Source organism: Pseudorca crassidens, chromosome 16 (genome assembly GCF_039906515.1).
Source record: "Pseudorca crassidens isolate mPseCra1 chromosome 16, mPseCra1.hap1, whole genome shotgun sequence".
Lineage (NCBI taxonomy): Eukaryota > Metazoa > Chordata > Mammalia > Artiodactyla > Delphinidae > Pseudorca > Pseudorca crassidens.
The window spans coordinates 61,916,602-62,023,895 of record NC_090311.1 but is presented as its reverse complement, the minus strand read 5'-3'; the positions used below and the strand labels follow the sequence as shown (position 1 = coordinate 62,023,895).

At 48.9% G+C, this 107,294-nt stretch overlaps 1 protein-coding gene, 1 long non-coding RNA gene and 1 pseudogene across 3 annotated transcripts; 1 reads left to right on the top strand and 2 right to left on the bottom strand.

The window, feature by feature from the left end:
* Window positions 1–6,076: 6,076 nt before the first annotated feature.
* LRRC20 (leucine rich repeat containing 20) lies at window positions 6,077–72,679 on the bottom strand. Of its 2 annotated transcripts, XM_067710682.1 has the most exons (5): window positions 72,541–72,679; window positions 66,598–66,736; window positions 36,631–36,780; window positions 25,961–26,128; window positions 6,077–8,655 (listed from the first exon to the last, which is right to left on the bottom strand). In XM_067710682.1, exons 2-5 carry the CDS (start codon window positions 66,677–66,679, stop codon window positions 8,501–8,503), a joined length of 555 nt encoding a protein of 184 aa, XP_067566783.1. In that variant the 5' UTR covers window positions 66,680–66,736; window positions 72,541–72,679; the 3' UTR covers window positions 6,077–8,500. The 2 variants fall into 2 exon arrangements, with proteins under 2 accessions (XP_067566783.1, XP_067566784.1); XM_067710683.1 differs by lacking the exon at window positions 66,598–66,736 and having other exon boundaries at window positions 72,541–72,675.
* Window positions 72,680–73,966: 1,287 nt separating this feature from the next.
* On the top strand, window positions 73,967–75,696 carry LOC137209248 (transcription factor E2F4 pseudogene; annotated as a pseudogene).
* Window positions 75,697–91,081: 15,385 nt separating this feature from the next.
* Window positions 91,082–97,630, bottom strand: LOC137209251 (uncharacterized). Its single transcript, XR_010935962.1, has 2 exons — window positions 96,349–97,630; window positions 91,082–95,007 (listed from the first exon to the last, which is right to left on the bottom strand). It is a non-coding gene; the product is annotated as an uncharacterized lncRNA (long non-coding RNA).
* Between the last annotated feature and the right edge of the window lie 9,664 nt (window positions 97,631–107,294).

Genomic DNA, 107,294 nt, shown 5'->3' with positions numbered 1-107,294 from the left:
CTGCTGTGAGGATAAAAAGGCAAGTACCACTGACACAGTGTCCTTCCTTATCCCCAAAGTTATGGGTGGAGGCTACACAGATAGATTGGGTAAAGGTCTTTCCATGAAGATTTAAAAAGTTTCTCCTCTCACTCCCCTCCCTCCTCCAAAGGGCCTCCCGGGAAACCTGACTGCCACTGCTCTATTTCAGATCATGCCTACTCCCAGGTTCACCTGCCTGTCAGTCTGAGGTACTGCCCAGCCCCAAACCTTCAGTCAAGCAGGCATCGTCATTCTTCTTTTACAGGTGAAGCTACTGAGGTTAAAGACTTACCCAATATTACACAGCTGGACAGTGGAGGAAAGAGGCAGAACATTCCTCTGGATTCCTAGGGCATTGGCCCTTCTGCCCCCCACCCCAGCCTACCGTCAAGGTTCTTGGTCCTCTGGGAGCATCTGAGAAACTATGAGTGCAGTCATCCAGGGCACAGAAGCAATCCCTGTTCATCTCGAGGAGCCCCACCACTTCCTTGCCCTTCAGGGCTTCCCGCTATGCCCATTCTGGCCAAGCCCTTGGCCTCGCCCCTCATGCTCAAGGGAGCTGCTTCCCATCCCACCCCACCCCCAACAGCTGTGGCTGGGTTCAAGTGCTGTGCCCCAGGGAGCCTTTGCACAGACAGCCTCACCTTCCTGGGAACTGATTTCCATCTGAAAAGCTGGATGCCAGGAGCTGGCAGGAGGGCAGTGGGATTGAGAAGGTCCTTGAAGAGAGGAGCATTTCCTGTGCTAACTGGAATAGATGTGGACCCCTGCTTGGAGAAGGGTCTGAAGGGAATGGCGGGGGAGGAGGTAAAGGGTGATCTTTTTTTTTTTGCGGAGCACAGGCTCCGGACACACAGGCTCAGCGGCCATGGCTCACGGGCCCAGCCGCTCCGCGGCATGTGGGATCCTCCCGGACCGGGGCATGAACCCGCGTCCCCTGCATTGGCAGGCGGACTCTCAACCACTGCACCACCAGGGAAGACCAAGGTGATCTTCTTAAATCAAGCTTTCTGGGGGCACAGAGGGAGGTCAGAGGGGCAATCGCATGACTGAAGGACTGCCTTTCTCCTTGGAGAAAGCAAAACAGGAACGGCCAGCCAAGGGAGGGAAGGTTTAATGGGCTGTGGTGAACTTGGAGGAACTGAGGCCTAGCCAAGCAACCTGGCTGAAGTCCAGGCTGGCAGTGTGCCATGTGTTAGGCTGTGTGATGCTGTGTCTGGGAGTCAGGAGCCTCCGGTTCTAGAACAAGTTCTGCTTAATGTGTAACCTTGAGCAAGTTACACAGTTGCTTAAGTCCACATTCTTGGCATCAATGTGAAAACAGAGGTGGAATTAGAAGGAAATCATTTGGCGATCCCTAATCTGCTCCCAGGGGACACAAAGCTGGAAATCCCACCTCTTTTTAAATCTGTTCATCATCCCTCCCCTGTCCTGCTGGCCGCTCCTCCTGCTGTGCTGTCCTCCTAGGGAAAGACACCCCTCCGCACAGGCTGAACACTAACCAGGTGTCAGACTTGGGGGCCCACAGGGGCGGGGCAGGTGAGGCCAGCGCATAAGTGAATGTGGCCAGGTGTGGCCACTAGGGCACTCCTGCCTGGCTTCCAGATCCAGGAGATCACTGCCGTCAGAATGTAGGCTCAGGGTTGCCAGGTTTTCTGATTTTTCAGAAGCCAGAAACCCAGGTATTTTTCATGAAAAATTTCAGCTCCCAATTTAAAATTATTGAGAAACTTAACTCAAAATTACTTCTAAACATTGTGCAGGCCAAACAAAATACATCTGTGGGCTGAATTCAGCTCAGGGCCCTTTTGCAACTTCTTTCTTTTTTTTTAAATTAATTAACTTATTTATTTATTCTTGGCTGTGTTGGGTCTTCGTTGCTGCGCGTGGGCTTTCTCTAGTTCTGGCGAGCGGGAGCTACTCTTCGTTGTGGGTCACGGGCTTCTCATTGAGGTGGCTTCTCTTGTTGTGGAGCACGGGCTCTGGGTGCGCGGGCTTCAGTAGTTGTGGCACACAGGCTTAGTTGCTCCGCGGCATGTGGGATCTTCCCAGACCAGAGCTCAAACCCATGTCCCCTACATTGGCAGGCGGATTCTTAACCACGGTGCTACCAGGGAAGCCCGGCAACTTCTTAAATCTCTACAGGCCAGTGGTTCTCAACCTTGGCCGCACCTTAGAATCACACAAGGGAGCTTTTAAGAAAAAAATCCACCAGTGCTGGGACCCAGTGCAGACCAATTGAATCAGAGTTTCTGGCAGGCAGGGCCTAGGAATCAGTATTTTTTCAAAACTTTCCAGGTGATCCTAATATGCAGGCAAGGCAGAGCCCCACTGCAGGACCCACTGCAAGTACCAAAATTACACTTTGGCACTGCCTATCACAGGGACTTTGAGAAGGGGAGAGGGGATCACAGAGTCATCAAAAGCCAAGCTTCTCAAACGTTAATATGCCCATGGATCCTGTGGGGGGTTAAAATGCGGATTCTGATTCAGAAGGTAAGGGGAGGGACCCAGCCTCTGCAGGTGTGACACGCCCCCAGGTGCTCCTGATGCTGAGAATCACGCTCTGAGGAGAGAGAGTCCCAGCCAACCGCTCAGCTTTGTCTATAGGAATCCCCTTCGCAATCCTGTCAAGGGTTGGAATAGGATCTCAGGGAGAGGGTGATGCTAAGCCAGAAACAATGCTCTCCTTCTGGTGGGATTTCAGGCACAGTGACAGGCTAGCGGGGGAGACTGGGGGATGCCCATCCTCCCTCAGGTCATGCATACTGGCCATCCGCCACTCCAAGGGATGGAGGAACAGTGGGAGGCCAGTGTGCCTGGAGTACAGTGAAGAAGGGGGAAGTAGTGAAGCCCAGAGAAGTAATGGAGGGAAGACCATGCCGGGTCTTAAAGTCCACTGTAAGGACTTGGCTTTTGCACTGGAGAGCCCCTGTGGGACATGGGCAGACAGTGGCTTAGGATTTAAAAGGATCCTCTGGGGAATTCCCTGGCGGTCCAGTGGTTAGGACTCTGCACTTTTGCTGCCAAGGGCCTGGGTTCAATCCCTGGTCGGGGAACTAAGATCCCACAAGCCACGCAGCACGGCCAAAATAAATAAATAAAAATAAAAGGATACTCTGGGTGCTGTGTGAGGGAGAAACAAAGACTCATTAAGGTGCAGAGGTGTGGGCCCTGCTTTGAGTCTGGTTTACTGGGGCTCAGGTGGGCCTGGAATCTGCATCTAAAAAGATCCTAGTGACTGGATCTCTTATATAGTCCAGACATCCCTTGTACAGCTCCCAGAGCCCAGGCACGTTATTTTCTAGGTAACTGGCGTCGATAAGCTAGAATGCGTTTTGACTGGCACCACTGGAGTTGTGTGGTGTGGCGGTCCTGCAGGGTCCACCTCTGAAGACACCCTAATTTAAGTGCTTCCTGTCTACAGGAGAGAGGGTGCCAGGGTGCTCTTGGCTGGGCAGAATCTGGATGTACACAGAGTAGCATGAACCCCAACTGGCTCCTGGCCAAGGCCTTGAATGCCTCATTGTCCTGAGTTATTAGTTGTCCTTGGCAGCCCGAGGCAGAACTTCATAGATCCCTGAACTGTGAAGATGGGGGGAGCGGTGAGCTGTCAGTCTTCTCATTCCCTGTGGGAATCAGCATCCAGATGTGCCCATCAACATCCAGATGTGCCCCAGGGATGTGAGAGAAACAGCTCTGTGCTCGTCTGAGAGAGGCAGGGTTCTTGTCAGGGCACTAAAGCTGTCCACACAAGGGCAGGTGTAAGTGTAAGCAGATGGGTGAGGAAGCTCTCGGGTGTGTGAAATGGGCAAAATGCTGATCACCAAGGGCTACTTACCTACACCACCTGTGGCATTATAGGAGGCAGTCTTTGCACCCATTTTACAGATGAGGAAAGCAAGGCTCAGAGGCTCTTCACAGGAATGGGATGGGAGAAGGAACGTGTGAGCTGGAAAAAGCAATCGCTTCTCCCACCCGAGCCAGCCTCCCAGTTCAAACCCCAGCTCTGCTCCTTCCGAGCCACACACCAACCCCCAAGCCCTACGCCTGTCCTCATCTGCAGAGTGAGCACCAAGAGGCTGTTGCTGATAGTAAACGAGAAAACATACAAGTGCTGGCCCAGTGCTGACAAACAGTAGGCGCTCAGTGACTGCTCCTGCTTGGACCTGAAGTATCTGGGCTTGTGTGCCTTTTCTGAGGGATGGGTCTAGCCCACCCGGCCCTGAGGCACATGTCCACAGCATGATCCGGCTGCCCGTGGGCCCGGCCCAGCCCATGACCTGCCCAGCGATCCAGTGACGTGGTCTCTCAGGCCTGCCCTCCCAGGCCTTGGCAACTCTCCCAGCGCTCTGGCCAGGCCATCTGGGCCCCTGCTAACGCTCACCCTTCCAGGAACTGGTCCCCGCCCAGGGCCAGCTTTCTGAGACGGGACAGGCATGTTTCATGTAAATGGCAGCTCCAAAGTAAGGCCCTTTCGTCCAACACTGAATTTGGGAGAGCCTGAGGACTAAAACCCTTTATGTGTGGTGATGGATGTTAACTAGACTTATTGTGATGGTCATTTTGCAGTATATACACATACTGAATCATTGTTATACACCTGAAGCTAATATAATATGTCAGCTGTATTCTCAAACAAAACAAAACGACCCTCTAGTCGCATACACCTTACCTTCGACATTAATAAGTCTTTGTATCCCATCCTCTTCAACATAACAGTACTATTCCAAGAAACTCTTGCCCAGGAAGTAAAAGTTGTAAATCACTGTGTTGTTCATTCTAGGAAATTCCAGAAAGAATCATTTAAATGAACATCAAACTGCCCGACTCTTCAGTAAATAGCATCAAAAGAGAGCTTAAGCTTAAGACTCTTTGAACTCCTCACCTTAAAACGTCTCTTTGTTGTGTCCACCGATGCTAAACTATATCACAATCTTTATGCAGTCCTAGTCAAGGCGTCCTCCCCTGCACTGAAAGCCCCACCTGAAACCAGACTCCGAAATCTCACTACCGCGACTTTGCCCTCCCCATGCTGACACGCTGGGAAGACGTAGTAAAGCTGCCCCTTACTGGGAGAAGAGTTGGCTCAGCTTTGTCTGACCAACGGGTCAATCTGTGATATTTTTGGTGAGCCAGCATTCAGCAAGAAGAAACGGAGTCAGGGGGAATCTTCTGCTTGACCTTTGGGGTGGGGATGGGCAGCAGCCTTAGTCCAGGCTAGTCCACTGAAGACAGCTATAGCAGAGCCCCCAGAATCAGAGAGACAGTGACCAGGTGAGTTCTGGAAAGGCGCTCAGGGATCTCCTAGTACAGCCCCTTCCCTTTACAGACAGCAATCGGGGTCCAGAGAGGGGAAAAGGATTTGTCCAACTCACAGAGCTCACTGTGGCTTTTTGATGGATTAAATGAGTTAATATCTGTAACATGCTTGGACACTGCCTGGTATGCACTTATCTCTATATGTGTTTGTTAAATAAAAATGATGGCGAGTCTAGCCTAAAACTCGAGGCAAACTCAGGCTGACCTCCCAGATTTAGAAAACAAAAACTGACTTAAACCTTGAACCCAGAAGCAGTTTCTAACTTGCATCAGAACACGTGGAGGGCTTGTTAAAGCCGAGTGCTGGGCCCCACCTCCAGAGCATCTGATTCTGTAGATATGGGGGTGGGGGGGAGCTATCTAACCCGCTCCCTGGACGCTGCTGCTGGTCCAGAGACGCCTCCTTCAGAACTCTGGACCCTGAGAAATCAATTGCTAAGGGTAGAATTTCTGGCATCAGTCCAGGAGAAGTGGGGGCACAGCAGGTCCCTTCATGCTTCCGCAGGTACGGGGTCTCCCTAGCTGATATTTAGCGCTCTGCAGCAGCACAGCGTCAGCTCTGCCTGGCCGTGCCTCGGCCCACTGTGAATGTTCCAAGCCTCATCCCAGCCGAGCTGCTTTACCTCACGCTTCCAGCAAGAGGGGCAGCCCCTCCTCTTCGCTGATGGTGGGATCAACACTCTGGCCACGAGAGATGTGTGCTGTGAGAATAAATCAAACACCAAGAGGCAGATGAAACCAACGTGTTCTTTATTGCAGACTGAAACTAAGGGCTCACTCACACAGTGGGCTTTGATTTGGGGCCGTCTCTGACGCCCAAGCTTTCCCAGCAGGCAAGGGCAAACTCTCCAAACAGAGTAGAAAACAGCTTCCAGAAGCATTCCCTTCAGAGGGCTTGAGGTGAGGACCTGGGGAAGCAGCAGCTTAGCATGCAGAGGTTACCCAGAAAGGCAGGGTTCCAGAGGGCCGGGCAAACCCAGCTCTCCTCTCCTGGTGGCTTTGGGTCAGTCCCTTCACTGGGAGTGCCACACAGACTCTGGAAAGATCTAAGAGGCCCAAGGTCTCTGGGGACTGCTTTAGGGAGGGGGATGAGCACAGACTCGGACCCCTGACAGGGCAGGAGGAGAGCTGAGAACCTTCACCCTCCACTCTGAGGACATCCCGAGGGTCACCCCAGGCCTCTGCTTTTCAAACAGTAAAGTGCTCATAGGAATCACCTGGGGATCTTTTGAAATGCAGGTTCTGATTCCGGAGGTCTGGAGTGAGGCCTGGGATTCTGCGTTTCTAACGAGCTCCCGTGGACGCCAATGCTGCTGGCCCACGGACCATACTTGAGTTGCAAAGCTCTAGCCATACAACGCCTTTGTGCATGTCGGAAGAGTATGCCCCTTCTCTGACAAGGAGAAACCCCACTCCAAGACACAGGCTGGGGGGTAGGGGGGACCAGGACAGCCTAGGCTGGACTGCAGACTCACTTGTCCCCAGCGTCCATGGCTGAACTCAGAAGCCCTAGAAGATTCCGTTTCAGCCTCCTCACCCTGAAAACCCTTTTTTCTAGAGCTTCACCGACCAGGCCTTGGGAGATGAGCAGAGTGAACATGAACACCAAGGGCTCAGCAACGGGCCAACAATGGCCCAACCTGTCAGCCTCTCGCCAGGAGACAGAAGGCCTGAGCAGGGGCAGGGCTCGGAGCTGGAGAGGGGGAATGGAACAGGGAGCATTCTGATCAAGGGTTAGTGCTCTGAGCGGTGGTCTGAGCTCTGAACAGCCTAACCTTGGGAGTGGAAGACTGGCCCCTGGTCCACAAGTGTAGGATCCGGTAGCCTGGCTTGCTCTGAGTCCTGGGGCCTCAGGTGTCTCCCACAGACCAGGCAAGGTGGGCTCTGAGTCTGCTTGCTCCACAGATGAGAAGGTGGGAGGTAGATACCTGGGGATCAAGGGGTCAGAGGTTCTCCAAACCACAGGTGTTGTCAGGAAGCAAGAGCCTCAGGCTCTCTCCTGGTAGAGGGACCAGTTGCCCGTTTGCCGGGTGTCATCCCAGTGTTAGCACTGAAAGTCCCACGTCCCAGGAAAGCCCTAAGTCCCGGGCAAACAGAGATGGTTGGTCACGCAATTACCTGGCCACACTCTAGACTCCAGGTTGAGGGCCTAGAGATGACTAGGTCATCAGGGCTCTGGGTGGTGGCCTGGGAGCTGGCTGGCCACGAATCCAATGGTCCATAGTGCCTTCTGCCCCTGTGTGGACCAGTGACAAGGCAGCCAGACTCCTGCCAGAGGGAGACTGTTGAGGGTGGCGCAGGTGCAAATGGCTTTGCTTCTCTCTGGGCCACGTCTCCTGCAGCAGAAGGGCTGATGCCAGGCACCCTCGCTCATGCCCAGGGGAGGGATGGGGCACTCCTGACTGCCTACCCCACCGATTTCTCAGTCACGAGGAAGGACAGAGCCTACTTGGTTTGCTCTCCACTTGCCGGTCTGCTGGTTCTTGGGCTCCTATACAAACGTTCTCAACCCTGCTACAGTGTCGGGCCACACTGTCTCCACAGCTTTCCCATGACTCCTGGTTCAGGTTCCTGCCAATCCAGGGACCCACAGGGCTGAGGACGGGGCACTGTGGAAGGCCTCAGCCTGGTCGGTTCTCAGGAATCAATAAATAGATGGAGATTGTTTTCTGTCCCTCTTATGGCAGCCACTGGCTTTCAGCACTAGAAACAAGGCCTCGAACCCACAAGGGCCTGGAAAACGCTCAGCGATGCTCATCCGTGGGCCCAGAAGGTACCAATGATTTGAAGGTAACTTGGAGGCATGTGTTCCCCCAAAAGCCTTTAGGGAGCCCAAAGGAGGCAAAAGCCCCTGCCATTGCCCCTTTCCTCAAATTGTAAGGCTCAGAGGATCTGCCCAGGTTTGCACGGAAGCTGTGAGTGCCCAGAGTCTGGGCCCCAGCCCCCTCCTCGCCTCCTCCCTCCGGGCATTCCAGGGCCCACTACTGCTCTACGCTATCTATCCTGGACTGCCACACCCCTCCCGCCACACGCTATTCAGCCCGCCCGCCCCCAGCCCCCCAAACTTGGCCTCCCATGGGCTCGTGGGACTCCCTCCCCTCAGGGCGCCAGGCCAGGTGGCCTCTGTCCCTTGCTGGGCGGGCTTGAGGAGGGAGGCCTAGGGTGGGGAGGCCCGCGCGTCCTCCGGAGACATGAGCATGTCGAACTTGATGAGCGGCGGGGCGATGACGCGCACCTCGGCATTCAGCGGGTTGAAGCGCAGGTTGATGCTGCGCAAGGCGGGCATGGCGGCCAGCTTCTCCACGGGCACGTCTGTCAGGGAGAGAGGGACAGATTAGGGGGCTGGAGCCAAGCGGGCAGAGAAGAAGGAGGATGCATCGCCCGATGCACATGGGCTCAGTGCCCCGCACCCGGCCCTGTGTGAGGGGCCATTGGGGCCCACAAGGGCATTACAACCACATGCAGAAAAGCATCCTAAAAAATAGTTACTGTGCTGCGCAACAAGAGAAGCCACCGCAGTGAGAAGCCCGCGCACTGCAAAGAAGAGTAGCCCCCGCTCACCGCAACTAGAGAAAGCCCGCGCGCAGCAAGGACGACCCAACGCAGCCAAAAAAAAAAAAAAAAGTTAAACACAGATTACCACTTATCCCAGCCATGCCACTCTTGAGTGGAACTCGCAGAACGGCAAACAAGTATTCAAATACGTGCACACGTGTTTACAGCAGCACTATTCACAATAGCCAATGTTCACCAACGAGTGGATAAACAAAAAGTGGTATAGCCAAACAATGGAATATTAATCAGCCTGACACATGCTACAACATGGATGAACCTAGAAAACGTTATGCTGAATGAAAGAAGTCGGACACAAAAGGTCACAGAGTATATGATTCTATTCATATGAAGTGTGCAGAATAGGCAAAGCCATAGGGACAGAAAGTAGATTAGTGGCTGCCAGAGGCTGGGGTGAGGGGATTGGAGAGTGACTGCCTAATGCGTGCAGGGTCTCCTTTGGGGTGATGAAAGTATTTTGGAACTAGAGTTGACAGGGGCAGAACACTCTGAATGCACTAGATGCCACTGAATTGTACACTTTTAAATGGTTAGTTTTGTCTCAATTAAAAAAAAAAAAAAAAAGGACCAGAACAAGGCAGCAGCTATACTAATACTTGAAAACATTTACGGTTCCTCACACCTAATCTTTAGGATCACTCAGTCTCTGGTTCAAGTCCCAGGTCAGCCACATAACAACTGTGTACCTAAAGCAAATTATTAAACTTCACATCATATACGTGAAAAAGACAAAAACTCTAATTTGAAAAGATACATGCACCGTAATGTTCATAGCAGCACTATTTACAATAGCCAAGACATAGAAGCAACCTAAGTGTCCATCAACAGATGAATGGATAAAGAAGATGTATATATATACAATGGAATATTACTCAGCCATAAAAAAGAATGAAATAATGCCATTTGCAGCAACATGGGTGGACCTAGAGATTATCATACTGAGTGAAGTCAGACAGAGAAAGACAAATACCATGATACCAATTCTAAGTGGAATCTAAAATATGATACAAATGAACTTATTTACAAAACAGAAACAGGCTCACAGACATAGAAAACAAACTCATGGTTACCAAAGGGGAAAGGTGGGGTCGGGGAGGGACAAATTAGGAGTATGGGATTAAGAGATACACACAACTATATATAAAATGGATAACAAGGATTTACTGTAAAGCACAGGGAACTATATTCAACCTATATGGGAAAGAATGTAATAACCTATATGGCAAAGAATCTGAAAAAAATATATATGTATAGCTGAATCACTTTGCTATATACCTACAACTAACAAACTAACACAATATTGTAAATCAACTATCCTTCAATTAAAAAAATAATAAAATAAACTTCCTATCAGGGTAATAATAGTATATACCTCACAGAGTTGTTTAAGGATGAATGAGAGAATATCTATACGGTGATTCCTCGGAGATATTGCGGGTTTGGTTCCAGACCACAGCAATAAAGTGAATATCGCAACAAAGCGAGTCACGTGAATTTTTTTTGGTTTCCCAGTGCATGTAAAAGTTATGTTACCGTACACTGTAGTCTATTAAGTATGCAATAGCATTACGTTTAAAAAAACAATGTACATACCTTAATTTTAAAATACTTTATTGCTAAAAAAAATGTTCACCATCATGTGAGCCTTCAGCAAGTCAGTCTTTTTGCAACAGTAACATCAAAGATCACTGATCACAGATCACGGGAGTTTGCCCTCCCTTAGCACCTTGGGGTGAGTGGCTCTGAGCTCCCTGGGGGCTGGCTCTGTTCGTTAGACCACGGGTCCAGTGCTGGAGGCAGGGGCAACTCTTAACCTCCTGAGAGCAGAGTCTATCTTTGTTCTTGAATCCCCAGGGCCAAACACTATACCTGGCACATAGACATGGTGGGTACAAAAACATGTTCTGGGCAGCCGGCAGGGAGTTACTAGGGTGGGTCGTGGTCGGGAGCTGGGTCCCAAGCGAGACTGGCTATAGTGCGGCGAGTGGGGCTCTTGTTTGACAGGCAGGAACCTGCATGATGGATGAGAGGACAGGAGTCGTGAAGGAGGCGATGGGGAGGGACCCAGAGCCCAAGGCAAACGTGGAGGCTCAGGTAGGGAAAGAAGCAGAGATAAGGCGTTTCTAGAATGCAAGGTTATGACCAGATGCTACTCCTGGGAGGGGAGGAAAAGCAAGATCAACTGCTCTCAGGTCCTGCTCACCTTGTGCTTCCTCTGGAGCTCCTCCGCATTCTAATGTCACATCACACAGCTGCCAGCAGCCGGCTCCTCTATGCCCCTTACTGGGTGGGGCGGCTGCTGGAGTGGGGGCTGAAGGAAGGGGTTGCCTGTGGCATTTCTTGTCTTTATTCATGGAAAGTGGGCCCCCAATTTCCCTACCAGTTAATGGCTGGGAAGAGAAGGGCTAATGACTTGGAAGCTTCCCCTTCTCCACATTAGCACATTAGCTTTGTAATGGCCAACAGCACAGCCAGCAGCTGGGCAGGCGGGACAGACACACCATCCCCTCTGCCCCTGATCGCCCAGATAAGAAAATCCTCTTGCCTTGGGCTCTTAAGAAGTCAGGTCATTTCACAGGGTATTATACCCCATGTGGCACAGGAGGAAATCAAAGCCCAGGGAGGTTAACACCTTGTTAAAATGGGCCCAAGGGACCTGGGAGTCCAGTGGTTAAGACTCCACACTTCCGATGCAGGGGATGCAGGTCCCATCCCTGGTCGGGGAACTAAGATCCCACATCCGCGGGGTACAGCCAATTAAAAAAAAAAAGGGCCCAAGAAGGGAGGCTGCTTCTAGGAACTGATATTTGAGGCCCTGTGCTAGGTGGTTCTTCATAATGACCCATCTGGCAGATAAGGAAACTGGGCCTCGGCTTCTCCATGCTGACAATGATCCTCTAACTCTGCTCCAGCTCCCCTGGATTTTTCAACTAGGCCTGACTTTTGTGCTTCAGTGTTCATCTCTCATTGTCCAATTTTAGCAAGAATTCTGCTAAGTTGGTTTAGTCAGAATCCTCCACCCTCGATACCTAATCAGGTTCCTCACTGTCCACTATCCCCTAGGTGACGTCAGATCACCCTGGCCTGCCTTCAGGCAAGAACTAGGGGTTGCTAAGGACTTTCTCTCTCTGGACTCCGTGACTCCTCCACCCCTCAGCCAGGGAGGCCTGCGGGCTGCAGAGTGGCCAGTGCTCCTGAGATGGGGAGGAGGGTCTCTCTGTGATGCCCCTGCCGAGGTTTGCTGGGCGTGGCACGAAGACCAGCTGCAGCCCGGCTTGGAGCAAATCCCCGTGACTCCAGGCCTAGAGACAGCAGCGCTGCCTGAGTCCTCAGCCTGTCTTTTCCAAGTACCACTCACTGAGCTGGCCTCTTCAGGGTCTTCAGCGTTCTCCAAACCACTCTGCCCAAGGACAGTGGTGGCGGGGATGAAGTGTATCTCTTTCCCCTGATTTAACCGCTAAAGGTGCTTGAGCAGCTTAGAGGAAGGAGCAATGGGGCCACCAGAATGTGTCAAAGCTGGCAGAATCAACAAACTGGAGCAGGCAGGCTAGCAAGCAACAAGCCCAAGTGCCCAATTGGGAGTTTCTGGATAAAGCTTAAAAGAACATTTACGCTCAGAGCATCCTGACAAGAGCGGGAGATGGCTGGAGGGTAGAGAGGACGATATGAAATGATCTGCGTTTTGTGGGTGGGGAACCGGAAGCTTGAAGAGGCTACATAAGCTTCCTAGGGCTACAAGCCACATTGGCGTCATGGTGGTAATGGAAGCCAGGTCCCTGGACTTTGGCACACCTGGAGAGGAAGAGGAGCCCAGCTCTGCCCTCTCCCCTGGGCCACGCCTTCATCCCCATTCGCCCATGTCCTGTGGATCCTCATATTCCAGCTCAAAGGCCCCCTCCTGTCACTCCCTCTGGTCCGCATCCAAAGTCCCATAACCCTTTATACAAGACTCACATCACGCATCACACTCTGGGACTATGTTCACCCTGTAAGTGCAGTACCTGGCACAGTGCTCACAGGTGCTCAATAGCTGTTTGTTGGATGAATGAGTGAACGAACAAATGGATGCACATTTTACCTCCTGAACTAGATCGTAAGTTCCTTCAGGCTCAGGACCACCCTGGGCTGGGCACACAGTGGACCCACCACCAACACCACTTGATTAAGCAACTCTGACCTCAGTACATTCAAGAGTTGGGGCCCTTCCCCTGACCTGACCCATTCTGGGCACTTTTGCCAGTCAGGGCCAGGCCTCTGTGGGCCAAGGCTGTGATAGGTTACTGGCCCTTTAGTGCAATAATCCAATTTAGAAAATGAGAAAATATTGATGAGCAGAAATAAAATCACCCATGTCTCACCACGCAGAACCAATCACTGTTAATGTGAGGTACATGGCCTTAACAACTTTTAAACATGCGTGTGTGTGTGTGTGTGTGTGTGTGCATGTGTGTGTGTGCATACACAACTATGTTTCAAAAATGGCCTCCTAGGACTTCCCTGGTGGCGCAGTGGTTGAGAGTCCGCCTGCCGATTCAGGGGACACGGGTTCATGCCCCGGTCTGGGAAGATCCCACATGCCGCGGAGCGGCTGGGCCCGTGAGCCATGGTCGCTGAGCCTGCGCGTCCGGAGCCTGTGCTCCGCGACGGGAGAGGCCACAACAGTGAGAGGCCCGCGTACTGCAAAAAAAAAAAAAAATGGCCTCCTAGATACTATGCCATAACATGCTTTTCTTGATGACACACTGTGAACATCTTTTCAGGTTACAAGTCTGTGACATTATTACGGCCACGTCGTGGTCCGTGGAATGGAGGGATCACACTTTGGCTCATGTTTCTACTGTTAGACATTTTTTTCCAGCTTTCGCCATTACAGACAATGAGAGATGGATCCAACCCTCTTCCCACCGCAGACAGCCCTCCCAGACTCCTGCCTATGTCTGTGGAAGCTTAAAATAATCAATAAAAGCAGAATCAGAGTGGGCAGTATTTAGAGAAAATTACTTCTCCAAGGTCAGCTTGACCTCCCTTCACTAATCATTGGCACTATTGACTGGCAAACTTGTTTCATGCCACTGGGACCAGCTAGAGGCAAGATGATAAAAATGACTGTTTCAGAGCACGATTCATCATGTGTGTGGTACCCATGGTCTGAAAGGAGGCTGAGAGGAAGAGGGTTCTGGGCCCAGGAAAGTGGTAAGGGGTACTGAGTGAGCTTCCCAGCACAGAGGTAACCCAGCAGAGACCAGTGACTTCTGATGCCCGCTTTGGGTGGAGCTGAGTCCCACGACATCTAAGGTCCCATCTGGAATTGGGATGAGAGGCTCCCCAACCTGTTGGCTAGGGCCCCAGTTCCCTGGCTTCCTTGGCAGCTTAGAAACAGATCATGGTGCCCTGTTGGCCGCCCAGGCTGGAGCCACACTGGACAGTTGACACATGGCTGGCTGTCTCACTTCTGATCCAGGTGATCTCCTTCCAGCCAGAATGCCTGATTTTTCAGGATTTTTCAGCTTCTCTGCCTCCAGTCCCCAAAGGATCCCAATCGGTGAGCGTGGAGCCTGAGGCCTCCTTACAATGGGACCTGGGGCGCTGGGTAAAGATGCAGAGGCAGCACCCCAGCCCTAGTGCCTCAGGCCTGTGGGCAGCACGTGGGAGGCTGCCTTAGCCTCCCCAGGGGGCTGTGGGCACATTCGTGCTGGAGAATTCAGGCTGGCCTGGCATCAGCCTTGACACAGCTTTTGGTGCCTGGTGCCTCAACAACAAAGATCAAGGATGCTGAGCTGAGCTGAGCTTCACGCCCCACTCGAAATGCCACAAGACACAAGCAGGCAAACTGTGGTAACCTAGCAGGACAGAGAATTGTGCCTGTAACAAGGAGGCTCCCGGGCCACACTCACGGCTGGGTCTGTCCCTTCACAGGCCCGGGGAATGCGGTGATCGAGCTCCCCCACTGCACAGAGCCCTGGCCCGAGCCCTGGTTGTCGGGGGTGGGGGGTGGGGGGATGTGTGCAGGAAGAAAGCAGCAGCAGCCCTTGCGCTCAGGAGGCACAGAGAGCACTGCATGCCCTTGACAGTCCTGCAGGCTGAGTCCCTCAAGGAAGTCTGTTTGGCTTGGGGAGTTCTAAGTCCTCTGATGAAAGAGAGGCCAGCTGCGGGAGGGGATGGTGCAGAGACCCAGGCCCTGACCTCGGATCTGCCATTTGGAGTTGTGCAACCTCAGGCAGGCCCCTAACCTCTCTGAACCTCAACCTCCCATCTTTAAACGGTCCTCGGCTTCATGGGGCCACAGGGGCTGGCAGAAGGGACCACGCAGCGCTCCCCAAGGAGGTGTAGAGAGTGTGCGGGCAACCGGCAAGAGGATGGGGAGCACAGAGTGTTTTACGGAATACGTTAATGAACCTTAAGTGCAGGCTGCGGGGAAAGAAAAACAAAGGGGGAGAAAAGCCCCCACTGTGATTTCCTCCTCCTCTGCACCTCAGACTGTCCAGCAAGGTGGGCCCACAGGCTCCCAGTGCGGCCACCTGCCAGCACTGCCCCCTCCTGCACACTGCCCCGCCTGGATCCCACGTGCAGTCAAAGCCGGGTCAGAACACGGTCCCCTTACTGGCTGCTCCGGAGACAGCTAAGTAAGTAACTCGGACTGCCTGGCCCAAGCCTGGGGATTTGGCTTCCCCGTCAGATTTCCCATTTTGCTCCCCTGTGCCCATCGCCCCTCTCCCCTGAAGTCCCCTCACCCCTCTGCTCTGCTTCTCCAACTGCTTCAGTTAGATACCCCGGGAGGGGCTCGGGAAAGAATGGCAGTTTTGCCATGGCCTCCCATTAAGTGTCTGCCGGTCCCTCCGTCACAGCTGGAGGTATGTGTGTCTATAACACTCACACGGAAGACTAGAGCCGCCTCATCTGCTGCACAGCAAGAGTCTGGAAGTGAGGGGTGAAGACGCGTGGGATGGAAAAGTAATCGCCTCCCCTACAGGCTCTTCTCCTGGGTGGGGTGGACATGTGAATAGCTCCTTTGTAAATCTTCTCCGTGCTTGGAACCTAAGGTCGCTGCCACCAACTTTACAGCTCTTTCCACTCAGGCTTAAGATCATTGTCAGAGAAATAAGACCTCCATTATAATTGGAAAAATAAGAAGAAAAGCTCCTAAGATAAGCACCAGATGGGAGTGAATTAGGTAGGGCCTCACCAGGGAAACCAGCTTCTGAGAAACAAAATGAGTGGAAGGTGGTGGTGGAGGGGAAGTGGGTGAAGTGGCCAGGACAAGCAGCAAGGAAGTGGTGTGCTGGCTAACGTTTAACAATCCACTTCCTGAGGGAAACAGCCCTGATGTGGGGCATTTGCCGATTTTGCGCGGTGTAAACATTCCTCCCATGGCCAATTTCAAGCTACCAAGGTGAGGTCACTGAACTTGAGCAAGCACCTCCAGTAATGGTGAGTCAAGTAGCCCGCCCGGGCAGGACCACAGGTTCCTGAGCACAAGGTGTCAGAGCTCAGGCCAACTCCTGTCCACCTACACTAGGATTCTTTGGAATAAACTTGAACTTTGGGAACCGGCCCGCTGTTTGGCTGTCTGCATGTTCTAAGTTGCCTCTGGCTCATTGATAAAGTTCCTTCTGAAAATGCCAGGTGAGCGGGCTGTGCTACAGGGAAATCACAAGTGGGGGTTTGTGGGCACTGCGGCAGCAGAGCCACCGTGCCCAGGGTCCAGGGGACAGTAGGCTCCATGGGAAAGAGGAACCCTGAGCAAAGAGGCAAGTCCACAGAGCTCACCTCTGCCACCCTCCCAGCCGACCGTCAGCTCTCACGGCTGGGCTGACTGCTCTTCTCATCCTGATGCAGCTACACACATACACACACGCAACAGACACCGAGAGAAGGAAGAAAGAGGCTACAGCTTCTTCAGGGATGGAATGTGCTTGTTGAGGGAAGGTTCTGGTTTAGCTCCATGGTTCTATCTTGCCTGCACATTGGAATCATCTGGGGAGCCTTAAAAAATCATCAAGCCCCAAACCAACCATCAGAGATTCTGACTTGGATCTCTGGGGTATTGGGGTATTGCCTGGACACAGGTGTTTTTAAAATCTCCCAATGATTTGAATGCACAGCTAGTCTGAGTACCACTGGTCCTCCCAGGGAGGCTTAATGAGAGAATCCGGTGAAAACACTCATATAGCACTTCCACCCCAGGATGCTGCCCACCTGCTTCACTGTGTGGGGCAGAGCTGTCAAGAGCTAGGCTGATTGCCTGCGTTCGTGGCATAGGGAATCCTGCCTCATCACCTTACACTGTTCTCTCCACCCCAAGGAAGTTTCCCTCCAACCAAAGTTACGTGCTCTAGCCATAACTTTCCTGTGGCTTTCAATCTCCCTCCAGCTATATGCAAAAATCATCTCTCCTTATGCAAAGCACTGTCCTCAATAGCTGGGGTTCTGCAGCAAGACTGCCTGGGTTGGAAACCCTGGTTTTGTCCAGGCAGCATGACCTTGGCCAAGTTACTTAGCTTCCCTGAGCCTCCGTTTCCTCACCTGGGGAGAATAATAGTGCCTGCCTCATAAGGTGGTCGTGAGCGTTAAATAAGAGCACACTTGCAAATGGTTAGAGAAGATCCAGATATGAAATAAATGGCCACTAAGTATCAGCTAGTGTAAATGACCATGACATGAGCCCCGTGAGAACAGGGAGCGGGCTTTGTCCGCCTCCATCTCCAGCACAGCGCCTAGCACACGGCAAGCTGCTCAATCAAAAAACGACAACTGGCGAATGAACGTTTCCCAAATGCCTAAGTCCGTGTTCGTGACCCTGTGAGCCTCTTACTCCCTGAATAAGGCCCTTGCAAGGCTGAGCTTTGAGAGTCAGAGCGTCTGGGCTGCTCTCCAGCACTTTGGACAGAGAGAGAGACAGATGGTCCCTTAGACTGGCTTGTCTAAGGGAGCAAGAAAGTACTTTGTTTTAAGCAGATGTCAAAGAAGTTTTCTTGCTGTTCACCTGTGTGCTCCCAGCAGAGTGCTCCCAGCACCCTGGAGAACTGGAGGTTCTGTGGGTAATCAAAGTTTTACCACTCAGTGGCTGGCACAGAGAATGCCATCTGGACAGAGACCAAGTGTGTGAAATGTCTTCTGCCCAGAGACCCGGCTTGCTACTTCCCTTCAGGCAGACACATGTGGGCAGGAGCTGCAACAGGAGCTTCCCTCCCCTCCATGTCTGGGGACCATGTCTAACTTGCACTAATTGCTGTTGAAGACTGTTTGCTTACTCCTAACCTCCCCCTCAAGCGGCTCCACAGCCAGCAAGCGCTCCTACACTGTGTCTAGTGATGGCGTCACGATCGATGCCTGTACTGACTGCTCACTGCCCGTGGGTACAGGGCAGCACTCTGCTGGTGCTGGACAAGGGCATTCTGGGCAGACGGCATGAGTCCGCTGTGCCAAGCAGGCAGCTGCCACCTTGAAGGGTGAATCATCTTCCCCTGGGCACTGTGGCACTCAGCGCTTGGAGGGCAGGGCAAGGCTCAGACTGTCGCCAGCTGGCTGTGCTCGGGACGGGGGGTGGGAGGGTAATTCAAACCCAATATCCAGGGATCCATCCATTCCCCCCAGATGGGCTTGGAGCCCAAGATCCCGGGGCAGGAGGAATGTGTCAGGGGTTTGACATTGTCTTCCCAGACCTTCTCTGCTTTGACCTGTCTTAGGGGCTAACAGCCTTCTCTGGCAGGCAGGGAGCTACAGGAAGTGTGCTTGCCAATCAGCCCCTTGTAAATACCAGCTAAAAGGCCGCTCACAGGGAGAGCTCCTTTCTCTGCAACCGCAGGGCTCCTGCCAGGGCTGAGCGAGGCCAGCATAAGAAAACTCTGCCCTTGTGACCTGGCCAATAGCTTACTGGTGCTACCAGACGTGTGGCACCCGACCTGCTACCCCAGGCGCCATCCACACCCTCCTCTCCCATCACATGAAGACCTGGCAGGCTCCGGAACACCAAAGACATGTGGGCCCAGGCGCTCCAAAGACCTGGGTTCAAATCCTGCCTCCACCAGGCCCCTGGGCAGTCTGCTTAATCTCTCTGAGCCTCTCTCTTAGCCGTCAAGTGGAGGTAACGCCCCCTATCCAGAAGAGAGGCCTGAGCAGATTAAATGAGACGATTACAGAGGAGCAGGGTCAAGCAGCCATAGTTGTTAGGTTTTCAAGTCTGTGCGATTTTATCTTTTCAGATCAAACAGAGCTTTATTTCCACTTCTGCTTTTCTAGGGTTTCTTCTATCTAAAAACTATTTTCTGGGCTCCAGTGAAAGAACTCTCCTTCTGTCCCCCCAGAGGCACAGAGTGGGTGTGATGCGGAACAACAGGACCAGGTCCCGCTCACGCCCACTCCCAGGGAAGCCCTCCCCAGCCCAGCTTCCTTGTGTACCACTCACTCAGCACTTGGTACTCAGTGCTTGTGGCTCAGGCCCCCAGCCACAGGAGAGTTCCAAGAGCAAGGAGAGCCTGCAGAACCTCTCACTAAGGGGCAGCTTGGTAGAGCCCCAAAGTGAAATAAAGCCACATCTCTCTGCCCCTGTGCTGCTGATCAATTTAGTCTGTGAAACAGGGTGGAACAGTGATGTCAACGTCAGGAAAGGGCGGTCCTGAGGTCCTAGTGGGCATTTGTGCCCCACGCTAAGGGAGGATATCCTGGAGAATCTCTTCTATTGATGGAGACCAGAGGGAAGCTGCGGCTCCCTGGAGGGATCTGCCCCTCCCCCACCTGCCCAGAGAAGGAAAAAGTTGCTGTGATACAGGGCCTGGGCTCCCAGTGATACACTGGGCTGTGGCAGGGGCGCAGGTGCCCCCTTGGGCCAGGTGTGCTCCCTCTAAGTCTCCACAGTGCCCCCAAACCATCCTTGTAGCCCAGGGGACAAGGGTCCTGTACTTTGTGGAAACCTTGGGTACCCTGAGAAATCTGTGAGGCTTAAGGAGCAGTTGTGCTTGGGAGGACGGTGCGGCCATTAGCACAGTCAGCTGCCCGGAGGTGGCACCTGGTGCGTTAGGAAAAGGCCCTGCGCTTCTCAGGCCCTGCTGTGCGTAGAAAGCACTTGCGGGTCTTGCTCAGGTACACATTCTGATTTTCAGGAGGTTGGAGGTGGAGCCTGCGGTTCTGAATTTCTAACTGGTTCCCAGGTGATGCCCACACTATTGCTGGTCTGTGGATGACACTTTGAGAAGCCAGAGCCTCGACAGGGGTTCTCAAACTTCAGCATGCATCCGCATCACCTGGGGGGGAACTTATTAAACAAACTGCTAGGGAATTCCCTGGTGGCCCAGTGGTTAGGACTCGGCGCTTTCACTGCCGTGGCCTGGGTTCAGTCCCTGGTCCGGAACTAAGATCCCATAAGCCAAGTGGCACGGCGAAAAAAAAAAAGATGCACCAATTGCTGTCTGTCCCCACTCCCCCAGTTTCTGATTGAGGAGGTCTGGGGAGGAGCCTAAGAATATGTATTTCTAACAAGTTCTCAGATGATCCTGCTGGTCCTGGGCCCCCCCACTCTGAGAACTATTGGCCTTGACAGTAAGAAGTGAAACTGTGTGAACACAGAATTAAGTAAATGCAGCCCAAAGCATCCCTACGTGATACAGGTACAGATGTCCCCCGCTATCTGAAAGTAGAGCATTCCTATAAAAGCTTTCGTAAGCAGAAATGGCATGAAGTGAAGAAGCAATTACCTTAAGACACATCTTATTAACGGACACACAGAATAAACTGAGATAAAGCACATGGCGGCTCGATGCTGAGATGCGGTTCTGGGGAAGGAGCTTGGCAGGGACACTCTCTCTGCTCGGGGCACAAACTTCCTCTGTTAACACTCACTGCAAAATAAATGCTGAATGCGATTTGCGCTTTTCCTATTTTTTCATAAAAGTGTAAATCCTCTTCGGATTTCCTTGATTAGAGAAAACAGGTACCAGTGCAGGTCTTTCGTAAAAGTGAAGCGGTGTAAAGCAAACTTTGGAAAAGCAGGGGAGATCTGTACTTTTCCTTTTAAAAGTGCTATTGCTTTATTTGTTAAATTCTTAACAAGCTTTTGTTTCCCTATGATCTCTCGTTCTTTCTGGAACAGTGGTTGCATGGGGTAAAAAACCCAGCAAATAGAGGGTGACGGAAAGTTAAATTCTAGCTTAACCAAAATAGTCTCCTGCTTAAGCAAAATGAAGTCTCCGAAACATCAGTACTTGGTCTCCCCTTCACTCCACATGTTCCAGGAACGTGCTGAATTGCTCTGGAGCATCGAGTAATTATAAGTTCTTCGGAGTGAACGCTGCTCCCACACCCACCTTCAAGGCCTGTGTGATGGTTGCTGGGGTAAAGAACTGACTCCCTGGTTTTAACAGGATGGGTGACCCATCTTCTGCCCATGTCACCACTCACAGACCAAATGCTTCTACCTCCTCCAAAGCCTTTCCAGGGCTCTCTGGGGAGCCCCACCTCACAAGGACACGTAGACAGCCACCCTCTGCCTGGGAGCCTCCCCCCAGCACCTCAGCACTTCTGACCATGTCTTGTTTGTACTTTACTCTCCGCTCCCACTCAGACTTTCCCTACAGCCTGTACGCAGCTTAAGGTCAGGACCTGCATCTCATTCATCTCTGTCGCCCCTATTTCTGCAGAGACTCTCTCTCCCCAAGCAGTCTTGTTTATACACACTCAGAAGCTTCCATATACCAGAGGCTCCTTCTGGTTTGGAAAATATAAGGACCAACCCGCATCCCAGAAACTTGTGAGTCACTGTTGTCAGAATAAATACTCTAAGCTACAAACCCTTTTCTGCCTCTCGGAAGTGCCTGGCAGGCTTGTCCCCAAGGACCCGGGAAGCCTCCCATCTGGATGGGGGTACTTGCTATATGCGTGTGCCAGGGCCCAGCTTGGGGGGGTGGAGGAGAGGCCTGTGACCTGCACCACTTCCTGTTCATCTGAACCAGGCCTAGACCTACAGACTCAGGGGCTTAGGACAAAGGCAGAGAAAATGGTAAGACATGAGGCAGGACTTCTGGACTGAGAGCTTGGCCGTGCAGGGTGGCTGAGGTGGGATGGGGTGGAGATAAAGAGTCAGATGGCATTGAACCTGTCATCTACCTGGCTCCACACTCGGGTGAGAGGAGAGCTCATCCCATTAGCCGAGGCATCACTGCCCATCCTCACGACACCCTCACCATCCAGTCACCCTGAGGATGCAGTGGTGGCGACCACGATGGACAGAGATGCGGGTGGAGATGAGAGGAAGGAAGAGTGTGGCGTAGTTGAGGGGTGAGAGCTGAAGGACAGGGAGCTGGCTGGCTGAGCACAGATCCCAAATCTCTGCGGGACAACTCATGGAAGCGGCTTTCAATATTTTTTCATCATGACTCACTGTAAGAAATTCATTTTAGGAATTCCCTGGCGGTCCAGTGGTTAGGACTCCGCGCTTTCACTGCCGAGGGTGTGGGTTTGATCCCTGATCAGGGAACTAAGATCCCACAAGCTGCGTGGCGAGGCCAAAAGAAAAAAGAAAAAAAAAAAAACATTTTACAGCATGACTCAGTACCTATATCTGTGCGGGTACATTGCAAAACTAAAATAAAAAGTCACAAAGCAGTATGTACCATGCTACAGGTGATGTACTCCAGCACATGCTGGTTTCACAACTTTTTAGTGGGTCACAGCTGGCAACTCGAAACAATCTGCCCTATTATGTGTCAGTCATTTCGGAGGGCCTTGGAGCCTTTGGAATTCCTGCTCTGTACTGTGCTCCCAACCAGCTGTGCGCCCGCTGTATGCGGACACCACACTCATGTTGGGTGGGGGTAGGGAGCAGGGTGGCTCCAGAGATGAGAGCACAGGGAGGCCACATCACACACACGGACTGGAGGACTGTCCGTACAAGGCGGCAGCAACGAGGCCGCCACATGCTAACCCAGATCCTCGACCTGAGGGCATTCAGCTACTGGTGAGCACCAAGGACGGGCACCCTCCCCGCCCTGTCCACCGGCGGTTGGACCAGAAAACAGAGGGCAGTGTCCCTGCCTGTCTCCCAGCCTGCACACCCTGATGAGGTCCTGTGCCTTCTCCCGTCCATGGACCGGAGCCCTCTCTCCTCTCCCTGCATCGTGGTCCAGAGAGTGGAGGAAGACTGGGCAGCGGCACTGTTCAGAAACAAGATGCTGCTGCCACCCTCGGCAACTTCCAGGCCTTCCTGAGGCCTTGCTGGAGGCATCTTTTGAGGAGGTCCCTTCAGAGGCTCCTCCGGATGCACCTGGGGGCTTGCTTCAGAGCTGCCTGTTCTCTACTAACTGAACTAAAGCTTTAAGGCAACCCATGCATCTCCAATTTATTTCTTTAAAAACGATTTTTTAAAAAATTTTCCAATCCTCTCTGAGGGCTCTAAAGGGGAACAATAAGCCATTCTTAAGGCATCCTAAGCTCCAACTACAATTATCCCCATGAGCTCCTGCAGGAGATAGGCTACAGCTGGTGAAGAGTGCAAAGCTATTTCCATAATGTAGGACTTTTCAGCCCTCACCTTCTTCACTGTGATTACTGCTCTCTTCCCTCCAATTGGGCTGCGAAGGCTGTGGCCTGGCCTTCCGATGGTTTGGGAGTTAGAAAGCCATCCAAGCAGTTAACTAGGATGGATTGGAGACAGGTAGAAAATAAAAGTGAGGACCCTCCTGCAAGGGAACCATAGCTGCCGTCGTGTGCCCCTCTTTCCACCTGGTTTGGGGGAGGACACCCAGGCATCCCGCAGTGGAACAGGCCCTGGAATCAGCCAAGCACCTCGAGGAGCCGCTGGACACTCGGGGAAAACTAGAAGGCAGGGGCAGTCCCCGACATCTCCATGTCCCCCAGGCCTGGCCCAGACTGGGCAGCAGGGGGCTCTGTCACAGACCGAACTGACTGGGACACACAGCCCAGTGGCTGATGTCTCTGTTACCTGGCCAGGTGTGCAACAGACACTTGACCATGAAGGCCGGGGGAATGTCTTAGTGCCTCAGTCTCTACATCTGTCAAATGGGATGATCACCCTGTTGCCTTGGGTCTGCACACGAGCACTCTTGGTAAGCTGTAAGATGCTTCCATGTGTACACTTATTACTGTCACTCTGCAGAAAGTTAGAGATACGTGTACAAAAGAAGAAGTCAAAACCGCCGATCTTTGCTCTGGGAGCTGTTCAGCTAAGGAATGTTGTCAGCCTTGTGGGAGGGGAAAGATTAGGGAATCTGTGCCACCCTGTACTTCCCACTTTTGCTCGTACTGCAGCCAGCATAGACCACGCAGCCAGTTCTCCGGCTGGGGGCGCGGGAAAGCCACATTCTGGGGTGGGGGGTTGGGGAGGGTGGGGAGAAACTCCATTTGGAAGCTGAGAAGAGCTGAAGCTCAGAGAGGGGACGTGAGTCTTTCAAAGCTGCAGTTAGGAAGTGGGGAAGCCGATGGCCAATACTTGTCCTGACCTGCCTGCCTGCAGCTACCCACCCAGCTCTGGTCTTGGTATCAGCCTGAAGTAGCCCCTGCTTGGTTACTGCCCCATTTAGATAAGCAGCAGAAGGAGGTGGAGGCATCAGGAATGGCCTCCAAGAACAAGAGGTGGAGGAGGAAGGGCCCAGCAAGGAGAGCCCGGCTGAGAGTGAAGAGCTCAGGGCGAGACCCCGGGTGGTCAGGACAGCACAGGAGGAAGAACTGTGCAGTGAAAAGGCACTTCTGGGCATGCTCCTTCCGCTTAAAGACAGAACAAGGGCCCAAGTGACCAGGGGGGCCAACGCACGGGCCAGCCACCCAGTGATCCTGGTCTTGGGAGGCAAGACTGACCCAGAGCCCACCCCCAGGGCCTTCCCAGAGACCAGGCAAGGGAACCCCACTCCAGGCACAGGGCTGAGTTTTAGAATCATGTATTCTTATCCTGGCGCTTCTGTGGTCTCACTGTGCCACCCGATGCTCTCTCATAACCTCTCTGAGCCTCAGTTTACTCATCTCTAAAAGGATGGACCCAGACGTTCAGAACTTAGCTGGTCCCACCTCCCACTCAGCCAGGGCCAGGGCCCTGCAGGCGGCATCCCTGATAGAAGGGACGCTTGCCGGCGCACAAGGCAGGCTGCTCTTCATCGAGCAGCTCCAAACCACCAGAGACCTCTTCCTTTTAATCAAATGGCAAAATGGCTGTGAAAGAGCTTACGAAAATAAAAGCATAACTGAAGGGGATTATTATTAACCATCAACATTAGAGGCAACGTGAGAGAGGACGAAATGGGGCTGCAGGTGGGCTTCCAGAGCCCACCGAGGCGGCCGCAGGAGGGGCCGAGGAGGAGCGCAAAAGGACCCTGTGAGTGCCAGGCTCTCTCTGGGGAGGTTAGACAGCAGCTGGGGAGGTGCTCAGGTTCTGATGAGACCGGCAGGTGTGTAACTGCTACAAAAGGAAGAGAGGGACCCCTCCTCCACCTCAGAGGAACCCAGCTCGCTGGGATCTGCTGTCTGCAGGAGGCCCATCTCCAACCCAGACGGGAAGACCCTCTGGTTCCCTGGGGGGAGCGTATCTGTACTGGAGGCACAGAGACACTGTTCTGAACACCTCTGCCTAGTGGTTCCTGCTGAATAATGGCAAAGAGCTCACTGTGACGCCAGCGAGGGAGAGCCTGGGACTCTGCCAGGAGTCAGTGCATAGAGGGTCCCAGCTGAAGGGTCGCAGAGGCACCTGAGGCCGGCAGAAGGAGACGCGAGAGGGAGCGCCTGTGGCCCAAGGTGGCCCAGCCAGTTCAGGGCTCGCTGTGGGGAAAGCCAAGAGCTTCTACCTGCCAGGTGAAAGCAAGTGTCTGACCTGGCCCCTGGCAGGTGGCAGGGCCTCGTAATGGTTACCTTCCTAGGCTCAGTGACCTGTACTCGGGAATCTCAGACCAGAAAGCCCAACCTTGCGCTCCCGTCTATGAAACTCTGAGTCCAGAGGCCCATGCCTTGTGCCCTGTGAGGCTCTGTGAACCTCACTCGGGAAAGGGAGCTCAGGGGAGGCTCTGCACGCAGAGGGAGGTGAGGGGCCTGGTGGGCTGGGTCCACTCACCCACGATCTCGTTCTCCTCCAGATTGATGGTCTCCAGCGCAGGCAGGGTGGTGAGCTGCTCAGGGAAGTCATGGAACTGGTTCCGGGACAGGTCGATGGCCTTGAGGTGCTGTAGGGTGCTGACCTCGTTGGGGAGGCTGTGCAGGAAGTTCCCTTCCAGGTGGAGCTCTGCCAGGTGGGGAGGAAGAGTAAGGGGCGGGGGGAAGGGGAGCAACCCAGAGACCACAGTGACTGCTGGCCTCCTGGGCCAGGAAGGCGGCAAGGAAGGAAGCCCCCCAAGGGGCGAACTCCATATTAATGCAAAAGGAGGGGTAACCCCTACCACTGCCACCCATCATTCCAGCTGGGCTCCCGGCTGTTGGCTTTGGAATGGAAGGCTCTGCCCAGCAGAGGTCTCTCAACCCTGCTCAGGGTGGCACATCTGGGGTCATTCCTAAGGCTGGTTTAGGGACCATCACATCCTTGAACTGAGGCATCCAGAATGACCAGAGAGGCTTTCCTTACTGCGGCTCAATCAGGCTTGCCCCTCGATTTTGTTCCGCCCAGACACATCCCTAGGACAGAAGCCGTCCCTCTGACCTGGACCACTCTGGCAGCCTCCTCCCTGGCTTCCTGCCTCCAGTCCCTCTCCAATCAACGCTGCACAGTGGGACCTTTTTAACCTCATGAGTGCAGCCCTGAGCTCACAAACCTTCAGTGGCTCCCCAAGGGCCTCCTCCTTAGGCAATCAAGGCCCTTTTTGACCAGGCCCCTGCAGCTCTCTGCTCCTGCAGGTCCAGTACTCACACCTGGGTCTGTGCCCTGGCTGCCCTGGAACGTCCTCTGGGATGATCACGAGCAAAGAGACACATCACAGGAGAAGTCATACAACATCATCTTGCTGGACTCCTGCATGGTTCTGCATCCCATAAAGAAGTAGTAACGAGAGCTCTCTTTTTCTTTTTGGGGGTGCCTACGCTAAGTCCCACACACTGCCAGGAGCTGATGCTAAGTGTCTCATCTGATCCTCAGAACAGCTCTGCAAGATTTATCTTATTCTGCTCCATTTGACAGAACCAGAAATGGTGGCTCAGAGAGGTTAAGCAATTTGCCCAAGATCACACCACCAGGTGGCAGAGAAGCCAGGATTGAGATGACCTGGATGACTCGATGCTGGTCACAAAACATGGGACAAAGGGGCTGGTGACAGAGGCAACAGGAGAGGCAGGTGTGAATATTTAACGAGGGATGCAATGTCCCAGGCAATGTATTAGTCGTTCATGAAATCTCATATAATCCTCCCAACAAATTTCTCTCCCAATTTATGGATGAGAGCACTGAGGCTCACAGAGGTCAAGTAACCTGCCCCAGGGCACACGCACCTAGCAGTCCCCCATGTTCCCTGAGATTCACAGATAAGGGAGGGAAGTGGGGAATGGAATGACGGTCCCATTTCCTCAGGAAAGTGGGGTTGGGGAGGGGTTCATCCAGACACCAACATCAGAGCAGGTCTGGGTGGAACCTTCAGGAAGCAGAGTCTCTGGGGGAGGCTGAAAACACTTCTGTGTGAAGCCCAGTCTGCACATCCTGCTGGGAAGATGTGCCTGGAATCAGCCGGGGGGCATCTCCACAGTTGGGAAACTGAAAAACTTTTCATCTAACTGCTATCATTTTCTTTTAATTTAACATCTTTATCGGAGTATAATTGCTTTACAATGGTGTGTTAATTTCTGCTTTATAACAAAGCGAATCAGTTATACATATACATATGTTCCCATATCTCTTCCCTCTTGCGTCTCCCTCCCTCCCACCCTCCCTATCCCACCCCTCTAGGTGGTCACACACCACCGAGCTGATCTCCCTGTGCTATGCGGCTGCTTCCCACTAGCTGTCTATTTTACGTTTGGTAGTGTATATATGTCCATGCCACTCTCTCACTTTGTCACAGCTTACCCTTCCCCCTCCCCATATCCTCAAGTCCATGCTCTAGTAGGTCTGTGTCTTTATTCCCATCTTACCCCTAGGTTCTTCATGACCTTTTTTTTTTCTTAGATTCCATATATATGTGTTAGCATATGGTATTTGTTTTTCTTTCTGACTTACTTCACTCTGTATGACAGACTCTAGGTCCATCCACCTCACTACAAATAACTCCATTTCGTTTCTTTTTATGGCTGAGTAATATTCCATTGGATATATGTGCCACATCTTCTTTATCCATTCATCCGATGATGGACACTTAGGTTGCTTCCATCTCCTGGCTATTGTAAATAGAGCTGCAATGAACATTTTGGTACATGACTCTTTTTGAATTATGGTTTTCTCAGGGTATATCCCCAATAGTGGGATTGCTGGGTCGTATGGTAGTTCTATTTGTAGTTTTTTAAGGAACCTCCATACTGTTCTCCATAGTGGCTCTATCAATTTACATTCCCACCAAGAGTGCAAGAGTGTTCCCTTTTCTCCACACCCTCTCCAGCACTTATTGTTTCTAGATTTTTTGATGATGGCCATCCTGACCGGTGTGAGATGATATATCATTGTAGTTTTGATTTGGATTTGTCTAATGATTAATGATGTTGAGCATTCTTTCATGTGTTTGTTGGCTATCTGTATATCTTCTTTGCAGAAATGTCTATTTAGGTCTTCTGCCCATTTTTTGATTGGTTGTTTGTTTTTTTGTTATTGAGCTGCATGAGCTGCTTGTAAATTTTGGAGATTAATCGTTTGTCAGTTGCTTCATTTGCAAATATTTTCTCCCATTCTGAGGGTTGTCTTTTTAATGAAAGTTCAGTGTGGCCTCCCAGGTTTCTTTCCCTGATGTTCAATAGCTTTCCCATACGTCTCTGTCTTGATGCATTCATGACTCAAAGGTTCTGCAAATCTCCTGCCCTTGTGTGCGGCTACAATGAACATTATCCCGAGGCTTTTGTATGATCACATCCGCTCCTCTCAGGGCTGAGGGAGAAGCAGGAGGGCAGGGACCCTTTCTGCCCAGGCTCAGAGCCTGACGGACCCATGGGAGACTTACTCTTCCAAGCTTTACAAACCAGCGTCAACTCACTACCTTCTGACACCCCAGGTGTCAGAAAGCCAAGACTGCTCCCTCGCCCAGTGAGGTTAATTAAAAGTCCAAGCCAAACAAGGCATTCCTGCTCCAGAAGTATTTGCTCAAGAACCACTCTGAACAGCAGACTCTTCTTCTGGAGCTCTTTTGCCCCTCATGACTTTCCAGCTTGATTCCATCTGGTTGGATCCCATTCTGGAAAAGGGCAACTTTCACTCCTATCAAATTACAGACTGTTTGCTCACTAGGTGGTCCATCCCAAAAGTACAACGGATCCTCCTGACAAGCTCTGCCTGGATTCCTCAGGTCAGTGTTCTCGGGAGGAGCAGGCAGGGTCTGGACACGAGTACACGGGGTGGGGGGGGCCTGCTACAGAATGACAGAGAGAGCGAACCGTCCTGAGCGCTCACCACACACTAGTACCCTCTTCTGAGTGTTCACCATGTTTTACCTCAACTTAATCCTTACGATGACCCACTGAAGGTGCGTAGAATGGATCCCGTTTTACAGATCAGGACGTTAGAAGTGGCAGAGCCAGGTTCTGACCTCAGGCCAGTGTGGCTCCCGGGTCCGTAATTTTATCCATGCCACTTACTGATTCTCCACACCCTGACACACACAAGGCTGCTCAGCTAGCTAGTTTGTCTTGGAGAAGCTTCAGAAAGATGCGCTGCTTAAAATTAGATGCTCTTGCTGAAATTTGCTATCACCAAGGGAGATTTTTGTTTTCACTGATTTAATATTTTCCCCACTCTGTGCATAGCCCTCCTGGGCCTTGTTTGTGCCGAGTTATCTTCTTGAGAAAATTCAGGTCCAGTCCTCCATCACCACTGAAGGCAGCAGGTCGCCTAGCCCTCAGGCACATGCGCAGTGCCAATAACCGTAACAGAAACCCAACGCTATCCCAACTGTAAATACAAGATTTTGTTTTTTGAAGCCACTGAGATTTGAAATTATTTGTTCCTAATGTAAAACTGGCCTATCCTGACTGATGCAGTTTGTTTCACTTTAAATGCATTTTCTACTTATAAAAGCAATGCAAGCTCACTGTAAAAACAGAGACATCACAAAAATATGGAACAAAGGAAAATGAAAGTCCTGCGTGTTTCCCCCCCGCCAGAACCATTGTTGTTTGGTATTCATTCTTCTATATTTTTCTATGTACATGCTTATGGATGGATGGATGGATGGATATTGTTTTTAAAAAACAAATGGAATCATAGACTATATACTCTTTTGAGAACTGCTTTTTTCACTCAGTAAAGCTGAGGCAGCTTTCCAAGTCATTGCTTTGTGTATCCTTCTCCGGAGATCATTACTCTCAAGATTGAGACTTGTGGATACAAAATCATGGCCCTGCCCAGCATCTCGTTTCCCAGGGAAGGCTGCTCTCTAAAGTCCAGCCATTCTTCAGCAGCAGGCTCTAAGGAGACGCTCAGCTGCAAGGAGGAGAAGCTGAATCTGCCTGAAAGGCGGCCTCTCCCCCGGCTCAGAAGCACTTCTGAAAAGCAAAAGGCGCAGAGGGAGTCACGGCTGGGCAGGAAGGGCTTGCACCCTTGGTGTTCAGCTCCTTGACTGCATTAGGGTAATCAGAGGGGCTGTGTTGAGATTGGGAAGGAAGGGAGAGCTTTCCATTACTGAGCTTCAAAGGGAGCCCAGATCTGCTCTGGAAAGGCAGTGTCAACCCACTCTAGTTAGTCAGGCTCCTGCTGCATTAAGAAAGTATTGAAGTGCTGGGATTGGGTGGGGAAGGGTTGCCAGGAAAGAGCTCTTGTGCCGGATACCCAGCCGCACTGGGTCTGGGGCTTAGACCAAAACCGAATAATAATGGCTAACATCTAATAAGCAGTACTGTGCTCCAGGTACTTGTTCTCTGGAGTTTACACGCAATCATCATTTTAATTTTACTATAACCCATTACCTCCAATTTACAGAGAGATGAAATAACTTGCCTAAGGTCACACAAACCCCAACCTCTCCCCCAGTTAATCTGACCTTCCTCTCCCAACCCCCAAACCAGGATGTGAACCCCAGCCAACCTCCCCAAGAGAAGTGGGCCATTCCGGCCACCTGCTTTTTCCGGTTTTGCACCTCCAATCCCTGCAGCACCTGTCCTCAGAGTAGATACTCAGCAAATCCCTGCTTATTTAGTGGTGAATGAATGATGGGGGAAAACCCAGGAGGACCTAGTTCTGATCTGACTCATCATGTGTCCTTGGGACCATCCTCTCCCCGGACAGCCTCCATGAGAAAGTCCTCCCTGCCCATTTACAGCAGGGCTGTGAGAATGAGTCGAGAGTGTTGTGAAAAGCAGGACGTGCTGCACAATACACATAGTTATTAAGCACCTACTAGACGCTCAGCCCTATGCTTGAACGTGAAAAGGATAATCTTTGAACAGTAAAAGCACTGTTTCTGTTAGAGGCGTACAACATCCATGAGACCTAGTTACTGGATTATGGAGCTTTTTGTGGAAAAAAACCCTGAAAGCTATCATTAAAGGCAGAAATCAAAAGATAAAATAAGAGAAGGTAGATGCAGCTGGGACACATGGCTTGCAGGAAAGTCAATCAGACTTTCACAATTATGCCCAGGGTCTCACTGCCCTCTTGTCGCAGGGCAGAGGGGTGTGTGTGTGTGGCTGTATTAGGGGAGCTCCAGATGTTTCTTCCTGCTCTCTTACACCAAGGTTCAGAGTCAAACAACCTAGGCTCCCAGGATGGACAGGGTCTCTGGGAGAAGACCTTACTCCATCCCACTCCCAAGACTGTCCCCAGCCTGAAAGCAGCCAGGCATGACATGCCCTTATTTTCTATCCCTTCTGAGCTGTGGTTTCTGGACTCTGCTAAATGGATCTCTCCTTCCCCAAGTTTCCCTTATTACTTCCTCATCATCCTTATCTTGGACAATTGTCAGGGCTGACTCAGAGGCCTCAGGCTGACCCCAGCGGAGACAAGGCCAGCTGATTACATTAAGGGACAGATGAGGCTGGCCTGCAGTAATTACGCAGCCTGGTGGTAAAGGAATGTGCCAACTCCAAAAATACCTGCCCACTGAGGGTCAATCAGCACCTTGGCTGCCACACTGCATCAATGAGCAATTACTTTCCTACCTGCAGGGGCCCGCCTGCAGGGCAGAGTCAGTGGGTCAGGTGGAACAATAATTGTCCTTCAAGTGGCCCATACTCAGCACTGCAGACTCTTCACACAGAGACAGCTGCTGCCCATGGGGAACAGAGAGGAAAGAAGTGAAGTTTCCGAAAGCCCCATCCACTCCTTGGGTGGACAGAGGGAAGGGGTGAGAAAACTCTTCTAACCGAGGAGTCTGGGACAGACTAAAATGAAGCGCTAGCCATTCTGCCCCCATGAAAAGGGTAGGTGGCTCTTACTCTACCAACGTGAACCAGTTCCTAAAATATATTGCTAAGTAAAAGGGGCAAGTTGCAAAACTGTACATACACTTTACCCCCATTAGTAGTTTATAAAGGAGCTCTGGATCTGGACCCACAGTCCTGACCCTATTCTCTCTCACTGTGTGACCTCAGGCAAGTTACTTAAGCTCTCTGTGCCGCAGTTTCCTCATGTAAAACAAGGATAATAAGAGGACTGACCTCACAGAGTCACCAGACTTTGAGTAAATGCGCCCTCACATTATAAAGTGGTTGTCTGCTCCTACACCTGTCTCCCTGAGAGACTGTGGGCTCCTCAAGGACCAGGTCTAGGTCTTGGTTTCCTTATCCTTCCCAAACATCGGTGCTATGAGGATTAGATGAGATGACGTGTGTAAAACCCTCAGTGTGGAGCTGGCGGGGGCTAAGTGCCCAGCGAATTTGGGCTTTCATGTTATTTCCTGTTCATGCTCACACCGGCCCTAAACAGATGCTCAGGGGGAACTAATGAATTGAGTTGAAAGGCAGGCTGTGACAGGCTGAATATACACACAGGCAATGGCCAGACCAAGTATAAAAACAGAACGGGGACTCATAACCTGAAGCATCCTGCCCAAGAAACCAAACCATTAGTAAAGCAGCCAGCCCAGGAAGCTAGTCTTCTGTAAGTCAGGCTTGTAGCAAGTCAGACTACTATCTCCATCGACAATCCAGGAAGCCAAAGAATACCCCCTGTAACAGTTGGCCCCAAATGGCTGGGACTTCATTACTAACTGACAGTTTCCCTAAATTTTTGTCCCAACATCCCACTCAGGACCAACCAGAGACAGCCAGATGTGCATCCTAACCAATCCCATAGGACGCCCTGCTGCTGGCTGGCCCGCCCGCCTCCAGCTTCCCCAGGCCAATAGCCTGCCATCAGGCCCACCTGAAGACTTCTCCCTTTCATCCACTATGAAGCTTTCCCATTCCTCTGCCTGCCTTTGAGTCTCCGCCAAATGCAAGTGACAGTGGCTGACTCCCTGGCTAGAGCGAACTCTGAATGAACAGCCTCTGCTGGTTCTCATTTGCGTGGTCTTTGTCTATTTCTGCAGGTGTGTCTTACACACCTCCGGCCTGGCAGGCCCAGGACACACTCAATAAGAAGAGCTGAATGACTTGCATCTGGAGGAAGTGGGGAGATGGGAACACAGGAGGAGAGGGACCAGAGGAGCCACAGCCAGACCTCAGGATCCCCTCTCCGCAGAACCGATGTGCCCTCTGGACAGATTCCATTTTTCCCGCCATAAGACGGTTGAAGGAGAGCAATGGGATGTAATCATTTAAAGACCACCCAACTCTGAGGCGGCTGTGACCCCAGCAGCAGAAAGTCCCCAGGGTACCCACAGGAAACAACTTGGCAGTCAGGGAGCAAGCAGGTGGCTCTCTCCCCAGCACCAAGGCAGCATATACCCACTCTGTCAAGAATATATACACTACCAAACATATGGTAGATAGCTAGTGGGAAGCAGCCACATAGCACAGGGAGATCAGCTCAGTGATTTGTGACCACCTAGAGGGGTGGGATAGGGAGGGTGGGAGGGAAGGAGACGCAAGAGGAAAGAGATATGGGAACATATGTGTATGTATAACTGATTCACTTTGTTATAAAGCAGAAACTAGCACACCATTGTAAAGCACTTATACTCCAATAAAGATGTAAAAATAAATAAATAAAAATCCAGGAGACGACGCTAGCAGGCAGTGCGGAGCCCAGCACAGCCTATTCAAGTCTCCTCTTCACACATAAAAGGAGAGGGTTTTTTTACTTGAAAGAGAAACAAAGGCTGGGGTCCAGAGCCAGGTGGGTCTCTCAGCTCCAGCCCCTCCCTGCCTGATCACCAACCCTCATCCACGGCTGCCTCTGTGAAATCCAATTACTGGGCACATGACAGCCTTGCCTTTGTAATCGGAGGTGGCGTGCGGGGAGCCAGGAGCCACCAGAGCACAGGAGGCGGTTCAAACGGCATTCTTCAACAGACTTCTGATGGAAGGGTATCATGATGCGTCACGAATCCAGGGGCCCTAAGTGTGTTTCTCCACACTCGCTGCTGTGTCCCTGGAGAGGGCCTACTTGCTTATCCCACAAGGCACTGCCATGTCAAGTCCTCTCCAGGTCCTTGAGCTCACGCAGGTGGCCTGGAAAGGCAGCCCTGGCTGCAGGGTGGGTGACCTCGGTGTATGGCTCTGACAGCCCGGACGAATGCCTTCTCACCCTGACCTTCCTTCTCCACCCGTGAGGTGAGATGGCAGTGACAGCTCTAATATTTTATGGGAGATTCTCCCAACTGGTGGCACACAGGCTAAGTCTAGCTTGCAAAATGTGTTCTATTGGCTTCCAGATTAAAATACAAATTAAGTAAAAATGGATAAAATTCATATAAATATCCACCTTTCCAGCTTCAACTGAATAAAACTATCAGAACAATCCCGTGGCACATCTGGCAGAAGCTGAGTAGGGCCTGTACCAGGTGGCCACAGTCCCCACCACTCCCTCTTGTCCCATGCCCAATCTGAGTCACTCATTACCTACATGCTAGTCTCTTAAGCGTTGGTGTTTATAACCCCTGAACTATGGTCTCAATCTTGGCTGCCGGCACTTTAGAACAACTGATATTGATGTTAACAGATGCCTAGGCCCAGGCCCACATCCAGACATTCTGATTCAATTGGTCTTGGAGTAGAGCCAAGGCAATGATGTTTGTAGAAAAACTCCTCAGTTAATTCTAATTTCAGCCAGGCCGAGAGCTGCTGGTCCAAGGGCCCCGGCAGCTGGGAGGACCCATCTCACCCGTGTAAAGAAGCAGCCACCAGAAAAAGAAGGACGGGAAAAGTGGGCCTGGTCAAAAGCACCCACAGGTGCCCCTGGGGAAACACGTGTTGCCCTTGGATCCCCTCCACCCCCAACATAAGCACTTTAGCTTTTTAGGCACAAACGCAATGAGCTTTGTGGGCTTCGGTCAGAAACGACAACACAGCCCAATCCCTCCTGCTTGCCCTTGTGTTTGCGCCCAGTCTAGGTCCTGCCTGTAGCTCCCTCCTGAGCCACTGTCCAAGCTGCTTCCTGTCCCTGCACTGGGTTTGCCAATTCACACCTCTCCCCTCCCCTCTTGACTCCGCCCAGGGCTCACACCTCCTGTAGGAAGCTGCATGAAATATGCTCCTCTCAGGCTTCCCTGGTGGCGCAGTGGTTGAGAGTCCGCCTGCCGATGTAGGGGATACGGGCTCGTGCTCCGGTCCGGGAAGATCCCACATGCCACGGAGCGGCTGGGCCCGTGAGCCATGGCCGCTGAGCCTGCGCGTCCGGAGCCTGTGCTCCGCGACGGGAGAGGCCACAACAGTGAGAGGCCCGCGTACCGCAAAAACAAAAACAAAAAAATGCTCCTCTCAAGTCCCTCAGGTACCATCAGCATTTTACGTATTGGTTTCTCTAAACAGGCTCTTAGACTCCTTTCATGCCCCTATCAGATAGAGAATTCCTGAAGGCAGGAATCACATCTCCTGTGCCCCCTGTGCCCTCCCCAATTCTCCCACCCCACTATTTCATGAACACACACCAAGCGCCCAGGCTGCAACTCCATCCCACGGGTCCCTGCGTGGCAGTGGACTCTTGCAGAAGGATGGAGGGGCTACCTGGAGAGTGGAGAGCGGGCACTGCCGCCTGCTTGTCCACCTGGAGGAGCCATTTCAGATGAATCTACAACGCCCACCTGCCAGCCTCCTGCCCACCTCCCTGCCGGGCACCCGTGTCTGCTTGCTGTACGTGTGCACAGCACAGAAAACAACAGCCCTGGCGTCTGTCACTCCTGAACTGAGAAAGCAACATGGGAGAACAGTGCTAGACTGCAGGGGGGTTGGGGCATGGCGGTCAGAAGGGGGCTCCTTCAAGTCTACCGAAAAATAACTACTCCTGAGCTTCAGGACCCCAAATACTCTACTGGTCTGTTCAAAACAAGAGAATCACTCCGGGACCCACACCCCTGACCATGAGTCAATCTGATTCACAGCCAGCTAGAGGCAGGAGTGGCACTTAGAGATTTCCAGAGGACATAGGTCCACCCTTAGAGCCTCCCCTTGGGAAGGATTTGCTGAGACTAGCTGACTGGGGACTAGCCCTGGTGACATTCCCTAGACAGGGTCAGAGCCTGAAGGATGAGGGTCAGCATGCCCTCCTGGCCTCAGCTGACCAGGGCCTACCTTGGAGCTGACAGAACGTGGTCATGAACTTGCTGGTGAGGGACTTGAGCTCGTTGTTGGCCAGCGTGATGAGGTGGATCTGGTCGGTGACATTTCGCAGGACCTTGTAGATGCCGATGGGGAAGGAAACCAGCTTGCACTCGGCCAGGTCTGCAGCCAAAGGACAAAGACCAGAGTTAGCAGCCACAGCTGCCCATGGACTTGCCCCAAACCCCACAGACCCGACCCTGTATCTCCTCCCGGCCTCCTTTGTCTCCTACCTGGCTCCCCTGTGCCAGGCTCAAGACCCTGCAGTCCCTCCTCCAAGAGCCTTCATCACCATTCATCACACTTGTCCAAGTCTCACACACTGAACCTAACAGCTTGTTATAGCACCTTCTCTAACAGCACAGCCTGCTAGCTGGAATGCAGAAGACAGAGCTCTGATGACCAGCACTCACAGCCGTGTGCTTGAGGCCCTGAATGACCCACAAGTCCCTCCAGGGTCATCAGACTCAACGGCGAAGCCAGGGTCTTAAGAGTACTTTATAATAGTCTGCTTCTTTGAAAACAGGCAATTCACACAGACTTTGTGGTATGACCTTCTTCCCCCTCCTGTCACTCTGAAGACAGGTCTGTCTAAGAGGTAGCAGGGAAGCCTCTGTGAAGAACAGTCTGGCAGTTCCTCGAACGGTTAAACCTAGTTACTATATGACCCAGCAATTCCACTCCTGGGTATATACCTGGGAAAAATGAAACCGTGTGTCCACACAAAATAGTACACATGAATGTTCACAGCAGCATTATTCATAATAGCCAAAAAGTGGAAACAACCCACGTATCCACCCACAGACGAATGGATAAGCAAAATGTGTATATCCACAAAAAGGAATATTGCTTGGCAATAAAAAGAAATGAAGCATCAATATATACTACAACACAGACAGGCCTTGAAAGCATTATGGTAAATGAAAGAAGCCAGTCACCAAGGACAATATATTGTATGAGGCCATTTATATGAAATGTCCAGAACAGGCAAATGTACAGAGACAGGAAGTAGATTAGTGGTTACCTAGGGCTGGGGGTATTGAGGGCTGGCAACTAAGGGGTGAGGGGCTTCTTTGTTGGAGTAATGCAAATGTTCTAAAATTGGATGTGGTAATAGTTGCACAGCTCTGTGAATATACTCAAATCACTGAACTGTACACCCTAAACTGTATGGTATGTGAATTATATCTCAATAAACCTGTTTCATATATATATGGCAGCAGAGAGACACTGAAAGCATGGAGGCTCAGAAATCAGGCTGTCCAGCTCATCTAAGTCACTTAAGTTTCCTGAGCCTCAGTTTTCTCATCTGTAAAATGAGGGTATCGTTGTCTACCTAGCAAGGCTGTCAGGAAAAGTAAATATAATAATAAGTACTCAATGTACTAACCAAGTGCCTGGCAGATAAGTAGTGGGAATGCTAAATACAAGTGCTGTTTCCCTACTCACCTTCCACTTTGCTCTCCCCTTCTCACCTTACCCAAATTGTCTCCATGCTTCAAGGCCAGTTCCCATCCCACCTCTTCTGGAAATCTTCCTGGATCACCCCCATTACTGGTGATTGCCCCCCCAACCCCATTCAGGAGCACTCATCAACTCAGACAGCGCTGCCCCATCTCTCAACAAACTCTTATCTTTTCCCCAAAGAGGCCGGGCTTCCCCAGGCACCTCTAAGCCTTTGAAGATTGTTCCAGTATTAATATACAAGATTCAATAATATTCCTATATGCCAACAATAAAATACAGTTTTTAAAGATCTTATTCTGAACAGCAACAATAATGCAAAGTCTATAGAAATAATCAAAATTTAAGCCCTTCTCCCTTATCTGCCTCACAGAATTTCTACTCTGGCTCTAATACCAGCTCAAATGTCATCTCCTCCACGAAGCCTTCCCTGACGGCCCTAAGCTCCAGCCTCTGAGTCTCATATGGTGTAAATGAGACCTCTTCATCCTGTATTGTATTAACCTCCTTTTGTGTCTGCTTTCCCACTGGACTGGGAAGGCCCCCAGAGCACAGCGTCAGCAGAGGTCCACCAGGCTTGGAGGGCAGGGCAGGGTTACTGGTGACCTCATTAAGCTGGTTTAAGGAAAGAAAGGGGACAGGTAGGGGTAAGGGCAAAAGTCCAAAAGACTGAGGAACCATAGGGGTAGGACATCCTGTTAAGAATTGTCTTTAGGGAATTCTCTGTTGGTCCAATGGTTAGGACACCAAGCTTCCACTGCAGGGGGCCTGAGTTCGACCCCTGGTCGGGGAACTAAGATCCCACAAGCCGTGTGGCGTGGCCAAAAAAAAAAAAAAAGAAAAGAAGTGTCTTTACTGCTTGCTCTGGTCCAGGGCTATGTTAGGTGACCCCAGCCCTGTGTACCAGTCCAATGTCAGGTACCTGCTCTTATAGCAGCAAGTGGGGTTTACAGAAGAGAGTGCAAGGTCCTGCCGGGAAGAACGAATGCCCAGAGGTCAGACTTTCAGTAAAAAGAGATCAAGGGCTGGAACTAGACCAGCTCTGTAGGCTCGAAGTTTGGGGCAAGCTGAGGATTCTTGAAAGAGCAAACACTTCCAAACAATGAGCCCCCTAGTGCTTGGTGCCAGAAGCACAAAGGTCTAGAAAGGAGTCTTGTTGTGGTTGTGAATCACAACAGCCCCTTTGGCTAAAAGCAACAGATCTCAGACCTGCTAGGAACAACATCAAGGAAAATGCCAGAAGCTTTCCCTTTAAAACAAAGAGCAAAATGAGGATGCCTTCCATCATCTGTATCCCTGAATATGGTCTTAGAAGTTCTGGCCAAAGAAATAGAAAGCATAAACATTAGAAACAGACAAAATGATTATTAAGTGCATGTGAGATGACTGCATAACCTCAACAAAGCAGGCATCTGACAAAGTACACAAATTAAAAAGATCTCAGCAAAGTGGCTAATTAAAAGTGCAAAATTCAATAATATTGAATTGCCTATATGCTAGCAATAAATATAGTTTTTAGGATCCTATTCCAAACAGCAGTATAATATAAAATATAGAGAGAATCATAATAGAAAATATATCTGACCAATATTATGAAAAGTAGTTCTATTTTTTAGTTTTTAAGGAACCTCAATACTGTTTTCCATAGTGGCTGTATCAATTTACATTCCCACCAACAGTGTAGGAAGGTTCCCTTTTCTCCACACCCTCTCCAGCAATTATTGTTTCTAGCTTTTTTGATAATGGCCATTCTGACCGGTGTGAGGTGATACCTCATTGTAGTTTTGATTTGCATTTCTCTAATAGGTAGTGAGGTGGATGGACCTACAGTCTGTCATACAGAGTGAAGTAAGTCAGAAAGAGAAAAACAAATACCGTATGCTAACGCATATACATGGAATCTAAAAAAAAACGGTACTGATGAACCTAGTTGCAGGGCAGGAATAAAGAGGTAGACATAGAGAATGGACTTGATGACATGGGGTGGGAGGGCGAAGCTGAGGCGAAGTGAGAGTAGCATCGACATACATACACTACCGAATGTAGAATAGTTGGCTGGTGGGAAGCAGCAGCATAGCACAGGGAGATCGGCTGGGTGCTTTGCAATGACCTAGAGAGGTGAGATAGGAAGGATGGGAGGGAGGCTCAAGAGGGAGGGAATATGGGGACATGTGTATGCATATGGCTGATTCACTTTTTTGTGCAACGAAAACTAACACGGTATTGTGAAGCAATTATACTCCAATAAAGATCTATTTTAAAAAAAGATTTAAAAAAAAGTAGAAAGGTTCACAAAGATATTTTTACAAATGGGAGGACTTCCCTGGTGGCTCAGTGGTTGAGACTCTGCCTGCCAATGCATGGGACATAGATTTGATCCCTGGTCTGGGAAGATCCCACATGCCACGGAGCAACTAAGCCCGTGCGCCACAACTACTCAGCCTGCGCTCTAGAGCCTGAAAGCCAAAACTACTGAGCCTGCACGTTGCAACTACTGAGCCCACATGCTGCAACTACTGAAGCCCGTGCACCTAGAGCCTCTGCACTGCAACAAAGAGTAGCTCCCACTCACCACAACTAGAGAAAGCCCGCGCGCAGCAACGAAGACACAATGCAGCCAAAAAAATAAGTAAAAAATAAATAAATAAATAAAAATGGGTTTGTACATGGAGATATATAGCATTCGTTGACAACAAGTTAAAATATTGAAATAATAGTGATTTTTTAAAGAAGTTAATTTACAGATTGTTTAATGCAATTCCTACTCAAAGCCCAAAAAGTTTTTTTTTAAACTTGATGAAATGGTTTTAAATTTCAACTAGGGAATAAGCAAGCAAGACTCTCTAAAAGAGAAGAAGGTGGAGTGAGAACCAATTTTATAAGGCTGCAGTAATTAAAACAGAGGGTAATAGGAAAAATGGATCATAGAAGAAAATACAGATCCATTGTCCAGAAAATACAGACCATAAATAATATGTCATAGTTTAATAAACACTAAAATGGAGGCCTCACAAATAAATTAGGGAAGGGAAGGATTAATAACTGATGTCAGAATAACCAATGAACAATTTGGGGAAAATAAGAGAAAGAGACTCTCAATTAACCTAAGAATCAAAAAAAAAAACCTCTAGATAAAATTACACTTTAAATATTTTTTGAAATGAAATCAAAAAATCAGAAGTAAACAGACTTATACAACCACTTAAGTGAGGAAGACTTTCTCAACCTAGGAGCCTTGAAGAATCACAAAGGAACAGATCAACAAACCTAACTATAAAAAAATATGAAACACCTGGATGCTTAGAAGAAAATAAGGCAAGCAACAGATTGTGAAAAAGGATCTATAAATAGGATACATAAGTTGTTATCTTGATTATTTTAAATGCTCAATGTAACTCAATTTAAGAAAGGCCACCAGATGATAGATATTCACCAGGGAGAAAATATAATTAGTAAATAAATATACAGCCACTGATATGTGTTGCCAAACTGCTTTCCAGGATATTTATACCAATTTACATATATTCTAGCCAACAAGTAAGAGGATCATTAAAAAAATCCTTGCTAATATGATCAGGGGAAATGGTATCCCTTGCTTTCATGAGACTGATTATCTTTTATGGTTAATTAACCATTTTTATTTCCCTGGTGGAAAATCTTGTTCAGGTCTCTTGCTATTTTTCTATTTGGAGTTCTGGCATTCCACCCACTCCATCACCCCCCTAGGTGTTGGTAGAGGTCCCTAAATAATATTATCAACCTATGTCTGTTCACTGTTTTTCTTTTTTTTTTTTTTTGTGGTACACGGGCCTCTCACTGTTGTGGCCTCTCCCGTTGCAGAGCACAGGCTCCGGACGTGCAGGCTCAGCGGCCATGGCTCACGGGCCCAGCCGCTCCGCAGCATGTGGGATCCTCCCGGACCGGGGCACGAACTCGTGTCCCCTGCATCAGCAGGCGGACTCTCAACCACTGCGCCACCAGGGAAGCCCTTTTTCTTGTTTAATAGTTCAAGTTATAGCATTTAGGTGTTTTTTTTTTTAAGCAGAATATAAAAATTATACGCACACAGTAATTCCAACTATGTACAAAAGTATACATGCCTGGGAAAGAAGACCAAAAGGAAAATAACCAGAACGTTAAATGGTTATTACAAAGGATTTGAGCAATTTATTACTATTTATAGTCCTGCTGTTTGTTTATTTTGTACAAAATAAGTACCACTATTATCTGCATAAAAATATTTTAAGTATATATGGTGATGCTTTACTTTTAAAATAGAAAAATAAACGTATCATAAAAATAGCTTTTATTGGAAAAAATAACCTGACATATTCAAGGATAAACTGAAGCCAGCCAGCTCCTCATCAATCTGAGACACAGAGAAGGCAGAGCCATGAAAGAAAGACAGTAGCTCTCTGTACTGGACTGAAGTCGAAGTTACGAGTTGGCACTTTCAGCACTCAGGCACTACTAAAGAATCATATAATGAACTCTGCTCCCCAAAGTGGGGAAAGAAAGTGCTCACGAAGAAGGCCGAAGAGACATAACGCCACTCAGGTTATTTCCAACGATCCTCAAAGCAGCTGTCTTCCAGAGGAGGTCAGCTCAGAAACGCCCGGCCCACAGCCTTGTTCCTCCCACCTGGGCTGCCCACACGCCATCCCAACTGTACACCACCCCACTCTCCCAGTCCCCAGCGCAAGCAGCACATGGCCTCTGCAGCCTCACTTGCCCACTGACACAGTCACAGAAGCATGTGGCCCGGCATCTGGGGGGGTTGGGGGCTGAGGGCCCAAAATGCATCCACACCTGTTGCTTTCATTTATCTTCCACAAATAACTACTGAGGTCCTACTGTGTGCCAGGCACCGTTCCGCATTGTGCCCTGTGGCTTCCCTATGATTTTTTTGTTCTTGGGAACTCCGTCTGTTCCCTTCATCCTTTGATTGGTGTTCGAGTAGGAGTGTGCACCATGGAGCTCCTGCTCAGAACAGTCTGGCTGCCTCTGATGGCAAAGGCCCCCAAGGATTCCTACAAAGTGCCCTGCTGGGATATGATGCAAACATCCCCATCCAGGCCACGTCACCAGCCACTAACACTGCCTGTGAACTCCCATCCCAACTGGGAGGACAGGCCTGTGATCTCCGGCACAGCTCTCCATGGTCCCTGGGTCAAGGATATGGAGATCCAGGGGGCTTCCCTGGTGGTGCAGTGGTTAAGAATCCGCCTACCAGTGCAGGGGTCACGGGTTCCAGCCCTTGTCCTGGAAGCAACTAAGCGGAGCAACTAAGCCCCTGCGCCACAACTACTGCAGCCTGCGTGCCTAGAGCCTGTGTTCCACAGCAAAGAGAAGCCACCGCAATGAGAAGCCCGCACACCATAACAAAGAGTAGCCCCCGCGCACCGCAACTAGAGAAAGCCGGCACACAGAAATGAAGACCCAACGTAGACAATAAATTAATTGATTAATAAATTAAAAAAAAAAAAGAATATGGAGATCCAGGTACCCAGACCTTGCCCAGTCACCTTCCCATCTGTACAGATGGAGCAAAACACTTCATGTCCATTCCCTGGGTGGGGTGGGGATAATAATAACCATAAAATTAGCTCACATGAAATAGTGAGTGGTGCTATTTAGCACCACTCACTATTTCATGTGAGCTAAGCTGTCAGAAGTATCCTCTCTGTACACATGAGAAAACTGCAAGTAAGTGACTTGTCCAAGGTCATTCAGCTAAATGTAGGGGAGTAAGATTTGGATACAGGTTAGGCTGATCAGGCAGCCAGGGGTACTAACCATTTTGCTATCCTGCCCCACTGTGTCAAGAATGTGCCCAGTTGTCTCTAGGCCAGAGAAAGTGGAGTCTCTGCTGAGCAGCTCAGTGGGACACCAGGGCCTTGGCTACAAACTCCTGTAGGCCTTTCCAGTTCAGCACCTGCGATCTGGGGACAGAGCCCCCGCAGCCTTCTTCAGGAGCCTTTTGTCCTCAGGAACTTCTCCTCCAGGTCTAATTCAAAGGATCGGCACCTTCTATACCCACTATGCCTGTGTGTAGTAGAGAAAAGCCCCCGGGGTTGAGCCAAGTCCAATGCTCACGAGGGCAGACAGCACAACTTCCAGAAGACACAGCTAGGACGTAGCTGGGGGCCAGGTCCCACTAAGGGAGAGAGGGACCCTACCGAGGGAAGAGAAGACGCAGGCTGGAGACAGGCAAGTCATCCTCCAGGAGCCATGGGATGTCACCGAGAGTCCCATTCTCTATGGGTCCTCAGAGCTGACAGGACGGGGGCTAGTTCAGCAGTCATAAGGAAAAGGTTCCATGTGAGGAAGTAAGTGCAGCGTCATGGGGTGATCAGGCAGGGTCACCACTGAGAGGATTCCTGAACCAGATGGAGGCTGGGTGATCTCAAAGTTCTCATTCAACTAAAAAAAACAGGCATAGCTAGCATCACGAGTACTGACCATGTGCCAGGCACAGTAGCAGGCGCTGTTTATGTATTAATCATGAGTTACCCTCACAGGTGGAAAATGAGGCCTGCGTTGATAAGCCAATCGTCCAAGGTCATTTGGGGGAGATGATGGAGTGCAAAGAATCGGAATGCAAAGATTCCAGTAGGGTGACCAACTTGTTTTGGGTTGCCTGGGACAATTCCAATTTTAGTACCAAAAGCCCTGCATCCTGGGGGACCCCTCCTTAGCCCCAGACAACTCAGGACAATTGGTTGCCTAGGTTCAGGCTGCACACTGATGGATAAGAGGTTACTAGAATCAGAGAGGAGAGAGGGACGGCAACCCAGGCATGGGCCATGGCATGCGCAAAAGCCCAGAGAACCTTCATTTCCTCTGAGGCTCCACCTTTGAGCCTCGGCTCCTCCTGCAATTTTCTGGAGCCTCACCAGAGAGGAAGGAATCATTTCATGCTACTTGGTGGTGCATGCACACCCACAGACCCCATCAGGGGCTGGGGTTACTAACACAGGGTCCTCTGTCAACATCTGGATGGCAGCTGGATTCAAGTGTGCCTTTCCTCAGTGCCCCCGGCACCGACACTTGAGCTATAGTAGAGAACAGAGACCCTTGGGGGGAAGGCACTGTAATAAACACAAGGCATAATTATCCTCATAATCATAATTATTGTCACAAGAAGGCCAAACCGCATGTCCCCAAACCTCTAATTAGAATAGTACTTCGTGTTAATAAAGAAGCTCTTTAATTCAAAGTGCACGGGTCCTTAAAGGTTATCTTGTAAATTCTAACGAATGCCTAATGAAAAGTAACTGGTGGGAAAAACAAGGGCAGAAAACGCAAAATCCAAGCAGTAAACAGAACGTTCTGTGGGAAGTCAGGAGGGCTGAGTCAGCCTGGTGTTGTTCCTTAGAAACAGAGCTCTGACCCCTGCTCAGTTCCCGCTGAGAGGTGGGCCTGGTGACAGGGGCCTGTGCAGGGAGCGCAGAGGATCATGGAGCCCCTGGTAACCAAGCCACAGGACCCGAGGAGAAAGTGTCGGGGACTCAGGCTGGAGCGTGTGTGGGCTCTGTGGCCTGACCAAGATGCAAGACTCCCCAGGCTGCAGGAGGAAATCTGCCACCAGTCCCACCCAGAATGTCTTGTTTTCACAAAATATCTCTTTTCACAAACGTCTTTTTTCGTGGACTCTTTTTTTCAGGATTAGAAGGAGGCTGAAGGCCATTTAGCCCATGTTTTCCAAATTTCCCAGTAAGAAGCATCTGGAGAGGTGGGTCCTAGGCCCCTACTCCTGAGATTCTGCCTCAGTGGGTCTGGAATGGCACCAGGAAATCTGTGGGGGTTTTTGGGGGTTTTTTTTTGTTTTTTGCGGTACGCGGGCCTCTCACTGTTGTGGCCTCTCCCGTTGCGGAGCACAGGCTCTGGACGCGCAGTCTCAGTGGCCATGGCTCACGGGCCCAGCCGCTCCGCGGCATGTGGGATCCTCCCGGACCGGGACACGAACCCGCGTCCCCCGCATCGGCAGGCGGACTCTAAACCACTGCGCCACCAGCGAAGCCCCAGAATTTGTGTTTTTTAACAAGTATTCCCAGGTGATTCTTACCCATAAGCAAACTTGGGAAATACTGAGTAATGCAGCCTCCAATCTCAGACCTGAAATTCTCTCAATGTCTCCACTGGAGGGCACAGAGTTCTTCTTGAACACCTCTGATGATGGGGAGCTCCCCTCCCCTCCACAGAATGGTTCGAACTGTTAGAGAGTTCTTTCATGAACCATATGATAACTGCTACCCTGCCACTACCTAGTGGTCCTTCTGCCCTCTTGGATCACACATAGGTATCTGCTCCCAAGTGACAATGCTTTACATATATGAGGATGAAGGACATGACAAGCTTTACTTCAGGCAAAACATCTCAGAAACCTCAATCCCCATGGTTTTAGATGCTCCCTTCAGAGAGTCTGGAACAGCCCAGCTCAGACCCTGCCCCAGACAGAACTTACTACTGTAAGTTTTTCTGTCTGTGACATATGACCACAGCCACCATTCACTGACACCAGCTGTGGGTCCAAAACTGCTCAGGGCCTCAGATCCACAATCTCTTCTGCTCCTCACAAGTACTCTGTAAGGTCAGTTCTACACTTACCCTCATTTAACAAAGGAGGAAACTGAATCACAGAGAAGTTAAAAGATTGGATTGCCCAAGGTCATATGATTTATTCAAGGTCACTCAGTTAATGAAATAATAATCAACATTTATAGAGTGCTTCCTGTGTGAAAGTCAGTGATCTCAGCATTGTCATATTAACTTTTAAATTCTTTAAGTTTATTTTTAATTTTATTTATTGAGGTATAGCTGATATACAATATTTTATGTTTCAAGTGTACAACATAGTGATTCACAATTTTTAAAGGTTATATTCCATTTGTAGTTATAACATATTGGCTACATTCCCTGTGCTTGTGTATTTTATACATAGTAGTTTGTACCTCTTAATTCCCTACCCCTATCTTGCCCCTCCTCCCTCCCCTCTCCCCACTGGTAACCGTTAGTTTGTTTTCTATATCTGTGAGTCTGTTTTTCTGTTGTTGTTATATACATTAGTTTGTTTTATTTTTCAGATTAAGCGATATCATAAGTATTTGTCTTTCTCTGACTTATTTCACAAAGCATAATACCCCCCAAGACCATCCGTGTTGTTGCAGATGGCAAAATTTAATCCTTTTTTTGTGTGTTTTTTGCGGTACGTGGGCCTCTCACTGTTGTGGCCTCTCCCATTGCGGAGCACAGGCTCCGGACGCGCAGGCTCAGCGGCCGTGGCTCATGGGCCCAGCTGCTCTGCAGCATGTGGGATCTTCCCGGACCGGGGCACGAACCCACATCCCCTGCATCGGCAGGCGGACTCTCAACCGCTGCGCCACCAGGGAAGCCCTCATATTAACTCTTAATCCTCACAACAGCCTCATGAGATGGGAACTATTATCACCATCTTTGCTTTTAGAGGAAGAATCTGAGACACAGACCTGTGGGCTTGTTAGTAAAGGGCATAGCTGGCCCTGAGCTTGTGCTCCTAACCACTATGTACACAGCCTCCCTACGATATGTAACTGTCACTTGGGATGGTCAGCTGCTCTGAAACAAGAGATCTTGAGTTCCAATGAGCAGACAGTCCTTCCAAGATTTACAATGAATTCCTGTGGACACTGGTATATTGCAGTTACCATGGAGCTATATTAAGGAGGTTTAGAGTTGAAAGAGCTGGTGAAAGAATTATCCAGAGCCTGGATGTGTCCCTTAATTGGCTGTGGGACCTCAGGCAGGACCCTTCGGCTCTTAAGCCCTTGGTGTGCATCTCTGGCAAATGCCAAGGTTGGAGCTGATCATCTCTGAGACCCATCCTGGCTGCCACTCTGAATTCTAGCTGGTGGTTCTCAGACTTGGCGACACACTGGGCCAGTCACCCAGGGAGCTTTACAGACTCTTGATACCTGAGTCTCGTTCGCAGAGATTCTGACTTAATTAGTGTGAGTTGGGGCTTGGGAATCAGGGGTTCCCAAGCACCCCTGGTGATCCTAACATACAGCCAGGGTACAGAACTCTGCATTATGCCATCACCTCTCAAACTATAATGTGCCAATAGATTATCTGGGGATCCTGCTAAGATGATGCTACAGGTCTCGGGCAGGACCTGTAGCTTCTGATGCTACAGGTCTCGGGCGGGACCTGAGATCCTGCATTTCTACCAGGCAGGTCCAAGGACCACTCTCAGTGGCAAGGGGGGTCTGGGGCATCAGCATCTCCCCTGAATCTGTTGGAAATGCACATTCTCAGGCCCCACCCCAGACCTACAAAATCAGAAGCTCTGGGGGCGGGGCCCAGCCATCTGTGTTTTAACAAGCCCTCCAACTTGAGTCTGAGAATTACTGGCTTAGAGAGACTAGGCCTCCACCAGCTGTGGTTTCTTGGCCCTGACTGATGGTGATGATGGTGACAATAATGACAGCAACTCACATTAACTAAGTGCTGGCTGGTCCATGCCTGTGCAGGGGCTTTAAGTTTGCTCACTCGAGGAAAGTCATTTTGCCCTGGGTGCCTCCCGATTCCCCCAAGACTGGGCTATTTCAAGACAGAGCCACCGTCTCTTCGTTCTTCTCTCTTGCTTGTTCATGTTTCCGGCTCCGAAAGAGGCACAGGTGACCATCGGTGTGGAAGCAGCTGGGCTGGGCTCAGGAGACCCATGTTCTCATCCCGGTCCCTCTGCTATTGGCTGTGGGGTCTCAGGGAAACAACTTCTCCAGGGGCCTTGACTCCTCTTCTGTAAATGAGGGTTTAGACCATGGTACTTGTGGGGGTCTCAACCAGGCTGGACATTCTGTGACTCCGTGATTCTACTGAGCAAAGAGCTCTGGCCAGTGCTCCTGTCAAAGAGGAGAGGCTGCAAGCTGCAGCCAAGGGTTCTAGAATTGTCTGTGCCTTAGAACGTGCTGGAACACGCAGTATAATGGGGGGATCTGCAGCTCAGGGAAGTTGGTCACCCAGGTCCACGAGTAGAGAGCTGGGATTTGAACCAAGAGTAACCCAACTCTGATGCCCATGGTCTTTCTACGACCCTACATCAGTCTACACCACACTATGCTCCCTCCTCCTACTACCGTCAGAAGATAGTCGTAAAAAAAGGTGATATAATAATAGTTTACCCTTGTATGGGGCTTCCTATGTGCCTGAGACTTTCTTAAATATTTGACACACTTCATCTAATTTAATCTTCACAACAACCCCATGAAGTAGGTAGTATTACGTTCATTTCCATCTTATCATTGTAGAAACACAGGCTTAGTAGGTTAATAGAAGAACTGTGATTTGAACCCAGGCGGTCTACCCTGAGAGAGCTCAGTTTAGCAAAACAACATGTGGGATTGTGCAAGGGCCTCAGATCAGAGGCCCTGGGTGGGATGAGACTCTTATTCAGGTGCCTGGTATAGAGAAAATAGATTCTTCTGGAACATGAAAATGAAAACTTAGGCGTGGGCCTGCTGGGAAGAGCCAGGACCCCTTCCAGAAGATCAAACTCCCAGCACCTCCATGTATATTCAAGGGCTAGGGGTTGGGAGCTGGCATCCTGGCGTAAGAAGCCAAAGGGCTGCCGTTTTCTGAAATGCTGTTTGATCTCCAAAGCTGGGATGTGTGGGGTGCAGAGAGCAAGTGAAACAAGTCATCAAGGACTGGTGTCAACGCACCAGTGCACACAATTAGGCTGGATTCTGTTATCTCACACAGTGTTTATAGAGCTAACTAGCTCTAGAAGGTTTAAGAGGAAAAATAGAGCCCTGGCCTGCCTCCTGGAAAATCCCCTTCCCCAGAGACAGCTGCTTTGGGGATTTTCGGGGATTTTGCTGGTGTTTAACTCCCAGTTTCTAGAGCAGCCTTTTCCTGGCCTTTCCCCATCTGTCTCATGCCACCTGGGGAGGAAAGGTCACAGGATGAGCTCACCGAGCACTGCAGTAGTCCAGAAAGTTCCACCACAACAGCAGTTATACTGGGCCCTGGCGGGGAGTTAGAGAAGGGCAGAAAGGTGCCCAGGAAAGGGGAAATGTGCATGGCATCTTCTAGGAACATGGCGAGACCATTGAACGTGGCCATGGTTTTGGGGGTGTTATTTCTTCTACTACCTACCTTATAGATCTCTGTATTGTATGATATTTTTACAACAAGCGCTTACTACTTCTTACAAATATCCTCAGTTTAAAGAAAGTAACATCCCTAACGTCCAGCTATCCATGGGGAACAGGCCAAGGAGGCTGGTCAGTGGACATCCATCCTGATGGTTACATGGGGAATGCGGTAAAAAATCCCACCAGGGCCAAGCCCAGAGGGGCTACTGCAGAGCACAGCCGACAGCCCAACAACAAATGCTGCACACGTGAGACTCTGGAACTCAGAGGTGCTTTCTCCGTGACCTACTGCAGAAGTCCCAGCCTCTCTGGGAAATGATGGAACTGCAGAGTGTCTGCCTCCGCAAACAAAGCGGAGCTTCTGGCCCCCGGCCAGTGGCCGTCACACCCAACAGTCAGGATGTGCTCTAACCACACAAGAACAGCCAGAGACCTAAAAAAGGAAGAGGCACCTACAGTGTGGGCCTGAGAGCACTCTCTTCCTCCAGATCCAAACTGAGGCTTTTCTTGGGCCGGGGCTTTCTTGCTATGGGATCTCAGGGAAGTCACTTAACTCCAGCCTCAGTTTCCCCCTCCATAAAAAGAGAACAAGAATTCACGCAAGGGCCTTCCCTGGTGGCGCAGTGGTTGAGAGTCCTCCTGCCGATGCAGGGGACACGGGTTCGTGCCCTGGTCCGGGAAGATCCCACATGCCGCGGAGCGGCTGGGCCCGTGAGCCATGGCCGCTGAGCCTGCGCGTCCGGAGCCTGTGCTCCGCAACGGGAGAGGCCACAACAGTGAGAGGCCCGCATACGGGAAAAAAAAAAAAAAAAAAAAAGAATTCACGCAAAATCCTCTACATGCATGTTCATAGCAGCATCATTTGCAACAGTCAAAAGTAGAAATAGCTCAAATGTGTATCAGCTGAGGAATGGATAAGCAAAATGTGGTAGCTCCATACACTGGAATATCACTCGGCCGTAAGAAGGAATGAAGTACTGATACAACATGGACGAACCTCAAAAACATTATGCTAAGTGAAAGAAGCCAACCACAAGAGGCCACATACTGGATGATTCCCTTTATATACAGTGTCTAGAATAAGCAAATCCATAGAGACAAAAGGAGAATGGTGGTTGCCAGGGGCTAGGGGAGATTTGAGAAATCTGGAGTAATTGCTTAGTGGTACAGCGTTCCTTTTTGGGGTGATGAAAATGTTCTAAAATTGATCGTGGTGATGGTTACACAATCTTGTAAATATACAAAAAGCCACAGAATGTTACACTTTAAAATGGTGAATTTTATGGTATGTGAATTATTCCTCAACTTAAAAAAAAATGAGGACAAGATGATCTAACTAACAGGGTTGTTCTGAGCATGAAATAAAAGGTCCACAAGGGGCCAAGCACAGCATAGCAGACAGTGTGTACTCAGTAACTAAGAGATGCTGTTATGAGGATGAAAACACATTGTTTTGATGCGAGAATTCATTACAAGGATGTGCTTTAGCTCCGTTGCTCCTTGAAGGACGAAGAAGACCCCTGGCAGTCACGTATTCCAACAACATCACAACAAGGAGACAACCATATGTGTGTGTTATTGTGGGATGTGGGACTTGGCAAAACAATCCCTGCTTCTTCCCGGCAAGCCAGCCAATCACTTAAAAAAAATAAAATCCTGTATTTAATTAAAACCAAAATTTAATCCCATACAGAATACAACCAAGTGACGCACAGTCACTGATTTGAGATATTACTTCATTCAATCAATGACTCATCACTAACACGTAGAACAAAAGGGAACAGAAACGGTGGCCACACTGATGCCGAAAGCGTGGCCACCATCAGCTCTGAGGCGGTCACAGCCGGTCTGAGCAGAGGCCACAAGCTGAGCCAGGTCTTGGAGAGGCCCAAGCAGGCTCTGAGGTCTTCTACAGCGATAACCACAGCCAACGCTGACTGAGCATCATCTCATTTAATCCTGACAACAACCTCTGAGGAAGAGCAGTCGTGTCAGTCCCCTTTTGCAGATAAGGAAACTAAGGCCCGGAGAGGTTAAGAACGTGCTCAAGGTCACATAGTAAGTGAAGATGGGAAGGAGCTTGGCTTGGCTTCCCATTCTCTCAAGGATGTTGCCCTGCAGAGCCAGTCTGGAGACCTGGATTCTGATCTGCTGCTGCTCTTAACTCATCAAGTGACCTTGGGCAGGTCACTCTTGGACCTTAACCTCCTCATGCATAAAACACAGAGACTGAACTGAGCCCATCTCTCTCCAGGTGTGGAACTCACAAATCTGGCAACAAAAGACCAGATTTCTCAAATTGTAATGTGCCCGTGAATTACATGGAGATTTTGTTAGGATGCAGGTTTTTTTGTTGTTTTTCTAAAATTTTATTTATTTATTTTGGCTGCACCAGGTCTTAGTTGTGGCAGGGGGGATCTTTGTTGTGGCATGCGGGATCTTTAGTTGTGGCACACGGACTTCTTAGTTGCAGCATGTGGACTCAGTTGCAGCATGCATGCGGGATCTAGTTCCTGGACCAGGGATCAAACCCGGGCTCCCTGCGTTGGGAGCGTGGAGTCTTAACCACTGGACCACCGAGGAAGTCCCAGGATGCAGGTTCTGATTCAGCAGATCTGGGATGGGGCCTAAGCATCTGCATTTCTAACAAGCCCCCCAGGGATGCTGATGCTGCTGGTCCTTGGACCACACTTCGAGAGGGTCTTAGATGGTGCTCACTGTACAAATAACAATCAGCCACACGGTGAGAAAGTCCCATTTCAAATTCTCAGTCCTCTAGTCCTTGCTTTACCCCCTCTTTAATGGGGAAGCAGATTCAAGCCTAACCTAAGATTTCATAACCGTGTTCTGTTTTCATCTTTGTTTTTATAGTTATCAACTATTAATGAAAAACTATGTTGATTTTCCATTTACAGTAATGATATAAAGTTCTTTTTAAATTGTATCTATGCTAAATTTATTTAAAGAAAAATGTTAAGTAATAATAATCATAGTTAATACTCATAGCACTGAGCATACGCTGGCCACCATTCTAAACATTTATGGGCATTACCCAATTTTCATCCTCACAACTCTAGAAAGTAAGGACCTTTTAGACATAAGAAAATGGAGATTTAACTCAGATCAGACTTAACTTGATCAGAGAGATCAAGTAACTTGCCCAGGGTCACACAGCTAATGAGTGGCTGAGCCAGGCTTCAAACCAGGGCAGCCTGACTTGAGAGTCAATCACGTTACTCCACCTGTGACTGGGAGTACACCTGGCCCTCTGACATGGCCCAAACCGTGAACATCACATGCACATGGTTAAAGGGAGGCAAACACTTGTTCCTTGCAGGCAGGGACAGTGTCCTTTCACCTCTCATCCTCCCCAACACCCCCAGTGCCCGGCACAATGCCTGGCCCACAGGAGGAGCCAGTGCATGTCCCAGAATATATTTCCCCGGTCTAACTTGCTGGGCAGAGGAGACCTGACAGTACTCTTGCCATAGCAGAAGCCCACGTGTGCATGTGGGCTTCTCCAGGGGTGACGAGATGCCAGATGACTCAGCGAGCCCGGAGCCGGCTTCTGAGCAGGGCAGAAGGCAAGGGGGGCTGCAGCTGACAGCTGGGGAGACTGTACTTACTGAACAAAGGCAGCGCCCGGGCACGAAAGAGCTGCAGTTACTGACTGGATTTTTACAATGCCTTTTCTCCTCCTCAAACAATCACTCAGACTTGAAATAATAAGGAATTCTGCCCTGTAAGGCATGCTTTCTCAGAGGAGTAAGTGGGCCTCCTGAGGTCACAGCTGAAGAACTGAATGGATCCAGGAAGTGGCAGCAAACGTCTCCAAGCAGCACCGTGGGCTCAGCATCTGACCCAGCCAAACACCAGGGCCTGGCCGCCGGCTGCACACCTCACCGCAGCCACCCACCTGCCAGTCCTCGAGCTCACTCATCACCCAGGTGTGGCTCATGCCTTTCCCACGGTCTAGAATGCCCTTCCCTCTCCGCTCTGCCCCTAGAGCTCCTCCTGCCAGCCCAGCCCACCTCCCCCAGGAAGGGCGTCCCAACCACTTCAGCCTCAGGACACCTGCCTTCGTGCTTGTGCTGGACCATCTTCCCCCAACTGGTAAGTATCCGCAGACTTGCCTACAGGATCCGTGAGCGATGAACCTGACCAGAGGAGCACGTGCCCTCCTGCTGACTACCCCTCAGGCCCAGCACAGAGCTGGGCAAACACTTCTGAACGTAACCATACCCCTCACCCTTGGGAAGCTTTGCTTTGGGATCCCCCTCTATAAAATGGGTGTTCAAATGCCCTTTCGGGGAATGAAGAAAGGAATGAGCTAATATCTGTTTAGGGTTTGAACTCATGGCAAGAACCCTGCTGTCTGTGGCAAAGATGTGATTAATATGGTTTTACTGTTACCTAAAAGACATCAGCTTAACAACCCTGAAATCCACCTTGACAATGACCATGGCCGCTTCTTCACTGAGGAATCTCTCCACACCCTGCCCCACCCTTCCATACCCATCACCTGAATACCTCTCTCCATTCAAGAATGGACTCCCCATGCCACACAGAATGAACCCACTCTCTGCAGCCCAGCAATCCCGCCAAGGAATCCGGGTCCGACCTCCCTTTTTAGGTATCCTGCTTGCGACTCTGCTCCCACCTTCTGGCCGAGCCAGACTACTCATTGTTCCCTTTATTTCCCTTTATTTTCCCACCTCTGTTTTTGCTGGTGCCGTTCCCATTAAGTAGAACGTGCCCCTTATCCTCAACATCCTCTCCCGGCAACACCATGTTACAAGGTCTTGTCTAAAGACCACCTCTCCAAGAAGCCTTTGCTCAAGTCCTCAACTGATGGAACTGCTCCCGCGCTTAAGCTCCCGGTGTGTGTTTGCTGCCTCTATCAGGGCGCCTCGCCCGTTTGTCTTCCATGAGAATGACTAATGTGTTTGTCTCACTCTTCCTGGCAGGGCGGAGAGCTCCTTGAGGGCAAGGATTAGGTCCCAATGAAGCGAGTGGCCTGTTGCAGAGGGCGAGGGAGGCCAAGAGACTCGAGTTTAAATTCCAGCACAAGATTTGCTGGCTGTGAGAAGCCAGGTAAACCACTACAGCTCTCAGAGCCTCGGTTTCCCCTTCTGTAAGCGACATGAAAACACCACCCGTCCAGAGCTGTTGAGAAAATCAGACGCAATCATTCATATGACAAAGATTTCCTGAGTACCCAGCACACGGTAGCACAGTCCAAGGGTACAGTGATGAGCAGGACAGAGTCCCTGGCCTCGAGGAGCTTACACGCCAGCCTGGGGAGAAGAGTGGTAAATACAGACGCAAATACCTGAAAGAATGTCAGGCAATGACACTGCTCTCCAAAACATAAAACGGTGTAATGGGGAGCAGGTAACTGAGGCAGGGGCAAGGGCAGCAACCCTCACTAGGGCTTCTCGGAGGAAGCGGCATTTAGCTGAGACAAGAATAAAAAAGAAGGCGCAGGGCATGCAAAGATCTGGGCAAAGCACGATCCAGGCAGCAATACCAGCAAGTGCACGGCGTAATGGGACACCTGCCGGAGCTCAGTAATCAGCTCCCTCCTCCTCCCCTCCCCTCCCCATCCTCTGCAGAGCCTGACACAGACAGACGGGGCACACAGTGAATACACGTTTGCTGACATGAACTCGACAGAATAAGGAATCCCAGTGATACACTGGAGCATGACAAAAATATGCGTCTTAGCAAAACACAGTCAACCACGATGAGGCAGATGCCAATTAAGCAGCTCTTAATTCAACCTCATCTTTAATGATAACGACCTTTGGCAGCAACTGTCTCTGAATAAACTACAATTTCCTAACGTCTAAAGGTGAGCACAGATCACTCAATTCAGCCTGGGTCACCACACTTACCGCTCGGGGTGTGTCGGGGCTCCATTCCAGAATGACTGGCTTTGCCAGGCCCCTGCATCACCTCCCTCCATCCCCAGCTGCCTTGCCAGCCAGAGCCATGTTTGCATTTCTGGAAGCATTTGATTTTAATAACTTCCTCAGCCTTGCTGATTTTAATAACCTCAAGGCTAACACTCTCATACTTGGGTGACACAAGCTTTTTTTTTTTTTTTTTTTTTTGCGGTACGCGGGCCTCTCACTGTTGTGGCCTCTCCCGTCGCGGAGCACAGGCTCCGGACGCGCAGGCCCAGCAGCCATGGCTCACGGGCCCAGCCGCTCTGCGGCATGTGGGATCTTCCCGGACCGGGGCATGAACCCACGTCCCCTGCATCGGCAGGCGGACTCTCAACGACTGCGCCACCGGCGAAGCCCGACACAAGCTTTTGATGCCACCAAATTATCTATTTGGTTATCTCTCTGAGGCAGAACATTTTTGTTCTTCCACCAACATACATTTTTTAAAGCTGCATAATTATCCACGTGGTTTCAGAGAAGATTTCTCTTTGCCTTCAAAACAATGCTTCTTCAGTGCCAGTGACACAGGGCAGCCTGGCAGCCTATTTAACCACCTGCTTCTGGGGATGTCTGCTGGTCTGTGCTGGTGGGAGGCGTGAAGGATGCACTGGGGCTGTCAGGGAGCCCAGAACTAGGGCCCCTCTGGGGCAGCAGCACTTCTGCAGACATCTTCATTTCTAGCTGGCTATGCCCATATTTCCCGGCTATGTGCTTATTCAGGGGTGTCCCTTGGGGACCCCAAATCATCAGAATCTCCTTATCCACCCAAACGGCCCAGGCCTCCCTAGTTTACATGATGACCAGGTTTCAAACTGTATGCCGCCCACAGCCAATCGGCTGCCCAGCCCCTCCCGCAGCCTCTCTTTCCTCTCGTCCTCCTCGCACTGGTCTGACTCAGGACAAGGCCACACCAGCACAGGCCCGGCGCATGGAAGGTGCCTCTTCCCTGCTATCCTTTCCATGGTCTCACATCCATCCCATGCCCGGCGGTGCTCCTCTGAAACCCGGCCCAGATCACGTCACTCCCTGCTCAGAACCTGCCAGGGGCCCCCCACTGCTGCCCAGACCAGGTACAGCCGAGGCAGCTTGGGGCCCCATTTAACTTGCTGAACACAGATGCTGAGTGTGACTCTAGCGTTTTTGAAGGTACGTGGTTCCCTACAGCCTGGGTGTGCTATCTGTGAGCCCGCAACCTCACCTGGTCCCCAACCATCAAAACGGTCTGTCCCAGCCTGCAGGTTAACACAGGGCTAAGAACGTAGGCCCTGCAGTCGGAGTGCCTGGGTGCAAATCCCCAGCTTGGGGAAGTTGCTTAGTCTTTCTGTGCCTCAGTTTCCTCCTCTGTGAAATGGGGACAATAACAGCAGCTACCTGCTAAGGCTGAGCGATGATTAAATCACCCGGTTGTTTTCTTTCATGGGTCATTTGACTCTAGGTGATCTTCACTTTTCAGGCTCTCTTTAGAACCTAACCTCTGTGTAAGTTAGGACTTTACTGTAGGAACTACTTAAGGTGACACTCGAGGCCCTCTGAGATCTGGGCCAGCCCCTACCTCCCCTCCTGACTCAGCTCCCTTTGCTCTCCCGTGTTGCTATTCCCATCACAAGCACGGGCCTGCATGCTGCCCCACCTTTGCTCAGACACCCTCACCTAGAACGCCTTCCCCTCACTCCTGTCCCATACCTACACCGCTAAACCTGCTCCGTCCTTTAAGGTTCAGCTGAAATGCCGCCTCTTCTGTTCAACCCCCTTAACACGGATGCTAAGCCAACACCCAGCGTGTACACAACTCAAGACAGTAGAAGGGGAACTCATCCTCACTTAGTTCACTTTAGGTTCTGCAAGCATTCCACACGCCATGCAATCAGCTGGCCGCCTGTCTCCAGGGCTTGCGGCATTTCCACAAGTCACCGCGCCATCTAGGGCCCAGTCTCCCTGCTGTGATGAGACCTCCACCTCCCACTGCCCGGGCTTCCCTGGAGGCCCCTCAGGGCTGGACCGGCTCTCATGGCTGGGGTGATTTCTGCAGACCGAACAATGAACAGGAGAGAAAACTAAGGAGAGAAGACTGCGCGATTTGTACCTGTGGGATGAGGGAATTCCTCCATCCATCTGACACATGACTTCTGAGCACCAACGCTGTGTCGGGGCAGCATCACAGCAAACAGGGACCCAAGGGACAGGTGTGTTGTGCTTGAGAATGCCCACCACAGACCCCCCACTCTTATCCTCCCTCCTTCCAGAAGACTGAGGCCCACAGTGGGGCTGGGATGGAGATGGGTGGGGCTCGTGGCCATTGGAGCTTCCAAAGCTCTAGAAGGGGACTCAGGGACTCCCCCACCACCAACAGAGAGACCTGAGCCACTACCAAAGGGCTTTGGGGTTCTGTCCCATCACTGCTACAGAAACAACTTCAGGACACAGCTCACCACCCTCACCCTTTAGCAACTCTAGAGTTAGCCAGCGTAACCTTGCAACTGTTCCTCTAGTTCCACAAGACACTGTGCCAGGGGGGAGGGACCAGTGGACCAGAAGACAGGGTGGGAGGAAGCCCGGCCTCTCTGTTTACCCTTTGGGCGTTGTGCTTTGTGCACTAGGCACAGGTGATACATACTGGGTTTTTTAGATATAAATTTATTTATTTATTTTTATTTATTAATTTTTGGCTGCACTGGGTCTTTGTTGCTGCGCGTGGGCTTTCTCTAGTTGTGGCGAGTGGAAGCTACTCTTCGTTATGGTGGCGGGCTTCTCATTGCGGTGGCTTCTCTTGTTGCGGAGCACGGGCTCTAGGCACGCGGGCTTCAGTAGTTGTGGCATGCAGGCTCAGTAGTTGTGGCTCACGGGCTCTAGAGTGCAGGCTCAGTAGTTGTGGCACACGGGCTTAGCTGCTCCGCGGCATATGGGATCTTCCCGGACCAGGGCTCAAACCCATGTCCCCTACATTGGCAGGCGAATTCTTAACCACTGCGCCACCAGGGAAGCCCTGTTTTTTAAGTTAAACATATATAGTTTTAAAAGTATTCTGCAGAGTGCAAATGCCCAGGCTGGAGCCACAGAACAAATTTTCTCTCTCTCCATCCCAAGAGCTGCCTTCCAATACTGAGCTCTCTTTCCCTCCACGGCCCCTTCTATACCTGAGGCTGGGGGTGCATACAGGACCCCAACGAGCCCATACCGACCTGAGCACAAAGAAGCAATGCCAGACCACAGCATGGTGTAAAAGGATTTCCAGGGACTTCCCTGGCGGTGCAGTGGTTAAGACTCCACGCTTCCCATGCAGGGGGCGTGGGTTCGATCGCTGGTCAGGGAACAAATATCCCACAAGCTGTGCAGTGCAGACAAAAAAAAAAAAGAGAGAGAGAGAGAAAGAAAAGGATTTCCAGAAACCCCCACCCGGGCCCCTCCTCACCTGCCTGAACAATGGGCTCAGTGCTACCTGCCTGGACACGGCCATATGTGTCCACCTCTCCGGGGCCAGTTCAGAAGCAGCCAGGACTCCACCGGCACCCTGAGCTGGGCTGACACCAGTCACTCTCCTCTGAAATGAGAAGGGCACGCCAGGTGCAGGCCCTGCATTTCTGCACCACAGGCTACTGCACTGTGCCAACTCAGTACCAGTGAAATCCTTGGGCTCTCTGAAAGCTCTACTGCTTTCCCTTTGTATACTGGTTATTTGCCTCTGAATGATACCCTCACACACTAGCCCCTGCCAGGGTCTCACCTCCACCCCTTTCTCTGCACTGGCACATCCTGCCAAGCAAGACCTCCTGATTCCCCACCACCAGCGCCCACAGTCTGCTCTCTCCAATACCCAAGGACCAGGAAAATGAAAGGAAAGCAAGATCAAACTAAAGAAGGGAAGGAAAAGCTCATCACAACAGTTGCGATGGTGGCTACCTCTGGGGGTGGAGCGGCTTTTGGAGATTCTGGCAATATTCCATGTCTAGACCTGGATGGTAGTTACATGAGTATTCGTTTTACAAATATCTGCTGAACTAAGTATATATGACTTTATGGACTTTGCTACCTGAGTATACCTTTTCATAGCTTCTTCTTTTTTTTTTTTTTTAAGAAAAATGACTGGGTGAAGGTCACTTAGAAAGGAAAGTCAGGGAGGTCTCTCTATAGACGAAACATTTAGGCTGAACCTTAACGTATAAGGGCCCAGCCATGAAGAACAAGGAACAGCATCCCAGACAAAGGGAACAGCATGTGCAAAGGCCCTGAGGCTGGAAAGGGTTTAGCAATTCAAGGAACTGAAAGGTGGCCGATCGGCAGACTTGAGGGCTGGACAGCAGACTTGAGGCTTCCAGCCCTCGCGGTAAAGAGACGGGCGGCCCCGGCCAGGCTGAGGGCTGCCCTGTGACAGACAGCCTGCTCCCTCCTCCATGCCTTCGGAGCTGACCTGTACCTGGCTGATCCTCAGGACTCCCCAGGCCAGGAGACACGGCAGCAAAACACACACCCCTCCCCTACTACCAGCACCAGCCTCCTGGGCTCTGGGCCAGGAGCTGTAGACCCAAAAGCCCCTCCTGGAGCCAGAAAAGACTGCTTCCACCACAGACCCTGGCTGCCCCTCCCTCGGGACGTGTGTGTGAGAACGCGTGTGTCTGTCTCCCCCTCCAGCCCGGGCACTTCTGGGACACTTGGGTCCTCCAGGGAAGGTACACACAGTAGGTGTCCCATGTGTGTCTGTTGGCAAAGGAGCCGGTGGCAGTATCTGACCCAAGGGAAGATGTTATTCTGGTCCAGTGGGTATGTATGGAGTGCTTCCTGATACTGCATTTACTCAGCACCCTTGCTCAAGAAAGGGGCTGCAGCTAGGAATGCAGACACAGGATGTGAGCCGGCCAGGACGTGGAAGCCCTTGTCGGGACCTGGCCCTCACACCCTGGCCAAGTCCCTGACTCTGCTGCCTGTCACCAGGTCGGCTGTGATGGGGTGCCATCTGCTGGTGAGACAGGAGAAAAGTGGCCAAAGCATGAGTGAGCCTGAGAGGAGGGAGGGAGGACAGGAGGGGAGGGGGGAAAGGAGGGGAAGGGGGAGAGTAGGGAACAACACATCCCTTCTCTCACTAGCCTTGGTCTCCTCACTTGGTTTTCTCACAGCGCCCAGCCTAGCCGCTCAGTTCCCTGAGGATGGATCAAGTCCATGTTCATATTCATTCCCTCTCTCTCCCTCTCTGTCACACACACACACACACACACACACACACACACACACACACACACACACACAGAAATCCAGAGGCCTGCCCAGACAACACCACCCCCCCTCGCCCCACCCCACCCCTGCCACCCAGCCCTCCAGAACCCACCAGGAGAAGGAAGTTCCAGATTGTAAGTAGTAAGCCACTGGTTCCCAAAATTTGAGGCAGGGAAGAATCATACAGGGTTCCCATTAACATGCAAGTCACCATGCCCAGCCTCTGAGATTCCACTGTGAAAGCTCTAGAGTGGGGTCCACGATCTGCACGTAAGCAGAAGCAGCCCACAGGGGCTTCCCCCTTCTCCTTACCACCTGAGGCATATATTTTTTTTAATATTTATTTTTATTTATTATCATTTTTATTTTTGGCTGCATTGGGTCTTCATTGCTGCATGCAGGCTTTCTCTAGTTGCGGCGAGCAGGGGCTACTCTTCGTTGCGGTGCGCGGGCTTCTCATTGCGGTGGCTTCTCTTGTTGTGGAGCACGGGCTCTAGGCACGCGGGCCCACCTGAGGCATGTTAAATGCCCAGTATGGCAGCCTGACACACAGCAGGCCCCAGATAAATGCTAGCTCCTTTCCTTCCCAGCTCACCTTGTTTCTTCCTTCTTCCCATCTTTGCCAGTGCCTGGATCTCAGCCAGCCAAGCCCTCCCTTCCCACACTCTCCCAAGCCTTTCCAAATCCTGCTCTTCTGCAGTAATGATCAATTTTTTAAAGTCATCCCCCCAAACCTGGGAGCCTCCCCCTGAAAAGGAGTGGGTGCAGAGTAGCCTGGCCTGATGGTCCACTGGCTGGATGTGCTGCCATCTGATGCCAGGGAGGGAAGGGTGAGGTCAGAAGCCCCTCAGGGGTGCAAGGACCCAGGGAAGTCCAGGTGGGCATGAGGCCCTTAAAAAGAGGAAAAACTAACTTGGGGAGACAAGAGGGGGATAGAGAGGAGTGCCTGGTTCAGGGGAGGCGAGTCTGAATACAGTGCAAAGTTCCCAACTCTTTGCAAGCTCATTCGAAAAGTCTAGAAGATGATGCTGAGGAGGGGTGAGGGGCTGGAAGAAAGTGGCTTCAACTCAAACCTAGGGGCAGACCAGGGGCCAGATGGAAAGAAGCCCACTTCTTGGGGGTCAGGAGGCCTGGAGTGAGGCAACAAGGGCTGTGAACCAAAGCTCAGGTTACAGGAGGAGCAAGCCTGGCTCTGGAGTGCACCCGTGAGTGGCCGGGGCAGCACGAGTGATGCTTCCCAGGGTTACCTACCTGAGTAAGGTGAGAGCCTGTAACCGAGCTCTCCCCAGCCCAGCCTCTGCAGGGATCTCCCACTCGGCAGCATTGGAACAGACATCCCACCAGGCCTGTGCCCCCAGCCTGTGCACAGGGAGGCAAGCTGGGAAACTCAGCAGAAGGGGAGAAGCCAGGGAAGCTCATTCCACACCCAGGGGCAGGGGCTTAGAGCAGAAGCTACTCCCTTAACTCCTGGATCTCTTGTCTGCTGTTGGGAAGTGGGTTTTACTTTCACTTTCTAGAGTGGCAGGTGGTCCTTTCCCTAAAATCTATTCTTCTCTGCTTGTGAGAGTAATATGTTCATCATAGAACATTCAGAAAATGAAGAATGGTATTTTTTAACATCCATTTGTATCTTATTTCTTTCCAATTTTTATCTATGTATATACACATGTTTAACATAATTGGCATCTTACTATCTATACAGTTTGGGATCCTTGTTCTTTTCCAATTCACATTATACGTGAGAATTTGCCAGTCCTCATGGAAGCACGTAATGAAATTTTACACACCATGGTTAATAGCTACGTAAACTGCATTATATATTAGCTGTAACAAAAGTTCTTCAAGCAATTTTCTAGTACTGGCTTTTTAGTTGCTTCAGATTGTTTGCGCTTTTACATGAGAACCATATTGGGTTACTTCACCTATCTTTCAAGACCCACATCAATTCCCACCTCCTCCAGGAAGCCTTCCCAGACTCCCAACACCCAGCAATATCTCCCACCTCTGAATTACCACCACCTGTAGTCCATCTGACACGGTTCAGCATGGAGCCCGTGCATCACTCACTGCTGTCCTAGTGGCGGGCCAGTCTCAGGTCCAGAACTCCACTGCACGTATCCCTGGGAGCTCCCCAGCACTGTGCACACAGCAGGTGCTCAATGCGTGCTGACTGCTGACCCCTCAGATTGCACGAGCCTGATGAGCTCCACCTGCCAAAGGGTCGGGATTGCAGGCGCCCACAGTGGCCTGCTCTGACATTCTGGTTCTTCGTCGGGCACTGAAGAAGTAAAAAGGCCCCCTCATTCAGCCCTGAGTTTAAAGACCCAGCCACCTCCATGTGAAAGTCTCGAGCTTCAGCCAAGACCATCAAAGCACTGAACTCCTCTCCCAAATTGACCGGCGATCAGCAACCATCTGCCCCCCACCCCAGAACAGCGAGGGCCCAGGCGCTGATGCCAGCCACTTAGGGTTCCAATCCCAGGCACTGCAGTGGCCAGGCAGGGCTGCCAGAGGCCTGGCTTGAGTTTTTCAGTGGGCATGACCCGGGCAGAGAGAGAAGCTGGCTACAGAGTGCCCTACCCTAGACGTCCTGCACACTTCACTCCAGGCAGGGCATCCACTCTGTTCACAGAAGTCCCCACCTGGCCTGCAGAGGCAACTGAATTTGCAATCTCTGGTCCTCAGACATGGAAGTCTAAACTCAACACAGCCTTGCAGGCTCTCCACCTGCCAGTGGCATCCCTCATCTCCCCCATCCCCAGCGGCAACTCTGCAGCGGCCTTGCCCCCCACTCAGGCGCAGCCCTCCCGGTGCCTGGGACACCCGCCTCCTCACTGCTGCCTCCTGAAATCCTCCCTCAAACAGCACGTCCCCAGGAGGACAGAATTCCACTCTCCCAGCTCTGCTGCCCCTCCACCCTGCCCCCTTCACACATCTGGATGAGAATGAGCCGCACATGTGTCCCTCTCCCCTGCACCATTTTAAGGTAGGGGTAGGTTATTCACCACTGAGATCCGTCGATTTGCACTGAACTCCCCATCCCAAGGCAAGTGGGGACACCCAGCCAGGTGACTGGCTGACACCTGGAGGAGGTGCGTTGGTGGTGGGGGAAGGGAGGGACTTAGGCCCCACCTCCAGCCCTTGGAGATGAGAAAAATTAAAAATAATAGCTGCCGTTTATTGAGCTACTCATGCCAAGCACCTTAAGACATTACAATTGCTCCCTTGATGAGGCAGGCACAATTACCATCCCATTTTATAGATGAAGAAATCAAGGCTCCAAGAGGTAAAGCAATCTGCGAAGGAAGCAGGCTAGTAGGTGGCATTGTGGGGATTCAAATCCAGGCCGTATCAGTGGTGGAGAGCCTTGAGCACTCGGGTAAGTGCAACCGTATGAGTGACCAGCACAGGATTCCAGAATTCCTTTCCTGAGGGCCCACAGCCCTCAGTGCACCAGCCAAAGGCTCCCCCCGGCACCACCCCCTGCCAGACTTCCCTCCAAAACCAACAGCAATCTTCAAGTCTGTTTGCTGACAGAGGAGATGCTTCTCTCACTATCGCTCAGTTCAGTAAACACCGCTACGTGCTTTACAAAGTGCCAGACGCTGCTCTGGCTCTTGGCAGGTGGGGGACAAAAGACCACAGGATCCCTCCCTTCCAGGGACACTGAATGAGTCCCACAGAGGAGGAAGGGAGCAAGGGGTGGATGGGGCAGGGCCAAGGGCTTCCTGGAAGAGGTGGTGACCAAGTGCATCTGGAAGGCTGAGTGTCCCTCCACTTTCTGGGCCACCACCCCCTGCCCCAGGACCCTCAGACACACCTGACCAATGGGTGCTCACAGAAACGCTCCACCTTTCCAGTCTCTGGGCCACTACCAGGCAGTAACCTCCATGCAAAGGCTCCTTCATGAAACAGACAGACAGACACAGACACACACAGGCACACACATCCCTAACCTGCCGGTGAAATTCCTCTGTGTGCCGAAGACCCAACTCAAATCCCACCCCGTCAATCATCCCCCAGGCAGACCTGCGTTCACCTCCTCTGTGTTCCTGCAACACACCTGTGGCTCTAAGATGGCACTTACATTCCAGCGGGACACACACATACACACACACACACACACACACGATCCCCCGCTAACTCTTGCACGTGGTGGATAGTCAACAAATATCTGCTGAATTCAATTAAATGGGATAGTTTGCTTAAGTGCTTACAGCCTTAGGGTAGCTGCATGGGCTAAAACGCAATAACCAATTCAACAATATATGACACAATTCAATTAAAACAGTGGAATGAAAAGGGGCCGCCTGACTGTGTGACCTGAAAAAAGCCCACTCTGCCTTCGACCCTCCATCTCCTCATCTGAAATCCGAGGCTAGTCATGCCTGGTGGGTATCATCCATCACAGGGAAGTTGTGAAGATTCAATAAGGCAACACTTGGGAGGCACCTGCACAGGGCCTGGTACATGGGGCTACCCAGCAGTGCCACCTATTGCCACCTGGTCCAAGGGCACATACACACTTTGAGTCATCAGCAGTCTGAGGGCAGGCAGACACGCTCCCGGCAGATGGAAGCCCTACTCGGTGCTTTTCAAACCTCTGTGAACTATGACCCATAGTAAGAAATATATCTTACGCTGGGACCCCGTATACACAAACTAAACACAACTGCAATAAAAAGTCCATGGAGGGACTTCCATGGTGGCGTATTGGTTAACAATCCACCTGCCAATGCAGGGGACATGGGTTCGATCCCTGGTCCGGGAAGATCCCACATGCCGCAGAGCAACTAAACCCATGCACCACAACTACTGAGCCTGAGCTCTTGAGCCTGCGCGCCACAACTACTGAGCCCGCATGCTGCAAATACTGAAGCCCGCGCTCCTAGGGCCCATGCTCTGCGACAAGAGAAGCCACCGCAATAAGAAGCCTGCGCACCACAACGAAGTGTAGCCCCCGCTCGCCGCAACTAGAGAAAGCCTGTGTGCAGCAACGAAGACCCAATACAGCCAAAAATAAATTAAAAAAAAAACAAAAGTCCATGGAACACAGCTCCTCATGGCGAGGGGTGCATGCTGATACTGTGTCTTTCACCTTCCCTTTCTATCTCATTTCCAAACTGATTCAATAAACCACGTACACGGTGCCCTACAGCTGGAAAAGCCGTGCCCTCACTCACCCAGGGTGTCGGAGCCGCTCTCCACTGTCTCGTTGACCTTCCTCGCAACTCTGGCCACGGCCTCACCCATCTTCCTCAGCATGCAGACTCAGGTGTCCTGCTGCCAGCCACCAGGCTGGTCTGCTGCTCATAAAGGGACCTGCGCTTGGGGAAGACACAGGGCCATGAAGCGCCTGCCCACCACCAGCCAGGGACCCACCCCTGACCCACCCTCCCCGGGGAATCAGGCTGCAGGAAGCACGCAGGGAGGGGTCCAGGCCACTCACCTCCTCCTGCGGGGCCCAGAGCCCAGGCCACATCCGGCTCAGCCTTCAGAGTGACTGATCTGCCCGTCCACCCAGCCCTACCAGTTTCCTGGGAGGACTGACACATATGACCTTGCCAGGGCTTGAACCAGTGGCCAGGAGGATGTGAGGATTTAGGTGCGTGCTGGCCTGTGACTCACTTAACAGGCAGAGCAGTGGGGAGAAGGTGGGGTACAGCCAAGTGCAAGGAGAGACACCTGTCCCTCCATCCCACAGGCTCGGAGCCCAGTCCACAGGACAACCGCTCCAGCTCCCAGGCCTCCTCAGCCACCTCTGCCAGGTTCCTCCCGCAGGCGGGAAGCGGGGACACAAAGGCAAATGAAACACAGCCCTGCCTGGCCAGAGCTCACTGTCTGGCTGGTGGGTGGTTTCTAAGAATTCCCTTTCCATGCAGCAATATGGAGGGAAAGTTACAGTTTTAGCCACAGATCTGATTGTTAGCCTGCTGCTGAGTTCACTGGCAAGACCCCAAGGAAAAAGGAAGGGGGGCAAGATCACTGGGGAGAAAAGGCTTAAAGAAGGGTGAGGACACAATCAAAACGATCAGGTGTAGAAGACATAAGGGACTCGGGAAATGTCTCCAACTCCTTTTTATTAGAGAAGGAAACTGAGGCAGAGAGAGGGACTCAATGACCTGGCCAAGGTCAAAGTAAGTAAATGGCACTAACCTGGCCCAACTCTACATCCAGTGCTCACTTCTTTACAAAAGTCACCCACATCACCAGCGGCAGCACCCCATGCAGATAATGAATTTGAGGCCCTTTTTTGCTCCTGGATCCCAATCCCAGATCCACAGACAGCTCAAGGAGCTCTAATGAACACATCTGAGGGTCAAAGGCAGAAGAATGTGAAGGGCAGAGAGAAGGCGGTGAGGGTACAAACAGATACCAAGAAAAAGTCCACATGTGCTCAACTGGACAGGGAGGCCCAGTCAAGCCCACTCAGCTGCTCAGGGAGAGTTAGTGATGAGTTCAGATGTGCCTGCATCTCGCCAAGGAAGAAGACAGGCCTAATGCCCAACTCTGACATTTATTAGTTGAGAAGGCTTGGGAAAGATTCCTAACTACTCTGAGCCCCAGTTTCTTCATCTGAGTAGGAGATCTAGTAATACCTGCTGCAGTGGGTTCATATGAGGATTGAACAAAAAATACATATCTTTCTAGCCCAGGGCTCAGGACACATAAGTTACTTAATAAATGCTAGCTGAAATGATGAAACAGTACACGTGCAGATATGATGCCAGCACTTAATCCCAGTTACATACCCATATGACTCAAACAAACAAGTCAGTGGAACTCATCTTTAAGGAATGAGTAGAACTTCCTTCTCTCCACCTCCAGGAAGTCTTCCCAGATTGCCCCAGCCCTCAGCGTTCTCTCCTCCTTAAGTTTCAGTAGCACGCAATGCCTTAGCTCAAGCCACTTAGGTTATTTATGAGCTTTAAAAAATATACATACTTATCCCCACCAGCTGGCCTGCAGACAGCTTAAGGCAGGGAGCAGATATATATTATGCTTTTCCGCTGCACTTTATACCACATACTGAAACAGATGTTCAGTTAGTTTCCCCCAATGGTGATGATGATCAACAGCCATCATTTGGGTTTCAAATCTAAATACAAGTCAACTGACTCTTACAACAAAGATACCATCTAAATGAGAAGGGTCATAAGTCCTAACAATGCCAGGTGGATAACTTGCAGAAGGTGGTCCAGGGTAGAACAGCAGGGAAGAGTGAGGACTATGGAAAACTGGACCCAACACCTTTATCATGCTACCTTGAAGACCAACCCCCTGAGCCTGAGTCACAGCAATGTTGCTGGAATCTTGGTGACTCAGTCTAATGCCTTTATGAATAAGAACACTGAGGACCCAAGAAGGAAGGTAAATCAGCCAAACAGAAACGAAAAACCTAGGTCTCCTAACTCCCAGCCCAGGATCCTTCGTACATACCATGCTCCCTCCTTTTCCTATCTCCAGTATTCATCATCAGTAACCACAAACATGTATTGAGCATCTACTAGGAACAGGGCATAAGACTGAAGAGGGAGGAAGGAAATATAGGAAATAGCTCTGACTTATGAGCTTCTGATGAGGAAGACCTTTCTAAGGAACATCACTGAGGCAATCCTGGCCTCACACAGAGACGAAAGGTAAGGTAAATCTCCAAGCTACCCAGGGTCTGTGCTAACCCTGGTGAGATTGCATATGCTACTTTCAATCAGGCACTATGCCTGCAATTCTACTAGCTACCACCAGGTGGGAGCAGTGGTGCCTTAAGCTAAAAAACCTATTGAAGAAAACTAGTCAAATTAAAAACCTTACCCCTGGTGGTAAGCTCAGACACCCTATAGTGTGGGTAAGAGATTGGACATTGAAGCAGGAACAGCCTGTAAAGTCTAGGTGTCAGAGTAAGTCACTAGAAGGACACGACCCTGACATTCCAGAGGATGCTCTGGATACAGCACAGATGTGCCCTAGGCCCCCAAGAGGTTCCAGCTACCTAAAATCACCAACCCCACTAACTGGCTAGGAAACCACCCTCCCTTCACCTAAAACTACCCATTCCCCAAGGGAGAATTTCTTATAAATTCCAGCTGACAGTCCCTCTCCCAGGTCAGGTGACCAAGGCCTGTCACTTTTTGGCATGGGCAGGGCTGAAATGGGAGGGTGGCAGGGCCATATGTGGTATAAGGCCCAAGATGGGGTAGGAGGGTCCCAGAACTGAGGGGAGAACAAACTTGAGATGACGAGAGTCTGGAGTGGGTCCCCAAAAGATGTCCTACAAGGTTGTCCAACTTTCCTGACTGCTCCTTCGAGCCCCAAACCAACACTGGACCTCTCTGACCAAAAAGTAGCAAGAATTTATTGAGCATGTAACAGGAGCCCTCAGAGACAGGGGGCGGGGGAGAAATAAGGCAAGCTGCTCTTCCTTTCTTTGGTTTTAAACTGTTTTTAAGAAAAATAGAGAATTGTCTGAGTCACATATGAGTGATGGAGAGAACTATGGACCCACTCCTCACTGAGTGAGAAGCCTCCTAGGCAGGGCCACCTTAGGACATGAGGGGCCCCTATCTATGCAAACAATTTGAGTCAATCAAAATCAGCATGTCAGCACCATTCTGGCTGCCTAGTCTCATGCAATTCCATGAAAGAAAGACCTTGCCGGCCAGTGGGAGCAATCAGCACGCAAGGCAGCCCTCCTGGAACCAGACCACAACCACAGGGCCCCAAGACAACCCAACCCTACATGCAGGCTCCCTTTGGGACACTCTCTGATTTTCTGTTACTACTACCCCACAGGCAGGGGTAGTAGTAGCAGAAAATCAGAGAGTGTCCCAAAGGGGGGAAACAGGAACCACCAGCCCATATGGGTCTGTTCTGGGTTTGGGGTCCCAGTCATCAGAGGTCAGCCTTAGAAAACTGCTCCAAAGTGCTCCAAATCCTGGAGACCCTTCAACACAGGGTGCAAACTCATACTCACACTGCTGCTTCCTCAGCAACACATCCCTCTCCACATCCCTCCCCAACTCCTCTTTCTTCAGAGTGTGCATCATAGCCCTGGGAAATGTTTAAATCCAACAAACGTGTGCTGGGCCCTTCTATAAGGCCCTCACTGGAAGAGTAAAGGTACAGAGACAGGGCTTGGGCCAGAATAAGCTTCCCATCAGGTAAGAGAGACTCAGTGACAAAAGGCAGAATGAGGGCTTCCCTGGTGGCGCAGTGGTTGAGAGTCCACCTGCCAATGCAGGGGACACAGGTTCATGCCCTGGTCCGGAAAGATCCCACATGCCGCGGAGCGGCTAGGCCCGTGAGCCATGGCCACTGAGCCCGCGCGTCCGGAGCCTGTGCTCCGCTACGGGAGAGGCCACAACAGTGAGAGGCCCACGTACCACAAAAAAAAAAAAAAAAAAGTCAGAATGAGCCAGATGCTGGAGGCCACAAGGCCAGGCCCAAGGACCATGTGTGCCTTCTGCCATGAAGGCACATGGCATGGCTGAGAAGAGGGAACAGAGGCAGGGGCTGAGCAGAAGTACCCAAATGATGAGAGAAAGAGGGAGACAGGAAGCCAGTCTGTCCCCAAATTACTTGGGGAGGGGCTGGAAGCCACCCTATAAGTCTGTCCTCTGCTTCTCTTCGGAGAACTATGAAAGGTTTTTTGAGGAAAGCAGCCTAATCCAGCCAGAGTTTTGGAAAATTATCACCGTTGTGAGCAGTCCCACTGTCAGATGGAAATACCATCCTCCTCACTGGGTTGTTCTGAGAAGTAAATGACGTATAACTTTTGAGAGATCTTCGCAAGCTGTTGCACACCAAGGCACTACTGATATGTGGTTAAACCGCTACAGACGCTAAGTTAGGATATAATAAATGGAATGTCAGAAAAGAAGTTGTCCTGCTATGTGAGAGCTGGCAATAGAGTCCTCCTGTATCTATAACCTGGTTTCACCTGGATACAGGTTTGGGGGGGATGATTTTTGCTTAAACACTGACCCTAACCCTCTGCCAGGGCTCCAGCCCTCATCAGTGAGAACTCTACCTTATCTGAAGCCCCGAGATCTGTGCAAAGGAGCTGCTGTGACACCCCGTCCGCACCAGCTGCTCCTATATTTAGTTACTGGTGTGGGCACTTGGGAACTTTAGAGCCTGGCAGCCGCTCCGAAGGGCAACTCGAGCCTCTTGCTCCATGTGTGCGAGCTCCCCCCACTCCCACCGCCACTGGCTGCAGCGGGTCCTCTGGACCGCCCAAGCTAAGGAGCCACTGGGGAAGTGCGAAGCAGTCGGCTGGATCGGACCCAAGTAGCCCCGAAGGCCCACTCGAGCCCAGACAGAGTTGACCCACTTTTCCACCCAAGGGAACGAAGCCCGCTGGGGCGAGAGCGGGACGGACTGGCGCCTTGTTTTTGAGCCATGAGGTTCCCAGAGCCGCGTGCATGCTTCTGTATGGGCATCTAAGCATCCTCGGGCTGCGCCTCCCAGGACTGAGCGCGGTGGCCAGGCCAGGGTCCCCACGCCTCACGCTAGGGGACCGCCTCACCGTCTTCCCCACCCCCCCGGCGCCCGCAGCCAATGGCTCCTCGTCGCCGGCCCTCCGCTCGCCAGGCAGGCGGGGACTGGGGAGAATAAAGCAGGCAATGAAAGGAGAACGCCGGTGAACGCTGAGGGCCGGGGACTCCCGCGCTACCCGGAGGCCGAGAGGAACACTCTGAGACAGGCGTCTGCAGCTCCCCAGAGGAGAAGCAAACCCCGAAAAGTGTGGCTTCAGGGACGAAATTTACAACAGCCTCTCCCAGCAGGGGCGCCTCCCGCGGGGAACGGAGGCCCCCTCGGGACGGCTTCCCCAGGCTCCCTATTCCCCGGTACCTCGGCGCCCGCTCCCCCGAGCCAGCCGGGGTCCAGCCGCAGTCTGCAAGCCAGAGCCGGCGCGGCGCCGGGCCCCTTGGCACTACAGAAGCCGCAGCTGGTGCACCGCTGCTCCTTCCACGGGGTGACTTGGGGGAGGGGAGGGTACACTACAGAAACGGGGACATTTCTCTCCCTCGCTCCCCCAGCCCCTCCAGCGCTTAGCCTCAGACTACGTTTACTTTGCGGGGCACGAAGGTGGGGCCCCGTTCCGGGCCGCTCTCTGCTCCACTTACGGCGACAATGCCTCCTAGCGCCCTGCGCAGCGCAGTCACGCTCCCTCGGCCGCCGGCGGCGCCCCATGCAGCAGCGGCGAGCTGGAACTGGCCGGGAGGGGGCAGAAGGGCTGCGGTCTCTGAGCGCACGGTCGCCCGGCCAATCGCCGCGCCAGGAGCCGCCCCGGGGCGGGAGCAGGCAGCCGCGCGCAACCAATTAGAGCGCGGGTCCTCACGCGGCGCCCCCGGAAAAGCGGCCTGTGCGCTCTCGTCCGCAGGGTGGATCTGCTTTGTGTTCGGCTTCTGGAGGAAAAACGCTTTGGACAGCGAGAGTGTAGACCGGAACGTGCAACAGATCCCAGGATTAATAGGACTGAGTCTCCAGATTTGTTTTTCTCGCGGGAGAAGAGTTGAATTAGCTAGATCAGGGGTACATTGAGAAAGGTGAAGATGGGACTAGGAAGCTTTTCCCGTGGTGCCTTCAAGGCGCCCATTCAGGTTTTTAGAGGCAATAATTCTGGCTACGCTAAGTTACTTAACCTCTCTAAATCCCGGTGTTCTTCTCTATCAAATAAGAATTAAAATGTATAAAAACCTAGTTCACAGGGTCATTGTGAGGCTTAATACCTGAAAAGTTCAGTGCAGTGCCCGGCACGATGGCTCAGGGAAGGGTGGCTGCTTCGCAGGCCTACATTTACAGAGGATTCCCCACAGACTCTTTACTAGGCACTGTGGGGAGGACCAAAGAGATGAGGCCCCTAACTCAGCCAGCGATGGTGGTCAATGAGTCAAATGCTCTAATAAACAGAAGCGTGTGTTAAATATGTGGGAGTCCTGAAGAAAGAACATTTAATTCTGCCCCTGGGGATTGGGGTAGTTAGATAAGGAACACACATTCACTTGGGTCCTGAGGGATATTATGGGTTAAATTGTGTCTCCCCACCAAAAAAGATATATTGAATTCTTAACCCCCAGTACCTCAGAATGTGGCCTTATTTGGAAATATGGTCATTGCAGATATAATTAGTTAAGATGAGGTCATACTGGCATAGGCTGTGATTGGTGTTCTTATAAGAAGAGAAGAGACACATCGACACAAAGGGAGAAGGCCATGTGAAAATGGAGGCGGGGTAGAATGATGTGTCTACAAGCCAAGGAATCCCAAGGATTGTGGGCAAAGATCAGAAATTAAGAAGAGGCAAGGAACGGATTCTCCCTCAGAGCCTCCAAAAAGGAACCAATTCCGCTGACACCTTGATTTCAGACTTCCAGACTCCAGAGCTGTGAGAATAAGTTTTTCTTGTTTTCAGCTACCTAGTTTGTGGCAGTTTGTTACAACAGCCCTGGGAAACTGCTACAATAGGTGAGTCGGAATAAAGGGAAGGGGATGAGAAACACCTCCAAGAAAGTCTTTCAAAACTGAATGCCTGGGCTGCGCCGGCCTGGCCTGGCCTGGCTGAGGGGAGGTGGCGGGAGGGCGCTATGGTGGAGGCTGGGCCACAGGCACCGCCGCCCCCGGGCACCCCAAGCCGGCACGAGAAGAGTTTGGAACTTCTCACTACCAAGTTCGTGTCGCTTCTGCAGGAGGCAAAGGACGGCGTGCTTGACCTCGAGCTGGCAGCTGACACCCTAGCTGTTCGCCGGAAGTGGCGGATTTATGACATTACTAATGTGCTGGAAGGTATCAGGCTGATGGAGAAAAAATCCAAGCATAGCATCCAGTAGAAGGGCGTGAGGCCTGGCTGCAATACCCGAGAGACTGCGGACAAGTTGATTGAGCTCAAGGCAGAGATGGAGGAGCTGCAGCAGCGAGAGCAAGAACTAGACCAGCACAAGGTGTGGGTGCAGCAGAGCATCCGGAACATCACAGAGGATGTGCAGAACAGCTGCTTGGCCTATGTGACTCATGAGGACATCTGCAGATGCTTTGCTGGAGATGCCATCCAGGCCCCGTCGGGCACCAGCCTGGAGGTGCCCATCCCAGAGGGCCTCAATGGGCAGAAGAAGTACCAGATACACCTGAAGAATGTAAGTGGCGCCATCGAGGTGCTGCTGCTGAACTAGGGGGCATGGAGCTCACCACTCGTGGCGGTGCCTATGCCACCACCCGAAGATCTGCTCCAGAGCCCACCTGCTGTCTCTCCCCCTCCACCTCTGCCCAAGCCTGCTCTGGCCCAGCCCCAGGATGCCTCACGCCCAAGCAGTCCCCAGGTGACCACCCCGAACCCTGTTCCCGGCAGCACCGAAGCCCAGGGGGTGGCCGGTCCAGCAGCTGAGATCACAGTGAGTGGTGGCCCTGGAACCGATAGCAAGGACAGTGGTGAGCGCAGCTCCCTCCCGCTGGGCCTGACAGCACTGTACACCCGGCTGCTGCAGTCCTCTGCCCTGTTGGACAGCAGTAGCAGCAATAGCAGTTCATCCGGACCCAACCCTTCTACGTCCTTTGAGCCCATCAAGGCAGACCCCACAGGTGTTCTGGAGCTCCCCAAAGAGCTGTCAGAAATCTTTGATCCCACTCGAGAGTGCATGAGCTCAGAGCTCCTGGAGGAGCTGATGTCCTCAGAAGTGTTTGCACCCCTCCTCCACCTTTCTCCATCCCATGGAGACCACGACTACATCTACAACCTGGATGAGAGTGAAGGTATCTGTGACCTCTTTGATGTGCCTGTCCCCAACCTCTGACTGACAGGGGCATGCCCTTTGTGGCTGGGACACAGACTGTCTAACCTGGGGGCTGCCTGGGGACCTCCCCCCACCCCACCCCTACACAGCTTGAGAGCCGCAGACTCCTGGCTTCCCCAGCCTTCCCTCACTACACAGTTCTGGCCACAAGTCCCACTCCTGCACCAACACCTGTTCTGTGCTGGGAGAGCAGGGGAAAGGGGCTTAGCCTGCTCCACTGTGGAACCAAAGTGTTTGCCACTCCTTTTTTGGGGACTTCCCCTATCTGGTAGCCTCCCCCCGCCCTCCCAGAGTTCAGTTTCAGCTGCCACCCAGTGGCACAGATCCAAGGACCCTCCATCACCCTCCTAGGGCATCTCGTCCAGCCCCATCGCCCTGTACCTGCCAGCCCCTCCCCCTCCAGGAGGAAGCATGGGGTGGGGCTGGGCACTTGCCAGCACCTAGCCTAGCCTCCTTCACTTCTCCCCATGCAGATCACACCGCTCCTCTGTACCGCTCATGTGCCCGTTTCTGCTGGACCCTTGGCCCTGAGAACCTGCTGGGGGCGGGGGGAGGAGCAGGTTGCTAACAGGAGGAATGGAGATCTCTAGCTAGGAATCTGGGTGGGAGAGTCCTAGGAATCTGGGTGGGAGAGTCCCTGAGGATTGGTCCAGCCTCCGTCTGACCCGCAGCTCCCCTCTTGTTCTTTGGGTTTTTTTTTTTTGAATTTTTGAATTTTATTTATTTTTTTAAACAGCAGGTTCTTATTAGTTATCCATTTTAGACATATTAGTGTATATTTGTCAATCCCAATCTCCCAATTCATCCCACCACCACCATCCCCCTCCGCCGCTTTCCCCGCTTGGTGTCCATACATTTGTTTTCTACATCTGTGTCTCAATTTCTGCCCTGCAAACTGGTTCATCTGTACCATTTTTCTAGGTTCCACATGTATGCGTTAATAGATGGTATTTGTTTTTCTCTTTCTGACTTACTTCACTCTGTATGACAGTCTCTAGATGCATCTACGTCTCTACAAATGACCCAATTTCATTCCTTTTTATACCTGAGTAATACTCCGTTGTATATATGTACCACATCTTCTTTATCCATTCATCTGTCGATGGGCATTTAGGTTGATCCCGTGACCTGACTATTGTAAATAGTGCTGCAGTGAACATTGGGGTGCATGTGTCTTTTTGAATTATGGTTTTCTCTGGGTATATGTCCAGTAGTGGGATTGCTGGGTCATATGTTAATTCTATTTTTAGTTTTTTAAGGAACCTCCATACTGTTCTCCATAGTGGTGGTATCAACTTACATTCCCACCAACAGTGCAAGAGGGTTCCCTTTTGTTCACACCCTCTCCAGCATTTGTTGTTTGTAGATTTTCTGATGATGCCCATTCTAACCGGTGTGAGGTGATACCTCATTGTAGTTTTGATTTGCATTTCTCTAATAATTAGTGATGTTGAGCATCTTTTCATGTGCTTCTTGGCCATCTGTATGTCTTCTTTGGAGAAATGTCTACTTAGGTCTTCTGCCCATTTTTAGATTGGGTTGTTTTTTTTTTTTAATATTGAGCTGTGTGAGCTGTTTATATATTTTGGAGATTAATCCTTTGTCTGTAGATTCATTTACAAATATTTTCTCCCATTCTGAGGATTATCTTTTCGTCTTGTTTGTAGTTTCCTTTGCTTGCAAAAGCTTTTAAGTTTCATTAGGTCCCATTTGTTTATTTTTGTTTTTATTTCCATTACTCTACGAGGTGGATCAAAAAAGATCTTGCTGTGATTTATGTCAAAGAGTGTTCTTTTTGTGTTTTCCTCTAAGAGTTTTATAGTGTCTGGGCTTACATTTAGGTCTCTAATCCATTTTGAGTTTATTTTTGTGTATGGTGTTAGAGAGTGTTCTAATTTCATTCTTTTACATGTAGCTGTCCAGTTTTCCCACCACCACTTATTGAAGAGACTGTCTTTTCTCCATTGTACATCCTTGCCTCCTTTGTCATAGATTAGTTGACCGTAGGTGTGTGGGTTTATCTCTGGGCTTTCTATCCTGTTCCATTGATCTATATTTCTGTTTTTGTGCCAGTACCATATTGTCTTTTTTTTTTTTTTTAACATCTTTATTGGAGTATAATTGCTTTACAATGGTATGTTAGTTTCAGCTTCACAACAAAATGAATCAGTTATATATATACATATGCTCCCATATCTCTTCCCGCTTGCGTCTCCCTCCCTCCCACCCTCCCTATCCCACCCCTCCAGGCGGTCACAAAGCACCAAGCTGATCTCCCTGTGCTATGCGGCTGCTTCCCACTAGCTATCTACCTTACGTTTGGTAGTGTATATATGTCCATGCCTCTTTATCACTTTGTCACCGTTTACCCTTCCCCCTCCCCATAGCCTCAAGTCCATTCTCTAGTAAGTCTGTGTCTTTATTCCTCTTTCACCCCTAGGTTTTTCATGACATTTTTTTTTCTTAAATTCCATATATATGTGTTAGCATACGGTATTTGTCTCTCTCTTTCTGACTTACTTCACTCTGTATGACAGACTCTAGGTCTATCCACCTCATTACAAATAGCTCAATTTCGTCTCTTTTTATGGCTGAGTAATATTCCATTGTATATATGTGCCACATCTTCTTTATCCATTCATCCGATGATGGACACTTAGGTTGTTTCCATCTCTGGGCTATTGTAAATAGAGCTGCAATGAACATTTTGGTACATGACTCTTTTTGAATTATGGTTTTCTCAGGGTATATGCCCAGTAGTGGGATTGCTGGGTCATATGGTAGTTCTATTTGTAGCTTTTTAAGGAACCTCCATACTGTTCTCCACAGTGGCTGTATCAATTTACATTCCCACCAACAGTGTAAGAGGGTTCCCTTTTCTCCACACCCTCTCCAGCATTTATTGTTTCTAGATTTTTTGATGATGGCCATTCTGACTGGTGTGAGATGATATCTCATTGTCGTTTTGATTTGCATTTCTCTAATGATTAGTGATGTTGAGCATTCTTTCATGTGTTTGTTGGCACTCTGTATATCTTCTTTGGAGAAATGTCTATTTAGGTCTTCTGCCCATTTTTGGATTGGGTTGTTTGTTTTTTTGTTATTAAGCTGCATGAGCTGCTTATAAATTTTGGAGATTAATCCTTTGTCAGTTGCTTCATTTGCAAATATTTTCTCCCATTCTGAGGGTTGTCTTTTTGTCTTCTTTATGGTTTCCTTTGCTGTGCAAAAGCTTTTAAGTTTCATTAGGTCCCATTTGTTTACTTTTGTTTTTATTTCCATTTCTCTAGGAGGTGGGTCAAAAAGGACCTTGCTGTGATTTATGTCATAGAGTGTTCTGCCTATGTTTTCCTCTAAGAGTTTGATAGTTTCTGGCCTTACATTTAGGTCTTTAATCCATTTTGAGCTTATTTTTGTGTATGGTGTTAGGGAGTGATCTAATCTCATACTTTTACATGTAGCTGTCCAGTTTTCCCAGCACCACTTATTTAAGAGGCTGTCCTTTCTCCACTGTACATTTCTGCCTCCTTTGTCAAAGATAAGGTGACCATATGTGCGTGGGTTTATCTCCGGGCTTTCTATCCTGTTCCATTGATCTATATTTCTGTTTTTGTGCCAGTACCATACTGTCTTGATTACTGTAGCTTTGTAGTATAGCCTGAAGTCAGGAAGCCTGATTCCTCCAGCTCCATTTTTCGTTCTCAAGATTGCTTTGGCTATTCGGGGTCTTTTGTGTTTCCATACAAATTGTGAAATTTTTTGTTCTAGTTCTGTGAAAAATGCCAGTGGTAGTTTGATAGGGATTGCATTGAATCTGTAGATTGCTTTGGGTAGTAGAGTCATTTTCACAATGTTGATTCTTCCAATCCAAGAACATGGTATATCTCTCCATCTATTTGTATCATTTTTAATTTCTTTCATCAGTGTCTTATAATTTTCTGCATACAGGTCTTTTGTCTCCTTAGGTAGGTTTATTCCTAGGTATTTTATTCTTTTTGTTGCAATGGTAAACGGGAGTGTTTTCTTGATTTCACTTTCAGATTTTTCATCCTTAGTGTATAGGAATGCCAGAGATTTCTGTGCATTAATTTTGTATCCTGCTACTTTACCAAATTCATTGATTAGCTCTAGTAGTTTTCTGGTAGCATCTTTAGGATTCTCTATGTATAGGATCATGTCATCTGCAAACAGTGACAGCTTTACTTCTTCTTTTCCGATTTGGATTCCTTTTATTTCCTTTTCTTCTCTGATTGCTGTGGCTAAAACTTCCAAAACTATGTTGAATAAGAGTGGTGAGAGTGGGCAACCTTGTCTTGTTCCTGATCTTAGTGGAAATGCTTTCAGTTTTTCACCATTGAGGACGATGTTGGCTGTGGGTTTGTCATATATGGCCTTTATTATGTTGAGGAAAGTTCCCTCTATGCCTACTTTCTGCAGGGTTTTTATCATAAATGGGTGTTGAATTTTGTCAAAAGCTTTCTCTGCATCTATTGAGATGATCATATGGTTTTTCTCCTTCAATTTGTTAATATGGTGTATCACGTTGATTGATTTGCGTATATTGAAGAATCCTTGCATTCCTGGAATAAACCCCACTTGATCATGGTGTATGATCCGTTTAATGTGCTGTTGGATTCTGTTTGCTAGTATTTTGTTGAGGATCTTTGCATCTATGTTCATCAGTGATATTGGCCTGTAGTTTTCTTTCTTTGTGACATCCTTGTCTGGTTTTGGTATCAGGGTGATGGTGGCCTTGTAGAATGAGTTGGGGAGTGTTCCTCCCTCTGCTATATTTTGGAAGAGTCTGAGAAGGATAGGTGATAGCTCTTCTCTAAATGTTTGATAGAATTCGCCTGTGAAGCCATCTGGTCCTGGGCTTTTGCTTGTTGGAAGATTTTTAATCACAGTTTCAATTTCAGTGCTTGTGATTGGTCTGTTCATATTTTCTATTTCTTCCTGATTCAGTCTTGGCAGGTTGTGCCTTTCTAAGAATTTGTCCATTTCTTCCAGGTTGTCCATTTTATTGGCATAGAGTTGCTTGTAGTAATCTCTCATGATCTTTTGTATTTCTGCAGTGTCAGTTGTTACTTCTCCTTTTTCATTTCTAATTCTATTGATTTGAGTCTTCTCCCTTTTTTTCTTGATGAGTCTAGCTAATGGTTTATCAATTTTGTTTATCCTTTCAAAGAACCAGCTTTTAGTTTTATTGATCTTTGCTATCGTTTCCTTCATTTCTTTTTCATTTATTTCTGATCTGATTTTTATGATTTCTTTCCTCCTGCTAACTTTGGGGTTTTTTTGTTCTTCTTTCTCTAATTGCTTGAGGTGCAAGGTTAGGTTGTTTATTCGAGATGTTTCCTGCTTCTTAAGGTGGGCTTGTATTGCTATAAACTTCCCCCTTAGAACTGCTTTTGCTGCATCCCATAGGTTTTGGGTCGTTGTGTCTCCATTGTCATTTGTTTCTAGGTATTTTTTGATTTCCTCTTTGATTTCTTCAGTGATCACTTCATTATTAAGTAGTGTATTGTTTAGCCTCCATGTGTTTGTATTTTTTACAGATCTTTTCCTGTAATTGATATCTAGTCTCATGGCGTTGTGATCAGAAAAGATACTTGATACAATTTCAATTTTCTTAAATTTACCAAGGCTTGATTTGTGACCTAAGATATGATCTATCCTGGAGAATGTTCCATGGGCACTTGAGAAAAATGTGTATTCTGTTGTTTTTGGATGGAGTGTCCTATAAATATCAATTAAGTCCATCTTGTATAATGTATCATTTAAAGCTTGTGTTTCCTTATTTATTTTCATTTTGGATGATCTGTCCATGGGTGAAAGTGGGGTGTTAAAGTCCCCTACTATGAATGTGTTACTGTCGATTTCCCCTTTTATGGCTGTTAGTATTTGCCTTATGTATTGAGGTGCTCCTATGTTGGGTGCATAAATATTTACAATTGTTATATCTTCTTCTTGGATCGATCCCTTGATCATTATGTAGTGTCCTTCTTTGTCCCTTGTAATAGTCTTTATTTTAAAGTCTATTTTGTCTGATATGAGAATTGCTACTCCAGCTTTCTTTTGGTTTGCATTTGCATGGAATATCTTTTTCCATCCCCTTACTTTCAGTCTGTATGTGTCTCTAGGTCTGAAGTGGGTCTCTTGTAGACAGCATATATAAGGGTCTTGTTTTTGTATCCATTCAGCTAATCTGTGTCTTTTGGTGGGAGCATTTAGTCCATTTACATTTAAGGTAATTATCGATATGTGTGTTCCTATTCCCATTTTCTAAATTGTTTTGGGTTCGTTATTATAGGTCTTTTCCTTCTCTTGTGTTTCTTGCCTAGAGAAGATCCTTTAGCATTTGTTGTAAAGCTGGTTTGGTGGTGCTGAACTCTCTCAGCTTTTGCTTGTCTGTAAAGGTTTTAATTTCTCCATCAAATCTGAATGAGATCCTTGCTGGGTAGAGTAGTCTTGGCTGCAGGTTTTTCTCCTTCATCACTTTCAGTATGTCCTGCCACTCCCTTCTGGCTTGTAGGGTTTCTGCTGAGAGATCAGCTGTTAACCTTATGGGGATTCCCTTATGTGTTATTTGTTGTTTTTCCCTTGCTGCTTTTAATATGTTTTCTTTGTATTTAATTTTTGACAGTTTGATTAATATGTGTCTTGGCGTATTTCTCCTTGTATTTATCCTGTATGGGACTCTCTGTGCTTCCTGGACTTGATTAACTATTTCCTTTCCCATATTAGGGAAGTTTTCAACTATAATCTCTTCAAATATTTTCTCAGTCCCTTTCTTTTTCTCTTCTTCTTCTGGAACCCCTATAATTCGAATGTTGGTGCGTTTAATGTTGTCCCAGAGGTCTCTGAGACTGTCCTCAGTTCTTTTCATTCTTTTTTCTTTATTCTGCTCTGCAGTAGTTATTTCCACTATTTTATCTTCCAGGTCACTTATCCGTTCTTCTGCCTCAGTTATTCTGCTATTGATCCCATCTAGAGTACTTTTAATTTCATTTATTGTGTTGTTCATCATTGCTTGTTTCATCTTTAGTTCTTCTAGGTCCTTGTTAACTGATTCTTGCATTTTGTCCATTCTATTGTCCATTCTATCTCCAAGATTTCGGATCAACCTTACTATCATTATTCTGAATTCTTTTTCAGGTAGACTGCCTATTTCCTCTTCATTTGTTAGGTCTGGTGGGTTTTTATCTTGCTCCTTCATCTGCGGTGTGTTTTTCTGTCTTTTCATTTTGCTTATCTTACTGTGTTTGGGGTCTCCTTTTTTGCAGGCTGAAGGTTCGTAGTTCCTGTTGTTTTTTGTGTCTGTCCCCAGTGGCTAAGGTTGGTTCAGTGGGTTGTGTAGGCTTCCTGGTGGAGGGGACTAGGGCCTGTGTTCTGGTGGATGAGGCTGGATCTTGCCTTTCTGGTGGGCAGGTCCACGTCTGGTGATGTGTTTTGGGATGTCTGTAGACTTATTATGATTTTGGGCAGCCTCTCTGCTAATGGGTGGGGTTGTGTTCCTGTCTTGCTAGTTGTTTGGCATAGGATGTCCAGCACTGTAGCTTGCTGGTCGTTGAGTGAAGCTGGGTGCTGGCGTTGAGATGGCGATCTCTCGGAGATTTTTGCTGTTTGATATTATGTGCAGCTGGGAGGCCTCTTGTGGACCAGTGTCCTGAAGTTGGTTCTCCCACCTCAGAGGCACAGCACTGACTCCTGGCTGCAGCCCCAAGAGCCTTTCATCCACAGGGCTCCTTAATTTGGGATGATTCCTTGTCTATTCAGGTATTCCACAGATGCAGGGTATATCAAGTTGATTGTGGAGCTTTAATCCGCTGCTTCTGAGGCTGCTGGGAGAGATTTCCCTTTCTCTTCTTTGTTCTCACAGTTCCCAGGGGCTCAGCTTTGGATTTGGCCCCGTCTGTGCATGTAGGTCGCCGGAGAGCGTCTGTTCTTTGCTCAGACAGGACGGGGTTAAAGGAGACGCTGTTTCGGAGGCTCTGGCTCACTCAGGCCGGGGGGTAGGGAGGGTCACGGAATGTGGGGCGGGCCTGCGGCGGCAGAGGTTGCAGCCTGATGCGCGCCGTGCGTTCTCCCGGGGTAGTTGTCCCTGGATCCCGGGACCCCGGCAGTGGCGGGCTGCACAGGCTCCCCGGAAGGGCGTGTGGCTAGTGACCTGTGTTCGCACACAGGCCTCCTGGTGGCGGCAGCAGCGGCCCTAGCGTCTCATGTATGTCTCTGGGCTCCGCACTTCTAGCCGCGGCTAGCGCCCGTCCCTGGAGCTCTCTCAAGCAGCGTTCTTAATCCCCTCTCCTCGTGCACCAGGAAACAAAGAGGGACGTAAAAGTCTCTTGCCTCTTCGGCAGGTCCAGACTTTTCCCCGGACTCTCTCCCGGCTAGCTGCGGTGCACTAACGCCCTGCAGGCTGTGTTCACGCCGCCAACCTCAGTCCTCTCCCGGCGCTCCGACAAAAGCCGGAGCCTCAGCTCCCAGTCCCGCCCGCCCCGGCGGGCGAGCAGACAAGCCTCTCGGCTGGCGAGTTCCGGTCGGCCCGATCCTCTGCGCTGGAATCTGTCCGCTTTGCCCTCCGCACCCCTGTTGCTGTGCTCTCCTCCGCGGCTCCCAAGCTCCCCCACTCCGCCTCCCGAAGTCTCCACCCGCGAAGGGTCTTCCTAGTGTGTGGACACTTTTCCTCCTTCACAGCTCTCTCCCGCTGGTGCAGGACCCGTCCCTATCCTTTTGTCTCTGTTTAGTTTTTTCTTTTGCCCTAACCAGGTACGTGGGGGGTTCCTTGCCTTTTGGGAGGTCTGAGGTCTTCTGCCAGCGTTCAGTAGGTGCTCCGTAGGAGTTGTTCCACGCGTAGATGTATTTCTGGTGTATCTGTGGGGAGGAAGGTGATCTCCGCATCTTACTCTTCCGCCATCTTCCCGGAAGCCATATTGTCTTGATTACTGTAGCTTTGTAATATAATCTGAAGTCAGGGAGTCTGATTCTTCCAGCTCCGTTTTTTTCCCTCAAGACTGCTTTGGCTATTCGGGGTCTTTTGTGTCTCCATACAAATTTTAAGATTTTTTGTTCTAGTTCTGTTAAAAATGTTATTGGTAATTTGATAGGGATTACAGTGAACCTGTAGATTGCTTTGGGTAGTATAGTCATTTTCACAATACTGATTCTTCCAATCCAAGAACATGGTGTATCTCTCCAACTGTTTGTATCATCTTTAATTTCTTTCATCAGTGTCTTATAGTTTTCTGCATACGGGTCTTTTGTTTCCCTAGGTAGGTTTATTCCTGGGTATTTTATTCTTTTTGTTGCAGGGGTAAATGGGAGTATTTCCTTAATTTCTCTTTCAGATTTTTCATCATTAGTGTATAGGAACGCAAGAGATTTCTCTGCATTAATTTTGTATCCTGCAACTTTACTAAATTCATTGATTAGCTCTAGTAGTTTTCTGGTGGCATCTTTAGGATTCTCTATGTATAGTATCATGTCATCTGCAAACAGTGACAGTTTTACTTCTTCTTTTCCAATTTGTATTCCTTTTATTTCTTTTTCTTCTCTGATTGCCATGGCTAGGACTTCCAAAACTATGTTGAATAATTGTGGTGAGAGTGGACATCCTTGTCTTTTCCTGATCTTAGTGGAAATGCTTTCAGTTTTTCACCATTGAGAATGATGTTTGCTGTGGGTTTGTCATATATGGCCTTTATTATGTTGAGGTAGGTTCCCTCTATGCCCACTTTCTGGAGAGTTTTTATCATAAATCGGTGTTGAATTTTGTCAGAAGGTTTTTCTGCATCTATTGAGATGATCATGTGGTTTTTATTCTTCAATTTGTTAATATGCTGTATCACATTGATTGATTTGCGTATATTGAAGAATCCTGGGATAAATCCCACTTGATCATGGTGTGTGATCCTTTTAATGTGTTGTTGGATTCTGTTTGCTAGTATCTTCTTGAGGAGTTTTGCATCTATGTTCATCAGTGATATCGGTCTGTAATTTTCTTTTTTTGTAGTATCTTTGGTTTTGGTATCAGGGTGATGGTCGCCTCATAGAATGGTTTTCGGAGTGTTCCTTCCTCTGCAATATTTTGGAAGAGTTTGAGAAGGCTGGGTGTTAGCTCTTCTCTAAATGTTTGATAGAATTCACCTGTGAAGCCATCTGGTCCTGGACTTTTTTTTTTTTTTTTTTTTTTGCAGTACGTGGGCCTCTCACTGTTGTGGCCTCTCCCGTCGTGGAGCACAGGCTCTGGACGCGCAGGCCCAGCGGCCACGGCTCACGGGCCCAGCTGCTCCACGGCATGTGGGATCTTCCCGGACCAGGGCACGAACCCGTGTCCCCTGCATCGGCAGGCAGACTCTCAACCACTGCGCCACCAGGGAAGCCCTGGTCCTGGACTTTTGTTTGTTGGAAGATTTTTTTTTTTTTTTGCAGTATGCAGGCCTCTCACCGTTGTGGCCTCTCCCGTTGCAGAGCACAGGATCCGGACGCGCAGGCTCAGCGGCCATGGCTCACGGGCCCAGCCGCTCCGCGGCATGTGGGATCTTCCCAAACCGGAGCATAAACCCGTGTCCCCTGCATCAGCAGGCGGACTCTCAACTACTGCGCCACCAGGGAAGCCCTGTTGGAAGATTTTTAATCACAGTTTCAATTTCATTACTTGTGATTGGTCTGTTCCTATTTTCTATTTCTTCTTGGTTCAGTCTCAGAAGGTTATACCTCTCTAAGAATTTGTCCATTTCTTCCAGATTGTCCATTTTATTGGCATAGAGTTGCTTGTAGTAGTCTCTTAGGATGCTTTGTATTTCTGCGGTGTCTGTTGTAACTTCTCCTTTTTCATTTCTAATTTTATTGATTTGAGTACTCTCCCTCTTTTTCTTGATGAGTCTGACTAATGGTTTATCAATTTTGTTTATCTTCTCAAAGACCCAGCTTTTAGTTTTATTGATCTTTGCTATTGTTTTCTTTGTTTCTATTTCATTTATTTCTGCTCTGATATTTATGATTTCTTTCCTTCTGCTAACTTTGGGTTTTGTTTGTTCTCCTTTCTCTAGTTCCTTTAGGTGTAAGGTTAGATTGTTTATTTGAGATTTTTCTTGTTTCTTGAGGTAGGCTTGTATTGCTATAAACTCCCCTCTTAGAACTGCTTTTGCTGCATCCCATAGGTTTTGGATCGTCGTGTTTTCATTGTCATTTGTCTCTAGGTATTTTTCGATTTCCTCTGATTTCTTCAGTGATCTCTTGGTTATTTAGTAACGTACTGTTTAGCCTCCATGTGTTTGTGTTTTTTACGTTTTTTTCCCTGTAATTCATTTCTAATCTCATAGCGTGGTGGTCAGAAAAGATGCTTGATATGATTTCAATTTTCTTAAATTTACTGAGGCTTGATTTGTGACCCAAGATGTGATGTATCCTGGAGAATGTTCTGTGTACCCTTGAGAAGAAAGTGTAATCTGCTGTTTTGGGATGGAATGTCCTATGAATATCAATTAAATCTATCTGGTCTATTGTGTCATTTAAAGCTTGTGTTTCCTTATTAATTTTCTGTTTTGATGATCTGTCCGTTGATGTAAGTGAGGTGTTAAAGTCCCCCACTATTATTGTGTTACTGTCAATTTCCTCTTTTAGAGCTGTTAACAGTTGCCTTATGTATTGAGGTGCTCCTATGTTGGGTGCATATATATTTATAATTGTTATATCTTCTTCTTGGATTGATCCCTTGATCATTATGTAGTGTCCTTCCTTGTCTCTTGTAACATTCTTTATTCTAAAGTCTATTTTATCTGATATGAGTATTGCTACTCCAGCTTTCTTTTGATTTCCATTTGCATGGAATATTTTTTTCCATCCCCTCACTTTCAGTGTGTATGTGTCCCTAGGTCTGAAGTGGGTCTCTTGTAGACAGCATATATATGGGTCTTGTTTTTGTATCCATTCAGCGAACCTGTGTTTTTTGGTTGGAGCATTGAATCCATCCATGTTTAAGGTAATTATCGATATGTATGTTCCTATTACCATTTTCTTAATTGTTTTGGGTTTGTTTTTATAGGTTCTTTTCTTTTCTGTGTTTCCCACTTAGAGAAGTTCCTGTAGCATTTGTTGTATAGCTGGTTTGGTGGTGCTGAATTCTCTTAGCTTTTACTTGTCTGTAAAGCTTTTGATTTCTCCATCGAATCTGAATGAGATCCATGCTGGGTAGAGTAATCTTGGTTGTAGGTTCTTCCCTTTCATCACTTTCAGTATATCAAGCCACTCCCTTCTGGCTTGTAGAGTTTCTGCTGAGAAATCAGCTGTTAACCTTATGGGAGTTCCCTTGTATGTTATTTGTCTTTTTTCCTTTGCTCCTTTCAATAATTTTTATCTTTAATTTTTGCCAATTTGATTACTATGTGTCTCGGCATGTTTCTCCTTGGGTTTATCCTGTATTGGACTCTCTACACATCCTGGACTTGGGTGGCTATTTCCTTTCCCATGTTAGGGAAGTTTTTGACTATAATCTCTTCAAATTTTTTGTCAGGTCCTCTCTCTCTTCTCCTTCTGGGACCCTTATAATGCGAATGTTGTTGCATTTAATGTTGTCCCAGAGGTCTCTTAGGCTGTCTTCATTTCTTTTGATTCTTTTTTCTTTATTCTGTTCCACGGCAGTGAATTCCACCATTCTGTCTTCCAGGTCACTTATCTGTTCTTCTGCCTCAGTTATTCTGCTATTGATTCCTTCTTCGGTATTTTTCATTTCAGTTATTGTATTGTTCATCTCTGTTTGTTTGTTCTTTAATTCTTCTAGGTCTTTGTTAAACATTTCTTGCATCATCTTGATCTTTGCCTCCATTCTTTTTCCGAGGTCCTGGATCATCTTCACTATTATTATTCTGAATTCCTTCTCTGGAAGCTTGCCTATCTCCACTTCATTTAATTGTTTTTCTGGGGTTTTATCTTGTTCCTTCATCTGGTACATAGCCCTCTGCCTTTTCCTCTTGTCTGTCTTTCTGTGAATGTGGTTTTTGTTCCACAGGCTACAGGATTGTAGTTCTTCTTGCTTCTGCTGTCTGCCCTCTGGTGGATGAGGCTATCTAAGAGGCTTGTGCAAGTTTCCTGATAGGAGGGACTGGTGGTGGGTAGAGCTGGCTATGGCTCTGGTGGACAGAGCCCAGTAAAAATTTAATCCGCTTCTCTGCTGTTGGGTGGGGCTGGGTTCCCTCCCTGTTGGTTGTTTGGCCTGAGGTGACCCAACCCTGGAGCCTACCCGGGCTCTTTGGTGGGGCTAATGGCGGACTCTGGGAGGGCTCACGCCAAGGAGTACTTCCCAGAACTTCTGCTGCCAGTGTCCTTGTCCTCACAATGAGACACAGCCACCCCCGCCTCTGCAGGAGACCCTCCAACACTAGCCGATAGGTCTGGTTCAGTCTCCTATGGGGTCACTGCTCCTTCCCCTGGGTCCCAATGTGCACACTACTTTGTGTGTGTCCTCCAAGAGTGGAGTCTCTATTTCCCCCAGTCCTGTCAAAGTCCTGCAATCAAATCCCACTAGCCTTCAAAGTCTGATTCTCTAGGAATTCCTCCTCCCATTGCCAGACCCCCAGGTTGGGAAGCCTGATGTGGGGCTCAGAAGCTTCACTCCAGTGGTTGGACTTCTGTGGTATAGGTGTTCTCCAGTCACCCACCCAGCACTTATGGGATTTGATTTTATTGTGATTGCGCCCCTCCTACCACCTCATTGTGGCTTCTCCTTTGTCTTTGGATGTGGGGTATCTTTTTTGGTGAGTTCCGGTGTCTTCCTGTCAATGATTGTTCAGCAGTTGGTTGTGATTCTGGTGCTCTTGCAAGAGGTAGTGAGAGCACGTCCTTCTCCTCTGCCATCTTGAACCAATCTCCAGCACCCCTCTTGTGTATTCATTTATCCTCATTTAGAGCCATTTGCAGAGATTTAGAAAGATTTGCAGTAACAAATGGATTCCTATATAAAGATTATCTTTATACTTTTTGCAACAAAAGGAAATTGTTATATTTGTACAGTGTCCAAGTGAATAAAGACCATGCCTAAGGCAAAAAACAAACAAACAAACAAAACCCCTGAATGCCTAGTGTATGCAAGGCCCTGTGTCATGGGGTGTACCAAAGTGAATAGGACAGACTCTGCCCTCAAGAGATTACCACTCACGGTGGGCAGGGGGTGGGGGTGGGGGGATGTGGGCGGCAAGCAGCCATGTTTTGTGCCTCCTCGTGCCTTCCCGGGAAGACTATGAAGGCCTCTCCCCAACCTCATCATCACCCCATCCCTGCCACACGCATACCAGGTACCAGGTATAAATAACAAATCAATCAAGTCGCATTCTGCCCAAGCCAAGGTCCTCACTGCTCTGGACAAAGCAGACTCTGCTACTTCTGTTTCATTTAAAACCAGCCTGACGTTTCTGGCCAACTTCTACACATTGTTGCCGAAACCAGTGCCGAACAGAAATACAGAGACAGAGCTTTGGAGGAGTAGAAAAGAGTAGTTTTGTTACTTTGCCAGGCAAAAGGGGCCACAGCAGGCTAACACCCTCAAAGCTGTGGCCCCGTTCCTGGGAAATAGGAAGACGTCTTATAGTTTCAGAGTGGAAGATAGGGCTGTAGATAAGGATTGGGACTGATGTAGTCTTGCATACTTCTTTCCTCCTGGAGACACTGAGATCATCAGGGCTGGCGTCAGGTGGTTCCAGAGCGGTTTCTGGTGGTCATTGAGGTTATCGTTATGTGACCTTCTTTATGGGATGAAGAATGCTCACAGAGGAAAGGAGTGTTAGGCAGTGTTGTCTTAGAGGAGTACACATCAGGTACATAGTACAACTTTAGCTAGAGGGCAGTCATTTTCAGAGTGCAATTAAGCAAGAAAGTGAGGGGGGATCTATAGGAGACCGGTTGAATGGGCAGAAAGAACAAGGGCTGAATAAGGGTTAACATAATGGGGGTGCCTCAACTAGTTTCTGCTACAGCAATATGGATGTCTTCTCTCCCCTGCTAGGCCTTATGCAGACCTGGCATAGCGTGTGTAGTGCTTCCATGCACAAGGTAAGCACTCAATAAATACCACTGATGGCCCCAGCCTGGGATTTCCCATGTTCATGCCTCACCTCACTCAGTCTCCTCTCTCAGGAATTTCATCCTGGGCCCGCCTACTCCACATGGACATGACTCCTCCCCAACTCAAATGCCACCTCTTCTATTCCTGGTGTGTGTGCTCTCCAGAGCACTTTCTGCAACACACCCATTAATATGGCACATCTGCACAGGTCTTTGCTCCCAAGACCCTGCCTGATTTCAAATAGACCAGAGCCAGAGCTTGGCCTGTGGTAAGTGCTTGTATCAGTCAGTACTTTTTTTTTTTTTTCCTGCATAGTAGAATACCCCAAAACTTAGAAATGGCTTTAAAAAATATTTATTTAGTTCATGATTTTGTGGGTCAGGATTTTAGGTTTGGCTCAGCTGGGCAGTTCTTCTGGTCTCAGCTGGACCCTCTCATGCTTCTGGGGTAGTTGCTAGGCAGCCAGAGGCTCTACTTCTTGGGGGTGGCTGTCAACTGAGGTAACTGGGCCACATGTTACTCATGCACCAGCAGTCTAGCCCAGGCTGGTTCACATGGAGTTGCAGGTTTCCAAGAGCGAGACTGGAATGATGCAGGTTTCTCAAGGCCTAGGCTCAAAACTGGCACTGTGTCACTTCCACAGTTGTATTGACTAAACCATGTCACAACAATGCCCAGATTCAAGGGTGGGGAAATAGACTCCATCTCCTGATGGCAGGAGCAGCAAAGTCACATTGAAAGGAACACGGATACAGGGATGGATAGAGAATTGGGGCTAGTTTTGCAATCTACTGCAGTACTCAAAAATATTCCCACAATATCTACCACATAGTGGGTACTTAGTAAGTATTTATTGACAGTGCTAAGATTTTCAATCACAATGTTTACAGACTTCATGCAATGCAATTAATTGGCAAAATTTTAGCCCTCACTCATAAGCTATCCATTACTACCTTCAGTTTCAGAATAGCAAATGAGGTCAGGAATACAGGCCTGTGCGAGGGGAAACCCCACTAAGGCTTCCCTGGGAAGAAGTTCAGCTGGCCCCAAACAGCCTTCTCTGAAGGGATCCAGAGCATCTTTAGAGAACTGGGTCCCCTAGGGACCTGGTCCAAACATGGTCACGTGGTTGGAACCAAACATCTCTACCTGTGAACAGAGAGAGACTTAGATGTTACTCAGGGCTCGAACACAGCCCCCGTTAAGCCTGATTGTCTTGCAAGCTGCCTGCCAGATAGGAAGCAATTTTGTGTGACGACAGAATTTTTATCTGGCTGTTTCCTGGAAGGTCTATCCCTCCACTGAGCAGGATAAATTCTCAGGGCACCTATGGAAGGGACACATCTTGTGGACAGAGCCCGCAGCTCAATTCCTATGACTGAGAGCCCTGATGGGGAACGCTTCCTATCAGAGAATTACTAGAATCAATCTCCAGGCCTGCTGTGGTTTGAAGTGTGTCCTCCCAAAAAGATATGTTGGAATCTTAACCCCAGTGCCTCAGATTGTGACCTTATAGAGATAATCAAATTAAAATGAGGGCAACAGCGTAGACCCTAATCCAATATGACTGATATACTTGTAAAAGGGGTAAATTTGGTCACAGACAGACACACATAAAGGGAAGACAATGTGAAGGGGCACAGGGAGAAGAGGGCCATCTACAAGCCAAGGGTTGAGAGCTGGGACAGATCCTTCCCTCACGGCTCTCACCTTAATTTGTCAACCCTGCTAACACCTAGTTTCAGACTTCGAGCCTCCAGAGCTGTGCGATAGTAAACTACTGTTGCTAAGCTACCCAGTTTGTGGTACTCTGTTACAAAACTAACACAGGGCCTTCAATCTCTCCTTTTCTATTCCGTTCTCCTCGTATTTACCCTTATCATACACCCCTTGAGGGGAAAGTATATTTAGGTAGAAATAAAACATGAAGTCTCAGGGACATGGATGAGCCAGACCCCATGTATCATTCTTTGCCTCCCTGAGTCCTCCACCTGGGGCCACACCTCTGCCTGGAGCTAAGTTACCAATAGCCAGGAGCTCAAGGGCACTCCAAGTTACTGCCACCCTAAACAGAAGAGCAGTTCACCCCAGCCCCTCTTCCAGAAAGTTCAGCCTGGAGCCCCCCTCTAGATACTACAGGGTTTGCAAAGATGATCAAGAAACAGTCAGTTCCTTCAAGATGCTTGCAGTTTGCCATGGGGAATAAGATTCATATAAAAAGTAACTATAATAAAGTGTTTCTCAAGCTTCAGCCATTGCCATACCACTTTCTGGATATTTGCTATATCTGAGCCCCACCCAGCAGTGAGCTTGAGTCACTTATATGGACTCAGGGTGTCCATATAAGTCCTGCACATCTTTTTCCAACTCTGCATTTAGTGGCATCCTGTAAGTTATTGGAAACAGGCATGGTGAGAGAATTTACAGCATGGAAACCAGCACACACTACAAATCAGGACTTTTTTTTGGGGGGGGGGAAGATACAGCTTACTTCCTTTTTCCTTTAAATTGACTCACTTTTTAACTTAAGAATGTTTATTTTATAGCCATGACATGGAAGCAACCTAAATGTCCATTGACAGATGAACGGATAAAGAAGATGTGGTATATACATATGGAATACTACTCAGCCATAAAAAGAATGAAATACTGCCATTTGCAGCAACATGGATGGACCTAGAGATTACCATACTAAGTGAAGTAAGTCAGACAGAGAAAGACAAATATCATATGATATCATTTATATGTGGAATCTAAACGAATGATACAAATTAACTTATTTACAAAATGGAAATAGACTCACAGACCTAGAAAACAAATTATGGTTACCAAAGGGGAAGGGGGGGAGGGAGGGATAAATTAGGAGTTTGGGATTAACAGATACACACTGTTATATATAAAATAGATAGAGCTACCATATGATCCAGCAATCCCACTGCTGGGCATACTTCTGGAAAAAACCATAATTTGAAAGGATGCATGCACCCTGATGTTCTTTGCAGCACTATTTACAAAAGCCAGGACATGGAAGCAACCTAAATATCCTTCAACAGATGAATGGATAAAGAAGATGTGGTACATATATACAGTGGAATATTACTCAGCCATAAAAAGGAATGAAATAATGCCATTTGCAGCAACATGGATGGACCTAGAGACTGTCATACAGAGTGAAGTAAGTCAGAGAGAGAAAGACAAATACCATATAATATCGCTTATATATGGAATCTAGAAAAATGGTACAGATGAACTTATTTGCAAAGCAGAAATAGAGTCACAGATGTAGGAAACAAACTTACGGTTACCAAGAGGGGAAAGTGGGGGGTGGGATGAATTAGGAGATTGGGATTGACATATACACACTACTATATATAAAATAGATAACGAATAAGGACCTACTGTATAGCACAGGGAACTCTACCCAATGCTCTGTGGTGACCTAAATGAGAAGGGAATCTAAGAAAGAGTATATATATGTATATGTATAACTGATTCACTTTGCTGTATGGCAGAAACTAACACAACTAAAGCAACTATACTCCAATAAAAATTAATGAAAATAAAATAAAATAGATAAACAGCAAGGACCTACTGTATAGAACAGGAACTATATTCAATATCTTATAATAACCTATAATGGAAAAGGATCTGAAAAAGAATATATATATATGAATCATTTTGCTGTACACCTGAAACTAGCACAACATTGTAAATCAACTATACTTCAATTTTTTTAAATGTTTATTTTAAAAGGAAACTTTGTATCATTACTGCAAATGGAAACCAGTAACATTTGCCATAGATAGAAAGTAACCTTAAAAATAAACACTAAGTCAATTATATCTCAATAAAAGTGGAAAACATTAAAAAATATAATTAAAATGAATCAACGTTATTAAATTATAGCAAATTATTGTTGCCTGCTAAAGGCCTGCTTCTGGGGATGTTCTCTTTGTTATAAAAGGAGTCTAGCAAGTGTTAGGGAGATTGTAAAGCATACCAGCGCCTTGGTTAATTCAAAATGATTGAACAAGATTTGAAAAGTCAGTAACTCTCACATCAGTGCTCCTGGAGCTCTAAGAATCAGCTCCTTGGGAAAGACTGTTGTACTGAAACAAAGAGAAATTTGAGTTCAGCAGGTACCAAGTAAAGAGTTTCAAGGACAGGCTGCTCCCAGTGTGCCCACCAACTGCAGGAAAAAAATGATAACTTGAATAAATCTTAAAGGATGGGCTGCATTTCAATAGGCAGAGAGGAGCAAGAAGGGGGTGAGAGTGGGAAAGGAGAAGAGGAGAGAAGACAATTCCCGGATGAGGACTCAGCTTGAACAAAGGCTTAGAAGTCAGGGAGCACAGAGAGCATTCCTGAGGCTTGGGGTGGGGGGTAAGGAAGCAGTGGCAATAGTAGGAAAGGATGCACTGAGCTGTCCGTGAGAGCCTTTGCTGCCAGAATGATGAGGGGGTACTTGATTTCGATTTACTGGGTGTTTCAGTTAGCTCCTGCTTTGCAACAAACCTCCCTGAGAGTTAGTGGCTTACAACCACAAATGTGTATTATTTCTCTCAATTCTGTAGGTCACCTGGGCAGTTCCATCTGAACTGGCTTGGCTGGTTTCTGCAGTCAGCTGGCACCTGGCTGAGGCTGGCTGGTCTAGGACAGCTTCACTCCTGTGTCTGGCAGTAGGCAGGCTGTGGGTTGAGGGGCCTCTGCTCCACATGGTCTCTTATCTCCCAGGGGGCCAGCCCAGGCTAAAAAGCAAACACACAGCAAAAGCACTTTTTAAGCCTCTGCTAGTGGCACAGATTTTCTATTATCCGATTAACCAAAACATGGCCAAGCCTGGAGTCAATACGGACACCAAGGGCACCAAGGGTGTGATTACAGGGAGGAGTAAACATATTGGGACCATAACTGCATCAGTCTCCCACAGTAGATAATGGAAGAGCTCTGAAAGCCTTTGAGCAAGGGAGTGGTGTGATTATGGAAGCATTATGGGAGGAAGGAACAGAGCATGGGATTATTTGAAACAATAATGATAACAATAACAATGATGGTTTATACCTAAAATGTCACTTTTTCCACCAAGCACCCTATTTTATCTATTCAGTCTTTACATACATACATACATACTTACATACATACACACACACACGCACATACACACACACACACACACCCCACATCTGTTAGTAGCCCCATTTTAAAGATGAGGAAACCAAGCCATGGAGAAGTTAAAGAGCTTGTCAAAGGTCATGCAGCTACTAAGTGGTAGAATTAGGATTCAATTTCAGGTAGCCTAACTCCATATCCGGCACGTATAAACACTGCACTGTCGACTGAAAAAAATGCAGTACCTAAAAGTTGAGAGTTATGTTTTATTCGGTGGACATTCTTAGGACTTCAAACCCAGGAGACAGCATCTCAAATAATGCTGAGAGACTGCTCTGAAGAGGAAGCAGGGAAGCCAGAACATATGGAAGTTTTTGCAATAAAACCAGGTAGTCAGAACATTAAAGATTACTGTTAATAAAAGAAAACCAGATATCTCAAGTTAAGGAATTTAGCACTTTCCTATGTATGGAAAGGTGCAAGAGCCTGGGCTCACTGAAATCATTCCTTTGATAAGCACTACAGCAGCTATCTGGGGCTGGTAACCTGTGTTTTCTCATCCTGAGTTTCCTTCTGTGAACCGTCGAGGTGGCTGCAGCAGCTGACTGCTAGATGGGCTTGGCAGTGGGCAGCCCCTTTGTCTCCATCCTGAGTTCCCTCGGGGCGGCTGTATTGTAATGGCTTCATGGCTGCAACATCCTTTGTTTACTGATATGGCAGTCAATATTTTCATTCTCAAAACCATGGAAGGACCCACGAAAAAGCCCTTTTGGTGGTCTGTGTGAGGAAGACGGGGCCAAATTTAGGGAAGTTGTAAAGGGGACAAAAAAAGAACAGATTCAGAGATGCTTCTGAGATAGACTCTGCAGCACTTGGAAAGTGATGTAGGGATGAAGGAGGAAAGTGTTTGGGAGAGGTGTCAGGTGTGGGGGACTAGGCTGTGCCCTGCACAGGATTAAAGTACCAGGAGGGGGACTTACCTGGCGGTCCAGTGGTTAGGACTCCGCACTTCCACTTCAGGGGGCACAGTTTCGATCCCTGGTTGGGGAACTAAGATCCTGCATGCCCCGTAGTGCAGCCAAAAAAAAAGAGAAAAAGGTACGAGGAGGACTTGCTGGTCTAGGGTGAATAAAGAGGAGGAGGATTTAGGGGATGTTGGGAAGGATGTTAAGGGGATGTCCGTTTGGGGCCGTCCAACAAAGTCTTGGAAGTAGGGGTCAGGAGACCCAGAGGGCTGGAGGTCAAGGCTACAGTTTCATAGGTCAGAGCCCTGGTTGAAAGCATGCGAGAGGAGGATCCTCAGAGAGCAGGGAGGGGTGGGCACAGTGAGAAGTGGCAAGGTCTGAGGATGAAGACTAGAGGAACATCTGAAGGTGGACGCTGAGGGTGAGAGAAGAGAAGTCAGCCGGCCAGAGAGGGCAGAGTGGGCTGCCAAAATGTGTGGGTCTGGAGAGCCTCCATGGAGATTGGGCAGCAGAGCCAGGTGCTGCAGGGAGGTGAGGAGGGGAGGAACTGAGGAAAACCATTGGCTCTGGTAATTTGCCAGTTGTTGATGAACACTGCTAGGGGCAGGACCAGACAGCTATAACAAAACAACAGGAATAACAACACAGAGCACTTAGTATGCATCAGGCACCATTCTAAGCATTTTACACATATTTACTCATTTACTCCTTACAATGGCCCTTGTCATCCTCCCCCCTCCCCTACTCCCAGCCTCCTGAGTAATCCTCAGACTCTAACCACAGTGGAAATAAGATATGGCTGCTTTGATCCTTCCCCTGAGCAGAGTTTTTCGTGGGCACATCCTCTCTCTTCCAAGCCTTTCTGGGTACAGAAATCCCTTTGGATCCTCCTGTGAAGACAGTGTTTTCCCCTATAAGGACCCCCCAACCAGGATATCTCTGTGCTCATCACAATGGACTATCTCAGCCTGGGTGAACCTCTCATTTACTTCTACTGTCTTTGAACTCTGCCCCAGAAATACATGCATCCTATTAAATTTTCAGATGCTCGAAAAACACTAAAAGCTCTTTAAAGGCAATGACTGGGACTTATTCCTCCTCGAATCTCTCTTTGATGCCCAGCACAGTACTTGCATCTAGAACTAAATCAGTGTTTTCAAATTTATAGGTCAATACTCATCAGCAGGTTGAGAAGCCAATTTAGTATCTGTATTAGTTATCTATTGATGCATAACAAATTACCCAAAATTTAGTGGCTAAAACAACGTTTATCGTATCGTGGTTTCTATGGGTCAAGAATCTGGGCATAAAAAAAAAAAAAAAAAAAGAATCTGGGCATGGCTTAGCTGGGTCCCTGGGCTCTGATTCTCTCACTGTTTCTCACTGTCTCTGGAGGCTTGACTGGGAAGAATCCTCTTTTTTAAAATTAATTAATTAATTAGTTAATTTTCGCTGCGCTGGGTCTTAGTTGCGGTACGAAGGATCTTTGTTGCGGCACGCAGGATCTTTGTTGCGGCACGCAGGATCTTTGTTGCGGCATGCAGGATCTAGTTCCCCGACCAGGGATTGAACCCGGGTTCCCTGCATTGGGAGCACAGAGGCCTACCCACTAGACCACCGGGGAAGCCCCAGAATCCTCTTAATCCTGTTGGACTAAGACCTCAAATCCTCAGAAGTTGTTGGCAAGAACCTCCCTCTGTTCTTTGCTATGTGGCCTTTCCATAGCACATCCCTCAACATAGCAGCTTGCTTTATCTAAGCAAGCCAGTAAGAGGGCAAGAGGGAGTGTCAGCAAGAGAGAGTGCTAGCAAGACAGAAGTCGCAGTCTTTCTTAACCTAATCCTGGAAGTGACATCTCATCATGTTTGCTGTTTTCTGTTCATTAGATGCAGGTCATTTGGTCCAGCCCACACTCAAAGGGAGGGGATTACATAGCGTATGAATATCAGGGGGTTGGAAACATTGCGAGCCTTTTCAGAAACTGCCAACCACAGTGGGTAATACCAACATTTCTTATGAATAGAATAGAATAGAATACAACAGGGAGATTCACATGTGGTAAGGGTATTATTTAACAAAACTTTTGTTTCCATCTTATACATATGTATGAACGTACTGAGTCATGATATAAGTGTGGGATTTTTAAACTGTAAATCAATGTCAAAAATGCTTATGAGCCACTGTACTAGGTGATGGCTTGGTTCTCTCAGCATTTTTTTAAATTGAAGTATGGAAATAGAATTACAGATATAGAAAACAAACTTATGGTTACTAGGGAGTGAGGGGGTGTGGGTAGGGATAAATTGGAAGATTGGGATTGACATATACACACTGCTATATATAAAATACTATGCCCCAATAAAATTTTTAAAAATAAATAAATGAATAAATAAACTGAAATATAGTTGATTTACAATGTTGTGTTAGTTTCAGGTGTACAGTAAAGTGATTCAGTTATACATATATATATTCTTTTTCAGATTCTTTTCCATTATAGGTAATATATATGTATGTGTGTTATAGATGTCGAATGTAGTTCCCTGTGCTATACAGTAGGTCCTTGTTGTTTATCTATTTTATATATAGTAGGGTGTATCTGTTAATCCTAAGCTCCAAATTTACCCCTTCCCTCCTTCAGCATTTCTTAAATTTCAGCTTTATAGAATTATATATGATATATAAAATTGTAAGATATTTAAAGCATACATCGTAGTGACTTGGTATAGATATACATTGTGAAAGGTTTCCCCCATCTAGTTAATTAACACATCCATTACCTCACATATTTATTCTCTTCTTTTTTATGTGTGAGAACATTGAAGTTCAATTCTCTTAACAAGTTTTAATTTTACAATACAGTATTATCAACTAAAATCACGATGTTTTACATTAGATCCCCACCTTTCAACGTTTTGAGTCAATGTGCATAAATGTTCCGTGAACATTAGGTGAAATGATGGATGGACAGTTGGGCAAGTGGGTGGATGGATGAGTGAATAAATGGATTGATGGGTGGATTGCTATATGGGTAGATGGATAGATAGATGGATGTTTACTGCTCTTCCAAGGTGATTTATCAGGTCAAACTAGCCCAGAATAAATTCTCACTGATCCAAATTCCTATACCATTTACTGCAAGTTTGTTTGTTTGTTTGTTTGTTTTAATGTTCCTAAGGGGGCTATATTTTTTTAATTATTTAAAAATATTTTAATATTTATTTAGTTATTTGGCTGCTCAAGGTCTTAGCTGTTGCATGGGCATACGGGATCTTCGATGCAGCATGCAGGCTCTTTTTAGTTGTGGCATGTGGGTTCTTAGTTGTGGCATGCAGGATCTAGTTCCCTGACCAGGGATTGAACCCAGGCCCCCTGCACTGGGAGCATGGAGTCTTAATCACTGGACCACCAGGGAAGTCCCTTCTGCAAGTTTATATAGCACATATACTAACAACTAACATATAGAGATGTTTTATTCTGATATTTAACTAATTCTTCTAACAAATATTGTATTTCATGTACACTTTGCCCCAAGTACTGTACTAGGTGTTGTGGATACAGTATTTAGCAAAAGAAACACGGTCCCTGCTTTCCTGGAGTGTTTAATTTGGTATTAGAGACAGACACTAAAAGAACACACAGGGACTTCCCTGATGGCGCAGTGGTTAAGAATCCACCTGCCGATGCAGGGGATGTGGGTTCGTGCCCCGGTCCAGGAAGATCCCACATGCCGCGGAGCGGCTGGGCCCGTGAGCCATGACCGCTGAGCCTGCGCGTCCAGAGCCTGTGCTCCGCAACGGGAGAGGCCACAACAGTGAGAGGCCCACGTACCGCAAAAAAAAAAAAAAGAAAGAGTTCAGCATGTCCAATGCTGTGTTTGAGACGTGGGAGACACATCCACCGGAGTGTCAATAACAATGTCAACACCTGCCTCTGTTGGGTCGCCTCGTGCCAGACTGGGAGCCACACTTCACATACATCTTCTTACTGGCTCCAGAAAAGACCACTGTGCAGTAACTTCCAGTGTTATCTCCATTTTAAGGATGTGAAAATTGAGGACAGAGATGAAATGACTTGCCCAGAGTCACATGGCTTGTACCTGGCAGAGTCAGGGATTCAAACCCTGTCCACCAGACTCCATCCACAAGGGTGTCAATTCCCCAAGCTACCCCTGGGAATGAGTTGGGGGAGGAGGTAGAAGTTGGGGAGGGGCCTTTAAGGCCTACACCCCTACTTTATTCTCATATCCCCTCCCACAGTGCCCTCAGAGAAGACAGCACCCCCGGCAGGCTTGTCCCAACCTGTCTGTGGATTCAGATATGTCTGGGCCTGTCTGCCTGAGAGCTTTGTGGGCTGAGTCTCTGTGGGGCTATTGGCATAAGGGATCAGAGAGCCTCATGGGAAAGTGCTGCCCAGAAGGGAAGAGTACAGCAACATGCTTAGCCCAAGCACGATGGGTCACCCAGAAAAGAGGGACAGTTTAAAAATATTTTAAATAATGTTTTTTTCCCCCTAACTACAAAAATATTACTTGCCGAGTGCAGAAAATTTGCAAAACACTCACACACATACACAAAATACAATGGAAAAAAATCACCTATAACCCTATCTCTCAAAGAGAGATAACCTCTGTTATCATTCGGATGCATGCCCTTCCAGTCTCATATTTACATATATGATCACTTTGTACACATGGTTTAGAGCCCTGCTCGTTTATTGCCATAGGAAGAATTCCTAGCAGTGAATTCCTAGCAATTAGGACGGAACAAGCATATATTTAAGTTTTTTAATGAAAATGCTATGACTCCTGGCAGGGCTGAGACTAAGCAAAGGTACCAAAGGTTCCCAAGATACAAAATTTAAGGAGGGCTCATGTGCCACAGCCGCAGAAAGCCAAACTCTGACAGCAGGTATTTGCAGCAAAGTAAGTGTTTATTTGCAGGATGCCCAGCAAGGGAGTGGGAGACAAGTCTCAGATCCACTCCAGCTTGGTCTTTGAGTTAGGGATGTTTTAAGGGGGAAGAACAAAGGGGCTGGGATTAATCACCTTGTGACATTTCTTAATCATGGTTTCGGGAATCAGGATGTCTCTGGTTTACAGTTCTTGGCCAGGTGGTCCATGGCTCAGGGGTCTGTGAGCTCATCTTGCCTTGGAGAAACAGCCTGAGTTTATACGTCAATGATTTCTACAACAGCAATTTTAATACATTAACGATGTTATCGGCAGCAGCAATCTTAGTCATCTGACTCTGGTTAATGGGTGTTCAGTTAGCACAGGATTGAGGTTAGAGGGGACAAGAAAGGGATTGAGTTCAGAGGAGACAAGCAAGTTTTGGATAGAGAGATTAATCATAAACTCGGGAAGGTGACTCAGTTTTAGGGGGACTCAGTTTCAGTCAGTTCCGTAGCACTCTCTTTTGCATCCCGTGGCCAGGACTTGGTCCTGGTCACACCTAACTACAAGGGAGGCTGGAAAATGTAGTCCATGTCTGAGTGTTCATGTGCCCAGCTAAAGCTTGTGAATTTTATTGCTAAAAAGAAGGGGAAAATGGACACTGGGGAACGATTAGTGATCTCTGCCCAAGGGAGGGATTTGGGGTAGGGTTTCCTACATTTTAACAGGTAGAGATTAAGCCAAAGAAATAAATCTTGTTTTTCATGCTCAAACTACTGGGGTCCAGGAAAATATGATTTAAAGATTTTGTGTCCAGAGTCTAATTATGAAGGGTTGAGACTGACTGTGGAAGTATCCTCTACATGGCACAGGGCTGCAGACCCTACCTGCTTAGGAAGTGTTTATTGATCAACCATTCATTTATCAGCAGGCCAGGGAATCATTAATTCATCCATTCTCTTCATACTTTCTTGTAGATCAGCTTGTCTTGCCTCTGACTCCCCAGGATGTTGTTTGATGCTATCGGTTGCTATTCCAACATCCACGCCCTTCTTTTTTCTCATCAATAGAATCCACTTTTGTTTGGGGCAGCAATATGCCAACTACACACTCGCTTTCTGTGCCTCTCTTGAAACTAGGGGAAACCTTGTGTCATGGCCTGGTCAACAGTATCAGTTTCCTAGAGCTGCCATAACAAGGTACCATGGACTGGGTGGCTTAAACAATGGAAGTTTATTGTCTCACAGTTCTGGAGACTACAAGTCTGAAATCAAGTTGTCTGATTTCCAGAAGGAAATCTGGTTCCTTCTGAGGGCCGGGAGGGAAGGATCTACTTCCGTCTCTCTCCTTGGCCTGTAGATGGCCATCTTCTCCCAATGTATCTTTACATTGCCTTCCCTTTGTGCCTTCCCTCTGTGTCCAAGTTTCCCCTTTTTACAGGGACACCCTATTGGATTAGAACCCACCCTAATGACCTCATTTTAACTTGCTTGCCTCTTTAAAGATACAATCTTCAGGGAATTCCCTGGCAGTTCAGTGGTTAGGACTCTGCGCTTTCACTGCTGAGGGCTCAGGTTTGATCCCCGGTCGGTGAACGAAGATCCCACATACCAATGCAGTGCGGCCAAAAAAAAAAAAAAAAAGATACAATCATCAAATTAGGTCACATTCTGAGGTACTGGGAGTTAGGACTCCAACATATATTTTCCTGGGAGGACACAATTCCACTCATAACACTAATGAAATAAAAACAGAAGTCAGCTGGGGGTATTTGGGCAAGTGTTTACTTTCCTGATACAATGAGACAACTTTCTTCCTGCCTTGAATGTAAATGTAATAGCTGCAGCCTTGGGTGCCATCTTCTGACCATGAGAGAGGGACCCTGAATCAACTCCAGCAACCTCAGAGCTCTGGGCATCTTATTACGTGGCTTTCATTCAGGCTTTTGAGGAGAGGTTTTTGGGGGGGTTTTTTGTTTGTTTTTTTGCGGTACGTGGGCCTCTCACTGTTGTGTCCTCTCCCGTTGCGGAGCACAGGCTCCAGACGCGCAGGCTCATCGGCCATGGCTCACGGGCCCAGCCGCTCCGCGGCATGTGGAATCTTCCCGGACCGGGGCACGAACCCGTGTCCCCTGCATCGGCAGGCGGACTCTCAACCACTGCGCCACCAGGGAAGCCCCAGAGGAGAGTTTTTTATTACCTGCAGCTGAATGCATTCTTAACTGGTCCACCATCTCCCTGGACTGTCTTTAGCTCATCTGCACTTGTTAGGGGACCTTCAGAATCTTATATAAGAACATCCCACTCATCTGTCTTCTGATGTCTTATTCTAAAGTTCATGTAACTTCCAGAGCAACGGCAAGACACAGGCACACAGAGTCTTTACTGAAATGCCTGAGAAGCCTGGGCTTTGAAGAGACACGCTATTGGAATGCAGTGGACCTCATAGCTAAAGGCTGAGCCGGAGGAGAATTAGAAACAGGATGGTGATTGGGGTGAATGAGAAAGGGAAGTGAGAAAAGAGGCAAAAAGCAGATGGGTTTAGTAATGCTTCCTACTGAGGAGACTAGGGAAGGTGGATTTACTAGGATCGGTGAGAGGGGAGAACCTAGAGGAAGTCCCAAGGGAATTTCCTCCATTGCCTACATACAATAATGTAAAATCATAGGCTACATGAAAACTTGAGAATATCAGGTTCAGGTAGAGCAAACTCAGATGTTTCTGGGGTCCAGGCAGTAGCATGAGTGAGTGAAGTAGGCAGGTGGAGACTGGAAGGTGGTCCACCAGATGGGGCAGCGGTAAATCAGCATCCAGTCTTGATGATCTGCTCTGGGCCAAGAATTATTAAATTTGATTTTTCAAGAAAAGCTAGAAATCCACTTTTTATGTGGAAATCTCTAGGTTTTTAATGTGGAAAATTCATTAGGTGGTTTTGAACCATATGTGAGCCAAATAAAATACATCTGCGAGCTAGATGTGGTCAACCAGAGTGCCACGTCTGGTCCAGCCCTACCTCATACCGAAAGCAGTAGACCCCACTACAGTATCCTGCACAAGGGCTCCCCAAACCTCACCTTGAATGCCTCCAGTGACACAAGAGTTCATTAACAATCCACCAAATCCTACAATTCCAGACATCAACCCACATCTCTATTGCAGCATAAAAAAAGCATAAGACCGCTTCCTCCATGCATCCAATACCCTTTTCTCGTTGCCTGGTTAAAAAAAAAAAAAGTGCCATACAGAGACAACAGATACATCAGAATCTTTCAGGCCATCCATATGGGACTAAGGCAGAAAAGAGAGAAACAGGTGGATGCACGTAAATACTTACGTCAGAAAACATAGGTCACTGTGACTGATTAGATATGAGGGGTGAGCAAAAGACAAATCGAGGTTGACCTTTAGTCTCTGGCTGGAGTGAGCCGAGGCTGATGGTGCCATGTCCCAAGAAAGGGCATGCAGGAGGTGGGAGAGGATTTGGAGCAGAGGGGGAGCAGCAGGCTCGATTTAGAGCAGCGGTCCCCAACCTTTTTGGTACCAGGGACTGGTTTCGTGGAAGACAGATTTTTCCATGGAAGGGGTGAGGGGGATGGTTCAGGCGGTAATGCAAGCGACGGGGAGCAGCAGATGAAGCTTCCCTCACTTGCCCGCCGCTCACCTCCTGCTGTGCGGCCCGGTTCCTAACAGGCCTCGGACCGGGGGTTGGGGACCCCTGATTTAGAGGATGTACAGTTAGATGTGCTTGAAGGACATCCATGTGGCAGTTAAAATCTGAGATGGGAGCTCAGCAAGGAATTGTGGGCTGAAGCTACAAGATATGGGAGCCATCGGCAGAAGCTGAAGCAGCAGGAGGGGGCGAGCTCACCTTAGGGCGATGTGGGGCGAAAAGGCAAGAGGACCAAGGGCAAAACCCGGGGAACATCAACATTTACATGAAGGGCAGTAGGTGGCAGATAGTAGATGAAGACCAAAATGGTGATGCCAGGAAGGGGCGACGAGAAACCCTGCAATGCAAGGGAGGAGAGAGTTAAGAAAAAGAGAACAGTCAAATGAGGACCAAAAGTACCCACTGGATGTGGCATGGAAGCAGCTTCTGTGCAATGGCAGGATGGAGGCTCAACTGAAGTGGCCGAAGAGTGGATGCCTGGAAACGGAAGCGCGATCGGCAAGGGCAGACAACTCCTTCTAAAAGCTTGGATGGAAGGAAAGGAGGAAAACATGGCCTCAATAAACTGGGAAGGGCCTTAAGCCCTAGAGAGGGTAAACTTGGGCATATGTAATGTCTGACGCCAAAACATCAGGGGAGGCACAGAAAGTCCATTTGGAGAGACAGGAAAACACTGACCTGAACTCTGGAGCCCCTCAACCTTATTTTTATAGCATAAGATACAGCCTTCTAGATAACCCCATGTCTTAATTGGCTCAGGCAGCCATAACAAAACACCATATGCTGGGTGGCTTAAACAACATGAATTTATTTTCTCACAGTTCTAGAGGCTGGGAAGTTCAAGGTAAAGGGACCAGTCCATTTGGTTTCTGGTGAGATCTCTCTCCCTGACTAGCAGATGGCTACGTTCTCCCTGTATCCTCACATGGTGGAGACAGAGCTCTGGCATCTCTTCCTCTTTTTATCAAGGCACCAGCCCTACAGGATTAGGACACAACTCTTGTGAGCTCTTTTAACCTTAATTGCCTCCTTATAGGCCCATCTCCACATGTGATCACACGCGGGTTAAGCCTTCAGTAAATGAATTTGGAGGGAATATAATTCAGTGACCAGCATGCCATGTACTCACCTTTCTGTCTATTTCTGGAGCAAGCTATTTGACGTTTCGTGGGCCTCACTGAAACTGCCAAGCTGGAGCTCCCTCCACCTAACCACACCCTCCCCTTCTCCGCCTGTGTCTTCCCTTCTCTGACTCATAGGAAGGACATTGTTAAGAGAATTGCCTGATGGTCAAAATACAAGATGTTCTTCTGGAAGGAGGAAGGAGTCTGGAGCTTCCAAGAGAAACACCCTCATGCCAAGCCATGGGGTGGCTCGTGTGACTGTTGTATGGACACAGATCATTCCCACCAAGGATGCCCCCAAATACACCTGTAGCTTCAGTTGTCCAGCTAGGTCACAATAAAAGTGAGTTTTTAGGACTACAATATCCACTTTCCACCTAAGTCATTTTAGCCTCTAACCATTGAACAGTCCAGCCCCTGCCTATCCCTTCACTCCTTTTGACCCTGAATGTCCTATAAATCATTTATTTATTCAACACATACTTACTGAACACCTACATGTGCCAGGCACTGTGCTAGTCCCTGGGGAAATGAAGAGACCATGACAAGGTGCTTTCATGGCACTTACAATCTGGGGGTGGTGGTGGAGGGGGGGCAGTTTTAATTAAATAATCACACAGTTATAAATGTATAAGTCATGTGGAGGTGAGGCACACAATGGCACGAGAGCCTCTAACAAGGAGATCAGGCCTTGGCATCTTGGCTGATGAGAAAACTCATCTCGGTGGGATGGGAATGGTAAGGGATGAGTAGGAGTAAGCTAGGTGAATGTTAGAGAATAGGTTGGTTTTCTACGCTGCATATAGAAAATAGTAACACATTTACGCAGCTTTTTCTTTTTTAAACAACAAACTTAGCAACTTAAAAGAATACCTTTGTGGGAATTCCCTGGAGCCCCAATGGTTAGGACTCAGCACTCTCACTGCCAAGGGCCCAGTTTCAATCCCTGGTTGGGGAATTAAGATCCTGCAAGCTGCATGGTACAGCCAAAAAAAAAGAAGAATACCTTTGCTATCTCACAGTTTCTTTGGGTCAGGAGTCCTAGCATAGCTTAGCTGGGTCCTCCGCAAGGCTGTAATCAAGGTATGAGGCAGGGCTGTGTTCTCACATGGAGGCCTGACTAGGGAAGGTTCAGAGGCTCTAGCGAGATGGAGTCTTACACAACACAATCACAAAAGCGACATTCTGTCACCTTTGCCATATTCTATTGGTTACAAGCAAGTCACAGGTCCCACCCTCACTCAAGGGTGTGAACACCAGGAGTTAGGGGTCATGGG

What these genes read in the sequence shown, in the direction of transcription:
- LRRC20 (XM_067710682.1), bottom strand. Translation starts at nt 66,679, where the DNA reads ATGCTGAGGAAGATGGGTGAGGCCGTGGCCAGAGTTGCGAGGAAGGTC. An exon ending in CACGTTCTGTCAGCTCCAAG is followed by an intron (nt 26,129 to 36,630) that starts GTAGGCCCTGGT and finishes CCCACCTGGCAG; the next exon opens with AGCTCCACCTGGAAGGGAAC. An exon ending in GGAGGAGAACGAGATCGTGG is followed by an intron (nt 8,656 to 25,960) that starts GTGAGTGGACCC and finishes TCTCCCTGACAG; the next exon opens with ACGTGCCCGTGGAGAAGCTG.